At 47.8% G+C, this 118,687-nt stretch overlaps 8 protein-coding genes and 1 long non-coding RNA gene across 13 annotated transcripts; 5 read left to right on the forward strand and 4 right to left on the reverse strand.

Annotated features, from left to right (window-relative positions):
• The first annotated feature begins 1,359 nt into the window (after positions 1-1,359).
• Positions 1,360-9,845, forward strand: LOC122160902 (cytochrome P450 4B1-like). The gene is made up of 12 exons (XM_042819883.1): positions 1,360-1,554; positions 4,426-4,570; positions 5,230-5,274; positions 5,584-5,711; positions 6,422-6,546; positions 6,872-7,023; positions 7,474-7,580; positions 7,974-8,164; positions 8,456-8,589; positions 8,681-8,745; positions 9,120-9,202; positions 9,357-9,845. The coding sequence occupies exons 1-12, from the start codon at positions 1,375-1,377 to the stop codon at positions 9,523-9,525; spliced, it is 1,524 nt and encodes a 507-aa protein (XP_042675817.1). The 5' UTR covers positions 1,360-1,374; the 3' UTR covers positions 9,526-9,845.
• Positions 9,846-14,936: 5,091 nt separating this feature from the next.
• Positions 14,937-22,133, forward strand: LOC122160947 (cytochrome P450 4A6-like). Its single transcript, XM_042819973.1, has 12 exons — positions 14,937-15,218; positions 15,384-15,525; positions 17,295-17,339; positions 17,607-17,734; positions 18,111-18,223; positions 18,318-18,469; positions 18,650-18,756; positions 19,511-19,701; positions 20,045-20,178; positions 20,620-20,684; positions 21,152-21,234; positions 21,464-22,133. The coding sequence occupies exons 1-12, from the start codon at positions 15,033-15,035 to the stop codon at positions 21,630-21,632; spliced, it is 1,515 nt and encodes a 504-aa protein (XP_042675907.1). The 5' UTR covers positions 14,937-15,032; the 3' UTR covers positions 21,633-22,133.
• A 3,699-nt stretch (positions 22,134-25,832) lies between these two features.
• Positions 25,833-33,120, reverse strand: PDZK1IP1 (PDZK1 interacting protein 1). 2 transcript variants are annotated; one of them, XM_042819736.1, is made up of 4 exons: positions 32,775-33,120; positions 27,066-27,174; positions 26,419-26,517; positions 25,833-26,313 (listed from the first exon to the last, which is right to left on the reverse strand). In XM_042819736.1, exons 1-4 carry the CDS (start codon positions 32,782-32,784, stop codon positions 26,241-26,243), a joined length of 291 nt encoding a protein of 96 aa, XP_042675670.1. In that variant the 5' UTR covers positions 32,785-33,120; the 3' UTR covers positions 25,833-26,240. The 2 variants fall into 2 exon arrangements, with proteins under 2 accessions (XP_042675670.1, XP_042675669.1); XM_042819735.1 differs by lacking the exon at positions 32,775-33,120 and adding an exon at positions 29,653-29,736.
• Positions 33,121-41,220: 8,100 nt separating this feature from the next.
• TAL1 (TAL bHLH transcription factor 1, erythroid differentiation factor) lies at positions 41,221-47,998 on the reverse strand. 2 transcript variants are annotated; one of them, XM_042820104.1, is made up of 5 exons: positions 47,875-47,998; positions 46,498-46,647; positions 45,237-45,659; positions 44,679-44,770; positions 41,221-42,077 (listed from the first exon to the last, which is right to left on the reverse strand). In XM_042820104.1, coding segments are annotated over exons 2-5 (936 nt in total). In that variant the 5' UTR covers positions 46,500-46,647; positions 47,875-47,998; the 3' UTR covers positions 41,221-41,658. The 2 variants fall into 2 exon arrangements, with proteins under 2 accessions (XP_042676038.1, XP_042676037.1); XM_042820103.1 differs by lacking the exon at positions 46,498-46,647.
• Positions 47,999-51,347: 3,349 nt separating this feature from the next.
• Positions 51,348-69,088, reverse strand: STIL (STIL centriolar assembly protein). 2 transcript variants are annotated; one of them, XM_042820150.1, is made up of 16 exons: positions 69,027-69,088; positions 68,251-68,357; positions 67,178-67,293; positions 66,893-67,029; positions 65,686-65,933; positions 64,841-64,924; positions 64,636-64,722; positions 63,174-63,321; positions 61,919-62,028; positions 61,029-61,143; positions 59,335-60,390; positions 57,885-58,050; positions 56,937-57,162; positions 54,906-55,098; positions 54,032-54,285; positions 51,348-52,822 (listed from the first exon to the last, which is right to left on the reverse strand). In XM_042820150.1, exons 1-16 carry the CDS (start codon positions 69,057-69,059, stop codon positions 51,997-51,999), a joined length of 3,906 nt encoding a protein of 1,301 aa, XP_042676084.1. In that variant the 5' UTR covers positions 69,060-69,088; the 3' UTR covers positions 51,348-51,996. The 2 variants fall into 2 exon arrangements, with proteins under 2 accessions (XP_042676084.1, XP_042676083.1); XM_042820149.1 differs by having other exon boundaries at positions 66,893-67,080.
• Positions 69,089-69,694: 606 nt separating this feature from the next.
• CMPK1 (cytidine/uridine monophosphate kinase 1) lies at positions 69,695-82,348 on the forward strand. 2 transcript variants are annotated; one of them, XM_042819953.1, is made up of 6 exons: positions 69,695-69,889; positions 77,268-77,414; positions 78,228-78,380; positions 79,281-79,357; positions 79,446-79,542; positions 79,989-82,348. In XM_042819953.1, exons 1-6 carry the CDS (start codon positions 69,815-69,817, stop codon positions 80,028-80,030), a joined length of 591 nt encoding a protein of 196 aa, XP_042675887.1. In that variant the 5' UTR covers positions 69,695-69,814; the 3' UTR covers positions 80,031-82,348. The 2 variants fall into 2 exon arrangements, with proteins under 2 accessions (XP_042675887.1, XP_042675886.1); XM_042819952.1 differs by lacking the exon at positions 69,695-69,889 and adding an exon at positions 74,338-74,406.
• A 15,485-nt stretch (positions 82,349-97,833) lies between these two features.
• On the reverse strand, positions 97,834-104,133 carry LOC122160817. The gene is made up of 3 exons (XR_006168956.1): positions 104,002-104,133; positions 103,033-103,114; positions 97,834-102,586 (listed from the first exon to the last, which is right to left on the reverse strand). It is a non-coding gene; the product is annotated as an uncharacterized LOC122160817 (long non-coding RNA).
• Positions 104,134-104,463: 330 nt separating this feature from the next.
• FOXE3 (forkhead box E3) lies at positions 104,464-105,627 on the forward strand. Its single transcript, XM_042819892.1, has one exon. It carries the CDS (start codon positions 104,464-104,466, stop codon positions 105,625-105,627), a length of 1,164 nt encoding a protein of 387 aa, XP_042675826.1.
• An 11,258-nt stretch (positions 105,628-116,885) lies between these two features.
• Positions 116,886-118,677, forward strand: FOXD2 (forkhead box D2). Its single transcript, XM_042819792.1, is given in 5 exon segments — positions 116,886-117,625; positions 117,628-117,657; positions 117,659-117,698; positions 117,701-117,759; positions 117,761-118,677. Coding segments are annotated over 5 exon segments (1,329 nt in total). The 5' UTR covers positions 116,886-116,914; the 3' UTR covers positions 118,250-118,677.
• Positions 118,678-118,687: the final 10 nt, after the last annotated feature.

Genomic DNA, 118,687 nt, shown 5'->3' on the forward strand with positions numbered 1-118,687 from the left:
TCCCCCGCCGGCCCCGCGGAGCCGCGTCCCGGTCCCCCGCCCGCGCCATGGCAGCCGCCGGCGCCGCCGCGGCCCGCCCCTCGCCCGCCAGCAAGCCGCGCTCCCGTTGGGCGGCGGGACCCGCCCCGCCTCTCCGCTGGGGTGGAAGTGGTGTGGGGCGTGAGGGTTCGAATCCCGCCTCCGCCAGGAGCAACCCGTCGCCTGCAGAGCCGCTGAGGGGATAGCGGTGGGAAACATCCAGGGTTCGAATCCCGGCTCCGCCACGGCGGCCCTGCTGTTGTAGAGGCAGCCCCTTACAGCATCCATTGAGCGGGTGTTCCCTACAAACAGCGCTTGTGGGCACAGTGAAATGTTACTTTGATGCCAATATAGCTTTATATTTGATGCTTTATATTTGATGCTCTCATCCTATTACTCTCTACAGCTCTGTGAAAGAAGGTTGTGATGAGGTGGACATCAGCCTCTTCTCCCACGTAGCTGTGAGAGGATGAGAGGGGAAGTTCTGGTTGTATAGAAGGAAAATTTCCTTCTGAGAAAGAGCAGTGATGCAGTGGCACAGCTGCACAGGCAGGTCGCCGTCCCTGGAGGTGCCCCAGAACCGTGACGATGTGGCACTGAGGGACGCGGACAGTGGTTAGACTTGGTGTTCTCAGAGGACTTTTCCAACCTTAATGATTCTATGTTTCTCTGTACTAAACAATCTGCACAGCATCCCCTCATGTCTGTCTCTGGTGCCCATTATTTGTCCCCATGAAGCCACACAGGAGCGGTCCCCAAAGCCTGGTGGTACCACTGTGTGCAAATTGCTGCAGGAACGCCCGGCCATCGCTCAGCCCATGGCTTTGGACATTGCTTTCTGTCTGTGACTTGCCCTCTGACAGAATTTGTCCATCCCTTGCCAAGCTCACTATGGAGAATGCACCTCCACATTTTGTCCTAAGGGTTTTCAAGCTACAGCTTAAAATTATAGCTCAGGTCGCAGAGGGAGTCACACGACGAGAGCATCACTGGAGTGAAGCCTTGAAACTCTACACACATTATTTTTGCCAGATATCCACGTCGGGTCTCCCGAGAAGAAAACTGAATTAACTGGGGCGATTAGGAACACATATACACACACACAGAGGTGACAGGGGGGAACCCGAGGCGGATCCCCGGCAGCTCCGTGCTTTTCCCCTCCTCCCTCAGTGCCCAGCACCGCCCGCGCTCCTCCTCCCGTTCTGCCCGATCCCGGGCGCCGGGCAGGGCTGGATGCTCCGCTCTCAATAAGCGCTGCCGTGATTCGGCGGCCGCTCGGACCGCGAGCCCGGCCCCTCCGCCCTGCATTGGCCGCCGGCGGGGATAAGAGCGCCGGTGCCCGCGGGTACCGCAAGGATGAAGGCGTCCTGGTTCGGCGTGGATGTGGCTCGGGTGCTGCACTTAGCCGCCGTCTTCTGCCTGACATGCGTGCTGCTGAAGGCCATCCAGCTGTACCACCGGCGGCGGGAGCTGCTGCGGGCTCTGTCCGCCTTCCCCGGGCACCCCACGCACTGGCTGCTCGGACACGTTCAGGAGGTGCGGCGGGGCGAGGGTGGGCTCTGCGGGAGGAGGTGACGCATGGGGGTGATGTGTGGGAGGACCGTTTTCTCCTCGTGCCTTTTCTCTGCTGGGAGCGGCGTGTGGATGCGATGGGAAAAGATGCGATAGGTTGGCAAGGAGAGGAGACGGGATTTAAGGCTTTATGAGGTTGATTTGACATCTTGGCTAACTACACGCATGTATATGAAAAAAAAGTCATGATTGGAGTGCATGGCTGTACCTCAAGCTATGCATTTTTCCATGCAGATCAGCTTGGCTGTTGGTTGCTGGCAGCTTTGTGAGCTGGGCAGTGTGAAAGGCTTTTTAATTAAAGCAAAAATGGGAAAGCTTTTGAATTTGTGCTGGAAGCGCTCAAAGCTCCATCCAGCCTAGCCTTGAGCAGCCTGTTCTAGTGGAATGCATCCTGGCCCTGATGGTCTTTAAGATCACTTCCACCCCAAGCTGTGCTGTGATTCTAAAAGCATGCTGACCCCTCAACTGGGCTCTGCTGATCACCTGCCCTGGCACATTAAATAACAAGCAACCCAAAGAGCAAGGCGGAAAAATTGGTGGAAAGGTTCAGCCAGATAGGAGACCTCCAAGTGACCACATCCACACTGCAGTCTTTCTGTGTCTGACAGTACGAATGAGCTCTTGGCAATACAAGCATGAGGCCAGGACAGCTTGGGGGTTGTTGCAGTGCCAGTTAGACTTTAAAACTGCAATTAAACAGAGCATGTTCATCAGATTCTCAGCTGTGCCAGATTATACTGGGGTGGAACTCTTTGATGCTGATCAATGGCACCCAGCAATCGTTAGGTTGTTTTTAGTTTACCTTTCACCTTGGACAAAGGTAACCTTTTATGTTGGGCATGCTTCTGTTGTTGAAGGAGAGTTCTGTTAGTTTTACTCAGCGCTGCTAAGTTTGCCAGAAGCCAGCAGTTGTGAGCCAGGAAGGAAGCTGTCAGTGCCCTGGACAAGTGCTGAAAGTAACATCTGTAGGTGTCTTGATGGAGGATGTCTAGCAGCTGTATTCAGGGGAGCACGGAGAGCTCCTATTTCCATCTAGCTCTGTCTCACTGCAGCACCATGGCTATTAAAACCCAGAGCATCGGTTCCTGGCTACCCTTCCTCATGGGCTCAGCTCCTGGAGAGCAGAGGGAGGTGGCCCAGGAGGGCTCAGTCCCTCAGCAGCCTCTCATGTGCATCTTGCCTGTTTCAGCATCCGGTGCAGGATGCCTATTTTTGACTAAGAGTGGGGCAGCTCAGTGCTCAGATTTCAGCTCCTGTATTTCCTCTGCTTCATTTGTTATCAGTGTGTGGTCATTGAACGTCCCCTTAGGCACCTCTTCCCAGATGCTTTTAATGCTGGATCCATTCCAAAGCTTGCATTTCGATGTGAGATCATGCTATTGCTTATCTTCCTTAGAAGAGCTGGGGTTATACTTTCCTTTCAAAACACCCAAGGGAGGAAGAAACAGAAGTGCTGTTTTGTATTTTTTTGTTGTTGCTGTTGTTTTTTTACCCAAAGCCTCATATCTGCAGCTCTGGTAAAGAAGCAGGAGCTGTCAGTGGATGTTCCTCTCTGTCTTTCTCTGATAACCACAGCAGAACTAGAGGTCATGGCCTTAAGTTTCTTCAGGGGAGGTTCAGGTTAGATATTAGAAAAAATATCTTTTCAGAAAGAGAGGTGATGCAGTGGCACAGCTGTCCAGGGAGGTGGTGGGGTCACTGTCCCTAGAGGTGTCCAAGAACCACGGGGTTGTGGCACTGAGGGATGTGGTCAGGGCATGTTGGGGTAAGGTTGAACTGGATGATCTCCAACCTCAGTGATTCTTCGATAGCCTCTCCTTGCACATGACTCATTTGCCTTCTGCTCTGGGATTACTCCCTGTGGCATAGATCAAACTGGGTGCCAATGCTCGAAAGGTGCAGTGACTGTTGCTGGCTCTTAAGCCATCTGGAAAAGCCAAGCACAGTGAGACTTATTGCTGCCCCAGTTTCTTCCAGCATGTTTACGTTTTCTGTTATTGCACCAACAGGAGGAAACAGAGGCACCATGCCAAGTCCCCTCTCTCCTGACATTGTCTAAGGTATAGCCTGGTGGGGGCTTGGCTGCTGCCGGACCCTCTGGGACAATGCTGGGGCACAAATACCAACTTGAGAAATGCCAGCCAAGCAAACAGTTGAACCAAGAGAAGTCAGCACTAACGGAACTGAGCAAACATTCACTCAATTCAGTAAATAGAGTGACATTTTCAGTTCATTTCTATGCTGCTATCGAATTTGTTGCACTTCAGCAGCTACCGTTTCAGCCCTAGCTCACCAAAATCCTTCCCTCTGCATTGTCATAGCTGGACTAGGTTTGTGCATGAGTTAGCAGCTTTCGCAGAGCAGTTTTTGTTTAAAGAAAAGGCAATTTGTACATGTGAACTTTTTGGTCTCTGCTTGTGACTCTTTGCACTAACCCATCTAACCAGTTTGTTGCTTGTTGCCTGTTTTATATACAGTAAAATTGGCTGTAAAAGCAATAAAACAATCACTGCTTTCGAAGAGGGAAGTGCTGACTACCACTGCTACAAGTATCAACATCCATGTGTGCAGCAATAAGCAGTGTGCACTTCTGCCCATAAGGGTGTTCTCCTTGACTAAGATCAATAGATAAGGAATAATTATTTTATATGATGGTTGAAAGTAATAAGCACCTTTACTTCTCCTGCCCTGCAAACCCAGGGCAGCTCCTTGTTGATGATAGCTTGGCTTTGTGAAACACAAAGACCTTCAGCTTTTGAAAACAGCTGCTAAGGAGATTTTGTGTTTTCACCAAACCTGAGCGTTCTGTCTCTTTTCCCTTCTCCACAACTACAGTTTCTCAATGAAGAAGAAATGCTGGAAAAGACAGAGGCCTGGGCACTGAAGTACCAATATGCCCACCCTGTCTGGTTCGGGAGTTTCTCAGCTTTCCTGGTGATCTCCAACCCTGAATATGCCAAAGCCATTTTTGCCAGAGGAGGTAAGAGGCAGTGGTTCAACTGTGGAGCAGCAGCCACGGACTGCAGCTTTCCCATGCCAGGATGGCAATTCTCAGCAAGGCAAGGTGTCACAAACAGGTCGTATTAGAGAAACCAACTTTGGGTTATTTTACAGAGAGAACTGGCTGCTGTGTGCTCCAGGCATGCAGCTGCATGGCCCCACTGAGGGCTGCAAGGGACCAAGGGTCCTCGAAATCTACTAGCAGATCTATCTTCATTGAGTCCTCCTTGAAAAGCTCCCTTCTCAGAGCCTAATCTCAGCAAGAAGGCAGCTCAGAGCTTTGGTGTCGGCTCAGTCCCATTGAGCCGTTGGTTTGGTGAATCCAGTGAGAAAGGTGCTCAACAGTGTGTCTGAGAGGGTTAATCATTTACCCTGCAACATGCCCATTTGACTTTGGACTAGCAGTACTTTTGTTTACTCCAGTCTGAGCATCTGCATTTATACATAGTCTCACAACTAGGCCCAACAGTATTTTGCTGTGAAATAGTGGTCAGTTCTGCGAGGGTGCCACTAGTTCAGTTTCATACCCAACCAAAAGCAGTACCCCAGGGTGAGCTTTCAGGTGCCAACCAGTGGAGTGATGCTGGTAAAATGTTTACCATTTCTTTCTCTTTCTCTTCTCCCCTCTTTCCTTTACAGATCCCAAGGATAACCTCAGCTATAAGCACCTTATCCCATGGATTGGTAGGTATTCCCAGGCCCTTGCCTACTGGGAACTATACTGAAGTTAGTTGGGAACACGTTATAAATAAGCAGCATTGCACTTGTTCCTTCCAAAAAATGTCCTGAATTTATTCTGCTTATTGGAAAAGGTGCTAAATAATGCTAGTTTTTGTGATTTTAAATTAAGGTTCAAACATAGCCACTCATACAAATGAGAATTGCTTACGTCTGGAGGTGACCTCAACCTCTGGAAATGATCTATTGAGGCAGATCTGGTTGTGTTGTGTCTGCAGAAGCCATTCTCCTTGTTCACTGATTGTATTTCCAAAGGGAAGGGCTTGCTGATCCTCCACGGGCCCAAATGGCACCAACATCGGAAGCTCCTAACACCAGGCTTTCATTACGACGTCTTGAAGCCTTATGTAGCCCTCATGGCAGAGTCTACCAATGTGATGCTGGTAGGGGCAGTGTCTGTACCTCTCTCTGTCCTATGTTATCACCCATGATCCTGAATGTAAACATGAAATAAGAGCCTAGATGCAGTGTCCTGGCTGCTAATGCCTGCAAAGATGAGCTGTGACTTGGGCAAGGAGCTGGAGGCCAGTTGTGTCAGCCGGTTCCACTAGGTGGCAATCTGTACCAATGACAAAATTCCGTCAACATAAGCACTGTTCCCAGCCTGGTTTCGTGCTGTGAGAGTTCAGGTGCATCCATGCTCCTTTCTCTTTTCCCTTTCTCAGCTTTTTGGTCACCAGTTCCTTATGGTTCCAGAAGGAAAGAGGATCCAAAGTAATTTTGCAGCACTTATGATTTCTCTTAGGATACCCTGTGGGAAGAATTGAGCAAGAGCCTCCTGTATTTTATGCTGAAAAAACATAGTGGAACAGAAATCATGAGATGCAGGAAAAGCCTTGATTGGAAGCTTGCATCCTAGGCACTACAGTCTTATGTTCTTGAGAGATAAAGAAAAAAGAGGCTGGGGAAACCTGGTGCCAGCACACATTGTTCTGGCTGCTGGTTCCCTTCAATGGACTTTTGACTGCAATTAAGAAATCCTCTTAACTTCTCCTTTCCTTCAGGACACATCCCATGCTGAGCACTTGCTTAATGGGAAGGTGAGTGCAGAACTGTGCTTTGCATTCTCATTTCTGTCTCCTTTCCCCACTAGGATAATTGGGAAAAGGTGATCACAAATGGGAAACCAGTGGAGCTCTTTCAGCATGTCAGCTTGATGACTCTCGACAGCATCATGAAATGTGCCTTCAGCTACCACAGCGACTGCCAAACCAACAGGTCAGTGCCCAAGCCCTGGCTGAAAGTTTGCAGCTCAGAGAGAAAGCAGGCAAACTGCTTGTCGAAACACACCCAAATTTAGGCTTTGACCTAAATAAACCTGACTCAAATTGCAGGGTCTGTTGGGCAAGCACTTGCTCAGTAGTAGTGCAGCAGCCTTCTTACAGAAGGCTTGCAGAATCCTTCCTGATGCCATTATTCCTTAATACTTGGTTAGTCGCTCCTGATGAACCCCAGTGAGGCTGGGGACAGAGCAGACTCAGGCTGGTGCATAGTGCCCTCCCAGCGTACGCAGCTCTGTGAATAGGGATTCCCTTCTTTCCAGGCAAAACACCTACATCCAGGCTGTCTATGACCTGTGCCAGATGGTGCACCAGCGGCTCCGCATCTTTCCCTACCACAATGACTTCATTTACTGGCTCAGCCCCCACGGATATCGGTTCAGGAAGATTTGCCAGCTTGCTCACGACCACACAGGTATGCATTGTCATTATCCTCTCCCAAAGTTTTCATATAGGGTGTCTGAAAGAACCTTCAAGGAAGAGATGTGACCAAAGTGCTATGTCTGCCACATCTGCTGTCTCCAGCCTCTGGCCCAAAGAAACCTATCCAGAGCTGAGAATCAGGCATCCCCATGGGAGCTCTGTACATGAGTTACCTCCTTGCCCATACTATGATCCTGCAGACCAAGTGAGTTGTGGTGAACAAATAAGTTTGCGGAAAGGAATCTGCTATTGCAACAACAGCCACGTGTATGTCACTTATTGTCATACTCCTGAAAAAGCAGAACTACCTGCACGTAGAAATACACGTCAGTGCATTAGGAGCAGGAAGGAAGCCACTTTCTTGGCCAGCTTTGTGTTCAGGAGGTGATTTCCAGACTCAGCATCTCCTGCCCTGCTGAGTCTTCAGCTCTTATTTACACAGACAAAGTGATCCAGGAGCGAAAGGAGTCCCTTAAAGATGAACGGGAGTTTGAGAAGATCAAGCAGAAGAGGCATTTGGACTTCCTGGACATTCTGCTCTGCGCCAAGGTGAGCAATGAGATGCATGCCTCATCACAGCTGAAGAGGACACATGCCATAGGGAGCAAAATCCAGTCCCTGTGGCAGTGCCACAAACTCACAGACATCCCCGGGGGCATTGTTTTACATCAGCTGAAGGCATCATGCCCAGTCCTACCCAGATGAGGAGGAATAGAGATGTCCCAGTGTTCAACCACTGAGATGCTGGCACTATCTGGGAAGGCAACCTGGAGAAGGATTTCACGGTCTTAATATAAGGGAGACAAAGGGTTTTACAAGCAAAAAAAAAAATGTGGCCCTAAGTTCAGTCTATGGAGAGAATTATTCAAGGCCATCATCACCTCCCTTTGCAATGTCCCCTCCTGAGTTAAATGGGACCACTGAAGATGTCTCTGTTTTTAGGATGAGACCGGAGCTGGCTTGTCTGATGAAGACCTGCGTGCTGAAGTGGACACGTTCATGTTCGAGGGGCATGACACCACAGCCAGTGGGCTCTCATGGGTCCTGTACTGCCTCGCATCACACCCTGAGCACCAGGCACGGTGCAGGGAGGAGATCCAGAACATCCTGGGCAGTCGGAACACCATTCAGTGGTAAAGCTGCACATTTCTCCATTGCAATCATTCCTAAGTGAGCAATGCCTTCAAGCCCTGGGAGCTGGAGTGTTAAGGGATTGCTTTTTTCCAGATAGCTGCATGCATGTTGTAGCCGTGGCTTTTTGTTTCACCATGACGTGTTTCATCATGTTGTCCATAATCTTGCTGAATGGCTATTCATGTTATTGGGGCACCTAGCATGCAACAGCCCATGCTCCCTCCATGCCCCAGTCATTGCAAGGGGGGAGCAGGAGGGCACTTGCAGCTCAGCATCCCCTGCCTCTGCAGGGAAGACCTGGGGAAAATGACCTACAGCACCATGTGCATCAAGGAGAGCCTTCGCCTCTACCCCCCAGTGCCTGGTGTGTCCCGGCAGCTCAGCAAGCCCATCACCTTCCATGATGGTCGCACCCTGCCAGAAGGTCTGTGGATTCTGATTCTGCTCGACATTACAGCAGTAAAATTGTGTGTCTGTGCCACTGAGCCTTTTTCTTCTCCTCAACTACTTCACAGGCACTGTCACTGCAATAAGCATTTATCTCATTCACCGAAATCCCTCGGTGTGGAAGGATCCTTTGGTAAGTTTTGGTGCTCAAACAGTGGCATTTGTGCTGCCTCTGCATTGGGTGTAGCAATTAAATGCTTCAGGAAGCTTCTTGTAGTAGCAGGTATGAAGATGATTTTGCTTAGCTTGTAGGTGAAGAATTAAATTGCATCCATGCACCACAGTTTCTTAGTTATAATCATTGCTCTGCCTGATTTGTGCTGGCTGTGCTGCTCCTTGGAAGCCAAGGGAGTCTGGCATACGAGTTCCAGTTCACCTCAAAGTCCATCTTCTCTCCAGTGGAGTTGTTCAGAAATTATGGGGTGTTGCACTTCTGAGGGTACCAATCACAGTACATTTGCACCTTAAATAACTGTTTCTTTCTTGCTGTACATACCTCATTCCCAGGTGTTTGACCCACTGCGGTTTTCTCCAGAGAATGTATCTGGCAGGCACTCTCACGCCTTTCTGCCTTTTGCTGCTGGATCGAGGTAAAACACTGGGCATGGGAAGAGCAGTGGGATGCAGAAATCTATGTCCCTGGAATGGCTTAGCTCAATGGAGCATGTGCCAAGGGCTCCTCCCTCCAGCCCCCTCGGTTGTCCCCTGCTCGTGTCCCCTGGGTGATTGCTGTCTTTATGTCAGGAACTGCATTGGGCAGCAGTTTGCCATGATTGAGATGAAGGTGGCCCTGGCGCTGATCCTGCTCCGCTTCGAGCTGTCCCCTGACCTCACCAATCCCCCCCGTAAGATACCTCAGATCATCCTTCGCTCCAAGAATGGCATTCACTTGTACTTAAAGAAAATCCATTGATGCTGGAAAATGGCCTGAGCATCAGTGGGAGGGACCAAACAGACCGGGATGAAATGTTTGCTTGGGATACAAGGTTCACAGCAGCTCAGGATATGAGGATTCCTCTGCTCCTGCATGGCTGCCAGCAGCCAAACTTGTCCCTGTGGGCACCCCAGTGCCTGCAGGTCAGCTCAGGGCTGACCTCACCTCACCTCTCTTCTTTCTCTCTCTCTATGCCTGATTGCACTCAATGCACTGGTTACAGCTTGGGCTTGGAACTTTTGCTCAAGCTGCAAAATATGATGTAATTTTTGCATTAATAAACCATTGATTCCTGTTAACAGCTGCTGTATTGAGTTTGGATTGCTAATGCTCACCAGCTCAGTCTCAACAGCCAACCCAGCATCTCATAGAATCATTAAGGTTGGAAAAAGACATCTAAGATCATCCAATCATCAACCCATCCCTACCATGCCCTTTGACTGTATCCCTCAGTGCCACAACTCCATAGTTTCTGAACACCTCCAGGGATGGAGACCCCACCACCTACCTGAGCAGCTGTGCCAGCACACCAGCATTCTTTCCAAGACAATATTTTTTTCCCTAATATCCAACCCGAACCAATGTTTTCCAGAGGTTGTTAAGCATGGGACTGAAAGGTCCTCAATTTACTGCTGATAGGGGATGATGGAATAGAGAGAATACTTACTAAAAAAATCCACGTGAAACTTGGAGAGTCTGCAAGCAATTTGAAGGGTGGTATTAAGATTTGAAATAATCTCGATAAATTGGAGAAGGTGCTCAGGTGGTTAGGATGCAGCTCTGTAAGGGCACACACAAGGCACAACAACAGATGCAGGCATTGCACAAAACCTCAAAGCAGATGGCTGGCTGTGCAGCAGCCTCTCCAAAAATGTATTTTGAAGAGATAGAGGACCGTAACAGTAATGTGAATCAGTAATATCCTCCTATTGTAATCAAAGCAAACACCAAACCTGGATACACAAATACAAATATTTCTCCAAAACCTTCCCTTGCATCTCCTTTCACTAAATGAAATGAGTGTCCTTCAGCTCTATTCTGAGATTCAAGCATAAGGGCAATTGCATTTACTGCAGAATGTACCTTGCCAATGTATTCTGAAGTACAAAATGAGAAAAATTTTTGATCAAAATAACTGAAGCCACCAGAACCAAACAACATACATTTTTGTATTGGATGGGGAGGGGACAGAACAAGGATAGCTAACCCAAATCTGCCAAAGGGATATTCTGTACCCTATAACACTGTGCCCAGCAGTAAAACTGGAGGAGCTGGCTGGGTAAAATGGCCATTGCTAAGGGACTGCTGGGCACTGGTCAACTGTTGGCAGGCATTGTGCATCACTTGTTTTGCTGCTTTTATTATTATTATTATTATCATTTTTTTCTTGTTTTCTTTCTTACTGAACTGTTCTCATCTCAGCCCACAAGTTCTGCACTTTTCAATTTTCTCCCCCATCCCACTGTAGGATGTCTGTGAAAGGGAGTGAGCCATGGGCTCACCTTCCAGTGTGTGATTTCTGAGAGTGCCACCCCCCCGCCCCAGGTAACTTCCCCTTGCTTGATATTAAGATACTTGACAGTAATAAAGAGACTCGTTCACATGAGATTTTATAACCTGGAGCAATGCCATAAAGACAGCTGAGCTCTAGATACAGAGAGGTTGCCTCATTCTTTAATCCTACTTTTTGCCAAAACAGTAATTGCAGAGATGATGAACTGACCTTCGACTGCCTGATTCAGTCTTTTAGATAACTAATTTAACTGGCTCTCAAGAGATGGGCTCTGCTGAGTGCAGTAGGGTACGTATTCATTAGACTCCTTTCATTGCTACAGTTCAACAACCCCATCTCTCGTTAACCCACATCAACCTATTGGTGTCACCTTCTCACCAAGCACAGAGGGTGCCACGTTGTCCCCAGGGGATGCGGTCCCTGCACAGGACCCACGTGGCTCTCACTGCAAACCTGATATCAGGTGCTACCAGCAGTTCCCATCCAACCCCCACTGGGATTTTAAACTGGGAGCAGCCTGTAAATTAAATAAATATTGCAGCATAGTTGTAAGACAGCTGTATTAAATGCTTCCAGACATAAATTCACCCTAGAGATGTGTGTGGTCAGATGGGATCCAGACAGCTCACATTACTCTGCGACACTTGCTGGTCTCTTTCCATCATATCCTCGTATATCATGTGTTAGGAAGCCTGAAATGTTATTTCTGTTGGCAACACAACTACATCTCATCTGTCAGCACTAACCACTACAGGAATACACAGGGACAGATGGCTCGAGTTCTTCTTCCTACCTGAATAAACACAGGCACACCCAGGGAAGCAGCTGCTGCAATGTCAATTTCAGGGGCAAAATACTAATTTGTCAGCTACATTTCACCTGTTTGACAGAGCAGCCCTTCTGCAATAGATGCTAACAGCATGCACCAAGTCATCACTTCCCTTGAGGTGTCTATATTTAGTGAGAAGACTCCCTAAACCCAAGAGCAACTTTCATAGCTTGAAGTCCCCATAAATGAAGCTTTAGTCACTCTGCTCTGTCTTCCCTATCAGCTGAAGGCTCTTCTTTCACTTGACCTTCAAGACAACCCAAGTATCCTTGACTCCATGCTCAGCCGTTGATACTGGTTATTTAATAACTACCAGGGAACCAGATGGGTAAAAATCCACCTTGCTCAGTTACCCATGATCAAACACAGATTCCAGGGACTTTGTCCCAGTGTGAATTTCTAGGAAATTATAGTTTAGTCTGATTCCATACCAGTGATTCCCCAGACAGGTCCCTCCAAATCCCCCAAGACTCCACCCTGAGTCTTGGGTGATTTCTCTACCTATTTTATGTCTATTTTATAGGGGATTGCAGGTCCAGATCAGTCACTCTGGTAATGGGATAGGTGTCATAGGACACTGCAAAACAACTCCATTGATACTGCCAGCAGCTCAGCCCCCATCTCTCTCTTCATCCCTTACACAACCCTGGCAAGGCACCCAACTTCTCTGCACATGCTACAGGTCTTCAGCACAAATGACCCACAGAAGCCATCCCACTGCCCTCAGGTCCTCAGCCCCTTTCTCTCTCCCATCCATAGTCATGCGTAAGGCCAGAGGAGAGGCTGAATGCTGGTGGGCTGTTTCCTAGAGGGACTCTGAACAAGACTGACAGCTTTTTTAAAAATGGGTGAGAAGTAAAAACACCTGAAGGAGAAATAGAGTCCACAATACACTGGAGGTTGGGAATGGGGTCTCTCTAGCATGCACTGCTAGAACTTCAAGTTTAACCCCAAGAATCATGACAGATCTGTCCAAATCCTCTCTGTGATTTCATCTGGTTTCCCAGCCAGCTTGCCAATCAGCACACAATGCTTCTCTCCTAATTACCTACTAATCACAACATTGAAGATGATGGAGGATGATCATAGGAAGAGCTGGAGGTGCTGTGTGGTAGAGAGAAGATGCATCTTCCACAGCCATGAAACCTCAGGAGTTGGTCACTCCTGCTCAGGAGCACGAGAGCAAATAGAATCTCTTCTGCTTGGGCTATGGATGAATGTAGGATGAATTCCTTCCCTAAGGAATGCCTGAGCTGACATACTGCAATCTTTGGCCTCCTGAGCAACTTCCCACTCTCTGGATGTTTGCACAAATCCATCTAGGGATAAGATGATACACTGAGCATCATGAAGCTGGCCAGGTGTGTGAAAACACTCAGCTCTGTCATGGAAGTTATCCTGTCATAGAAGTTATCCAAGCCAACAGTTTAATCCTCAGCTTTGCCTTACAAGAAGTATTGGTGTTTTCTTTAAATTTCAGAATAGTTGGTTGGTGTGGCTCTAATAATTTACCAGGCTCTGGGTCAATACAGCATGTCAGCAATGACGCAGAGCAGAAAGCACTATGACAAATACCAGCCAGGGGATAAGCCTCTTTTTTTCTCCTAGCCTGAAGAACAACAGGCACCATCTTAAAGGAGGTTCCAGGGGTGCAGCTCTCTGCAATACATCTTCCCATCATGCTATCAAGAGTCCAGTTAGCTTGAGTTATCCCAGCACATAGTATAGGGAAATGCTGAAGATTCGTGGTGTTGCATACAACACCGGAAGACAAGCAAGAGTGTGAGCAGCCCAGGAACAGATGTAGAGTAGCTCATAAATGTGACATCTTTCAAGTCAGAGCAAAAGTGCCCTCCTCAGGCTTATCCTATAAGCTCTCACAAGGGGTGGATATCTCTGAGGAATAAATGAAACTGCCCGTACCAAGGGCACTCATTGCAATCATTAACAAACAGCTCACAAGCCAGCTGAGGGAAAAGTCACCCTGTTTACTAGCCTTCAAATATTATCATGGAGTCCAGTAATACCCAGAGAATGAGACTTGTGGGATATTTTCTTACAAACTTTCTGTCCCAAATGTTTAAACATTCTAACTAGGGCTGTGTGCATTCAGTAAAGTGATTCTACCAACAGAAAACATGGGTTTCAATTGGCTATGTTCTAAGCCAGACTAAATAATAAAGGAAGGTGTCTATCCATCCAAAGACCCTTGTTTTGGAGACGTGTTAAGTCAAAGAGAAACACCCACACAACTCAGAAGCCTCAGTGTCCAGCAGCTGATGACCCGTCTGATCCTCATAATATCCAAACACCCAAATGGGAAGTTATTTCAGCCCATCTGGGATCCCTGACTTTGCAATACACCTAGAAATCAGCCAAAAGTAGCAAATTTTCAGCCCAAGCCCTCCCGCAGTCCTGCAGGCAGGGAAAGGAAGGCTCACCAGAACTGTAGAGGGAACAGCATCGTATTATCACCCCTTCCCTTCAGGTTAGATGTCCCTCAGTGTTCCTGCAGCTCTTTTTGCTGCTCTCCCACTCTTTCATTTACGTATTGACAGAGTCAACTCTTCTAGACAATGATTTTGTCTCCTGGCTCATCTATATAGGACCACTTGTAAACCATGATCCCTTGTCTGCTGGTCAGGTTTTGGCTGTTCCTTTGATTACAGTCCAGGTGTGTTGTTACAGTCACTAAGAGCACCGTTTTTACAGCTGAGGGTGGCTGGATCAGTCCAACACAATTAGTCTATTTGCTTCTCACCTCGTGTGGGTGCATTGGGGACTACCAGCACTGATCTTTCATCTACCTGGGTATATGTGAAGGTGTCAGAGCTGGAGTTCTGTGCTGCTGCAAGCATTTTCACTCAGTGTTGGGATGTAACAACCTTTAGAAAAAGTAAATATTTACAGAGTGTCTGCTAACAAGCCATTTCCGTCCATCCAGGTTATTGCAAGTGGGTAAAAGGGTCAACAGGGAGTGTAGGAATTCTGGCTATTGGTCAAGCTGACACATTGCTTACTGGTACACTTCTGCTATAAAACTCATCCAGACCTTGCATCAGCAGCACTTGGCCAGCTCTGCTGCAGGAACTGTAGAAAAGAAGCAGAACAAGGCAGTGTCGGGCACCCCAGACTCAGGCCAGCATGGTGTCTCTCCTGGACAACATAGCCAGACCTTCTGCTGTCATTCTGCAGCTGTGTGTGGTGCTTGGTGTCATCTTCGTCCTACTGAAAGTGGTCAAATTCTACAAGGAGAGGAAGAAGATCCTCAAAGCCCTGGAAGCATTTCCTGGTCCCCCAGCACATTGGCTCTATGGCCACAACCGTCTGGTAAGGACAGAGCTGGGGTGGTTTTGTGCCAGCAGCTGCTCTCTCTGTTTCCGAGGAGGAGACAACTTGCATGTGGTTTCATAGGAAGATAAACTTAGCATCTGCTCTCCCTGCACATTCTTGTTTTTCTGCCTGAATTCAGTTTTTGCTTCGCTATCATTGCAGATAACTGGTGACAAAATGTTAAGTCTGGTAGTGTCACTGGGAGAAGAATACCCATATGCCTTTCCCAGATGGTTTGGACCAGTGCTGCCATCTCTAGTAATCCACCATCCTGAATATGCCAAGACTATACTTGGACGAGGGGGTAATTCTCTTCACTTGGGTTTGGGGATTATAGACCCTCACTCTTCCCTGGGAAGCCTGTCCTCCTACAGCATCAGCCACCACAATATTTATGCTTTCTGGTAAATGCAGGAACATGCATGATTGGGCACAGCAATTCAAAAGACATCTGAAGACTTTCTCTCTGCTCCTTTTTATAGAGTTGTTTGTGCTTGGTGGGTTCCCAACGTTCATTCTTCTCAGCTTTGAGATTTGTCACAGTTGTTTATTTTCCACACATATTCTTACCCAGTTTTTCCCTTGTTCACTGAGATCATAGACATAGAAATCACTTTTAAATTCTACCTCTAGTGTTTCTTGGAAACAAGACTGATTCTACAAGGGCAGCTCCTAAAATAATGCCTCCTATTTTATTATGTTGGCCCATACAATCAGAAGAGGATGTTGGTGGTATGGCAGTAGAGGCTGAACCTTCCCAACAACATTTCATTACATTTTGTTGCCATACAACAGATGGCAAAGTAGAGAGGCAGCATGACAAAACTGAGTTTGACACAGAAGTGTGTGTACAGAAAGAAAAGGTGTGTCACTGAATTCCTGAATACAGAAAAAAATGGCACCTGTTAACATTCACTGATGCTTGCTGAATGTTTGTGGAGAACAAACAGTGGATGTGAGCACAGTGAGCTGAGTGGTGCATTTCAGCAGTGGTGACAGCAATGTGAAAGACAAGCCACATTCTGGATGGCCATGCACAACTGTCACTCCATGACATTTAGGCTGTCTCAATCAATTCATCTTTGGATTGCAACCAGGGAGCTGCATACAGAGCTGAATATTAACTTCAATGCGTTGGAACTGTGGTGGAAATGTTGGATTATTATAAAATGTGCTGACCTCTGAGTCTATATTATGAAGTTTACACCACATTGGTCCCATGAGCGATTGCACAGGAACAGAAAGAATGCCATATGCAAGTTTGTCAGCACCTATTGAACAAAAAAAGAGGCTGAAGGTGTTAGTTTTCTGAATCACATCATTACCACTGACAAGACATGGTCTCACAGCTACAAGCCTAAGTCACCACAGCAGTCCATGGAGTGGCAATTGACAACAAGTGAATTCCCCATCAAAGAAAACGTTTGAGATGCAGCCCTCAGTGGGTACAGTGATGTGCATTGTCCTTTGCAATAGCAAAGAAGAGATCCTTCTGGTTTTCCCAGAACCCAAACTACTACTGCTTTATCACGACGCTATGCTGAAGGTTTGAACTCTGAGAAGAAGACAATCTTTCTCTTGCAACATTACAATAACAAGCCATATGCCTGTTTGAAGAGTGCACAAGAGGGGCACATTGCCAGTTTTGGCAGGCATTCTTCTCACACCAATTGTGTAGTCCAGATTTGGTGCCTTCTGACTTCCATCCATTTGAGTTGATTGGGCTGATGAAAACCAATCATGTCATCCTAGCAGCCACCTCCATTGGTGCAGATTTTTAGGCATGGCATGCAGGCTTCTTGTTCACTGTTGGCAAAAATGCACAGCCAATGGTGGTGACAGAGTTGAAAAATGCTGATTTGTATCTGAGAATTTGTTCTATCAAATAGTGTTGCTGTGCTCTTTGTAGCTATTACAGTTTCCATGGAAATAAATAGGAGGCATTACTTTTGGAGCGACCTATGTACATTGTGATAAAGAGGAGGGATTTTACTGACAATTTATCCTGAATTTTCTTGATACATTGAATTCATTAGCCACTTATGCTGTTCTGGTCTTTGTTTTGTTTTACAGATCCCAAGCCTCCTGTACCTTATCACTTCTTAATTCCGTGGATCGGTGAGTAATTTCTTCCATTAACCCTAGCAGCCACGTCACACATTTCATTACTCTCATCTTCATTTCACCTTTTTCCGTCCTAAAACCAGAGTACACAAGCAGGTGGATTAGGCTGTGAGGATTAGCACTGGAGTTGTCCCCATCACTGAGCAGCATGTCTTCCCCCCAGGCCCTGCACGTCACCTGCTGCTTGGCCATGAGCTGCAGTGAGGCTGCTGGAGTTTTGAGCAGAGTGGAGTAGCTGATGGCTTTTTCTGGTGTCTACAGGCAAAGGGTTGCTGATCTTGGGTGGAACCAAATGGTTTCAGCATCGGAAGTTGCTCACTCCAGCATTTCATTACGATGTGCTGAAATCTTACGTACCCCTGATGTCAGAATCGGTCAAAGTGATGTTGGTAAGAGAAGGGAAGAGACTTAGATGGTTCCTAGAGCCCTGTCATTTGGGGGGGACTCTTTTCTTAAGTTTTCTTTTTAGTTTTGTTTCTCTGAAATTGCTTCCTCTGGCTGTTGCACTTATTCTCTCTTTCAGCTGCTTCCCAATGAAGTCAACCATAGTTGAATATCTGTTCATAGCCCAACAATGGTAAACATAGAAAAAAAATTCAAAGAATGGTTTGGTTATGTTCACAGGATATGGAGTGAATTAGGGCCTCTTTTCTAGAAGAAAATAATTAGCTATGTGGATTGAGACAGGGACAGGAACCATGACCTGATACTGTGGCTGAGTCTGCTCTGGAAGTCTGTCTCTCCTCACACTTTCTCCACCACCAGGATAAATGGGAGAAGAAGAAGTCAGTAGAGCTCTTTGAAGACGTCAGCCTGATGGCACTGGACAGCATCATGAAATGTGCCTTCAGCTACAGCACCAACTGCCAGACTCAGAGGTCAGCACACAAACTTCCCAATTCTGGGACAACGAGTGCCCCTGTTTACTACACTAGCACTGCTAACGCCAACTCTGACCTTGGCCTCTTACAGCAACTCAGACGCTTACATCAAAGCCGTTTTTGACCTGGGCTCCCTCATAAACAAGAGAATACAGAATTTCTCCTACCAAGATGCCTTCTATGACCTGACTCGCAGCAGCAGGGAGTTTCAGGACGCCTGCAGGCGGGCCCATGCCCACACAGGTATTTCTGCTCCTTGGTTTCCCAGCTGCACCTCTTGCACATTCACACTGGGAGCAGCTCAGTGGGGTTACAACAAGCACTGGTCAGAAAGTTACAAATTAAACAAGATGCAAGAGGCTGAACAAACAGTTGTGAGCTCTCTGGCAGGATGCATCTAACATTGATCGTTTTTCCACGCAGATAAAGTAATACAAGAAAGAAAGATACTGCTCTCCAATGAGAAGGAGCTAGACAAGATCTTGAAGAAGAGGCACCTAGATTTTCTGGACATTCTTCTTTGTACCAAGGTGAAGGTTTGAAATAATCCCGTCAGACACCATAGATTCCATGGCACAAGGGTTGAACCAGCATCCCTTTTTCCTAGCCTGGGGAATGGTGGGCAGAAAGGAAAGGTAATAAAGATGTGTGAGATGCAGTGACTGAACATAAATAGCTCAGAATTTCACTTTCCTGTTCATTTCCATCAAGTACGTTCCTATTCTGAAAGGTGTGGGCTATCAGAAACCTGAAGAAAGACCTTTGGAGAGGTTACAAGGAGGTTGCCTTGGCTGCAGTCCTCTCAGGAGGTTTTGCTCCTCCCCTTCTGTAGTTTTACCTTCACAGATGTCTTCAGGAACTCTAGATAGTTTCTGCCGTTTGGTGCTGAGGATGAAGACACTGTGCTCACTGCTCTTTGTAGGGCTTCTGCTTTCTTTTGTGCCACCATCTTAAACAAAAGCAAAAACAAAGTAAAAAACCCCAAACTACTGCAAAATGTAATGGGGGAACAAATGGGTTGTCTTGCAACAGCTGTCCTGCCGAAGGGCCAGGAGCTAGCATTGCAGTAAAACCCAGCTCTGTTGACTGCAGAGTCAGCAACCAGCAGCTCTGTTCTCACATATACCGGATTTAATTTCTACTGGCTTAGTTCTTGATATACAGGGACATACAAGAGAAACCAAACCAGGTCCTTCTTCCTCAACATCTAGGGCTGTTTTAACACCCAGCAGAGCTAGCCCAATTAATGAGAGCATGCAAATGATACGTTCTCCTCTTTGCTAGGATGAGAATGGAGTTGGCCTGTCTGATGAGGACCTCCGTGCTGAGGTGGACACATTCATGTTTGAGGGGCATGACACTACAGCCAGCGGGATCTCATGGCTCCTGTACAGCATGGCATTGCACCCCGAGCACCAGGCACGGTGCAGGGAGGAGATCCAGGGGATTGTGGGGAAACGGGATACCATTGAGTGGTGAGCTAGCAGTTCTGAGTTCTTTACCTGAAGCTTTCTTCAGTAGAGGTAATTGCCTTAAGTTGCACCAGAGAAGGGGCTCAGGTTGGATATCAGGAATAAATTTTTCTCCAAAAGAGCAGCGATGCACTGGCACAGGCTGGACAGGGAGGTGATGGGGTCACTGTCCCTGGAGGTGTTCCAGAACCATGGGGATGTAGTACTGAAGGACGTGGTCAGTGGGCACGGTGGGGGCGGATTGGGCTCGATGACCTTAAAAGTCTTGTTTGCAACATTAATGATGTAATATCTCATGTCCCCATTGCTGCCAACAAGCACAGCCTGAGCCCTGGTTTGCTTTCAGGGAGGACCTGGGGAAGATGACATACAGCACCATGTGCATCAAGGAGAGCTTGCGCATATTCCCACCAGTCCCTGCAGTGTCCCGAAGGCTCTCCAAACCTGTCACGTTTCCTGATGGGCGCAGCTTACCTGAAGGTCTGTGTTCATCCTTCCTGCTGCCGTCCATCACAAGGGCGGAGGGGCTGGTTGGGGACCTTCCAGTTTTACTTCTCTCTCCAAAAGGCTGCACAAAGCCACCACGCTCACTGAGCCTGGAAGGGTTACTGGCGAGGGCCCAGGCACATGCAACAGGGCACCAGGTGTTCAGAGCTCAGAGCGGACCTGCAAATGCTGATCATGTCCAAGAGTAGGGGTTCACCCACCAGTACCAGAGTGGGGCCCAGCTTTGAGACCATTATTTCCTCCACGGGAAGGATTCAGAGCTGACCCATGTGGACAAGCTGGGAAATGTTTCTGCCTAATCTTCTGTCACAGCCCCTGCAGAGTCCAGGGAAGGAGAACATCCTCCAAACACTCTTGGTCTTCACTCTTCATATGATGAGTATTTTCACATCATGAGTATTTTCTCAATTCCAGGCTCCCAGGTTTCGTTGAACATATTTGGTATTCACAGGAACAGGGACGTGTGGGAAGATCCTGAGGTATGTCACCTTCGCAGCAAGAACGGGGAGATATCTCAGAGCCCAGACTGCCACTGTCTTTGAATAAGGCAGCTTGCACCTCCATGCCAAATTTTTTTTTGGGGGGTAGGTCTTCTTTTTGCCTTTTATTCCAGCAGTCTGTATCCAAATGTAAAGTTCAGTGATGTTACCAAACACCCCAAAGGCTTTGAAAAGGGTATACAATAGCTTGCCTTTATGCAAGGTGAAATGGAGCTACTCTTCCTGCCTTCAGCAGCTCTGATGAGATATCTCCAAGGGGAACATCAGCAAAGCCACCAGCACCCTCTTTTCATCCATCCAGTGGCTTTGCAGAGGAATGAATGAATGTCAGCTGCAGCTCTCCTGGAGCAGCAAAGGCCATTCCAGCCCTACCTTGGGCACCAGAGAACCTGGTGCCACTCATGGTTAGGCCAATGCTGACCAAATGGCCTTTGTTCCTCCCACAGGTATTTGATCCCCTGAGGTTTTCTCCTGAGAACTCAGCACACAGGCATTCGCACGCTTTCCTGCCTTTCTCTGCAGGACCCAGGTAACAAATCCTTCATCCCCTTCCCTCCTCATAGGTGCATGGGGTTGTGCTCCTGAGCCTAATCCCCTCAGCACCCCTGGGTCAAATTGGCTTGGCCATCTCAAGAAGTCTCCATGGTGGAATCTCTACTGAGCTTTGCCAGTTCTAGAGCACTTCCCACACTCAAGGCACTGTGGATGCAAATCTCATAACTTGCAGGCTTCAATCTGAACCTTTGTCCTCTCCCCAGGAACTGCATTGGGCAGCAGTTTGCTATGAACGAGATGAAGGTGGCTCTGGCACTGACCCTGCTCTGCTTCGAGCTGTTCCCTAATGCCTGCAAGCCTCCTACCCTGACACAGCAGCTCATCCTCAAGTCCAGCAGCGGCATCCATCTGCATTTGAAAAAGATTCGCTGACCTTATGAGGTGGCACAAGCAGTTCCCAAAGACCACTCTCCTCTCAGAGTTGCCAACCTGCAGCCTTCCTGAATGCCAGGGCTGGGGAGGGCTATACCCACCAGATCCACCTTTATGTCTCATCCACACTAACCCTGCACTGAGCCCATTGTGCCCAGCAGCTTCAAGTCTCCTCCTTGCAGAAGGAAAAGCACAGCTGAGGCTTTTTGGAGGGCTAGCAGGGATCTTCTGCATTCTCCTCATCTCCAGCCTGTCCTGATGGGATTTCTATCTGAGCACCTCCACGTTAAGCTCAGGGAAGAGCCCTGCCTTGATGAGCTGCAGGCTGGCATTGTGCCTAGCATTACATAAATGAATACCAGCATGTTTTCCCAACCTGACACTCAACTTCCTGGAGCTGAGGGTGTTTAGTCAGTGGGTAGCCTGGAGAAAGCCCTCAGCACCACATGACCTTCATCCTCCTCTAAAATGTGAATAAAGCCTTGCCGAGGTGGTCTGGGAGCATGTCCCTGGATTCTTTTGCACCTACAGTCAGTAGGAGAGGAAGAGGCCAATTGAGCCTCATTGAGAATGAGTTGCGCCCATTGCTCTGCAGGAGGGTGCAGCCCTGGCATTGCATTTCCCCAAGCCACAAATACTACTGAAGGAATTTTATCCCCTGAGAAGAGAGCTCACAGCCCTTCCATGCTACAGGACACCAAGCCCTTGTCTTGCACCATGTTAGCATTTCTGTGGTAAGGAAATAACCACAGCAAGCTGCCTTTAAAGCAGCAGAACAAAAGCAGGGGTGGCAATGACAAAAATCCACGGGCAGAAACAAAGCGCGGGTTGGTCCCAAGACTTTTCCTGTACGGGCTGAGAACTGAGCGCTCAGTACCCGAGTGAAAGGCAAAAACCACCACCAGAGAGCGGTGCTGGAAGGGCTTAGGGGAGGGCACGGGGAGATTCTCTATGCGCAACCCGTGAGGTTGGGGGCCGGGGGGGCGGCCGTGGGACCCCCCTTTTCACCAGCTCAGCTTGCAGGTCCGCGCAGCTCCGCTGGGTGGCACTGAGAGAACCGGGAAAAATCCAAATCTGCCCTTCTGGCTCTGAGTGCAGCACAGCCCGGTACTGCCTATGGGCTCGCGGCGGAGTTGTTAGGGTCAGGAAGACGAGTCATTGCCTGTTCCCGACACAGCGAGCATCGAGAATAAGGCACAGGGGCTGCACGCAGGTAGAAGTGCTGATGCCGTCACCCTTGCAGCACCCATGGGCTCACGCTGATCTCAGAGATCTGCCCCAGCTCTCCTCCTCCCCCCAGCTTTGAAAGAATAAAATCCCACATCCTCGAGGGGCTGAGCTCTTAGGTGCAGGGAACGATTTGGTCTTTCTGCTCTGCCACCTCCAGACATCTTCCCTGTAAAAAGGCTGTGCAACACAACTTCCTCCACTGACACCACTGCAAAAGCAGCACGAAGAGAGAGCGCTGGAGACCTCATCTCCCGAGCCCTGTCCCCAAACATCCTGCCAGGCAGTGACAATTCTGTGCTGCCTCATCTCTCTCCATCCATCACCATGGATACAGCATCCGGATGGGCGATTCCTTACCGGGTACCACAGCCCCTCAGGGAGATGCCACCAGAGCCAGCCTGTTTAGCAGGGAGATGCTTTAGTCTGTACACACAGCACCAAAAATCCTCCTTTTCCCCCCCATCTTTCCCTCCCTCCCCTTCCCTTTTTTTCCTTTTTTTTTTTTTAATTTTTTTTTTCAATGCACAAACAATGGAGCTAAAAGGTTGAGTATCAGGCCGATAATCATGAATGACGTGTCGTTATTACACGCCGCACATCCATTATCTCCCACTCCAGCCATGTCACAGACGGCTGGAGGAGGGCAGATAACGGGGTGCCTTCATGCAGATGGCTTATTATCAGGATGTTCCAGGAGGGGCTTTAAGACAGTTAGCGATGCTGTTTGCCAGTTAAAGATTAGAGACCCCAGAGAATAATTAACAATCCCCAAACCTGGTTGTTTTTTCTTTTTTTTTTTTCCTCCTGGATTCTTCTGCTTTCTCCCCCCTCCCCTGTCCTCTTTAATCTATTCACTCTAGCAGGTGTAATAAAGTGATAAGGACCGGCTCCAGGGATGTTTGTTTAGCTACTAAGGGTGTATGAATCAACAATGGATGGTATTTTACTACTGGCTCTCAGTACCTTGAATCAAGACCAAAAACTTTGTGGCCCCATTGCCCACACGCATCTATCTCACATGCCCTGCTCCCATTTGCACCGATGCCACCAGGCAGCACCCCAAGGGGCTGTGATAGCCCCCTCCATGTGTTCTAGCACTGTTACTCACTCCCATAGTGGTGCCAAACCTCCCTTTGTGCTCTGCAGGTCCAAATCCCACTGCTTGGATGCTGAGGAGCCCAGCACCAAGACAACAAGCCAAGGCTGCACTGCGTGGGGCAAGGCTGGAACAAACCTCCTATTCTGCAACACTTCAACCCTATACAGCAACCCCTCAGTTGCTAGAATAATGGAATGGAATAATGGAATAATGGAATAATGGAATAACCACCTGGAATAATTTACATATCCTCAGGGTAAGGCAGAATTAACGTGCCTTTTTTAGTGGTATCACCTGGGGCCAGCAGGTGATTTTAATGGTTGGCAACCCTGCCCATGGCAGGAGATTGGTAATAGATAATCTTTGAGGTCCCTTCCAACCCAAGCCATTCTATGATTTGATGAACCCCGAGGTTTCATGTACTGCAGGGTGCCCTAGGGCATCCCCCAGCTCATGGGGAGTGCAATGGGTGCCAGGACACTGTCTTCCTCACCATGCTCCTCCACCAGGAAGGGATGGTGCAGCGTTGTGCTACAAACAGCATCCCCAGCCCTATCAGTGGGAGATGAGATATCCTAATTATGGCAACGCAGGTGAGGATCCAGGCCATATCAACCAGCACAGAAAGGTAAACAAGAAAGACAACAATAGACCCTTAACACTCATTAGCTGCGTCAGATAATACCTCACTTTTCTCCCTTTGGGGCTTAAAGTCTAATTAAGATTTTCCAACAATAAATTTCATTTATGCTTGCTCCGTTTTGTTTGTTAGAGACCGCCTGGGTTCATCCCAAAATCCCCATCCCTGCCCTTGCCCAGACCTACATCTGCCCTCCTCAGAAATGGGATGCCACACACTGAGCAGCCCTGCGTCACAGAATCATTAAGGTCGGAAAAGACCTCTAAGATCATTTAGTCCAACCATCCACCTGCCACCACTGCCCATCCCAAACCCATCATGGCTCACCCAGGGCGTGCATGCGGTCGGGGACAACTTGTTACTCATTATAAGGCTGCTGTTTTGTAACTTCTTTTGCAACTGAGAGGTAAAAAATTAATGGGTTCCAATCTTTTTGCCACTCCTCGAGCCACGAGCCAGAGTGCTGACGCAGCAGGCTGAAAAATGAGTAATCCTTGTACATTCTGCTAAGCAAATCATTACCAGGAAGATCTGGGAAGCTTGTTTGTCAGAGCTGTGCAGTGTGGCAGCCACCAGAGAAAAGCCAGGAGGTGAGCTGGGGGGGTGGGGAGGGGACTCCTTCCCATCCCTATGGCCATACGCCCCGAAATTACCTGGGCATGAGGCAGTGTCAGTGACACTCATTTCAGAGCAGCACCCAGATCCTGCTGCAGCCCTGCAGTCACAAAAGCACTTCTAGCACAACACAGCCTTCATCTGCAAAAGGAGAGCTGCACCACAGGGCTCAGCCCTTCTGAACCTTCTGCCCCATCTTCCACCCCGTTTAATTTCCCTGATGCCAGTTGTGATTTCTCAGCATTGGCTCCATGATGTTTACCTTCATGGGGAGATATCTGGCATGGGGACACTCCCATTTTGCACCACACCTGAATTTTTGTCCCCATCCATCAGGAACATCAGCAGCATCACCTACAGAAGCTGTGGTTGCAGAAAAGGAGCTTGCAACAGTCCGTGACACCAGGTCACAACTTGTACATGGTATCTCAAGCTACATCCCCTGATGCTAAGGAAATCTAAGCTAGGAAATAAGCAATGGATCCCACCCATGAGGTGTTGACCCCTCTCTGAGCATCCTTCTGCATACTGTCCCACCCTCTCTGAAGTGCCTGAGGACTGGGAGTGTCATGAGCTGCTGGAGAATCCTATGGATCACCAGCAGAATGAGCCTGGATGGACAGCAATTCTCTTTATTGCTGGCAGAGAAGATATGTACAGGGGAGGCGATTTGTTCTGAGTTTGAAATGCATGGCATGGAGCCTTTGTTCATAAAAAGGAGGATGAGATGTTGACATGAGAGTGGGTTCTCCATTGACAGTTTCCCAGAGGGGAAAGGATATGGGGAGGGAACATGGGGTCCCATGCATGCAGCAGCATCTGGAGTGGGTCAGCATCCCCTGGTCCAGGGGGTGGGGGACATCAGCTGAGCTGAGAAGGTGGGGGGGGTGGCCAAAGGACTGGGGAGGTGACAGCCCCAGACCTCTCCTAGGGTCTAACAAAGGGACAGAAGTCTGAAGGCCTGGGACAGAGGAGCTGCCATGCATGGGGATGTCAGTGCAGAGGGTCCCGCCACCAGCTGGTGCTACATGGCAGTGGTGATCACCTTCTCCTCTAGATCCAAAGTGTTTTCATAGGCGTGCTTGTTCTCCTTGGACCTGTCAGAGGGAGAAGCACAAGCTGTCATCGTGTCCCAACACCTGCCAGAGGACAGAACAGGACACGAGTGCTGAGCCTGAGGGTCACAGGGAGGGATGCTTCACCTGAAGTCCACTGCAGAGGTCACGTATGTCCCTTCACGTCCGTTGGGCACAACAGCCTCTTCCTTGGCCCCGATGCTCACCACTGTCTCAACATTATCCCTGGAATGGGAGAGGAAAGATCCCAACAATAGGGGCTGTGCAGGGGTAAGGGGAGAGCAGCAGAGAGAAGGGGACACCATGGGGATAATATGAGACTCTCAGAAACGTGTGACCCTGGCAAGATCTGATGGCATCTCAGCAGGGTGCTCCTGCTCATCCATCCACACATACAAAGGGTTGTTTTCTCCTGCTAACTGGTTTTTCCAGTTGCCTTCTGTGTACGCCGTTGCAAAATGATCACCCGCAGCCAGGAGTGACAGGGAAAGATAGGCAGGGCTGTGCCTCCCCTGGCACAGCACAGTGTTTGTGTGCATGTGTGCACATCTCAGCCCATGGGAAAGCACCTCCAGCGCTTGTCCTCATCAACATTGGGCTTCTAGACCATGTCCTATAGCCCAGCAGGCAGGCAAGGGTCAGCCAAGCTGAGCAGTGGCCCCACACTGCATCTCCCATGGGTTGAGTCCACATCACAGTGCTGTGACTGCTTGGCCACCTTATCCAGCAACTAACAGGACAGCCCCAAGCACTCCCAAGGCCCCAGCACTCACTGCTGCTTCTTGCACCAGAACCTGTTGACCACGAAGCAGATTGCCACCAGCACCAGAAACACCACCACAGCAATGACACCTTGTGACCAAGGCTGAAGTTTGCCCCTGGCTGCAGGGAAAGAAGGAGAAGAGGGATTAGAAATGCATTTATGTGCTTTGCCCGCTTGGGTGAGATTCTCCAGCACAGTGTCAGCAACACACAGAAGGGAGCTGAGCTCTGCAGAGCCATGTCAGAGCCACTGCCACCAGACACCAGTGGGAACACTTCAGCCCAGCTCCAGAGACTTACATGGCTGAACACGCTGTCCAGACAAATTTCTGCTCTCAACTGCAGATAACCTTCCCCAGAGGCAATAAAAGTGGACTATGCAACCTGTGTTTGCAAACCAGCCCCCCACAGGCACGCTGCCTGTGCTGCCGGCAGCTGTCTCACCCTTCCTCCTGCCTGTGCAGATGTGCTCACAGCAAAGCCTTTGGATCGACACTCAGACAGGAGGAATCCAGGCGGAAATTCCCTCTTGTATCCACATGCCGCAACTGCAGCCCCTCAGATCAGCGCTGAGCAGTGCCACACGGGTGGCAGCAGGCAGAGGGAGCAGGGCTTGGTCACCACCTGCACTACCCAATGGGCAGGAGATGCTCCTGCCCTGCAGTGCAGCCCCAAAGACAAACATTCCCCCTGCCCTGGGGGCCTGACAGCTTCATTTCCTCCCTCGCTCAGTCCTTGGCTGTTATCTCTGCTAGATTTATTTATTATTTGTGTTTTATTTTCCTGCTGGGGCCATGGTTTCCAGACTGCAATGAGGTTTGTGATGGGACTGAGGGAGTTCAGGGTCAGCTTGGGAATGGATTGTTGTCAAAACAGCAGGAAGTCCTGTGCTGTGCAGGTGATGGGGCACCAGAGCATGTTTCTCCTTGGAGATCTTCAAAAAGCTGCCTGGAGCTGGGCCTAGGCACCCTGTCATAGGTGTTTCTACTGAGGCTGAGCAGGCTACCTCCAGAGATCCCTTCCCACCTCAACTTATCTATGGCATTCAGCAGCGACTAAAACCTCCAAGTTCTCTTCTCTTGGTCTTCCAAGAGGGAAGGTGAGAAGATAAATGGTAGGAGACCTCCCACAGCCAGCTGTGCTCAGGAGATACAGGTTTTGCGAGCAAAGCTTCCCTCAGACCGTTGTTCCCATGCAATTTCAGAGCACCCAGAGCTAAAGGGATGAGCAGTACACAAGAATGGGGCACTTCTGGCTTTGAGCAGCCTCACAGCCTCGTGCCAGGGGCTACGAGAACACAGTGCACAAATATGAGCAGAAAACCAGAGCAGAGGCAAAGTGCTCAACAAGGTGCATGACCCTGAGGATGAGAGACCCCTTCCCAAAAAAGGTTTCAATGGAGGCATCCCTCCTAGAGCATCCCTGCCATCTCATCTCCCTTCTGCCCATAGTAATGATGATTTTTTCCATCACGCAGGAATTCCTCAGCCAACTAACCAGCGTGGGATGCAGACTCTGCACTCCCTGGCAGACACACACACATCCATCTGCAGCTACAAACAAGACGAGGGAAAACACCAGTGCCAAAATAAGCCCTTTCATGTGCTGTAACTCTGTTTCCATGCTCCAAGGCTGGTCTGAAGGTACATCCAGGACTTCTGGGCCATCTTTCCTGAGTGCTTAGAAGGCATCAGCTGTCCCCTGAGCTTTCATACAATCTTAGACATTGGAAAAGACCTCTAAGACCACCACCCCCAACCCCACCCCACCGTGCCCACTGACCACGTCCCTCAGTGCCACATCCCCATGGTTCCTAATGCCTCCAGGGACAGTGACCCCATCACCTCCCTGGGCAGCTGTGCAAGTGCTTTGCTATGGCCGAGGAAGCTGTGCCAGCTCTGAAACTTCACTAAAGGCTTTTTTTTTCTTCTCCTTCTTTTTTTTCTTTCAAGGCAGCAGCAAAACATCCAATCCTGCTGACAGTGGAGACCCCACACTGCTCAGTCTTTCACGAGTTGGTAAACAAATAGAGGAAGAGCGGTCAAGGCCAGAGCATCAGGCGGAGAAAGGGGGAAGGAATTTTCCAGCTCTTTGGCAGGACCTGATTTGTTTTAATTACTCCTGATTATTTGTAGTGTCAGACAAGCCCCAAGTTTCGTAAAAATAATGTCAGAGCAATAGGAAGTTTCTCTATTAAGTCTCCAGGAAGGGAATGAAAGCATGATTTGCAGAGGAAAATATTTGGCCCTACTACCTCCACAGGGATCAGAACTATGAATTAACAAATCCTGCCACTTTGAGAGCGAGAAGCAGAGCAGTGCCTTCCAGAGGCAAATAAGAAAGCAATCTGTAAGAAAACACATCGCCCATCTTTAAGTGCTGGGAATCAGTTGGAGCTGCTGCGTCGAAGTGTAACCTGGCATCAAGCTGAACAGGTAAAGACTGTTCCATCTGCAGCCAGATCTACCACTGAGCTCACATAGGAAGGCAGAGCTGCAGGGGGAACCGAGGCATTTTTCCCCTTCCTAAGCAACTCTCCTGTCCCAAAAGCCACCCCTACCCCTCGTGCCTCGGTTTCTCCAGGAATGGAGCTCTTACCTTCCTGGCAGCTCGCGGGCTCCAGAGCCAGGAGAAGCCCGAGGACGAGGAGCCGCAGGGCCGGCATGGTGCAGGGTTACGATGCGGGGCGGTGGGGCTGCGAACGGCGTTGCGGGGTCGGGAGGAGCCGCGCTGCGTTCAGATCCCTCCGGCAGGAACGAGCCGGGTAAATTATCAAACTTGTTAACGAGGGTGGCCGATGCTCACACCTGGATATTCAAATCCGACCCCGGGAAGGGGAGGAGGGTGTGGAGGAGGTGTCTCTTTCTTCCGCCCCAGAGAGAGGGATTAAGGGGAATTTGGGGCAAGGTGACTTGAACCTGGCTGTTCCCTTAGGGCTTGGAAGGGAGCCGAGATACACGGACAGCGATTGTACGGGTGCGGGAGGAAGAACTAACGCCCTCATCGGTAAATCCCTGCTGTGGTCTTTGGGGAATGCGGCCGAGCAGAGAGCTGAAATCTCAGCTCTGAGAGCTCCCCGTCAGCACCTCTTGTCCCACAGAGCAGGGACAAGGGCTCCCCTAGGAACCCCTTCCCACCCCTGTGCCCCATCCCAGCGCTGGAGTCCTGGGGAGCACCCACAGAGCACGAATCCCACACACAGCACAGCTTAGCAGGGAAACGGAGTGCCAGGTGCAGGAGAGGAATGCTGCGTCCTTTGCACCAAGTGTCATTAACAAGCTGGGAAAACACATTTGTGGCTTAGAAACATCCTTTATTAAACTGGCCTCACTGCTGATTGCTGCAACAGACGTTGCTAGATAGGCTATTAAACATCATAAACAGAACGCTGGTTTTATTGAGCCTTCAGGGCTGATCCTGAAGTTTTTCGACACCACAAGAGATAGAAACACACGACAGCAGTGCTGTCATCCTGCTCTTCATTCCCCTGCTTTCCCCAGATCTCAAGCAGTCTCATTTATCCTGGAAATGGAGGTGCACAAGCCCAGCCCCCAGCTTTCCCCTGAGTTCCTTTGCACACTCATCTGCCCATGCCTCAATCCCCCATGCAGCACAAGGTGGGCTCAGCCTCAGCCCCACCAGCTTTGCTCATGCAGGGAAAGGTCTCTCCAAGGAGGGAACTCTCTCCATGCACCTGGGAAGGACCTGCCTATAGTGTGTCCCTTTAAAAGCAATGCTGTTACAAACCAAAAGGGATGAGCTGGCTTAGGAAGAAATAATAATGAGAGTGACCTTTGGTTTCCCAGCAACATATTTGCATGTTATCAATTCCAAAGAAGAACGCAGGTCTTGTGCTCTTGGCTGCTTATTCCTTAGCACAACCTCACAAGGAAAAGAAAAAAAAAGAAAAAAAGCCTGCCTTCAGCAGAAAGCTTCACCAACACCCAGTCCTGGGTCTGTCTTTAGCAAGTGCAGCACTTGTAACATCTGCCACCTATTGCTGCCCACCCTGCATCTGCATTGCTCTCAGCCCCTCCATACTCGGGGACTTCTTCCCATCTTCTCTGCTCAGCTCAGCCCCAGGGACAGCAGGGCTGATTTCCAAAGAAAGAAGAACCTTAAGGCAGGGTTCTTCTTCTTCTGCCCTTGGCCATGAGGGCAGGGACTCATTCCTTTGCTTATCTCAAAGCTCTTCTCTGCTCCCAGGCATCTGCTGAGCCTATGGCAGCTATTAGGGAGGTATGCACAACTGTGGCCAAAGGGCCCAGTGGCACCTGCTTGGCTGCACGTCACTCAGCCAGGCCTGGGGGGGGGATGAGGAACAGCAATGGCAATGGGTTTACTGTAGGGACAAGATCAGAAATTTCAGCAAATAATTTGCCACCGCTTCGTCCTTTTGTGGAAGGAGTGGAAGCGTGTGGAATTCTCGCAGTGGAAGCATGCAAAGCAGAGACCAGGTGCTACAAGTTCCCACTGCAGCACTTTGGATGTGTTGCCATCCCTCACATTTATGCTCTCAGCAGCACAGGGATGTGGCAGAGCAAACCCTTTTGGAGACATTTTACTGAAGGGGGAAACTGAGGCAGAGAAGGGCAGTTCTGTCTGCAGCACTGAGCCCCAGCCCAGCTCTCTCCAAGGGACTTTTAGGAGCTGTTTCCCATAGAACGGGTCTTGGACAAATCCAGGTCTTGGCATTTCAGGATTATGTTGATATCCTCAAAAAAACCTGACATTTCTTCCTTTTTTTTTTTTTTTTTCCCTTCTTTTTAACCAAAATTAACATTGGCTCAGAGCACATTCCTGAGCCTAAAATGTGTTCCTGGGTGATACGGCTCAGAGCAGATGCCAGTTCCTCTTTGAGAAACGTTGTGGGCTTCAGTGTTTGTATGGAGGTTGGGTTGTTTTTCCTTCATTTCCTTCCTCCCTCTCACCCTCCTCCCCTCTTTCATCCACCCCATCTCCCCCCCACTTCACCAGAAAGAGACATAAAAATAAAGAAATAAATAAATAGATAAAGTAGATAAAAGCAAACCTGAACAGTGCAAAAATAAAAAAATATGTTTTTTCTTCCATTGAAAATGTGGGTTTTTGCCCAGACTCCCCAGCAGGGTCAAGTCAGGGTTGGCAGGACGTTCCCCTCCTGCAATGGGTGAGCTATTTCCTTGGCCAGTTATTCAGTGGCAGAGTCACTTGGCAGAAGGGTTGTGCAAGGTCTGGGAAGCATGGAGAAGGACAAGGGACATCCAGAGCCACCACCCCCCAGAGGAATTTCATGAAACAATGTCCAATTGGACTGTGTAATAACCGCTGCTGGCACCCAGCTGCCGTCATGCAGTAGAGCATGGCTGCCCCAACGTGTTCCACGGGGCCTTCACCCCACCCTGTGCTTTATTACATGGCTCAAAGAGGTCCCACAGGAGCTGGTAGGTGGTCTCTAACATTGGTATTGTGTCTGTGACCCTTCATCCACTCTAGGCCTGTGCTACTCTCTTCATTTTCCTCTGAGATAACAAAATCATTGGGTTGAAAGGGACCTTAAAGACCACCTAATCCATCCCTCTACCATAAGCAGGGACACCTGCCACTGGACCTCAAAGCCACATCCCGCTCAGCTTTGAACACTTCCATTGATGGAACATCCACAGCTTCCCCAAGGAACCTACTCCATTCCCTCACCACCCTCATCGTGACAAATTTTCTTACATCCAATGTAAATCTACCTTCATTCATTTTTAAACCATTGCTGCTGCTTCTCTGCCCACCAGGTGAAGGAGGCTGGTGGGGCCAATGGTTCTGAGGCTCTGGCTCTGTGTTCACGTCAGCCTGGCCCCTTGCCTCTACTCTTCCCTGGAAGAGCAGGAGATGCTCAGACAGCTAGGAGGGAGCTGACTTTTGCTTGGATATTCCCTCCTGCCCAGAGATATCAAGTGGAATGAATAATTCACTATCTGATCATCTCTAATCTTCATCCCACAAAATCAGCAGCAAGCTGGGAGTGTTTTGAAGCCTCCAGCTGCATTTGCTGATAAGACACAAGGCTGGAGAGATTGGAAGCCCATAAAAATGATAATCTCAGGCTTCAGCGTAACTTGGTAGAAAGGGTTTCTCCCATCCTTTCATTAAGGATGGATTTCATGATCTTCCTTAAATAACAACATGCCTTCTTACGAGGAATCTCCAGCCTGAAAACCGATTGCATCGCCATTAGGAAGCAGGAGACCAATAAGGTAGAGAAAAGCAGCAGGACCGTGGGTCGTGGCAAGTCCATACAGAGCAAAAGGCATCTGCCTCTGTAGGCTGGGAGGAAAGTAAATGAGTGATGAGAGGCAATTCCTGAGTGCAGAGGAAAGATCTGAGCATTAGGTGTCCCAGGGCATTTCCAGTCTCCTTAAACGTTTTCCCAGTTGCACCATTTTGTGAGTGGGAGCAAAGGGCATTAGCACTGTGCCATGCTGCTGACCACTACACCAGCCATGAACCCAACAGCTGAGCAAAGCTCCACCATGTCCTACACCTCCTGGGCATGATGGGAAACAGCTCATCTCATTTTAGTCAGGCTTGCCACAGCATCCTCCCCTCCATCCCCGCATTCCCTGAGTCTGGCTATTGCCTGGGAGAAGAACAGAAAGGAACAAAGCCAGCTCATCAGCCATTCCCATGTCAATCACTACCAACATGACCAGGAGGAAAAGAAAGGAAGAGTTGGCTGCTTGGTGGGTGTGGATGATTTCAGGAAATAATTATCCCAAATGCCAGAATAGGAGAAAATTGAAACTGTAAACTATAATCAGATGTTAAGTTGCTTTTCTTCTGCTAATTGAAATAATGTTTTCTCTGCTACCCACCACTCTACCCCTTTCAGATTCTAATCCCTATCAAACACGGCCTTACAATTACAAATTCATAGGCATCTTTCCCAGGAGCAGAAATTGCTTTGCCCTGTAACCTCTAAGATGAGGTCTTAATAGGAATTCACGAGCAGTCTCTGGTAAAGCTTCATTAGCCGGAGAGAATAGGCAAGGGCGAGTTGCTGTGCTCCCTAACCACTCTAGGGAAAAATTAATTTAAATTACTTTGTAAAGTAACAAGGACAGATAATGTGTTTCCTTCTTGGATTATTGTTTTCCGACACCCTAATGCGCTCATAGATTAGGTTACTTTGCCTGTCTTGATGGAGGTCCACACTAACTTGTGGGGTATGGAGAGCTGCATCCTTCAGGAGGAGAAACACCAACAACGCCTCTGGGGAGAACTGGCTGGAGAAGAGGTGCAGATCTGGCTGGTGATCACCATGGGATTATTGGGGATGCTGGGGCAGATGGCAAACATTGCCAGCAAAACTTCAGCCCAAGAGACCTGTCCACTGAAGGTGGGCATGGCTCTCCCTGTTCATGGCAGGGGAGTTGGACCAGGTGACCTTTAAGAGTCCCTTCCAACTCAAACAATTTATAAAGATGACAGCTGAGCATTTCCCTGATGGAAGGAATCTTCCTGGGTTTGGACAGGTTTGGATTTGCTTCCAGCAGGCTGCAACCTGAGCAGTGCTCCCAAAGGGCTCAGCATCACAGCAAACCTCTGCCAGCAGCCGCCATCCCTCAGTTTGGTTCCTGACCAACTGAAACCAAGAAAGCACTAAAATGTACTAAAAATCAATGCTTTCACCCATGGATGTTGTGACTTTTCGTCTGCCCCAGCCCCTGCTGAGTCTCCCCAGGGGGACTTTTAGCTTTCTTCTCTCAGCACCAGGTGTATCATTCCCTGGATGTTCTCATGCTGGCTCTGAGCCCTACTTGCTGGCCACGTTTTGTGTTTTCATGGAAATCTGCAGCGTGTGGGAGCACCGAGGAGGAGACATGGGAAGATGCTGTGATAAGAGGCTTGGCAGCAGGGCCGTGGCTCTCCCCACCCTCTGCACTCACCGCGGGATTTCAGTGGGTTATTAACCCAGGAGCTGGCGTGCAGAATGGGCCAGACTGGCAAAATCGTCAGGGGACTCCGGGATCATTCAATAAAGACACAAAGGGTTCAAAGGGCTTTTCGGCAACTGGAGAGCGACAAACAGTGCTGATCATCCGAGCTGATTACATAGGTTCCCAACTGCCCCAGGAGTCCTAGGAGACCATGCTGAAGCTGGGAAGATTTATGAGGAGCTACCTGAATTAGGGAGAGAAGGCATTCATTTCGTTCCTGGCTTCGGAAAGAGGATCGCTGCTTTTTATTTCAGAGCAGAGAAAGGAGGCTGGAGGGTCGTGCATCGAGACAGAGGGAGAGATAGGCGGGTAGATAGAGGGATGGATGGATGTCTCCCAGGCCAGCTGATCATTGTGCTGCCCCAGTTACCCTGGGGAAGGCAAAGCACCCTTGAAACACGGGGTCCGAGCTGCCAGAGCCCTGCCGGCTGCTTCCAGCCCTATTTATTCTCTCCACCATCAGCGTGCTGTCAGGTGGTATCTCTCTTCTCCCTCCCAGCCCCACAGATTCTGCCTGGCATCTGAAGGGAAAAATTACGGGGCCATCGGCATCGAGCGAAACGCTCCTAATAACCTCCACTTCTTTTCAATGAGCTCCAGTTGTTGCTCGACAAGTGTTCTCCAACCCCGGCGAGTGCCAGACAAAAGCTCCCCTCTCCTCCTCTGTGTCGGCTCAACAGCCGCATTATTTCCTCAGCCCGCATCTGCCGGGTGGCAGCCGTGATTTCCATAACACAGGGCAGGGTTTGGCCCGGCTGCTTCGCCTCTGGGTTCTGCAGCATTTGGCTGGCTGCAAAATTAAAAAGGAATAATAATAATAATAATAATAATAATAATAATAATAATAATAAATGTCGCTGTTCTGGCTGTGACCCAAGCAAACAGGTGCAGGTAGTGGGGGGAATGGGGGAAATTGCAGCACCTTCTGCCTCCGGTGCAGCCCTATATGGGGCTGAAGTATTAAAGGTGAAAGCTGCTGAGGGTGTCTTTGCCATTTCCATTGCTGTGGAGGGGTGTTTCAATGGGTGTGAAGAAATGGGGAGCATGGGGAAGGGAGGGGGGTGGAAAAAAGAGGAGAGGGGAGGGGAGGGGAGGGGAGGAGAGGGGAGGGGAGGGGAGGAAAATTCAAATAGGGAAGAGAAAGAGGAAAAGAGAAAAAAAAAAGAAAGGAAATGGGGAAAAATTGAAAACTGAAAAGGGGAAAAGGAATAAGGGAATGAGGAAAAATGGGGAAAGGAGAAAAGGAAGAGGGGAAAGGGAGAAGGAAGAAGGGGAAAAGGTTAAGGAGGAAGGGAAAAGGGTAAAAGAGAACGGGAAAAAGAAAAGGGGAAAGGGGGAAAGAGGAAAGAAAGGGATGAGACGAGCCCTTAAGATACCGGGCAGTGCCGGCAGCCCCCGACCGCCGTCACGAAGCAGAGCAGCCCCCGCCCCGCTCGAGACCGGGCCGTGGCTGCGGCCGTCCCGCAGCGCCCCCTGCCGGCGGCTCGGGGTAATGGCGCCGGGAGGCGGCCAAGGGCCCGGCAGCAGCCGCAGCCCCGAGCGGCCCCGCCGGTCCCGGCCCCGCCGGCGGGCAGGAAGCGGGTGCGCTGCGGTAGCTTTGATGCAGCGCTTATCTGCGACGTGGAGTGCCCTGAGCCCGTTCCAGGGAGGCGGCAGCGAAGGATGTGCACGCAAAAGTGCGGGCATCGAGCGCCGTACGTATGTGAGCGAGATTGACACTGGTTAGGAGACGGGGTGGGGTGATGGGAGATGGGATAGGAGACAGGTTGGACCCTGCGGACGTACAGGGTAGTGTGAAAGCATCATCTCACGCAGTCTGAGTGATAGAATCACAGAACGGTTTGGGTTGGAAGGCACCTTAGAGCACCCCCAGCCTAACACCCTGCCGTGGACTGGATGTCCTCAGGCTGCCCAGGTCCCATCCAACTTGGCCTTGAGCACCTCCAGGGATAGGACACCCGCAGCTCTCTGGACAGCTGTGCCGAGGAGTCGCCCTGAGTACAAAACTTCTCCCCTAACCCGATCCACGTGGAGTGCTGGGAGGGACAAAAGCAAATCCCCCCTGGGTCTCGTAGTCCCATCCCCGCCTCCGTCCCGGCCCGGCCCGGCCCCAGTCCCGGCACATCAAAGGGTCGGGGCAGATTGAACTGCGCTCCAGACGCTCCCTCCCATTTCCTGCTGGATTCCCGTCTCGCTCCCTTTGCCCGCATCAGCAAAACAGAGTGTAAAAATAGAGGCCGGGCTTCACCAAAACACAATGGTAAATTGTTCCCCTAAAGGTCACTGGGGCGTCTCAGAATAGCTCGAGGAGAGAGGAAAAATCGATGTGTCCGAAGGGTGACGAACCTGAAGATGACGGCGGGACCCCTGACGTGAGGCTCCTTGGAGCCCTGTGTGCTTTGGAGCATCACCACCTTCGTTCCTAATAGGGTTGGCCATCACTGTGAGCCTTATCCCGGAGTGTGACAACTCAGTGAGCCCCAGGCGGTGTTCAGGTGTTGGGCAGCAAGAAGCAAAGGGAGAGACAGGAGAACCAGGCAGGCAAGGGAGGAATGGGAGGATGAACGGCTCTGCCTGTGACAGCATGCGGTCCCCTGGGCACCCGCAGCCTTTGTGTGGCTTTGTGGGAACCCTGGCAGCCGTGGGATGAGCAGGGAGCAGCTCTGCCAGCAATAAATTACTGCTCCCAGTTGTCAGTGGCTGCTAATAATGAAGGTGAAGCTTTCCCATCGCCTGCATGGGTGGGAATATTTGGGGTCTGTTGTTCCGTGAGCATATTTTAATTTGATAATGTGGGAAGGCACTGAGTAATGCAGGTGCTTGCTTTTTTTCCCAGTCTAGGCTGCCCTGGAGCCTGGCTTTCCCAAAGAGGCTGTAGTGAAAGCCAGATAATGAGGCTGGACAATGAAAGCTGCACAAATTTGGGGTGATTTTGCTTTTTTGTTTCTTGTTTTGCTGGTTTTAAAAGTGTGCTTCTCCCACCTTCTCTTTTCTTATAGTTTTAATTCAATTTTATCTAAATGCCACTTCCCCTCCTTCCTAATTTCATCTGTGCCACAGCCACTGCAGAAGCACAGCATGACATGGGGATTTTCTGCCCCTGGGAGCCTTCGTATGACCAGGGGCACAGGAGAAAGGTGAACAAACAAAATGTCTTTCAATGCCATCCTATGATTTGCCAAAAAATTCCCTGCAGTAAGAGATGGATCAAAATCCCCATCACTTCTGAAGGTAATGTCCATAACCAGTTGGCTCCATCCAACACCAATGGTGGTGAACCCAGGTTTGTCTGAGGGCCAGAGCTACCCATAGCACCCAGGCTGTTGTCCTCTGTGCAAGGGTTGGCCCTAAGGAGCTTTTCCTAAATACAGAAAATATTTGGGGCCGGGGCACTGTTCATCACCCATTGCAAAGAAACACCATTGCAAACAGATAAAATTAACAAATGGTGAAAGATAAATTGAATTTTCCACCTGGAATGGGAGCGTCAGGGGGTGACACAGTGGATGAGTGGCATCACTCCTTCCCAGCATTGTCCATAGAGCTGTATATTCAGTGTAAACGTGTAGGGAGTGCTTATAAACCCTCACCTTGGGTGCGTGCAAGGGCTGCTTGAAGGGGGAGGAAGAGGGAAACTTGTCCTGGGCAGGGAGCAGAATAGGATGTGGGAGGGAGAGATAAAGGGTGCGAGAGCTATCAGCTCCATCCGGGACAGAGTGGGGATGGGGTTGGAGCATCTGTTCAGCAGCGATGGGGTTGGCAGCAGATAACACCCAACGCCTCAACTGTGGGGCTCTGCACACCCTGAAGGGGACTGCCAAAGTCATAGGGATGGAGGGGAATGGTGTCGTCCTCCTGCTCACGGCATGGCTGTGGCATGCTGCAGCTGTATTCACCTTCAACATAGCCTGTAAATGATGTATGTGTGTATGTATGCCACCTTCAGCATAGCCTGTAAATGATATACATGTGTATTTATACCATCTTCAATATTGCCTATTAATGATATATATTTATGTATATATAAATATACACTTATTTATACATATATATAAATGACTGATGTCACCAGCTCAACTGTTTTTTAGTGTTTTTAGTGTGCACCAGGCTCTGACATTCGTTTCTTTTTTTTTTTTAATTAAAATAAAGGAGGAATTCCTACAACTACCCACCGTTGCCTATGACTGCCTATTGAGCCTTAGCCAAACACTGCTCAGCTCCGAGCACAGCAGCGTTGTCCCCAGCAGCCCCATCCCCAAAAGAGAGACAAGGCCACCAGTGAGGGACCTCTGGGGACATGCACACAGCAGGTGGCAGTGCCCAGGCGCCCGCCCAACATGGGGGATTGCTCCACACCACCGCTTCCTTCCTGCTTTCAGGATGGGGAAATGGTTTTGCAAGGGATCTGTTGGCTGTTGGCAGCTTTTCCCAGCTGGGCACAGAGCTGAATTGCCGATGGGTGCGAGGGGGGGAGAGAGGAAAGCAAGCGGAGGCTGCTTTGTAAAACTTTATTTAGAAATATTCTTGATATATTCATTATATATATATATTTATATATACACACACATTACAACAAATGTGTTTTCTAAATAGCACATCCACAGTGGGTCGAGAGTCAGGGTACCGGGTCTGGTTACCTTGTTTCTGCTGAAAAAATGCAGAAAGCCAAAGGGAGGGTGGCAGAGAGAGGGACGGGGCTGGGAGAGAAAATAATGGCAGGGGGAGAATTCAATCACACGGTACGACACTGAGCAGCAGTGCTGTTCCAACAGAACCGGGGCGATGTTCCACACACGGAGACGTGAAGCAGGCAGGGGGGAAGGTGGGTGGATGGGGGAAATGTACCATTCAATCACGATTAAAGGACAACTGTACATACCCCGGGAGGACGGCAGCGTGCTATGGGCAGGTGTGCGTGTGGGGACCGAGGAGGTTGTACCATTGGCCAACTGTCCAGCTACCAAAAAGGGAGAAATTAAACAAACAAAAAAAAAAACAGCAAAACAAACCAGAATTCTGGGGAATGAGGAAAATCTCAGAGTGTTGGTGGTCTTTTTTCTTGCAGTAGTTTGACAAAAAGTGAATGAGGCCCCCCTCTCTCCTCCCACCCCAGGTCACCACCCAGGTGCCCATTCCCAGGGACACCAGTGACTACAGCAGCCCCTCGTGCTCAGCACTGCCCCATGGTAACTCCTTCACTTAAGCTGTCCCTTTATTCAGGGTCTGGATACAGGAGGGCACTGTCCTCCTTCTCCCCACTACACGCTGGGGGATGCTGTTGGTTTCTAACAACTTGGGGCTGAGCTCAAAGCCCTGGCTTGGGCTGGGAGTACATCCCACCCAATGCACCTGCTCTACACTGAGAAAAGTCTCAGCCTATTATTTACAAGAGGCCCTAAAGCCAAGCCCAAAGGCTTTCTCCCTTATGAAGGACGTTGGGTTGTGGTGTAACACTACAATTTCTTTGCCTTGGAGCCTCTACACATGAAGGAACCAGAAACAGAGGAACCACAGAGCACTGACACTTGGTCCCAAACCAGCTCTGCAGCCCCTAAGACCTCGGGATGATCCCATCAGTGCTCTTAGCATTCACCCCAGGCCAGGAGATACAACAAGGCTGTGGCTCCTACCAGCCTCAGCCAATCAACGGCCTCCTACTGTCTAATTGCATCCAGTCTGTGGGTGCTTGCAGGGGTGCACTACCACCACTACTTTCACACAACAAAACCAAGAAGTTCAAAGCATACCACTGAAACCCTTTTAAAACCCTATGTACACTCAAACTGCTGATGCATCATTGATTCCTTTCACTTTTTTTTCATTCAAAAAAGTCCCTGGTTCAAGGGGAGGGCATCGCTAGTCACCTTTTCTCTCCTTAACCAATTTTGAGTTTCATCTTCCTTGAGAGAAGCTCAGCCCTACAGAAACCTCTGGGGAAACTTGAGGGAGACCACTGCAGGATCTCACCTGCTGTGTTACAGCACAGGGAAGGGGGCTCAGGGGGTGGTGGGGAGCACAGAACACCGTATGTACCTTTATGTTCAGTGGATACTGCATGACGGCGTTGAACAGAAGGAATCTCACGTCATAAATACAACACCCCAAACTATCCAACTTTAGGTAGAAGGGAAAGGAAAGGGGACAAAAACAATTAAAAAAAAAAAAAAAAAAGAGAGAGAGAGAGAGAGAGGAAAAAGAAAGTCTCAATCCTTTTAATAGTTCTTTTGCTGAGGGTATTTTTCACCTCATTAAAAAGATACAGTCAGAAGGTCTTGGTCAACGGGAGCATGGCTCGGACCAGTTGCTTGTGCTCCACAGCCCTGTGTTTCATTCCTCACGTCCCAGCCTCAAGACTGCTTGAGAAGTGACCCTCAGGCGGTCCAAAAAACCCTCAGAATGTTGGAGGGGTGCTGGCTGCATTCCCCTCCCATCCTCAGAGTCAGTATGTACAACGAAGACGACTTCAACGCTTTTCTTCTTCGTACGATCCCGTACCTAAACACCGAGCGTCCATCCCATTCGGTTGGCCAACGTGCCAACCTGGGCCGAGCAGACGGGGAGCCGAAGGTCCCAAATCCCACCCACCTGGGTCTCGCCACCCTTCTCTGAGCGCTCGGGGAGTGATTTGGGGTCATCACCGCTGCGCGCTGCCTTCGACAGGGAGGATGGCATGGTGCAGGTTCCGTGCGTGCTTGGAGTCGAGCGTGTCGTGCTCCTCTGTGAAGCTGTCCGGGCTCGCTGCTCCATCCAAAGAACTTCCACAGCTGGAGTTCGGAGACAGCATGTCCTGCAGGAGGTCTTCCTGAACTATCCCCGAGTCTTTGTTCACTTTACCCCTTTGGTTTCCTTCCTCCTCCTGGTCGTTGAGCAGCTTGGCCAGGAAGTTGATGTATTTCATAGCCAGGCGCAAAATCTCATTCTTGCTCAGCTTTTTGTCGGGCGGGTGCGTGGGGATGAGTTTGCGGAGCTCCGCGAAGGCTCCGTTCACGTTCTGCTGCCTCCACCTCTCCCGGCTGTTGGTGAAAATGCGGCGGACCACCTTCGTGTGAGGACCTGCAATTGCAATGGCACACAGTTATTAGCAGCGCCCACCGGCTCGTAGAATCATAGCACCACAGGATCGTTAAGGTTGGAAAAGATTTCTGACATCACCCAGTCCAACCATCCAGCTACCACCAATAGTGTCCAAAACCGCGTCCCTCAGTCTCTCATCTCCACGGTTCTTGAATCTCCACCATCTCTCCGGTCATTTAATAACTTGCTCATTTCTCAAGATACTCTATTTATTTTAGTCCCATCATCAAGGCACAGGACCAAGAGTTTCCAACTAGCAGGAAGCTAACCAAGGAGTCGCAACAGCCACAGCTCCTGTTCAATGGAAGGGAAAAGTTGAGTTGCACCTTTCTAGATGCCCCCTGAGATGCCTAAATTTAGCTCTCCAAGGAGGGTGGCTCACCATTACATGTATTTTTAGGGTATCTCAGCAACAAAGATCCTATCAAAAGGCTAGCTCACCAGATGGCTTTATTTTTCTATCCCAAAAGTCACATCACTGGGACAGGGGAAATTGGCATGAGCTGAGGATTTAACAGCTCCAAGATCCCAAGATCTTCCTTCTGCCCTGATGTCACCAGGATCAGGAGATCTAGCAGAGATCACCAGCCCTCCAGGTGCTTTGTGTGATGGGGCAGCAGGACTCACCCTTGTGTAACACACCGTGGAAGCAGTGTCTTTGCCTCAAGGGTGACCATGGGAGGAGGACAAAGCAGCTTTCCAGCTGGCCCATGGACCTCCTGCTCCCTCTTGCTCATCAATGCAAGGATTCTCCATCAGACACTGACTGGAGAAGGGTCTCCCAATTGCCAATGATGACCATTTGGCTCTGCTACTGTCAGTGCCAGCTAAATTTCTAGTTTTACAGCCATATTCCTGTAGGGCATGTAACAGGAGGTATTCCTGTGCTCAGGAATGCAATCATCCATTCTCCCTCTATTGGTTCTGCTTTCAGCTCATCGAGGCAGCTCCTGATGGCATGAGGTGGCATTGCCTCTATGCTGGGAGAGACACAAAGCAGAAGTCTGCCCAGAAGTGAAATCAGGACTGCAAGTCCTTGGATCCACAGAAAGCAGTGTGTGGAAGGAGACACTGCCATCAGCCATCTCCATCCTCACCTCCAGCACACACTGACAATGGAAGGATGCAGCAACCTCAAGAAACTATGGGAGAATGGCCATGCTGGAAGGAATAGGGAACATCACAGGCAGTGAAAATCACCACAGATGTGTTCAATTAACAAAATGAACAAATGAAGTGTTCAATTAACATGCTGATGAGTTGCACCCTAAAGGATGGGCTGTGGGATTCTCATCACACATCGTCTCTCCTCTGTGGGGACCAAAGGGACTTCAGCCACCACAGCTGCCTGGCTCTGCTGAATGCAGTGACAACGTGCTGTCATCTCCTACAGCAACACAATTCCTGCTCTTAAATGCTCTTTCTGGACAAAACAGCATGCAGTAATGGATTTAGGAGGTGCAGCTTAACATCTTTTTGCATTCATAATGGAATAAGGAAAAGAAATGTGGATCGTGTTAATTATCCAAAAATCTCAATCTTCACAGGCTTCCAGCACATCTCATTTACAGGAAGCTGCCTACTAAGAGGCAATGTCTCATGAAATGCTGAAACCAAACACTGACCTGTCCATTTTCCTCCCCAAACAAGATCAAGAATACAACAAAGTCTGACACCACTACAATGTTTGATTCTTCCATCAGTGCCAGCAACTAAATTAACCATATTCTTAGAAGAACAGGTTTGGGGCAAAGTGTGTCAAGCAGTGGAGAAATTTAAAATACCCCTTAGCTGTATGGAAGCTCATGGAAGAGCTTCATTTCTCATAGAGAAGCCCCCTAATTAAGCCAAGCAGTTGGCTGCAAAGTTATGCCTGGATTTTGTTCCAATCGATGGATTGATCCATGCTTATTAAATTGCGATTGTAATTACAGATCCAAAGAAAACCAGCAAGAAGACAAGCTTCCAAAATTACGGAGTATCCTCTCAGATAATTTTTCACATCTCTGTCTCCCCGTGTATGTTTTGTACAGAGTGGCACCATCACTAAGTGCTGTCCCCTGCAGTGTGCCATCACCATCAGAGCCCACGGGAGCACAGGGTCAGCCCAGCACTGGTGACACGTGCTGACTCCTCATGGCACCATTCGGTACTTGTATTCCACCTCAAATTGATCCTAATTTTGCAAGTTTACATGAGGTGGGATCTGCAAGATTCAGCCCTACCTATAAACACCTGGAGCCAAAAATTCGGGTACGATCAAATATTGTCTACTTATTAGAATACAGCATGTCTGTTTCTATAACCATAGAATCGCTGAGGTTGGGCAGGACCTCTTAAGACCATGCAGTCCAACCACCAACCCACCCCCACCGTTTGACCCCGCACCTCAGCACAGCCCCCAGCACGGTGCCTTCCTCTGCCGCTCGTCTCAGAGCGACCTGTGAGGCCGGCTGCCCCCAACCCAATGGCACCACCCACACTGCACACAGATCTGTGCTGTGCCTTCCCCGAGCGCGAGGCACCCGCCGCATCCCACCATGTTCCCCCTTCACGTTTTGGGCTTTTCACCGTACTCACCGTCGGTGATCTCCATCTCGTAGGGCGACGGTCTCCTCTTCACCCGGTTGCTGCCGTACATGGAGAAGGAGTCCGGCTCGCCGAAGAACCCGCTGCAAACAGAGGCAGAGCGGCGTGAGGCGGCCCCGACCTCTGGGGAGATGCTCAAGGACCCCGGAGCCCACGGGGGATGGAAGGGACCCCCGGCGTGGGATCCGCGCTGTGCCCGTGGGGCCATTTTCCATCCCTGGGGCTGAGCGGAGGAGCTCTGGAAGCACCGCACAGCTCAGCCTCTTTCCTCCCTATACCCCACCACAGGACCACAGCGAAATGCCCCATATCGGCTCAGCCCGTGGTATTTCTGCCAGGCTTTTCCCCCCCTCTGGGAACGACGGATTTTCGTTCTGTTCTTTTTTTTTTTTTTCTTCCCTCCTTTCTTCCTTCGCAAAGTTTGCCTTTTTCTTTTTTTTTTTGGAGATGACTCAGCCCTCCCCTTCTCCCCCCCAAATATCCCCTCTTCCCTCCTCTCCTTCCCCTCAGCCCCGGGGACGCGGTGGGGAGCGGGGGGGAGGCACGAACCTGCCGATGGTGCCCAGCGGTTGCCCCAGGTTGTAGAGCATGGCCCTGCCGGGGGGCTGCAGCGGCAGCGCGGGGGGACTCAGCTGCACCATGCGGGCTTCGCAGGCGGCTTCGGCAGCGCGGCACGGCTCGGCGCCCGGCGCTCTCTGCATCGCTTCCCCCGCCGCCTCTCGGCTTTTTATGTCCAATGAGCCCCCCCGGCGCACCAGCTCGATGACGGGCACAGCGGCGGCGGGGGGCCCGGGGGAGGGTCGGCCCGCCTCTTTGGCCGCCCCGTTGAGCAGCAGCTGGGGCTCGGCCGGCGGCTCCATGCCCCCGCGGCTGCTGTCGGGCTCGCTCGTGGGCTCCGCTTCGGGGTCGTGGCGGCGGGCATCGCGGGGGTCACTGCTGGGGGGCGGCGGGGCGGGCGGCCTGTCCATCGTCCTGCGGGGAGAGCAGCGCTCGGGGCGGCCCGAAGCCGACAGGGGGTCCCCCCGTTTCGGCCGCGGGACGTCACGCAGCGGCGGCGGGGCGGTCCGGGAAGAACCCCCCCCTTCCTCCCCCCCACATCCATTGTACCCCTGTACCGTGACCCTGGGGATGCACCGCACCCATAGGGACAGGGAACTGGAAGGAGGCCGGAGGTTCTCCCAGCTCCGTTTCGAGGACATTTCGGCCCACTGGGGTGGAATTTGTACTTTATTCGTACTAGAATAATTGTTATTAATTTTCAACATGGAAACCAAGCTTCAGGCGCTGCCGAATGGGGGGGAGAAGCGCTCACACAAAGCCCCGCACCCCCATGAGCTCAGCAGGAAGGAGGAAGGGGCCCCGGCTCGAAGCAACCGCGGCCGCGCACGGCAATTGTATGCGGCCCCGCTCCCTTCTTTCACCCCCATAACGAAACTATCGCGACAGAGCCGAGGGCGGGCAGCACTATCGCGACTACTTCTCCCACCGCCCTCCTAGCTCTTTCTTTCTTTCTTTCTACCTTTCTTTCTTTTTTTCCTCTCCCTATACATAACGGAGCAGATCTCATTCCCGACATCCCCGCTGCTTCTCTTTGGGTCAATTATTATCATTTCTGGGTTGATCCAACCCCAGAGAAAATTATTATTATTATTATTTTGATCACATCTCTCCATCTATAATAATTATAATCATAGTAAGAATAATATCAACCGTTCAACCCAAAGCTTTACTGCCTCCCCCCGCCCTGCCAGCCCTCAAGAAAGAGCATCTAATTGCCTATTCCCATATTGTATAGGAAGAGATTACTCACATGTGTCATATTTAAGTAGGGACACCGCGAGTCTCTCCCGTTTCAACAAAAGCGCTCTCAGTGTCAGGCTGAATTTACTCCTCCCACCTCGAGGTACTTACGATTTTACAGAGAGGAAGGACACCCGCATCGGGATAAAACTGCTAAAGCCTGGGAGGAAGAGAAGGGGGGGAGAGAAAGGGAGAGAGAGGGTGGGTCTGGGGGACACGGGAATGGCACCGCGGGGACGGGGGCAAGGCGCACGGCCCCGGCACACGGCCCGAACCTGTGCGGAGCGGGGAGAACTGGTGTCTATGGGGGAAAAGGATGATAAATTCAAGGAGAAAACTGGTTTATTTAGGGGAAAAAATTGTAATATATCTAGGGAAAGCATTAATAAATAAAAGTAAAAAGAGGGAAAAAAGAAGAAAAAAAAATACATATTTTGGGGCCGAATCAGGTGGATTTTTGGATTTGTGTCTTCGGGAAGGAGATTGCGGATGGGGTCGGGGTTGGTTCGTTCCGATGCGGCCGCGAATAGCGGCGGGGCCGCTCCCGGAGCCGCGGAGCACAGCGCGGAGGATCGGGGCCGGTGTCCGTCCGGAGCGGCCCCGCTGCGATCAACAGGAAGAGAGCCGTCCGTGCCCCCCCCCCCCCGCAGCGAAATGCCGAGCGGGGGCTTTGCTTTTCGTTAAACAACGGAATAATCCCGTCGGTTTCTACTCTGGGTTTTGGGTTTTTTTTTTTCTTTTTTCGTTAAAACGAAATAAACCAAAAAAATGCCCCGCATCTGCGGCGTTTTCGTTTCGTTTTGGGGTAAACGCACGGAGAAAATGGAGGGGAGGGAGGGCATGAAATCCCCACCCGTTCTGTTCTGCGCCTCCAACTCCTTTTGTTTTGCGGCCGTGGATGGGCAGGAAATTTCCACCCCGGCCGGGCACCTCTCCCTGTGCCCATGGTGGGGAGAATTACCCCCCAAAACGGAGCGGGAAAGGGATGGGGAACGGGGTGGGGAGAAACCCCCATGAGCCGTCCTGCGGTCGGTTCACGTCGGGCCCCCCCGGCGGAGCTGTGGGCATCTCCCCACATCTCCCTGCTTCGCCCTGCATGGCCCCACAGAGCCCCGATAGTGGGGGCCGCGCCCGGGTGGGGGGTGAGCAAGGAAAGGCAACCTCAGCTCCCTCCTCCCCACCCCCCCATCAAAGGAGAACAACAGAAAAAATAAAGCCCAACCGTGGAAAAGCCGCATTTGTTTTTGTGGGTTTTTTTCCCCCTTTCACCTGTCTTTAACACACTGCAGAAGACCCCCGCATGCCCCCAAAATCCCCCCCTCTCCGCCCCCCACCGCGCCCCCCTCCAGCTCCATCCCGCTGCGGGGCCCGATCCCTCCCCACTCACCATTTGCTTTTCATTGGGAAAAGTGAGTGGAGCCATTTTGTGGCCTACGCATGGCGGCTATATTTGTAGTAATGTGGGGTGGCTTCAGCTGGGGAGGCTCTAATTCCACATCACGTCCAGTTTCCTATTTAGTATGGAGAGCGGAACACTACTGCAATGTGGCCGAGAGAGATAAAGCCCCAGCAGTGGCCCGCCTGCCCTGATAAGCTTCTAAACCCATTATTTATGAAATGATTCATTATTATTTGGCAATTTTATCGAAGGAAAGCGGAAAATTATTGCAGGGATATGCATAGGAATAACTCCGGAATGCCTTCTAGCTTTTTATGTGTGTGTGCTTAGATGCTCTTAAAAAGACACTGCAAAAAAAAAAAAAGGAGTAATAAAATATTACACTGTGCTGCCCGAGTCTGAATGGCGATTCTTTATTTTAGTCCTCTCAGAGGTTATTATTGCCCCCTGCATTTTGCTGGGTGCCTTTTTTTTTTTTTTTTTTTTTTTTTTTTTTTTTGGAGCACATACTCCATTCTTAATTAAATTTAATGAGCCAAAATAAATTGGTGGGGATGCTGAAAGAGAGAGGGAAGGGGCGTGGGGCTGCTCTGGCCCCATCCGCAGCCTTCGTGCCCCGCTGCAGTGCGGGTGTCCTTTATTAGCGCCCCGATTGGGGTGGCTGAGCATCCTCACTGGAGGATGGGGAGGGATCGGGCACGGCTCGAGCTCGGGAAATTTGGGACGGGAGAATTGGGGAGAGCTCAGGCCGAGCCCACGGCAGAGCGTGCAGGAAAAGGGGAAAAGGGAGAAAGGGGGAAAGGGCAGGAGCCGGGAGCGCGCCCCGTCGAGGCTGGAGCTCGTGGGGTCGAGAAGCTGGGAACGGGAACGGGGGAATGGGGACGGTGCCGGCCTTCCCCGTGCGGGCTTTGGGGTATGAGGTGGGGGTAGGGGGACGTGAGGGCACCTCCCCACGTTGCCCGGCGGAGGAAGCGGGGAGAGATAGGGATGGCAGAGGGTGCCGTTTGTCATCTCTACGTCCATCTGCCCTAAAGACGGCGGCAGAGAGCGATTTTCGATCCCTCGAAAATCAACGAAATTACAAAAGAAATGGCACGGGGAGGCCGGGATCGAGGCTGGACCGGTCTCAGAAAGGGCCTCGATCCCCTCTACGGGACAGTGAACCTCCATCGTGTCATCCCGGGGGAAAAGGGGCGGACGGGCAGGGCGGAGCGGCCGCACCTGCCCGCGGCGATGCGCTGGGGGGTTCGCGGGTCGCTATTGTGTCCCCGCCACCTGCACGCACACGGGCTCGAGCGGGGAAATGCCGGAGCTGTTATTCTTCCTTTCACTCCTTCCCCTCTCAGCTTCCCTCTCTGGATGCGGCCGTGGGAGAGGTTCGCCCCCCGGGTCGCTGTGCGCTCACGATGCCGGCAGTGCGTGTGCGGGTGCGTGCGGCGGGGCCGGTCACGACGCGTTGGAGAGCTCCGCCGCGCCTCCAGCCAGGAAACACGACCATTTTCAAGCCGGCTCCTCTAACCAACAGGAAGTGTTAAAGATAGAACAGCCGGGGCTGGGCTGGGGAGATTAGGAAGGCGAGCATCTTCTGAACGCCCCCAGCAGAAGCCCCCCGGCGGGGTGGGAGCTGCATCCATGTGGCTGTGAAGGACCCTCGCTGGGCACGGGGCTGCCCAGATAAGCTGCGTGTGCCCCATCTCTGGAGACATCCAGCCCGAGTTGATTCAGTCATCAGCCTGCGCCGATGGGGGGCAACCAGCCTGCAGTATGGAGTTGGAATTGGATGATCCATAAGGTCCCTTCCTACCCGGGCCGTTCTGTGACTCCATGAACTGTAAAGCCTTGAACAGGGCTGCCCCCTCCCCACAAAACACAGCTTGAGTTTGGTTACGGCTCCAAAGCCCAGCGCCTTCCAGCTGCTCAGCACTACATTGCAAAAGGAAATGCAGTTTTAGGGAAGGGTGGTTTGTTTTGTTGGTTGGTAAATTAACAGCTCACTCCATTTGCCATCAGCATGACATGGCTTGTGTAACTCAGCGCGATACCACACCCTCATCCCGAGCTGTGGGCAAGCAGTTGGGCTTTTGTTTTCGCTTTGGTTCTAGCCCTCAAGCATCTGAAGAAAGTCTTCAAAATACTAACCAATACAACTGTCATCTTCCTGTGTTTCCAGACATTTTACAATAGGAAACAAAGAACAAAACCCTACAACAATAGCTCAGAGGTATGAATTGCCTCATTCATCCCAGTGGAATGTCCAAAAACATTAACTATTTTTTAACTACTTCAGCAGAAAACAGGCTGCCAGACAGCAAGCCTGGACCTGAGCCACCAGATTGAGCACGGCCCAGGCTCCCTGCTTCTCAGCATAGGAAAGCAATGGCTCCTGAAAGGCAGCAAATATCCATATTGATGGCAGAGGCTGCTGCAAGGAAAGGAATTCTGACACAGCCTAATGCAAGCTGCTGTTTTCTGTTCCATAGAGAGGCAGTCCAGCCTTGCTCTGAAATAGCAAGCAGCTTATTTCTCCCACTTCTTTAGCTCACAATGGCCTCGGAGGTGGTAGATGCTAGAAAACACTCTTGCTGGTATAATCAATTAATTAGCAATTACTAGACGCTCAAACCTACCACAAACTCCCAGAGTTACTGTAGCCCTTTGGATTTGAACAGGAAAGACCTGGGACATTACCATGGGTTGCTTTAATTTCCAGTTCAACACCCCGTGAGCAGGAAAGACAAGGTCAGCACCAGAGGCTGAACTTCTGTTGAGACAATGCCATCATTAGCACAGACCTGAACAAACTTTGTTTTAAGCTCAAAGCATGTTGATGCAGCAGAGCCAGGGTGAAAACAGATGGCTCTGCTGTCATTCAGCTTTGGCTGGATGTTATGGATGGTGGGAACTGGACTAAACTGCAACTTCCACTGCTGCTGTCTCATTTCCAAGCCCAAGAGGTCAGAAGGGAGCTGTGTTACACCACAGTGATGCTTGTTGAGCTGTGGCCTTAGGCAGGACTTGCCAAAGGAAGCAGAGCTGTCAGAGCCAGCACTGAGCACCTGGGACTTCCAGCAGGAAAAAAGAAAGCACAGACATGTCCACTACACCTAAAAATTCAACCAGGAGTCAAACTGCTAACAGAAAGGGAACAGTTAATTGATAACTGAATTCCTCTACTTGTGGAGCAGCCCTTTTCCATAATCCTGTAACAGCAATTTCAGTAATAGACCGTAATGCTTTCACAGACTAATCTGTATGTTAATAAGGAACAAAAGTAAAACAATTTTTTTTTTCTTATTTTTGCTTATCCCACCACCCAATATTGCAATTGCTGAATACCAAGCGACAGTGACTTCATCAGCCACACCACACAACGCCAGGGAAGGGGCAAGTTCATACATAAATACCACAAACAACTGAAGGTAGCTTTATTTGTTATTTTTGTAAATGAAAACTTGAGCCTCTAGGAGCAATATGTCCATTTTAATAAATAGAAAACATACAGAATAAAATCACAAGAATGATAAAAGTGCTGGTTTTTCCAATTTCCTTGTAAGATCTCATGATACAGTCTGTTACATCTGCCATCCTGCCCAAAAATCAAAGTAACTTTAAGCACAGTACAGCCACGATTACATGGCCCTGCCCACCAACACAACCCCACACAGCAATCCAAACAAAGCTTCTGGAAGTCAGTGCTTTAGCTCCTGCAATGCCACACGGGCTCTATGGCTTCACAGGTGGCACAAGCAAGTACAAGTCACTGTTTAAAAAAAAGTCAATTAAAAAGCAGGTAAAAAACAAGCAGCATTATTACAGCTAAGCAAAGAGGACATCCTGGGTTCAAGTCGATTCACCTTTTAGATACTTCAAAATTGTGTTAAACTGTAAACAAAAGTGCAAACATACTTCCATGCTGAGCAGTGCTGATGCAGACACCTGGAAGCGGCTCTCACCAACCTGAACGAAAAAAAGCTCAGTTTTGCAAGCTTTAATGTCGTTACAATAAAGTGACCTCATAAAAGATAACTTAATCCTTGGTTTCCTGTCGTCTTTCACAAAGGGGTCCCTTTTAGATTTGAAACAGCATCTACCAGTTCTCTGGGGAGACGCTCAGAACAGCTTTGGCAGCTGCCTGAGTTGCTTCACATCAAGAATGGTGCCAACAGAATTCACGCTGTTTGACTGGCTTAGTGTTCCAAGGGCTGGAGCATGCAGATTCCCAGCAAATACCTGAATATCTCCTCCACCTTTCCTGCCAGGTTGTTCGGTGAATTCAACCTTCCCAGGTAACAATTTGTGCTTTGACTTCAAATCCTTTAAAATCTGAACCGAGTTCTCGTTCGCTTGTTCTGCTCTGGGAAGAAAAATTTCATTTGTAATGTTTCTTAATATAGGGCTGTTCAATTCTGGTAGAAGAGCATTAGTGGTCAACTCTCTGCTGGGACTTTTCAGGTGAATGGGGGTTCCTTCATCAGTTCTTTTGGAGAATTCAGTCCTGTGGTTCAAGCCATCCAGAGGGGTAAGGTTTTTGTGCAGCACGCTTTCACCTTCGACAGTGCCATGACTGCCATCTGGAACATGCAGCTCCTCCTCATCTTCACTACTGTCCCCTCCCTGTATCAGTCCATACCGTTTCATGTACTTCATGGTTGCAAATGACATATTGTTGGGTGAAATCCAGCTGAGACCCACCATGCTCTTTTCCACATTTGAATGCAAGATGTCTTGGAAACAGAAATCAGTAGAAGGATTTTGGCCCGAGCGACTGAGAGAAAGCCTAGATAATTGATTTTCACTGAGATACTTGAGTGCTATAGCATTTGCTTCCATGCTCAGATCAGCTACATTAGGAGTTAAACCACACATGCTGACGTTGGCAAATGACATGTAATTCAGTCCAGGAACCACCGCTTCAGGATTTATGCATGCTAAAATGCTGAAAGAGAGCATCAAAAAAATAGTTTAGATTTACAAGGAAAGAAGTATGCATTTCACAGAATGATCTGATAAATTATTTTGCTCACTGCACTGATTTCTCCTCCTTTCTGAACATTACAGCTCAGTGCTGAGACCAGACATTCTGCATGTGCTAAAGAGCATCTCTGCATCTAGTCGCACTGATGGCATTCAAACAACATCTTGGAACACTGGTGATATTCCCTCCTGATTCAGTGCTAACCACAGCCCTGTTTGTTGAGAAGAACCAACTTCCAGCAGATTTCAGAGCTGACTGTTCACAGCTGATTGAGCTGTTGGCCAACTCTCATTGCTAAATGGGGAGTCAAATGCCTCTGACTCTTGGGCTCTGGGTGCTAGCATCTAATTCCAAATTCATACTGCAACAGAAGATGCAAAGCCAGTAACAGAGATATCAAGGACATCTCATGTTTCCCAATGCCAAGGTTCTACTTTTTGAAGACATCCTTCAGTAAGAGGCACATTCCTTCACTTGTTTGCCATACTAGTTTCCTGTACACGTCAAAGTATCCGATGAACTTAAAGTGAAATGGAGAGAAAAGAGCTTAGAGGCTGTACAACTAGAAACAGCTTTTGATATAGAGCTGAAGAATCACACTATTCTGCTTGATTCTACTTCTGTTCTTTTGTTTGACCAAGGCATCTTCCCTGCCCAGCCACTGCAGCCTCCCTCTACTTCAATTCGAAGCATTCACAATCTACACTGATTAGGACAGAAGCCATTTTCTATATATGTGAAAGTTCTGAGAACAGTTTAACTTACACGGGTGAAATGCAAGATGGGGGTTAAGAGGTTGTGATAAAAATATCTAGTGGCTGCTGCTTAATGTTCAGCCTTATGAGTTTAAATGGTGTCTCTCTGGAATACTCTGACATTGCCCAGAGGGCTGAAATTACTCAAGCATTTTTTTCTAAGGAATTATGTGCTTCCACACACAATACTTAAGAATCACCAGAAGCTCTAATGGCTAGAGCTACTTGTGTTACATTAAATTGAATTTGCTAACAGAGCTCTCACACCTATCTGAAATACCCATAGCATGAGCTAGTGTTTCATCTTTGTGTAGGAAATGCAGACCAAATAATCCCCACTGGCAGCAAATACAGTTCCTGATCCCCATTTGTGGCAGGATATAGAAATTACTGCTCAAAACCATCAGTATTTTACCTGGCATTCTCCACTTTGTGTGTATTTTTCTTCATTCTGCTGGGTGACTCAATTGTCACTCCAAGACTTCTCAGCTGTTTGAGTGTAGCACTAATCACACTCTCTTTATCTACCACTTCTGTGTCAGTCCCTGAATCCCCTTCTGTTCCATCATCAATACTTTGATACTTTGCATCATCACCATTAACAGATCCTGCTTTTACAGGAAAGTGATCTTGTTCTTCTGAAGACTTTAAGAGATGGTTTACTTGGCCCTAGAGGAAAAAAAAAGAGAGCAGGGTAAGAGCCCACATTGCCAAAATCATGACACGTGGGAGTTGCCATAAAACAATTCTGTTTTAGTTTCAAGCAATTATTTTGCTATGTACAACTAGCTGAGCTAACAACCTACTCTGACAAACACACCAGACTCATATTCAACTTAGATACAATTGAGTAACATCACAGAAGTGTAGAAAAACTCTGCACTATTCTACATTTGAAGTTTTCTGTAAGCACCTGTTCTCAGTTCAAACACAACGCAGTTCCAAATGAAAGCCTCCATTTAAAGGGCTTGAAGGTAAAGTACTGTGATATTCTAAAGGGTAACTGGGGAAAGCTACCTACTGACATCAACTTCTAACCACATAATTAATTTGGCAGTAGATGGTACTCTGCATATGCACAAAAGAGTGAAGTAAAGAACGGCCATTTAAACCTCAAAGGGAAGATCTGAAAACTCAGAGCTTTTCCATAGCACGTAACGTATGAACTTGAAAATTGCATGCAGCTTTCTGTGATGCTAACACCACACCGTGGCTTCAGCAGTGTGGTATTAGTGATCTTGTTGTTGCTACCTCCATGCAGTGTAGAATATCAGACTAAAATTAATTACCAGCAAATCCTGATAAAGTTTCTGATCCTCTGATGGATGCCGGGGCAGCACGGAGGCGGCAGCCTCCAGGCTTTGCTCACTTGTTAGCACCACGTGGTTGCTGGCTCCCCCTGTTGGTTCTTCCTGTAAGCACATGCTAGCACTTTCCTCCAAAGACGAGCTGTGAACAAGAGCTTGGGAGACATTGCCGGTCCTGAAAGAGACCAGTGACACAACTAGATGTTTCCTTGAAGATAAAGGCATCACTCCCGGTGTCCTATTGTGAACACCAGAAGAGAAGATAGAGTATTGAAAATAGGGTCTAGCATTCCTTGATTTGTTTTCTGCCTAAGACTTTGAAAGAAAACAACCACGGCAAGGAGCCTTTTGAGGTCTGAAGAAACAGCTTCCAGAGTAACATTACAACTGCCTCACTGGTTTTCCAAAAGATTGGCTTCTCTGGATTCGTCAAAACACGATGACGACACTTAACCTTACAGCAGATACACAAATCACTAGAACACTGGAATTAGTTTTCAGTATTTTTATGGGCACTTCGGGAATAATGTGTTTTCCATGTGTTCTGAGTATAATTTACTCAATTTCTTTATTTTAAACCAAAGCAAAAAAAAAACAGAGTTGCTGTGGTAGTTTAAGGCCCACATAAGAACTTCTCAAAGGCACTGCTACAAGTACATACATATTCAGTACACACAGAATATGAATAATTGAAAACAAACCCACCGCTGACATATTTCTCCCTAACAACTGTGAAAGAAAAAACAATAACTTTCCCTTTTTATTTGAAAACCCTGGGGTAGATATTCTAGAATGAGTGACAACGCATCCTCACTCGCTAGCCGGCATTTGCATCTCATAAACCTTCTGAGATGAGATACATCAATAGTACCATCATCCCAAAGAGGTTGTTAAGAGACCCTCCTTCCCCTGCCTGTCTCTCCTCAGGAGAGGGATGTAAGATAACACAATTTCAGAACCCAACCGATCAATTGCCTGCGTTGAAAGCGATAAGATTTCAATCACGCGACGTGCCAGAGTCAGTGCAGGTTATCAGTTACTGGGATATTAACAATTATTTGTCGTTCCCAAAAGTGCCTTCTTCCTCTTTCAAAGGAATCTGAGCAATGCTGCATATCCTCATTATGAGACCCTTGCACAACTGTTTCACAAGTCTATGAATCCAGATCGAAGAGAACCTGAAGACTGTTTCTTTAGAAAACGATATTTGAAAGATTTGTACCAGCAACACCTATGGTAACAGTCTGTAGATCAAATTCTAATCAAGGACTATGAATATTTAAATTCTGCCTTAATTATAATCCATCTTTCCCAATATTATTGTTATTTTAGAAACCTAACCTAACTGGAAGGATATTTCACCTCCTTTGTTTTTTGCGCATACTCCCTGAGCATTCAGTGCCAAAGTTTTATGTGTGGAACAGCTCAACAATAACACTGATGTAGTAGATAACTAAATATTTTTGAAATTTCTTCCCAAATTAGACAGATTAGTTACTGTAACATGAGGAATCTGACCTTAAAAAATTAGTGAAATATCAGTGAAGTTGGCACCTGGCATATACAAGGTAATTAGGTGTAGAGGAATTCAGAGGACAGTCATATAACCAGAAACTTTTTGTCTTAAGCCATTCAAGAACTGGAAAGGTTTGGAATGCTGCAGAGGAAAACAAGTAGTTGCAGCAACGTCCCCTTTCTGCTCAGGAGTTAAGGTGAGAAAGGGAATGCTGCCAGCACTATGCCTGCTTCTCCAAGTTGAAGGCTTCTGCCATCAGCTGCTGCTGATAGGTGAGCAGCTAAATGTGCATGACTGATAAATGCAAACTCTACAGACAGCTGTGTTTTGGCCAGCTGCACAGTTCAAAGCATAATCAAAAAACAAAAGGGGAAAGAACATAACTGAAGTCAGGTGATTATTTATAAATCCTGAAAAAAAAAAAAAGAATTACAAAGAGTTGTAACTTCTGAAAGGCAGTTCAGCTTATGGGAACACCAGATATTTTAGTTACTTACTGGAGAGCATTCTGATGAGTTCCTTCTTCTACAAGACGAATGCTGTCTACAAAGCTGGGCATGTCAACAACCTTTAAGGAAGAAGCAATGCTGGTGTTACTTGCATCTTGTTCAGCATTAATTGAAATGCTTATATCTTCCTTGGAAATCTCTGCATCCTCTTTCTTTCCCTGTGGTGTGGTGTCATCCTGTTTTTCTGAGGATGTATTCCAGAATAAGCTAGCACCTAGAAGAGGAGATTTACCCATTTAGGAAAGCATTGGTATCTTTTGAGATCTTTTGATATTATAAAGCTAGAGGAATTACTTGTTTGCATTCTTTTTTTTTTTTTTTTTTTAAAATTTTTATAGTTATTTAAGGTTTAGAACAGCCAAGAGCTGCAAAAACACTGAGTGCTACTTTAAAAAGTGTGCTCACTAAGCACACTTGATGAAAACAAGTGAGCCATCTTGAAATTACCAAAATAATATTTTCCTATAGATTAAGCAGGAACCAATACAGTAATATGTAACCTTAAAGCAAGATGCAAAACTTGCTAGATCTAAAGAGAATAGTCTTCCTTCATGCATACACCTGTATGAGTCACAGCTAACACAGTAAGCAATAAATACATTTAAAGATAATCAGATAAGGTAATAGCCATTTCCTTTCAAAACAGTGCATTAAAAAAAAAAAAAGTGGCTGTTTTCTTTTTCCAATACTTTTTAAACAATTAAAAACACAAGACATTGATAAAGCTATCAGAAAAATTACTCTTCCAGTGATGGAAGTTGCTGCCACTGCAGCCTAAACTCACAAATAACACTCAGAGAACTCAGCTGGTGTTGGTGTTGAGGTGCACGCTTGTGAGCACTCAGCATTTCTGCAGTACATCCCCTCTCTTACAATCAAAATCACAGAAGCATCCATGAAGCAATGACTGCTTTTCCTTGAAGAATGACATTCTACCTGTGCTCACAGCAATGCTCACACTTCTCCTCAGGGGTAAGCCTGCTGAGGACTGTGTTTCCATAGTAACAGGTTCCCCTTGCTTCTCAGGCTGCAGAGCACTGCCAGCTGTGGCTGCTTCAGAGGAACAAGCCTGGCGAGCCTGGGCTTCCAATAAGCGTTGGATCTGCAACAGTTATCAGAATGGTGTAATTTGTACAGTGAAATACAAAGTATAACAGGCAGAAGCTAATTAAGTTTGTACCCTTGAAGATCTGGACTCAAATCCAGGATGAACTGCCACAGAAGTCTCGTAACATTCCATTCTCAGCAGTGTGTGAAGGCAGAGCTACCAAATCAGAGGTTTTGTGCACGCCTGCAGGACTACATCAAGACAACCTGAGTAAAACCTGTTTGTTGGAAGTATTTTCTGTCCCTTTAATCCATATGCAATGCTATCATTCACCAGCCAAGCATTTTATATGCCAGCTGTCCGTATATCATGTCAAAACAACTTGGTATGAAATTATAAATTCAACAAACAAGCACTTAAATGATAAAATCACAGCAATGCAGGCAGTCTGCACTCAAATCTTCTCCCTGCTTGTTGATTACTCCACAGCTCCAATGTATTTGTACAGTGAGGAGTGATTTCCTTCCCTGATGCACAGTTCATGCTTTGAGAGCTTGATTTTACACACAGGAACTACAACTACAGCCTTTTTCAGTTTTCTAATTTAGGCAGGAGAAATCCATATTGCTTATGATTACACTGATTTTTTTCTATTCCCATCATTCATCAGCAGCAGCAGAATCCAAACCCTGGCTCGTCAATCCCAAGTCACACCCTGCAGAACGCAGGGCTAGCAGTGGAGTTCAGGAGGTGGGCATTTTGAAGGCACTGAACCCAGTATTGAAATAAAACTCAGTGAGAGGAGCAAAACCCAATTCTCCAACACCTGATGAATCCTAAAGACTTGGTGCAAATAATTGAAATTTTTTAAGCAAGAACTTCAACAGCTCAGGAAGCTGCAGACTTGAAGGTGGACAAAATAATGCATAAGAGCAGTCTGTGCTTCACCTGTATGTTTACATTAATTCCAGTCTCTAGTCTGTATAGACTGACAAACAGTAATTTACTGTTTAAGAAAAAAAAAAAAAAAAAAAAAAAAAAAACACACTGAAAAACAACTATATAGAAGGCATTTCAGTTTGCATTATAAACCAGTCTGCTGAAAGAGAAATCCTCACATTACATTTACTGTTATAATTCCATAAAGTTTAACTAGGGAAGGATCAAAAGTGTGTTTTGAGTAAGATCAACTAGCAGAGCTAATTCCAACCCCAGACTGGACCAGGTGTGATAGGCTCCCTTCCTCATGGAGCTCAGTGTTTAGTTTATTCCTTTGACAGGGAAAGTATCAAAACAATCACTAAGAGGGCAGAAGAGAAAGAAGCCATTTCAACAAACCTGAGCTTGAAGTAATTTGAGTTGCCTATCTTGTTCTGTAAGAACCCTGTAAGCATCTGGAGATAATCCCATCATCCCGTTATCTGATCCTGCTGTAGAAGCAGGCGTGTGCAAACAAGGTGAGTGAGCACCACAGCACTGGGGACTGGAGGGGCTTGCACTTGAAGGCAGTCTTATTCCAGGTGACAAGCTGTTTTCAAGAGAACAGCTCCCCATTTTCCCATGATACCCCATACTTATAGGGCTACTTGTTGTATAATTGCAGCAAATGTTTGGACAAATGGTATTCGGATGGAACACTGTGCACGGGCTCTGTTGAGCTATCTCTGATTGAACTTCTGTTCCATGTTTGGAGTTCGTTTCACCAATTCCTTGCCACGAGTTTATTGAATTATATTGGACTGAAGCAGGAAACTGACAGCTGCATGCACTGGCTGGACAGCAAGGCAGAACATGAACTGGCACCTGCAGTTCTGGTGGTCTTCTGCAGCTCTGCAGTGAAAAAGTAGAGGAGTTGTAGAGGACTGGCTGTGTAACAGCAGGAAGCTGCCTGGAGTCAGATACCGAGGTTTTTCTAACCAGAAGTTCTCCCTGCTGTGCAGCTCCCTCAGGATTTAGTACAGGTCTTTGTGGTGGCCTTTTGGTTTGATGCACAGATGTATCTGGGGAAGGTCCACTGCAGGGGGTTGAAGGAGAAGAAGATCCAGAACTACTTCTTGATTGCGGACAAGATTTCTTACAGTGCAACTGTTGCTGTATTACAGCCTGCTTTCCCCAGGAAGACCTTGAAGTTGGAATCTTCTGGTTTAAATGGCTTGGCAATTGCCTCAAAGAAGGATCTCCCATATTAGCAGAAAAGTTTTGTTTGTCTTCAGAGCACTGGGTGGGGTAATACACAGATCCTAAGTAGCATTTCTTTTTAACAGACTGATGTGGTGCTTGAGGAAAACTTTTAGCATTTGAAGTCCCTGCAGGCTTAGGCAATTGTCCTGATTCCACAAAGCTCCCATCCAAAACAAGGGACAGTTCAGGAACTGATGGAAAGATCCTGGTAACCTGAAGGTAATTACATAAGCAAGTTTAATTTTTGTCTAAAATACTTCTGCACTTCACAAGCAGAACTGCCTAGTACTTGTCAAAGATATTGTTTCCATTCAAACCTGTATGACTGTTACCAGCTCCAAAACAGCCATAGAAGGAATACCTTTTCAATGACTGGAGAGTCCAGATATAGAGAAAGCAGAAAAATCTATAGGACCAGTCTTGAAGTACTGTCTCCATATGGCTTAACAGTTGTATCTATCAAACAAAAGCCTTGTAGCCTTGCACTCCACCTGACATTCCCCCTTTTACTACTCTTAGACCCAGCAGACAGCACCACCCTTGTGGATTATCAAATATGTTATGCTCGTATGTGCTTCAGTAGAAAAACAGAAAACAAAACAAACCCACCAAGATAAAACAACAGATAATCTTTTCCCAAATGCTAGTATGTGCAGGAATTGAAGTGCCTATCATCTCAGCACAAAAGCAGGCTGACTAAAACAGGAGCTGGGACTCTCTGGAACGCTTCAGTTCTGTTTCTGTTAGCATTTTGAGAATGAAGCTCTCATCCCCTTACAATTAGCTTTGCTGCTTCAGTTATCACATCTTCTAGAATCTGAAAAGCCTAGAGACATTATTTACTTAGTTACCTCTTGACTCACTGGGTGAGGACTTGGAATTGGCCTTGGGGATAAATCCTCATCTTCTACACCGGAGTCATGATCACTTGCTGACAGCTTACCAGGTGAACAACCATGAGGAGGGCTAAAACAACATTAGTCAAACTAAAAACTGCTTGTCAGATTGGGCAGCAGTAATATAAACCTTCACATTTCTCACTGTGCAGTCTACAGTGAAATATCAGCATCATTTTTTCTTAATAATCAGCAGTTATATGTCTCCCTGGTTAGCCAGAAAGTTCATAAGGCAAACATCTCTAAGACCAAACAATGAAAACACAAATGCTGTTCTGGGACAATAAATACACTAATCCTCTTCTCTCCACATCCCCACACACACACATCTTTTAAATGCCATTCTAAAAGAGAAGCATTGATTTATGTTAGGAAGATAGGAAGTGCTAAAGTAAAGATTGTGGCATTGTTTAAAGAATCAAGACAATAAGGGCCATCTTTCAGCTCTAGATAAAAAGTTGATGGATAAGTCAGGTTTCCCAAAATCCTTAAGTTCCAACTTATCAGCTCTGAAAGGTCAGAAGAAAAAAGTTTTACCAGTGTAAATACATTTCAGAGATTTGAGCCAAAGGACTCCAAGCTTCATCAGTAAAGAGGCCTCAGAAACATCTAATGTACAAATTACAACCACCAGTATCAAGAGTAGAATTACTAGTACTTTCTCTAGCAATGGAGAAAGAGTTTGACCATCTTGCTTGAATGTGAGCTCTAATAACAAACACAAGCCCATTCAGATTTTAATGCAAAATCACCACTATAGTCAGAGCTAGCTTGACAGCCTACACAGAAGATGTAAAAATAAAATCTGATTCAATAGACATTTGATTTTTGTGTATAAGATTTACCTTTTAGTAGGAAGTTTCTTGCAGATTCTGCTGAAGAACTCTGCTTCTGCATTTTGTTTCTCTGCACTCAACACAAACTGGATAGGGCTCTTGTCTGAAGGTTCAACGTTCTGAAATGAAGGTTTTTGTATTTGTGAAGCATGCCAATGTCAGCTTTTGATAACCAAGATACTGCTCCCAAAGAAATGGTTTCAAGGCAGATTGTAGCTGAGTATTTGTTGCTTGTTCTTTACTTTCAATTCTCAATTCTTTCACCACTACAAGTAGGCAGGCTTCCTTTCCTGTTTAACACTGTTCCCCTTGCTACTCTGTAAACTAAAAAGTCGGCCTAATTATAGCCATGAGCAGATGCTTCCTTGTTGTAACTGCTTAGGTAGTCTTCCACAAGCCTTCATCATCATAGGAAGCAACAACTGTTCCTATACCAGTTCACACACAGCTGGGAACAGCAGAAGGAAGCCTCAGTTACTAAAGGCCTCATTGTCTCCAGAAAGCTTTTTCTGAAGAAAGAGCAGAGCATCATAGCACAGGTCACATTACCCTGTGTGTTTCTTTACAGAGCATGCAATGAACAAGTGTTCAACTGCAGGTTCTGCATTTTCCCAGGAAAACATTTAAAGAACAGAAATTTTCTAGGATTTCCTCAAGCCCTTTGAGTACTTCCCAGGTGCTGTATGAAATTCTTTCTGAAAGTTACCTTGCAGAAAGATAAAAATTTCTCCTGCTTTGTTACTGCAGCACAGCAAGAGCTCTGCAAGTTACCAACCACTAAATGCTGTTTTGCATTCAGCTCTGAACAGAGCACAACTAGCTAGGCTTTGCTCCTCAGAAAACAAACATGCATCACCCACAGCAGTTGACAGGAGTTTTCAGCATGTACACAGCACACCAGATTAAGGAATGCCATAGGAAATAACAATCTCTGTTCATAAAGCTAAAAGGTCACTTAAAAAGAAAAAAAAAAAACCACTAGCAAAGCTCAATACAGCACACTGCATTTTAAAAAACAAACTCTTAAATGCTGCTAGAAAAGTCAGCAGGTGCTGCTGACTTTAGAGGTTCTCTCTCACTTTGATACATGCTGAACTCACAATTAAAACACTCAAAACAAAAATAAAAGTAGTAACATTAAATAGCTGTCATTTTCAAACAGTGCAGTTTCATCTGGGTCACATTATTTGCCTCCTTTAAATACTTCAACTAACATTGATTTTTTTTAAACTACTGTGATGCAGTAAATAATCAAGCCACTTACTTTGAAGAGGTGCACTGTTTCATTGCAAGTTAAGAGCTGGAACCCTAATTCAGTCTGCCCTCTGCAAGGACCACATTCATAAAATTCTGGTTCTTTGTGTGTCAGTGAATAGAGCACAATAAGAAAACTGCCAGATTCCGAGAAAACCCTAAAATAGAAAAAAGCCCACATCTTAAAAAAAAAAAAAAAACAAAAAACAGGAAGAAGGTCATTAGCTTCTCAGTGTATTGGAGAAGTTATCACACAATTTATCAGACTGGTCACTTAGTGCATTTTGAGAGCACTGAGCTATATATAGGCAGAGCACAGAGCCTTGTGACTGATGCCATATGTAAGAATCAAAGCAGAGTACAGAAACAGTGGGAATAACTTCTTTGCTTCCTACCTCCTTTGGGATCACTTACTACTTTGACTGAATCACTGAAGGACTTTAATAATCGTATGGAAGAAAACATTGTAGAAGTGATGTTTGTTTCTCCTCAGCATTCAAAAAACACTCAGTGTTAAAAACATGTCTGAGGAAAAATTATAGCAAGGGTTTTTGTGTGTGGTTTTTTTTTTTTAATTACACAGGTAGAGAATAGTGAATTTACAGCAGTCAACATTAACACAGAAGTCCAAGCAAGTTTAGAGAACACAATCTGCATTTCCAGGATATGGTGTGACTACTTCCATGCTACTTTCTTTTAATTTCTATTTGTGATAGAGAAAGCAGTAAGAATCAGATGCTGGAAAAGCACATTCAGACAGAACTTCAAAATGATTCTTACAACTTCAGAGTTGAAGATGGATGATGTACAGATTAAGCAGTTAGTCTGCAGATGTAAATTCTCTTTGCATGATTTAATAAATCAACTCAATTCACTTCCAGGATAAAAATCGCAGAAAGTTAATGAAAGTCAAGCATCCAACTTGGCTACACAAATCTAATCATCTAATTGGGCTCTTATCTGCATCTGTGTGTATTTAAATTGCTTAAGGAAAAAGTCTGTTCAGTAATTACAAACATCTGTTCACCAAATATGTTTTCATTTAATAATTGAAAGGCAAGTATGACTGAGCACAAGAAAATGGTTAGATACAACCAGGGAAAAACCACATATCAAAAAGTCAAACAGAAGAAAACTCCAAAAACTAAACTAAAACCCCACCTCTGTTTAAATGCTTTCTGCCAATTCTTATTTAAAAAGAAATGGAGTGACCTTGATGATATTAATATTTACCTTCTTCTGTCTTTGTGATGTTTAACCCAGCTTGCTAATGCTTATCAGTTTCCAGAAGATTTGTGAGGCATAAGTCAAAACCAGGAACAACAACAAAAACAGACAGACACAACTCCTATATAGCATCAATCAGATATTCTCTCAAATACCCTTGAAAGAGCACATGCTGCCATGCCTTCTGGGCAGGACACATTGATAGGTAGCCAGTAATTTATGTTTTGCAGATAAAAGTGACTTGCCTTTCTTGAATTGAAGAACTGAACAAATATCGCAGGCCACAGGCCCAGACTTGAGGACTATAGATATGAGTAACTCCACTCATCCAACTAAAGAAAGAAGAAATATCTAATTAGAGATCATTACATTACTGAGCTTCCACTACATATCCCATCAAATACCTCTTAAATCAGTAAGAGCATTAATCTATAAGAGCCAGATACTTACACTCCAACCAATGGCAGAGCATTCGCCTTTGGATCAGACTCAAGCAGCAAAAGTAGCTTTCGTGTCTGGTCCATAGTAAGGTAGCTGAAACAAAGATGATTTATTTCTTTATTTTCAGTATTTGGTAAGTCAAAAAATCCTAGAGACAAATGAAAGTTTATGAAGTACCAAAAGAAAAAAAGGTTGGGAAAAAAACCCCTCTTTTTCCATATCTACAGCTTTTCACCAAAGCCCTGTGCATCAAAGAATTATCAAGCACAACCCTTGCTTAATATTCTTTCACTAGCAATGAATCCAGAAGGACAAGTCATGATAAATTTAACAGCAAGTCATAGTGAATTTAAAGAATAACTTTCAGAAATGCATTCACAAGGTCACTCACACTAAAACAGCATTCAGTTGCCTCAAATTATTTCCCTGTTCTACCCTATTGAAACAGTTACCATCAGAATGACAGCTCCTGGCTATCATCTTTATAGCCATGATTAACAGAAAAAGCATTTTTCCACATTTATCTGATGCTTATTTTAGGGCCAGCAGTGGAATTGTTTACACAACTGAATGCTGTTTATAGTTGTTTTGTTAATTAATTATGTACACCTCAGCCTGCCCCAGCAGGAAGGTGCTCCTGAAGACAAAAGCCAGAGATCCTACTGAACAAGCTAAGATTTTTTTCTTGACTCTGTTTCCTGTTTATAATGTTTTTCTAGGTACTAGAAATTATGTCCTTTTGGTGTCAGTTGTTACATTAAAAAGAAAAGCACTACAATCTCCACCTCCCTTTTTTAAGGAACACAACACACTGGCTGGCCAATTAAGGAGCTTGAGCATTATCCTTTACTTACCCACACTTATAAGTGCCTTGAACTTGTGCAATATTCATAGGGCTGTTTAAATTCCTTGCTAGGGCTGTGGGAATAATTGGGACAGACTTCACTGGTGTGTATTCCAAAATATTTGCTGCTGTAACAGAAGCCCAGTGAAAACTAAAACTTAGATTATCCAGGTTCTCTGTGAAAACAACGTGAGCTCTGACAGTGAGCAGTTTAGAAAGATCCAGTGAATCTTTACTGCACAGACTGTCCTGCAGATCCTAGAAGCAGGGAAAAGAGAAAGAAGTTAAAGAACAAAGTTGTCTTCATTTTACTTCTACAATTCAGTTTTTATTACAGTGGAAACTCAGATTATTCATTATAGCTAGCACTACAGTAGGCACTATAGAAATGAAACCTATTAAGTCATGTTTCCAAAGCTCCTGGTTATACTGAATATAATGAATAATAATGTAAAATGTGTTTGAAATTAAACTACACAGATATTAGCACTGCTTTATATTATGCTCAGAAAACCAAGGTTACTTGAATTGTATGAAAACTAATGAAATCATAACAGGCAACTAGAATCTCAAAATGAGCTGTCAGTTTTCAAGAAATCTGTATTCTAACACGTGACATATCAGCCTGAGGAAAATTTAGATGCAAAGTAAACATTACTGGTGCTATACAGACAAATAATTAATGAAATTGATGGCGCATACACTAGACTATCTGTCTATGGGGTCCAGATGAGACATATTTCAGATATAAGTATTAGTCTATAGAGAATTAACAGGTTTTCTTGCATGTCACTTGCCCAGCAATGGTTTTTATGAGCTGCCATGTAAATACTGGAACTCACTCATATGTTTCAAAGAAAAAAATGCTCTTTCTTGTTTAAGTCTGTTGCTACCACAGACGTCCTGCTCATTTTGGGGGGTTAGTGCAGCTGAAGATTTATGATCACACAGCAAGAATTTAGTCCAAGATTTAAAGAGAGTGTAATCCTTAAACTTCTCTGAAGACTACTGATTTCAGCACTTTTCAATATGCTTTTCAATGACTTTCAAACAGCTCATTTCACATAACCAACTAAGCGGCCTTCCTTCAGCCACTACTCTTCTGTGTTTGTTTTAAATCAGTGGGGCTGGAAATCAAGCTCTGTGCACAGTCCAATCTTCCACCTAGAAGGCAGTTCACTGTTTGAAAAACCTCAAGTCTGCCAGCAGCCACCTACCTTGAAAGCCAAGCTGATGTCTTCAGCACTATGCACTATAATGCTGTCTGAAGAAGGTCCCCACGCATTAACTGTACATGGAATCAAGAAGTCTCCAGGAAGGGATGCAGTTGGAACCTTGCCCGATCCGCTGGCAACTTCTCGACCAGGATCAAACCGGTCTATTGTTAGTGTTACGCCTTCCCCATCTTTAAAATAAACACAGCATCAAAGAGCAACAATTCAGGCTCCTTGATAAAGGCTTATTCGACCACTATTGTCTGTGTACCTGATATTTAGAGTTACCTTCATCTACTGTGAGAGTCCCAAGCAAAAAACAGGCAAATGATCTTTCGTCGCTCTGCTTAGCGTGGCGATAGGCAAGTCGCAGGGGTTTCTCCATCATAGACAACTTTGGATTTCTAGAGGGACAATAAGCAGGTTTAAGACCTAAACTACTTTCAGTGCGTCTTACTGCAATAATTTCCTGACTTTTATTATCTTTTAAGTAGAAAATGTTTAAGGCTTTAGGCTGCTTCTTTACATCAAGGCGATAAAGTTAGTGTTTTGTACAATACTGTTGAAATGTTCTCTTACATTCTGTGCAACATCCCAGTGATCCATATTCAAGAATAACCTATTTTAACTGGAGCAGAACTGTATGATCACCTCAACAGTTGTTTGCTTGACTAGCCAAGCAAGCATTGGAGAGCTTTTTTCCAGGGGGATTAAACAAGGAGAGAGAAGAGCTTTGTAGGCTGGAGGGCAACATTGTTGCAAGAACTAGAGATGAACAAGTGAATTATTTTAGTACCAGGAGTACCAGTTAGAAACACTAAGACCAAAACACAAAACCTCCAAGGAGTTTCAGAAACCAAAAGAGCAGGTCACAACGCTTAACTAATTTTGAGCCCATGTTCTCTCATTTTAGCAAAATACTTAATTGGGATTCTAATAGGAGGAGGAGTAGTGTGGGCTCTGTGATGTAGAAATGTAAGTCAGGAAAAGAATTAGATAAATAAAATGACTACTCAATTAATAAAAGGAAGGAATTTGGAAGCTTGGTCAGTAAATATATCAGCATAATTTAGCTTAACATAGCAATTTTGAGTTGGAGAAAGTTCAGCGTTCCAAGTAAAGGAGCAGGTTTACACAAATAGTGATGATGATGCATATTCTACCTGTTCAATAATGAAGTGTGTTCATAAAAAATAAAAGTAATCCATTTTAAGTTTTGTCAGAACGTGTAAAATCAAGAAGCATTATGTAGCAAGGACATGTGGAAGCTGCTCTGACCTGTGTGTAAGGGCTGCTTTCGATTACAATTTATTTTAACTGTTAGCTACCTTAAAAAAAAAAAAAAAAAAAGCTATCCTTACCTGTAATAGGCAAGATGTGAACCAATGACATCACCCATGGGAACTGGGTCCCAAAGCGCATACTTGGACAGGGGGAAACTGAAAGGGACCATTCTATCAGGAACAAAAAAGATGGCAGAAAAGAAGAAAGTAAGATATTAAGTTCAATAAGTTTTCAAATAACATTCGTTGGGAAAAGCAAAAAGTAACTCAGTAAGAAAAACAACCTACTGGACGCACGAATAAGCTGTGCTTGATACAGCATGGGGCAATGAAAAGGATTAGAAACTCCCAGTGTGCACACACACAAATATCACAGTTTGCCAAGCTTAATATTAGATCAACTTCTAAACCCCTACGTGGCTTATCATTTAAAGTCAGCATTAAGCCCATTTAAAACGTGGAAGGCTTCAGAAACAAAGCAGTTGTTGAACTAAGCAATATGGAGTGAGATTGGATCTCCTGCTTCAGAGAGGCCGAGGAAAGCACCACAAACGGATTCACACGAGCACCAATACGCTTGTTATCAGGTGCCTAACCGACCGCACTAACCCTCATGTAAAGCACAGACGTCACAACGGCCTGCAGCAGGAATCTCACTGCTGTTTAACAAACAAACAAAACTTCCTTGGGAGGCACTGGAAATCTCAGGCCCGGCCCAGCTGCTGCCTCAGGAAGGAGCTTCCATCGCTTTAGGGCAGCTCCGGCAGCAGCTCCCCTACCTCGCCCTTAACTGATTCCCGTGGAATCCCCGCCGCTCTCAAGGAAGGGCTGAGCGGACTCCCCCTCAATAGTTACCTCGGCTCTGCTCCAGGCGGAACGGGCTCCATGGGAGCGGCTGCCTCACGGACGCGGTGCCGGCCCGTCCCAACTGGGAGCCAGAGAGGTCCAGAAGCGGCCCCAAGGCCGCGCACCCACAGACGACGCTCCGATGCCCGCCTCACCTCCCGCCGTTCGCACAAACCCTTCGCTCCGCGCCGCCAACTACCACCAGCCAATCACAAGGCACAACGAGACGTGCTCCCGCCCCCGCTGTTCACTTCGAGCCAATCGGCGTGCAGCAGGGATGACTCCCTCTACCAATCGGAGCACACCCCGGGGAACGAACTGCCAGCGCGCGCAGGGGGGTTTAAAAACGGCCCCATTCTAATAAACGGTCCAAGGAGGCGGAGTGCGCGCATGCGTAGTCCGGCGCGACGGCGTTGCTATGGCAGCAAGGGCGCTGCCATCACTGGGCCGGGCCTAGAGGAGCGGAGCAGGATCCTAAGAAGCGACGCGGCCCGCCCCATCCCAGCTGTCTGCCTCAAGGCGCGGGGGCGGTGATCCGGTGTACGCTGCACGCTGAGTTGTAAGGAGAGAGCGGCGCACGGCGCTGGGCGCCGCCCAACGGCCGAGCGGCTACCGGCTCCGAGTGCACGAGCCCCGCCCCTCCCGCCCGGCGCGCGCCTCCGGGGACCCGGAAGCACTTTGCGGTGGCGGGGACACCTCAGCGGCTGTCGGCGGTTCTGCTTCAGCCCCTTCACCGGTCCCGGCCTCGGCGCCCACCGCTGTCCTGCTGCTGCTCCGTCGTCGCCTCCTGCTCCTCATGAAGCCCGTCGTTGTCTTCGTCCTCGGCGGGCCTGGGGCGGGTAAAGGGACGCAGTGCGCTCGCATCGTAGAGGTGAGGGCGGCGGAGCGGGCGCCGCGCTGGTGGGAGGGGGAAGTGGGGGGCAGCGGGACTACATATCCCAGTATGCCCCAGGGCAGGGCTACGGGGTGTTCTGCGGGCGTTGCCGCGGGGCACTCTGGGGGTTGTAGGCTGCCGCGGGGTCCGGCCCCAGCCGCCCTCAGAAGCGAGGGGAAGGTGGCTGCATGTGGCGCCCGGGGCTGAGCCGAAAGGCCGCGGCGCTGGGTGGCGGTGGGTGACAGTGCTGCGGCTCGCAGGGCTTGAGGGCTGTGCCCCGTGCAGCTGGCAGCGCGACGTGGCAGGGAGGTGGCTCTTGTGCTGCTGCCAGCGCTGCACCTTCTGAACGAAGGCTGCTCAGTGCCGTGGTAGAGGTCAAAACGTGTTCTATAAGGTTATTGCTGTTCTCGCTCTTCAGCTGATGCTATAGGGTGAGGATTCCTGCTGTATTTTACCCATTTTCTGTTTTCCAAATATGTTTTGACAGCCCTGTGAGGTAGAGAAAATGCAAAGACAGGAAGGTGCGTATTGTATTTGGGCACAAAAAAAAAAAACAACAGTAATTGCACAGTAATCCACATTATCAGTAGATAATTACAGAAGTGTTTAATGCCTGGATGCTTCCAAATGTGTCTGTGTTGGATTTGTATGTTTTTGTTTTTCCCCCTGGGCAGCTGTACATTCTCATTGAGATCTGCAAAGGTTTGAGGTTTGTCCATACCCACGCTGAAAGAAATGACAGAGCTGCAGCAGTGCCCATGTTTCTAAATCTATTAATGAAAGGAAGAAACCAACCAAGGCACAAAGCCCCAGTGCCTGATACAGGCATGTGTGTCCTAGTTCTAATGCTGCAGGTTCCCTCTGCTGTTACATCCCTATTCTCTGCATGGAGGAACTCAGTTACATGAATTTGATCCATATGATCAAATGATGGCATGAAAAATGCCATTACGCAGAGTTCTGAAGGGTTTTAACCTCAAATTATAGACTGTTATTCAAACCAGCTTATTCCTTCCATTAAGTGGTGGGCTGAAAGGTTCACAGCATTTGTAAAGCTTTTTTGGTAAGGTCAAATTCTGTCCCTGGTACATAGCAAACAAATGAGCTTAAACTGCAGGGAATTTTTGTAGGCTGTCATTAAAGGCTTCTGCCAAACCATGAGTGGAACCTCAGGGCTGAAATGCCTCATGTGGCTGTTGCCATGTGTTTAGGAGTATAAATGCCTTTGGCTTTATAGGTTAATATAATTTGGTAAGGACCGTGTTGATAGGAATGAGTCATTTCTACTCAAACTGGAGCTGCAGCTAAAAATGGAAACAAAATTCACTTTGCTTGTACTGTGTTTATTTTCTTTTTGAGGCTAGCAAGAGAAGTCCAAAAGCTAATAAACGCAGACTTCCTCTAAACCTGCACATCCTATTCACTGCATGAGAAGAAGCTCCTGACATCCTGTGCAGGAGTCGCTGGCTTTGCTTTTTGGGAGAGAGAGTCTGAGGAGGCCTGGGCTGGGGTGAACCTGGTGGAAAATCTTAAAAAGAGCTCGAGCACGGACATGTCAATGAAATGCAGTTGAGGTGCTGTTGAGCAATAGATTTTCAAAGCGCACACCTTTGGCCTGGTCTTCACAATCTCCATGAGAGCCCTGATGCAGGCAGTTGAACAGCCTTCATGCAATCAGTGCTGCTTTCAGATTGAAAGCGTAGTTTTGTTTGGATTTTAGACCCTGCTGGCAGCTTTCCACAGAGCTATAGCTGAGTCATAATAAACCTCATTCATCCTTGTTGTATAAATGGACTGATTAATATTAGTTTACATTAGGAATGAATCTGATCCTGTATCTTGCTCTAAATCTGTGTTCAATAAAAAGTCAGTATGTGCTATAAATACTTCTCAGTTGCTGTACATTCTGGAGATCTGGGACAGAGCACATCACATGCAGGAGGCTCGCCTTGCTGGGCTGAGATCTTGTTTGATTTTAGCTTCAAGTGGTCTTACTGAAAAACAACAGCAGCAGTGGAGTAGAAGTCAGATTGGAATCAAAATCGATAAGGTTGGAAAAGACTACTTAGATTGTCTAGTCCAATCATCATCCCATCACCATCATGCCCACTAAACCAAGAACAATTTCTGATTGTGATTGTTTTACTGACTGTTCTACGTTGCCTGAAAATGAAATAGCGTCAGTCACAGTGCTTGAGAAATACAGAATTCACCCACAAAACTAAATCTCAGCTTGTGGAGCCCCTCCTAGGGATGGGTTCCTGTCATATTTGGACCAAAGTGGAGAAGTGATGTGAGGGAAGAATTTGCAGTAACCAGTGGGAATGAGTATTGACACAGTGTACAAAAGGGAGCAACAGGTAAGTGATGAGGTTTTATTATCTTTGCAGTTAAGGTTTAAAGAGGCAGCTGAACCTGCCTGCTTTCTGCTGATAGGGACAGAAGGCATATATATTCTGTGTGTGCACAGTGTTGTCACAGAAATGTAAATGCAGTAGAAATGCTGCTCTAGACCAATTCTTCCTATTTATGAAGAGATTAAGCAGAATTCCCTCAAGAATTCCCTCTTGTTCTCTCCCAGTTCTGCAGATGAACTCCTGCCACCTCCCACAGTTAAGGGAGCTTCTGATGTCACCTGAGATTGGTGCATAGCTTGTTGGGTGAGGCACAGTATCTGAGAAGGTAGTTCAGATGGCATCTGAATGCAGGTGCTTGAGATAAATGCCATGAAATGCATGAAGGTCATATCTTTTGTGATGGTGAGATCACTGTGTGCGAGCAAGACAAAATGAATGTGTTTTATTGCTGATTTCTGAACTTTGCCTCACAAAAACATTTATGGTACAGTCAAGGAAAAAATACCTTATTCCTCAAATCTGAAAAAAATGTTGAGTTCAAGTTTAAATCTTTACAAACTTTACCTGAAGCACAAAGCTCTCTGTCGGGGGGGAGGGGAGGGAAGCATAACAACTAAGTATTTAGTCTTCATTCAATGCAAATTTTAAACTGTTAGATTTTTTTTTTTTTTTTTTGTTTTTTTTTTTCTGGTTTTTTTTTTTTTCTGTTTGTTGTTGGCTGGTTTGGTTTCTTTTGTTTTTGTTTCAAAGTGACAAAGAGGTTTGGGGTATGCACAACATCTTCCTCTGAGCACACAAAAAGTACTTAGTCTCCACCACAGGCCTGTGCTGGATGTTTGTATTGAATTCCGAAATGAATCCCACCAAGTGGGATGCTGAGCTTTCTCCTTCTGTGAGAGTGACAGTTGGTATCCAAGTGGAGAAAGGTGTGAAGTTGTTTTGGGATATATGATAAAGAGGTTCTCTAGGGAGAAGAGAACTTTGGAAAGAACTCATTGTTTCAGGAACACTCCTCTGGAAGCAGCAGTGGGTTTAGCTTTTGTTGTCATGTGTTAATTGTCTTCCGGAGGTCTGTTGAGAGACAGCATTAACTTTCTTGAAATAAAAACGTTTTATAAGTTATTTACTTAAAACACAGTTTCTCAAATCTCTTCCAAGAGTGCCAAGTATTGGTAGCCCAGTTAGCTGTGAAGTTCTCATCATTGTTTGCTGGAATGTGAGTTCTTCTTCCTGAACTCTGGAGCTGTTTTGATTGTTTAAATCTGTTTTTCTCCTCTAAGGATTTATTCCCTATATGCTTCCATTTCACAGAATGCAGGCTTCCTCTCTGGGCACTGAATTTTGGGCTTACTCAACCTTCTCATTGAGCTCAACATTCCTGCAGCACTGGGGTGTTCTGTTTGCCCCCTCTTTCCGGGGGCTCAGTCAGTGGGATCTCCTTTGTGTGTTTTGTTTTGTTAATGTGATGTGGGTTTGTGTTTTTTGGTGTTGTTTTATTTTGCCTTGTGTTTTGTTTTTCCCCAGAGGCAGAATCACATCTCTAACTAGGAAAATAGCTTTTGGCTGGAACCAAGCGGACAGGAGGGCTGCTATTGCAATGATTTATGCCCTAAAGTTCTCTTTCCACGTGTTGATGGCACAGACAAAACATTTTAGGTTAAAAAAAAAAAAAAGTATGAGGACTGTGTCCTTTCCAAGGTTCTATTTTTATTTTAACTAGTTCTCCAGGAGCACACCTGAGAAAATACAGCAAACTGTGGTTCTTTAGTAAGATTGCTTAAGGTACGGCAAGCTGGAACTGAGGCAATAAAAGTTTGTATTTTGTTTGTTTAGCCCTTTGACTTTCATTTTTCGGATTAACAATGATAAGCCAAGATAGGATTCAAGGTCAGAGCGGTGATTCATTTTGCTTTTTCTTAGCTTCTGCTCACTCAGGGAGGTTTTGTACTCTCTGGATACTGCTGTGTTGGGAAGAAACTCTTGTGCCCTGTGCGGGCTGGCAGTGGGAGGAGTCGCAGCAGCTGATCTGTGCTGCTGATCCTGTGCTGCTGCATGGAGGAAGTTGCTAGAGTGAACTCTGCCCTACTCAGGAGTGGCACAGATATGACTCATCTGTTCTCATCTGTAGTTGATATTAATCTATTTATTGTATTTACAGTAAGTAAAACTTGTTCTGTCTATGGACTGTCAGCCAGGATTTGCGACTTCTTCATGTTTGCCCTGCTGAGTGGGGACTGCCTTTTCCAGGTCTTTGTATAAAGAACAAGCAAACTGTGGTTCCCTCTGTTTTATAGAGCACTGCTAAATGGTGTTCTAAGGAAAATCTCTCAGCTGGGATTGTTGGAGATTTGGACTTGCCTTTCTACTCCGCTGTGACCTTTGAAAGCGAAGGAGGAAGGTGTCTGCACTGGTGCTGAAGACAGATGAGATTTTTGCCTTTTGTTGACAGCTAATTTTTGTAAGAGACTGGATAATGGTTCCCTAAATATAAAAATATTTTTGAAAACAATGAAAAAAGCTTGTTTAGTAGCTGCATACTGATTTAGTGTTTTGTCATAGTAGAACATGCCTGCCAGCTGGCGTAGTGGAAAACTTATCTATGAGATACATCTTAGAATATTTTCTTTTCTGTTCTCTAGTCTGAAAATCTGTTCAGATTTTAGGTGCTTGACGTCCAACTATATTGAATTTTTTGGTTTAAGCTAGTTTCTGACTTAAGTTGTCCTTTCAGCCCTCTGCTAACGCCATGAATCTAACATGTATGCATTCTTAAAGAACTGAAGAAACTGTTTTTTTTATTATTTGGAAGCTACAACCATCCCTTTCTGATTGCAAAGAGAAGGCTTAGGCAGTGGTTGCTGTAATCCCCAGGATGGAGCTTGTTGCAAGATGTACTTGGCGCTTCTGGAAGTCGTGCTGGCACAGTGCAGGCTTGTAAGACGTGAGTGCCTTGCCCCAGCTGTTGTGCAGGAACATTGCAATCTCTTTTGCAAGCTCTTGGGGAGGCTGAGATTTGGTCCAGCTCAGGACGCGTGCTGAGGGTTTGTCTTGCCTGAGATGAAAGAAGACATTGTGTCCTGGAAACGTGGCTTCATTCAGACTGGCGAGGGCAGCATGAGCACTGCATCTCTGAAGCCTGCTGTGTGTGGAGCAGCAGTTCAGCCCCTGTCTGTGCTGATGGTGTTTAAGCTGTCATGTTGTTTTTGGCTCCAGCGCTCCATGCAGTTAACAAATAGATGTTTTGCCACTGAAGGAGAAGTTTGTTTATCTTACTGCCTGACTAATACGTTCTGAAGGTTACTCTGGAAGACAATTTACTATTATCCAAAACAACTCCATTTATACAACAGCACTCTGAAGCACTTCTATCTTTTACTTTCCCGTTCAGCCCTTAAGAAATAATCCAGCTTGCTGTTACAAATGACAGAAAATTCCAAAAATTGCCTGACTCCACTTCCTTTTTCTGCATGAGAAGGGACATGCCAAAGAAAATCGAATGGCTTGGTAATCCTCTGAAACAGAAAGGATTATATTTTCCTCCTGTTTTCTTCTGCATAGGAATTTAATGTTAAAAATACCATCGTTCTATAACTGTACAGAGAAGTCCGTGTTAATTTAGGGCTCGGCAGAGTGAGGTTTCCTGCTTAAGAGAAAAGATTTACTCTGGTTTACAGTGTCTGCAGTCCATAGTTAATATGCAGATTTGTAGTTAAATAAGCATATCCAAATGCAGTGCACATGAAAGCAGGAGTACAGTGAGCTTACAGAGGATGTCGGCGGAGGTTTTTCTTCACAGTTACTTAAAGCAAAATCTTGTTTCCTTTTCTTTCCAGATGTGTAGCATTTTGGAGATTTAGGTAATTATATCCCTTCTTAAATTATGTCTATGCAGAACAAACTTTCCACGCTTTTGTGGGTGAAATTGGAAAGCAACAGAAATGTTTCTAAAGCCACTTAGTGGGTTGTGTAATATTTCTGTTGTACTTAGTCCAGTCACCAAGTTTGTAAATCCCAAGTTCACTGCCCTGACATGCATTTAGTCACATTGATTATCCTGTTCAGGCACCGTTCTTGAAATTTGCTTTGGAAGCTGCTGCAGCCAAGCTGATAACCCTGAAGTAATTTGCTGCTGTTTTTGTTTTGTGTGAAAACTGTAGGACAAGTATGTATAGGTGTATTCTGTTTGTGGTGTGTGGCTAGCTTAGCTGTTTTATTGCCAGTTTAGTTTAAGTATTCATCAAGGAGATGTCTTTATGCCTGTTTTTATGTAGTATACTTGCCCAAGGAGTGTGCTTGGTTAGTTTTCTGGTGGTATTAAACGAGCTGAGCAAAGGGTTGTTTTGTGCTCTGAATTTTCCATTATAACAGCACGTCTGTGTTTTTTACAACAGCACATTTGTAGCTTTGCACTAGTTGTCTATTTATGATTGTACATGCCTGAGAAATTCAATTATAACAACTTTCACCAGCATTTGGCATTAGCAAAGCTTTCAACTTTTCTTTGAGGTGAAAGAAAAGGGTCATGGTGTTTGATGTTTTCCTGCATGCTGAACCCAAATCAATAAGCTTGGACCTGATCTCTGCTGTTTGCAGTCTATGGTGTTAAAATGTGTTAGAGGTTATTGGTCAATAAATCAGGTCATGATTTAGCAAGTGAAGAAGCTAAGCAGTAAAATTATGCAGGAGGGGATGTAGCTCAGAGAGAATCTGGAGTTTGTTAAAGGTCTCGTTGCACAATGCTGCATTTCTAGAAACACCCTGGGGCTTTGAGACCGTCATATTCCCAAATGTGACAGTGCTGCCTTTGGAAACAGGACACGAATGTCTGTGTTTTGCCCAGGAACCTCTCATTGTGCTTTCTGTGCATCCTGAAGGGTGGAATACATCTGTCACTAGCAAGCTGCTATTTCCTGTACTTTTCTGTCGTAATACAAAGGTAAATGTGGCTGATACTGTCGACTGATGTAAGTTTGCACATATTCAAGGCTGTCTGTGCCTGTTTCTTTTGCGCTTTTCAGAAGTACGGCTACACGCACCTTTCTGCTGGCGACCTCCTTCGAGACGAACGGAAAAGGCCAGGCTCACAATATGGAGAACTCATTGAGAACTACATTAAGGAGGGGGAAATCGTACCAGTTGAAATAACAATCAGCTTGTTGAAGAGGGTAAGGAAAGGGCCGTTCCCTTGCTGGTTCACTCCTGCGGACTAAGTGACAAAGCAGTGGCAGTATTTTGAAAGGACTGTTTTATCAGAACAGTCAAGCTAAGGAGAGGAGAAGAGCACCTGCTAATGTTCTGTGGGAGGAAAAGTTCCAATCTTTATCCTTATTAGATGTCTGGAAAAATAATCAGAATATCTCTTTTGAGATGGAAGAGGCTTCTTTTGCTCATTCAGCTGAACTTCTTTGGAGTTCTTTTCATTTGTATTAACTCTAGACCAGGCGCAGTTTAGCATCTTGTACTGCTGTGTGCTGTTACACGATATTGTAGAGTATAAACTTTTGAAGTTGGGCTTTAAAAGATTTTAAGCATAATGAAATAGTGCAGTCAGTTTGAAAGGAGCTCCGTTGCTGCATCAGTGAAGTAATTAGAATGGGTTGAAGATGAAACAAAAAAAGTACATTGTAAACCTGCAAGTTCTTTACAGAGAGAGTGGTGAGGTGCTGATGGAACAGGCTGCCCAGAGAGGTTGTGGATGTCCTGTCCCTAGAAGTGTTCAAGGCCAGGTTGGATGGGGCCCTGGGCAGCCTGGTCTAGTATTAAATGTGGAGGTTGGTGCCCCTGCCTGTTGCGGGGGGTTGGAGATTCATGATCCTCAAGGTTCTTTCCAGCCCTGGCCATTCTATGATACTGTGATCCTGTGCAATAGTTCTACAATAAATGTTTCTTAATTTAAATATATGAATGCTTTGGAGGCGATGAAAGAATTGATAAATAGTTGCCTGTGCAGGAGGTCTTGATTTGAATTCTTTTGTCAGGCTATGGATCAAACAATGGCTGCAGATTCCCAGAAGAACAAGTTCTTGATTGATGGCTTTCCCAGAAACGAAGATAATCTTCAAGGCTGGAATAAGACTATGGATGGAAAGGCGGATGTTTCTTTTGTTCTCTTCTTTGATTGCGACAATGAGGTAATGAAGTGTGCTAGGCTGTAACTTCCTTTCTTGCTGTATTGTGAGAATCACTCAAGAAGAACAATAAAACTGTTGAGTAGTGAATCTTACAGTATTAGTAGCCTGGTGTAGAAATAAAATGTGGTCAGTGAGTTTTGGGGATTTTTGGCAGCCTGTTTTTGCAGATGAAAAACTGCAGGCTTTTGAAATAGCAAGTGGATAATTATACTTGGTATGATCTTGTACAAATAAATTACATTGAGGAAACAACTCAAATAATTGCGTTCTTAAGGAGAGTTTATAAAATCTTTAAATATATTAAACAATTATTTGATTCATGGTCAGAAGACACTGCTGTGTTTACTCTTAAGGATTTCAGAGTACTTGTTCAGTCAGAAATCAGTTTAATAGCAGTGTTTGCTTTAATTCTGTGGTGGTGACAGCATACATCTTAATTTTCATAGTTGTGAGCTGTGCTGTAGGTACCCAATGATCAACATTTTACTCAGCAAGTCATTAGATTTTAAGGACTTTTTGACAGTGATACAATTAGTCCTTTAAGAAATGCCATGCTGTGCTGTCTTTAAAATATGGCGGTGCCCTTGAGGGATAGAAACTGATACAAAAAATCCAAATGTCTTAATCTTTCCTCTTTTTTTGGCCCAGTTTTCTCATGAATAGATTATTGTTGAACTTAATTGCACACCACAGAACTTGATGCTTCTTTTGTTTCCACTATTTAACTCTGTGTGAATTCTGGGTTACGTTCATCGAATCTGGGCGGTATTTTGAGCGTCAGGCCTATTTAGATGTTTTTCAAAGGTCTGCTATTGATTCAGGATTTTTTGTCTGTTCCTGCTTTTCAGATAGCATGTTATGTTCTTGGTTGTGATTGTCCTTTTGATGCTTATTTTGTAGATATGCATTGGTCGCTGTCTTGAAAGAGGCAAGAGCAGTGGCAGGAGTGACGATAATCGGGAGAGTCTGGAAAAGAGGTACTGTGTCCCCAACATTTCAGCTCTCTTTTCTTTTAATTCTATTATGTAATGCTTTCTTTTTTTTTTCTCCTTTGCTTTCTCCTAGAATTCATACGTATCTGCAGTCTACGAGGCCTATAATAGACTTATATGAGAGAATGGGAAAGGTTAGAAGAGTAGATGCCTCTAAATCGGTTGATGAAGTAAGTATATAAGCCAAAACATATGGAAGTGACAGTAGCAGGGTATGAACTGATGCTGTTTTTCTTGTATGTGTGTATGGCTGGTGAAGTCAGTTTGTTACTGGTAGAGGTTGTAGAACTTTCAGTTTGGCTCTTGAAGAACCGATTGAGATGGGAATAACTAAGAAATTGATTTCTGCTTGAACATGAGCTGGACTAAACAGATTTTTGGTGTTTCTGTGTAACAGTTTGTTGTTCTTGGCTTTTTTTCCACTTTTGTGAACGTTGAAATGCTTAATATTAAGTCCCCATTTCCTAGAACTGATTCAAATTTTTCTACTAAATAATTAGTAGAAATTCTTGGAAAATCATTTTTAATTGCTATCAATTACTGCATTCCGGGTTAATTTCAAGTGACTGTTTACCTAACGCTTCATAAAACTAATAATCTTCTCTTTCTTTTTTAGGTCTTTGAAAAAGTTGTACAAATATTTGACAAAGAAGGCTAATTTCCAGCTTGGAGGATCGTTTAAACTTGTGCTTGAATCTTGTTTGAATAGCTGCTACTGCAGTCCACACTTTGTAATTGTTTTACGTTGGGTTGTTTTTTTTGGTGTTTTTTTCTTTTCACATATCAAATCACAATTGGAAAAGCAGTTAATTAAAAATGGGTCTTTTTTTTTTTTTAATAGGAAATCTTTTCTTGTGGCTATAATTATGAGTTTTCTGGTTCTCCATTTGTATAAGTTCAGTTGCTCACACAGTTCTGTGCCTATTACAGGCAGCCCTTCTTGTTCCATATTGCCACACACCTATTCTTCTTAATGATCAATTAAGCAGCAGCATTAAGCAATGCCCTTGTTTGTCTTTTGGATGCTTGGACCAAATTGAGGATACTGGGTTTTGGGTTTTTTTGGTTGGTTTTCTTTTTTTTTCAGAGTGTAATTTTTGTCACCAAGTTCTCTGTTATCCCCAGACATGGATTCTGTAGGTAAAGCTGCAGTTAGTATGAGAATCTGCTTTTGTAGTTTCCACAAGGCTACTTAATATGCAGTTCAGCAATAGAATACAGAGTACTTAATGGAAAATGGTGCTGTCTTATGATTCTGGGTGTAAACTGTCTTGTAAATTCTTGACTACCTGGATTGACATGGCCCTGGGCTGTGCCTTGTCTTCATTTCCAAAATGCTGAGGGTATCAGTTTTTAAGTCAGGTCAGTGTTTCCTAAATAAATTCTCATTTATTTTGAATGATAGTTTTGTTCTTAATTAGAGCACGGCCTTCACAAGGTGCGAAACTATTAAATAGTGTACAAAAAAAAAGCAAATTCTTCTAACAGTTCTGTCTTTTGTAATAAGTGGAAGGGATTTTCTGTATTATAATTATTGCAATACTGTGTAACCGAATGCTCTAAGGTTTATTACCTGGGGAAATATTTTTATGGTTAAACTTGTGAATTTGTTTCCCTAAAATTGTATGATTTTAATAACTGTTTGTTTGAGAAGATTATAAATATTGCACTTTTGTTATGATGTGGCCAGCAAAAGGGAAGATATCTTGCAGAAGGAAGCTCTGTTCCCTTAAACAGATTTGACCCTGCTTTATCACATTCTCTTGAATTAGTGCAGTCAGATGCCATTATACTGGGGAGAAGCAGATAGCTAGCTGAAACAAACAGTGTTTTAAATATTTGTACAGATGTGTAATCCTGCCTTTTGCTTAAAGTAACCCCCTGTCCCCACCTCCCATCAGACTAATATGCACAGGTCTGTGGGGGCCCAACCACGCATTCCTTGCACACCCTGAGCTTTCTCTGAAGAAAGCCCCAGAAGAGTTGAGGATGGGTGTTTTAACTAATTTTAGTGATACAATTTGTCTTGCTACATTAACTGACACTGTAATTGGTGTGTGATATGCTAATGGTACTGCCAGTTACAGCTTGGAAAATTGGGGTTCAGCTTTTCTTCATTGATTACTCTCTATTTAAAGAAAGCTTTACATTTAGCCTAGCTTCTAATGAGAATCAGATGCGTTGGTCCTCATGCTGTGATCTGTTCTGTGCTGGCAGATTTGTACGTGCATGAGTTCTCATTTTGCTGAGGTTCTCGAGGCTGTTGGACTGAGTAAGAGATAAGTACAGAAACAGAGGGTAAACTACAGTATCTTTTCTGGTTCAGTGGTAGTTTTAGCAGAGTACTGAGCACAAATACCTGTTTACTACTGCAGAGTATATGGACCATGATGACTGCTGTGAGTGTGGGAGGCTAATGCTTTTGCTGTACGGATTTTCCCTTAAATAAATAAATCATGGAATGTAAATCTTATTCTGTATGTATGCTGACATAGGATAGGATCCAGTCAAACTGTTTTAATGTGAAGGCTAAGATCAGGATTTTTTTTCAAGAAGACTTCAAGCAGGATTCCTTAATCTACTTAGAGATTTAATAACTTTTCTTTCTAAGTTACTGGCTCTTGCAGATTCTGCTGGGAACAGAAGTTTTCTCATCATATTCTTTTATGTATTTAAGTGCTGAAACAAGCAAAACCTTTATAGGAAAGTTGGTTTTGTTTTGTTCACTTTGTTTTTTAAGAAAGAATGTTTCAGTAGTATTGAATTTGGAGTGGATTGTAATGTGTCTGTGCAAAGGCTAGATATTTTTTGTCATTTTATTTATTTAAGATGCCATTAATTGTTGCCAGTTCTTTCAAGTTGGAGTTCACATTGAAATGAAGGTTGAAGGTAGTATGCCAATGTGTCATGCCCATTTAGCAGCAAAACTGTACGAAGAATTTGAGAAGATACAATAAATTTTGTTCTGTGGCTGAATATAAGTGCTTGGCTTACAGTTCTCTGCCATAAGGTGTATTTTTCATATAGTTGTTTGTGTTTATATATATATATATATATATATATATGTGTACACTTTATACATCTGGCGTGCATACATACACACAGATGTGTCTATAGAAGTTCAGCTTTCCCCATCAAAACTGAAGTCCTCAAGACCTTGTTTGGTAATGGATAAGATCAGGCTAATGCCTGTGGAATTGGTATCTTTTCTTGCTTGTATAGATCTGTCAAATTGATTCTTACATTCTCAAAGTGGTAGTGCTGGAAATTGTGTGCTTAAGGGAGCTTTTCTTTATTTTACAGTACTTATCAAATGTGTTGGTTGAGGACTTGCTATTGGACACTGGTCTTGGCTCTACTTCAGAAGCAACAAAGCTGCTTTGGATGTCAGTGCAAGCAGGACTGGCATAGTGTGATGTGGTATTTGTGTTTATTTTTAAAAACAAACACACACACACATATACACACACACACACCAAAAAAAAGAACCTGAAGGCTGCCTGGCTAATTTTAAGTCTTTGCATTTCACATCATGCACTTGATGACAAACCTCTGTTTATTCACACGTAGATTTTCAGTAAACAACATGTTGGTGTTAAAACCTTATTCTGGAAAGATTTGCACAGCAGGCCTGAAAGGGACTGGGAAGAGCAGAGAGTTTTCCAGCAGCATAAGTATCTTTCTTCTGGTAAGACAAGTTAAGCAAATGTCTTTTCAGAAACTTGCTGAAACCTGAGGGTGTGGAGTCTCAGAGGGAGCAGAGGAAAGGGGCAAGGCTGTGTTAGCTTAACCTACAGCAAGCTTTGCCCTCCCATGAAGACTTGAACTGAAAATCCCTGCCTGAGCAGTGCTGGTTTGGTGGGTGTGTGAGGGCAAGAGGAGAGACCAGCATGGAGAAAAACTGAAGCATGGAGTTGAGTATTGTGCCAGAGTAAGACGTTCCCCACTAGCAGCATTTATTTTTAAAAGGGTTTCTTGAGGTTGTTCTGAGATCTTATGCAAAATGCTGTGTCTTAGAAGGAGAAATCTAAGTGGGGAGGTTGTGCTGCTGCCCAGGCTGAACTGAGGAGAGTGGGAGAGTGATGTTGAAAGATCCTCAGTTCAGACTAGGGCTGCCAACTGTTACCTGTTGGCAGGTCTGAAGCTGACAGCAGTTAGGATCCTACGTTACAGATTAGTGAATTACTACTGTACTTAGCTTTCAAGTTCAGCACCAGTTTGCTCCCTGTTCTGAAGCAGATGTCTTTGAAAGCTGCCATCTACGACCATGCAGTTGGCTGCCTGTTTAGATGAGAAGAGCAGATTATTGGAGCTGCAGCAGTGCTTGGACGCTGCTCACCTAGGGCTGTGTGCTTGCCACAGTCTGAAGATCCCAAAAGTAACAGCTGAGAGTGAAAACTGCAAGATGATGCAAAGACGATTCAGCTAATCGGATAACAAAGGAGACAGCAACAAAAATATTAAGACTTGATTTCATAGAGCAGCAGCTCTCACCCTCTTTTGATCTGCAGACCTTTACAAATCTTCCAGTGCAGATATGGGGGCACAGATGAATTTAATCCTGCTGCTCTCAGCTATTTTTCATGGATTGCTTAGTTTAAGATGGTGGTTTTCAGCCTTGGTCTGTAGAGTATTGCTGTTGGTAACAATAGATGTCTTTATTGAGTCTGCTAATCTGCTCAGCTGAAGTATTCTCTATCCTCTTTGCTTTTTGCCTTTTAATGTCTTTTCCTTACCTTTCTGAATTGCAGATTCTCTTTGGGATGGCGAAGAGTTGCTCTTACCAATCTTTGTTCCTTGCAAAAGAAGCAAAATCTTTATGTGCCTTCAGCCTACGACTGTTTCTGCCAGTGAGCTAGGTGCCTAATCTGCTGCAAAACTGACATTGTTGAGCACGTTGTGGTATTTTTTTTTTGAACTATAAGAAATCTTTGTAGTACCTGTGTGCTTTTCTCCTGTGAGTGAGATCAGATCCGTCCATCAGGCTTTTAGCACAGAGCTTAGCAGCAATTGCATGTGAAAATCTCAATCAGTAGGCATTGAACTTGCAGCGACCTGTTATGCCTTGGTGGAAGTGAGTGAGCTGAATGAGGAGGGGAGTAAAGGTGCTTATGGAAGTTCAGTCAATTCTCCTTCACTAATCAGACTTCAGCTTTAGGTATACATCTGTCTATTCTGTTCAGCAGTAATGCTTGTATTTAACCTAGCTCATCTTTTCCCAATTATGCTGGAGAAAAATTCATACAAGTGCTTTCCCTGCCCTGAAGCTGGCTCTCTTCCCTTGTTGTCATTTCCACCTGGAGTTGCAGGAGTTGCAGGGATGAGAATCTGTCTTTAGGGTAAAGCTGTAGAAGCAAAGCTGGGCAGAATGAAGACAAATGGAGCCATTCTTGTGGAGAGCTAGATACACAGCTTTTTTTTTTTTTTTCACTATGAACAGCAATGCCAGGCTACTTTGTCATCCTGGTTTATAACTGCATTCAGACAGCAAAAGAGAAATGTTCTCTTTCCCCACAGTTATTTGGCAGAAAGCTCGCTTTTGTCTAAAATGCTCCTTAAGCACTGTGCAAAACATTCAATCCTAAACCAAATACCAGTTTGAGTTGTGCTTTTTCTTTCTTATTCTCAAATAGGAGGGTTTGGGTCAGTTTCATGCTGTAGTGAGACAAAAAAAAAAAAAAAAAAAAGAAAAGGAAGGCACCATCCCAAAAGATAATATCTGCTCTGTTCTGGAGGGCTTTTTAGCACAATGCAGTTCCTTTATGGTAAGAAATGGCAAAGGTTGCCCGATTGCTGGTCAGCTGTCAGGGTAAGTGTAATGATATGTGATGGAAATGGTGTCTTCTGCAGCAGATCTGCTTGTGCAGAGCTAAACTCCTCAGCACACTTCTTCATTTAATCCTGTGAGATGTGAAAAAGGTGCTTTGGAATAACTTGTCAGTTGGATCAAGTCTCAGGAGTGAAGCTTAATCTACCATGGAAACTTCAGGGACTGCTAGAATCTCTGCAGGTATTTGGAGGGTGTAAGATGTGGTGGTGTTCTTTCCTGGCTGAGCACAGAGCTGTCTTTTCAGGTGAATGCTTCAGGAATTGCCACTGTTGTGGCAGCCAGACCCAGCTGAAATCACCGAATATCCCAGTGGCTGTGGTGCATTTTAACCCGAATACCTCTGTTGTTGGAAATAGGGATAGTTTTACTGTATTCCTTTTCATTTAAAATTTTCTAAATGCACTTTACCACTTCCTTGTGACCTAGAGCTCAGGTTTGAAGTGCTGTTCCTGAAGCAAGCGTTGCACTTGGCTCACCAGTGTGACTTCAGCATCCAAGGAAGCTCCACAAGTTGTTGGTGAGAGCAGGTTGCTTCCAGCAGTAGACATCCCACAAATTTATGTGTATTCTTTAAGAAAAGTACCAGGATTTTCTGCTAACTGCAGAAATTCATGACGGATGCCTTCACCATCTGTTACTTGTTCTATAAGCAGCCTTCATTCAAAAGTAACCTTTAAGCAAACATCAGGATTGAGTAATTTAGCTGTTCCAATGTGACACGCACATCTACACTCTCCTCTTTAATTATGTTTGACGCACGTGCTTATATTTGACTATTAGTGAGAGGGAGAGTCATTCCTGTCTCTAGCCTGCAGACATTCACAACGCGGAGAAGACAACGTTTGGAGCCAGAAATGAAAAGTTGGCTCTGGTTATTGGCTCCACTTTTTTGGGAAGTGGCCCCACAGGCTCCTGGAAGTACGATTTTTGCTCACAAGGCAATTGCTTCGATGCACCACAAGGAGGGGTGCAAGGTTCGCACAGCGGAGGATGCAGATTGGAAGTGTCACTCATCGGCTGTGCGATGTTTCCTGAGGTTTGAAAGAATTTTTTACTTAAAAAGCATGTTTCATTTCAGTGGTGTAACTTAGTTTCTTTATGGGATTTTTTTCCTTTTGTTATTACTGTGGGATAGCTTTCTGTTGCAGAGAGATCTGCTGCGTTGGTAATTTGACAGCAGTGAATGTTATGCTTTTTTTTTTTTTGTCAGTTTATATAGTTATACCTAATGAGGGCCAACTTAATTAGCGTGGATGTTCTGCCACTGCATTCACGATAGCTTTGTCATCTTCATCCTGAAACAATGAGATAACTGTACAAGGCTGGCCTGGGGGAGATCTTTCTGTTAGTAGAGGAGTCATACCTGGTGTTTTGGGGAGCTCATAGAGCCATAGAAGAGCTGGATTGAAAGGGACCTTAAAGCCCACCCAGGTCCAACCCCCTGCTTTGGGCTGATCGCCCCCCAGCTGCCCAGGGTCCCAACCTGACCTTAATCACCTCCAGGGTTGTGTTCCTGGTTTCTCCATCCCAGAGAGCCTCAGAATTGAGCTCTGCCCTGGGTTGGCAAGGGAATAAGATCTACAGGTGATGCTGCTGGGAAAAGCCAAGCACTAAGCATCCAAATCCAGTTTACAGGGCAGTTTTAGAGGAAAATGTCTGTAGTTACACGGTTAAGAACCTCAACACACAGAGAAGTTGTGGGTGCCCCATTCCTGGAGGTGCCTAAGGCCAAGTAGCATGGAGTCCTGGGCAGCCTGATCTGGTGGGGGGCAACCAGCCCACAACAGAGGTTGGAACTGGATGCTCTTCACTGTCCCTCCCAACCATTCTATGATTCTACTATACAGACTATTTTACCCCTTCAGCCATGGCTACAAAGATACAATACTACTGGCTATCCTTCAGCAGGGAGCAATAATGGACCCATGCTTCCTGCTTAGCACTCAGCTTGGAGAACTGAGGACAGCTCATCTTGTTCCCTACAAACCCATGGTGCTGGACAGGAACAGAGGAGGAATCTGCAGGGCAGTCTGAAAACCAGTAACAATTTGGGAGTGCTTCCCCTTCTGGGATGTGGCATCTGTCAGTACTTTGGTCTGCAGCAGAGATGGACGCGAAGACCACCTAATTATGCTTCAGATAACATGTTTTGAAAAGTTAATATGAGCATCATTTAATTAAAATAAGGCACAAATGACCTTAATTATAAGAAGAAAAGGTGATAACATTTGCTTTAAAAATTAGTTGAAAAATGACTCATCCATCAGCTGACAGTGACAGAAATTCCTCTGGTGAAGGGAGATTTGAAGAGGACAGGTAGGTCCCTGCTATCTGGGCACACACAGGGGCAATGCAGCAGCTAACCACAGTAGACAGCAGGCATAGTAAGAGCCTTAATTAACTTTGTTGTCACCCTTCCATCACAAGCTGTTAATTAACTCTTGTGTTATCTATCCTGCTGTCCCTATCTGAACATAGTCTCCCAAAACTTGAGAAAAGAAAGGGGTAAAAGTAGGGAGAGCCCCACAAACAGCTGAGGAAGAGAAGGATGCAAAACAGAGTGAGGTCTTAGGCAAAACCCCACAGGTGACAGTCCTTGGTGCAAACTCAGGGTAATGCTGATGAGCTACTGATTGATTGCTGTAATTAGTTCCATCTGGGCACGTAGCCCAGGTGCGGTGAGTTCAGGGCCCCACTAACTGGTTCCCCTGAACGTAATGTGGAATGATAAATGCGAGCCCAGAAGGAGAGCTGCCATTTTTACAGCCCCTGCTTTGGGAACTGTGGAAGGAGCAGAGGTAAGAGCTCTAGGTTTGGTTCTTGCTGTGTTGCTTTGCTTGCAGGTGAGGATGTTGGTGCTGTTGGACTGTCCCAGCTGTGCTGTTTGGGGGCAGTATACTGGGAGTCTCTGAGCAGTGCCAATAATGCATGGCTGAGTTCCTTACATTTTGTTGTGAATTGTGAGAGCACAAAACCTGCAGTGGACTCAGAATCAGATTTCTGACATCTCTCCGTCTTGGGAGTTTCATTTATTTGGGGCAGTTTGTGTGCATTTAGTGGGGAGAACAATACAAAAACCATCCCCAAAACCCTCTAATTCCAGTATTACAAGCCCTGAAGAAATGCTAGCTCTATTTACTTGGAAAAACTTCCCTTGTGGTCTTTGTGCCTGTGGCACGTGTACACACAGAGCTGATTGGGCTGTGTGTTGTAGGGGGTGAGCATCCATGAGAACGTGAGGCCCCCATCTGAGCCTCGCAGACACTGGCAACCCCCTAGAATGGCTCCTCTAGGGGTGACACTGCAGGCAACCCCCACGTCCCCAGGTGTGATGTTACCACCCACAAAGCAAAAAGCATAAAACATATCTTTTATGAAGGTGAAAAGAACCCCAAGCTGTTCTCTTATGTAAAGGAGCTGCCTCCCTCATGTGACCTCTGGGTGCTTGCTGATGGGTGCCTGCCACCAGGCAGTTTAGTCTGGACCCAAATCCCCTCTCCCTCTGCTTTTCTCTCCTGAAATGGGAGCTGTCATCGTGCTGCTCAATCTTTTAAGTCGGCTGGAATGCCACTTGTCTCTCTTGCTTAATAAAAGCGAAAAGTCTCTAGGAATCTGCATGAGGTCATGGCTGTATTTTAAGGTGTGCTCTCTCTCATTCTTTGCTATTTGCCTGGTCTCCTTTGCCTTGGGATTCAGGTGGAGGCACATTGCCCGTGAAATAGGGATAAAGCAAAGCCTGTAGGGCTGTGAATATGCCTGTGAGGCCATGGTGGTCCCCAAATGGGCACCCTTTGGTTGGAGGGAAGGAGTGATAGGCACTAGGGTGGCTGCAGGTCCCCCCTTGGGCAAGGGCACTGCTTGGGCTGGGTGATGGTGAGTACTGGCCTCTTGATGGAAAACACTCTTGATGTGAAACTGTGTGAAATACCCATCATAAAGAATGAAAATCCACTAGCAGCTGCTGGGAAGCTCTTGGGGTGAACCACCTGTGACATGTCTGGAGAGAAGGGGATTGATACAACGGTTAGACGCAGGTGTGATCCTTCTGGAACAAATTCTTGCAGCTGGCACTTGTACTTGTTGAGCTGTGGTCATCTCGGAAGGCCACAAGGCATGATCCACTCGATGGGGGCATCTTTAAATGAATTGATCAAAGGGTGGTAGGGGAGAAGAAGCTGCCAATAGGAAGGGCAAGTTCCAGCGTAGGGTGATGCTGTGGAGGGGGGTTGTCGATCACCAGAGAGTGCTTGAAGTGCATGGCTCCAGTAATGACACTTGATCAGTATTTTGATGAGAATGAGAAGGGGGCCAGTCTGGCTCCAGACAATACCTGGTGACTTGAGGAGAGGAAGAACCACCAGTGCATGACACTGATCAGAGGTAACCTGGACAGGTCATTCAGAAAATCTGCTTGCTGGCCCAGGGAGGACAGAGCAGCAAATCTTTGCTGTTAACCTGAAACTGCTCATCTTCAGTATTTTTGATCAAGCTGTAACTCACAGTACGTATGAGTGGGAAACCTGCTCATCAATACATGTGTGTATCCATTGGTTTAATATGGGAATGTGTGTACTCCTAAGGTAATCACAAAGTGTATCAGTTTACTGCTGTTTTCAGTGACTGCAATGTCCTGAATAGGCAGGACCTGCTGAATAAGCAAACATTGCCTTTCTCTGTGAGGAGATTGCTGCGTTGTACTTGCAGAAATGACTTCTGCTGTCATGTTCTGCCTTCTAAAAGCGATGCAAGCAGTAAATAAACAGCAAAAGCATCTTGGACATGATGCCTGTTTGTAAGGAAAAATCAAATTTGCTATCATGTGCGTTGCTCAGTTTATATTAATTTGATCTTTTTTCGGTGTGGCCTGATTAGTTCCACATGTTTTCCCCCAAGATTTGGCCAGTAAAACTGCTGCTCTGAGTCATCAACTAGATAAATAATTGGCAGCTTCAAGGGCCCATCTCCTAAATCACTCTGCAGTTGCTTGTGGACCTCGTAGATCCCGGTTGCTCGTGCACTCAAGTCAGCTGTAAAGTCTAATCTGGGCTTTCATGGGCCCCAGGAGCCCAACAAACTGCTGATGGAGGAGCCTCACGTCAGCTTGTCTTGGCACAGCCACTGGAAGAACACAGCATGCTGTGGGGACTGCGTGGCTGGGGCTGGTATTTAGGGCTGGGAAGCCAGCTCCAAATGGGCACCTGGCAGCTGCACAAAGAGCTGGCACCAAGCCCTGTGTGGTGGGACTTGCTGGTGGGGTTTGTGTTCCTCGGGTGACCTGCCCAAGGGGATGGTGTGCTGGTACCTGCTATTGAATGGGATCATCTGACATTGGGTTGATCTCATGTCTTTGTCTTCTCCTAATGGAGCCACCAGTCCCAGGTTTGGCTGGCTGAGCTGCAGCCTTGCTTGGTGTCCTGCAGAGCATAGTAGGTGTCAAGGAGCCCAGCTGCCTTCTCCTCCTCATCAGTGTTGGGATCAGTGTGTATAAGATGGGTGTGAACCTGTTCTTCATATGTGTCCATATGGTTTCTGAGAAAGACTTGGTTCCATCTGCTAATTCCCTCTACTTGAACATGAGAGGTGCTGACCATCAGCTCTCTGTCCCAGCTGGTCATTTATGGCTTGGGTTATTTTTCAGGTGTGCCATGTGGGATTTATGGAAATCAGATCCAAGATGTAATGCCATCATGGTAGAGTCCTGAGAGTGCAAAGGGAACTGAATGAGGTGCTCCCCTCCTTGTTTTTGGGTTTGGATGGTACCAAAAGCAGGGATAGCTTAGCAGTGGCCTCTGAGCTCGAGGGAAAATAGTGTAAATCTGAAATATCATCTTCAGAGCTGGTTCCAGGCATCTCAGCAGGGAGGCACAGCTTCTGCTGGCTGAAACAACAAAGCAGCCCAAGTGCTTTTTGCTTCATGTCCTGGCCTTTGGCCTGTGTTAGGTGTGCTCAGATCATGTGTGGTGCCTCAGAAAGATGGGCACCTTCCCACAGGGACTAATCCTGCTTGGCATGGTTCTGTTGCTTTCTGCCCTCTCTGTGCTCCCCTGTTTGCCCAGGGAGAGAGCTGTTGGTGAGCAGAGCAGCTTTGCTTTTTGAGAAGAAGCAGAGGGTTGGAAGATGCCTTTTGTTGAGTCACTGCAACTGGACAAGATGAATTATGTTTTGAAGTCTGACTTAACGTTTTAAAGTGTATTGAATGTTTTGTACCATTATAAAGTTTTAGGAGCCCCAGTGCAGATATTTTTTTTTAATTTATTTGCTGAGATTTGAGAACTTTTCTTGTAGAAAATTCACCATTCAATTTACTGCATGCATTATTTTTTTTTTTAACGTGAAGTGGAAACAAGCATCTGAAATCATTCCTCTCCTCCTGACAGCAACATCTGTAAAACCTTAACACTGGGAGGAGGCAGGAACCAAGAGATTTATAACCCCCCGCTGAAATATTGGAACGACCTTATTTCCCAGCAATTAGCTCTGCTCAAAACATTTTTGTTTCCTATTAGAAGCAATCGACTAACATTTACATTCATGTGTTTAATAGCTGTTGGCCATCTCGGGATTCCAGGCAGGCAGGAGGGAGGGATGTGGGCTCTGAACTGCAAACTGTTTGCGTTGCATCGTTTGTTGTGTTTGTTGATAGTGGTGAAAACATGCAGTATGCGACGCTCGAGGATGGGGATGACATCGTTTGGGAAATAGAAGGGGTCTGGTCTTTGGCCAAATTTTTTCTATGACTCCAATGTATCAAGATGAGCTCCAGTGAGTTTGCTGGAGAGTGAATTTTGGTTCTGCTGAAACTTGTAAGGAGAAGTGGAGTGCACTTACATATAAGGTGCTGTAGGAATGAGAAGAGGCTCTGCTGGAAAAGTGGTGATGGGGGGGTGTCCATTGACAGATGGAAGATGTGCGTCCAGCCCAGTGCCTGGCAGATTATTGCCTGTGAGCTTCAAGAATAATTTAACTTAAAAATCAGGAGCTGATGGATCCCATTTTAGGCTATTGATAGCACAATGTCATGGGGTGAAACTGAGAGCTGAGTTGCAATGTGAGGAAATGAATGCATTCATAGCCTGGGTGGGAAGCTGCAGCAAATGTTGTGACTTTTGTTTTGGAGGAGGAGAAAGAAATGCCCGCTTGCTCCTTGGCTTTGAGAGCAGGGAGATGAATGCTGTATCGAAATAGGGTCCTGAGTGGGTCTGAAAAAGATGAATGGTTTAATTGTTGGAAAAACACTGTTCTAGGAATGTTGAAACAAAGTTGAATTTGAAATACTGTGGATGTTTGAGGGCAGTGTCTTGTTTCTTTGTTTGGAAATGATTGATTTGCTTTAAAATTTGAGGGGAAGGATGGTCTTGGATATTATTAACCTGCCGTGGAATGTTCCTGTGATGGGCAGCGTGGAGGAGAAGCTGTCTGGGGAAAGGCTGTAACCTTGTGCATGAGGGATTGTCACCCTTGGTGTTTGATAGGATGGTGTTGTTTCTTTCTGGGAGATATCACTTGGGAAGTTTTGCTCCAGGATGGATAGCAGATGGTGTCAGCTCAGTTTTTTTTTGTTTGTTTTTAAGTACATAGATGATTCACTTGATTGGCTGGATTAAAACAACAAACAAACTGAAACCATTCCTGGCCCAGCTGCTTCCAGCTATGCTGCAGTTGGCCATCCCCTATGCTGTGCAGTTGTGACTTCTATCAGGCTGTGCAGTTGGCTGAATAACCAGTGCTGCAGGATAAAAACTTCTGGGGATGCAGCAGGAAACATGGAGCTGCAGGCAATTTCTTAATATGATTTTATATTGGAAGCTAAGACTTCATACAGTCACACATACGAGCAAAATCTAGAGATGGTCTGCGAGTGAAGATGCTTTTAATCTGTAAGCATTGCCTAGGTGGATGCAGGATGCTTTCTGTCACCACCCAGTGCCATCAGCTCCTAAGAGCACCTAGCACTCAGGTGGGCAGTTCCCCTAATCCAGCCTGGCTAAGTACAGGAGGCACAATCTCAAGTGATCTTGTGATGGAGACAGTGGGGTTTGAAGATGATGATCCACTTATACTACATGTGGCACTAGGGATGCTGCCATGACACCAAGGCAGAGTCAGACAGAGGATGCCCTGGTCCTATGGACACCTTTTCAACAGTAGATGGTTTGGTGGAGATGCCATCATTCAAGCATGTCTGTTGACTGAAGGAAGGTGCTTTTGGGGTTGCTGGTGTGTGTATGTGTGTGTGTGTGTGTGTGGGACCATCCCTGCTCTCCTTCCCTGAAGGACGAATTTCCTCACCACCCACCTGCAGGCAAGCTCAGCATGTGGAATTAGCTGAGGTTGGAGATGTGTGCTTGCATGTGTTTATTTTTTCATTTCTTTTGAAACAATGATGTTGTGGTGGCTGACAGCTAATCCTAAATTTGGGATACCTGACATTGTAATGAGAAAACAAACCTTCCCTGCACTTAAAATGAGTGACAGGGCAGGTCTGGCCCCAGCAACCTTCAGAACTCATTTGACCTTGCAAGCAGAGTTCTGGGGCTGACTGACAGCCCTTTACAGCCGCATTAGAGCCAGGCTGACCTTTTTTTATCTGGGGATTCACCTGGGAGACAGCAGACATGTCCAGGGATATTAAGTCTCGAGCTGAAAATGTTTGCTCAGGTATTAGAGGGAGAGTTAATTTAGACTGAATGCCTCCTCGGTGGCACCAGCTCCTGCTCCAAGGGACAATGCACCCCTTGGCCGATGACAGTCAGAGACTTTCTTTAGAAATTGGGCTCCTTAGGATAGAGATGGAGTGGTGCCACGCAGTCTGAATTTCCTTTTGTGCTTACTATTTTTGGATAAAAGTGAGCCCACGTGAAGGTGCAGAAGCAAATGTTGTTTCTCCCTTTGTCCCTGCTGAGGCTGTGCCAGGTCTTCCTCGTCTGCTCTTTGGGTTGATCTTTGCTACCACTCAACCTATATGGACACTTATGCCTAAATGTGTGACGTGCTAGATACTAGAGGATCCATGGGGATGGTTCTCTATGTGAAATGCATGGGGAGATGGTTATTGCTATGCTCCAGCAGATGAGGCATCATGGTGGGCTGCAAGAATAGGAAAATAAAAGCAGGAATGTTGGAAACCGTGTGCTGAGCTAATTGGTGTTGACAGTGCAGGTCTCTGTGGTGTGACATCCTCCCAGGCGGCAGCCATTCCTGGTGCTGAGGAAAGTTGTGCTTAGTCTGTTCCTTCTTGCAGAATCGTCTGTTCATTGTCATGTACCTCGAATCCTGAATGTTTATTTCCCTTTCTGCCCCCACCTTGCTCACCTTGCCCTTCTCAGACTCCCTCCTTGGAGCTGATGGCCAACTCAACCCTTAAGTGATGTCTGGGAGCTCAGTACAGAATAGACTCTGCAGTCCATCTGCATGTCCATGCTGAGCCATCCCAGCCTGGGCACCGAGCCCAGTGTGCAGTAGTTTAACAGCAGCCCCGTGGCCTCCCTATGCTGGCGAGGCTGGGATTGTGCTGCTGAACTATTTATTTAAGAAAAAAAATATTATCATTTCAGGCGTCGGCAGCGTGGGCTGCATCAGCCATTGTATCAAAGATGTGGTTTTAATGCCCTTTCCTCCGCTTAAATGTTATTTGCCTTCTCCTTCAGGCAATTGAATTTAAGAAAACTGCTCGCCCAGGTTTGGATGGGCAAATTGTCCCCCTCTGCACAAAATTCCCAGGAGGAGCCAGCTCTGCAGAAATGCCAGGAGCTGTCACTTCAGTGCACGGCCAGGCTGGGCTGAATGGATTACCCAGCTCTGCATCGTCTGCTCTTTTATCTGTCCCACAGCACTGGGAAGCCAGGAATAACCCCCCGGGGTCCCTCTGAGCAGCAGTTTCTGTAGCTCAGGGTCAGATGGTTGTTATTGCTGCTAAAGGTGTTTAACCCCGATTGATTTTGACAAGCCCTCTTAGTAGATCCCCCAGTTACTTATTGGGTTTTCAGAGGAACGTTGTCAGTGTAAGGCTCTGTGCTCTGACCCCATCCTGCTGACAGGATGTGGCTGTACCAAATCACAGAATCATTAAGGTTGGAAAAGACCACTGAGATCATCCGGTCCAACTGTCAACCCGTCAAACCTACCTCGATGGATGGAGGAAGAAATCCTTGTTAATCTTCAGACCAAATCGTGACCCTTCCAAAAGGCACCTTGGAAGTGGCATAAACAGGCTGGGATGCAGTGCTGCTGGTTTAAGGAATGGGAGCCATGATGTCCCCCACCCTTGGGGCAGCTATGGTTAGGAAAGACCCCAGTTGGCTTGTTGGCTGGTTGGGGATGCATGGCAGCAGCTGCCAATGGTGGATCACAGGGGGGAAAAAAAAGATTACGCGCTATTTCTGCATGCCCAAACCTTGTGTTTATGACCAGTGTGGTTGAATTCCCAGCCCCAAAGCCCTGCAGGCTGGGGCCCTGGCTGAGCAGACAGGGAAGCTGTCCGGAGCCTCCTGTCTGTGAGAAACGCCAAACGCTGAGCTCTGAGGCTCACATCCCAAAGACGATTGAGATCATTTGGAAGTGAATGAGAGTTATGTGCTTAAGTAATCTCAGAGGATCTGGGCATAGCAACACTGGTGATTTAAAATATGTGATTTATTTATTTTTTTTTCCTTTCTAAATGCAGCGACTGGGGGGAAAAAAGCATTATCTGGCAAAGGAAATAGCTGCATCGGACTAGTATACACAGGTGGGAATGAGGGTATCGGGGTCACTGGGTCTGGGCACTTGTGGCTGTTATATGTGCAAAAATGGGCTTGCCTGGAAGTTGCTTTGGGCAGCAAAGCAAACAGCTTCCTGGAAGCCCTGCGAGCCCCGTGCTTTGCTTTTGCATCACTGTTGCTCGGTGATGGCAGCCACAAACTGCCTGGGGTGTCTGATGCTGCTCCCAGCCAGCGCCTCGCTGCTCCTCTGTGATGCTGGGTGACAAACACGCTGTGAAGCAGTTGAATTGTAACATTCACCAGCGGTGTGCCAGGCCAAGGGAGAGCTGCCGGTGGTCTTTCTTTTTTTTTTTTTTTTTTTTTTTTTTTTTGCCAGTTGTTTGAAAGACCAATGAACTTCAGTGTTCTGCAGAAACAAAAGCATTGAATGTGCTGTTTACAGCCAATTCCCTCATCCTTCAACGAGTGGACAGGTTTACAAGCCACTTATTTAAAAAAGAAGAGGCCCTCATTAATCAACGGCACTTTTATTGTTTCTTAATCATTTGACAGCAATTCAGAACCATTTCTTGTTTTCTATTATGGGCGTATTTGCATTTCTGGTGCTCATTCCCCATCTACTATCTCTGAAGATAATTTTCATTTTGAGAACCACTCGTGTTCTTCCAAATAAAGGATGGTATTTACTTGGAAAATATCTCTTTCAGATGACTGCTTTCAAACAGCCAGTTCCTTACCCTGTTTGGAGTCATTGAAGTTTTTGTTTGTTTGTTTTATTGCAGTCTCTTTTAGCCCAAGCCTCCAGAAATATGGGCAGCCGAGGCTTTTGCTGTAGGTGTTGGAAGCACACAGTGGAGATTTTGGCAACTGGTGTCCTGAGCAACTTTGTGGAAGTCACCCAATGTTTAGGAGCACTGTTCTATTGATTTGGAAGATATTGGCGACGTGGAGAAGCAGTGGTGGATCTCCCTTCTTGCACATGGGGGTGGGGACAGTAGTGGAAGGAGATGTTCTGCTCCATGCTCCATTTTAGGGACATGGTTACAAGGTTACCTTGGTGGAACAGGGATGGTTGGATGGGATGATCTTAGTGGCCTTTTCCAGTCTTAATCATTTCTGTGTCCTGGCCAGCTCTCCCACACTCCTGTAGATATGGAGCTGGTTGGTTCCAAGCATGGGACATCTTATGCCACAACCTCACTTTTTGGCAATGCCCCGTGAACTTCTCAGGGTTTGAGGCCTTGAAATGAGCTCAGTTTTGTGCTGTTTTTTCTTGTCTGGCACCACAATGTTTAGGGAAATGCTGATGTGGATGTGAAAGCTCCTGGTGATGGCTGGTGTGGGTCATGGGGCAGGAACAAATCACTTTCCCACTAGGGAAAGGTCATCTGTGAAATTTTACAGACAGTTCTCCTGTTCTCTAAATACCCTCTTCCCCCTGGCTTTTTTTTTCTCCTTTTTTTTTATTTTTTAAATTTTTAATTATTTTTTTTTTTTTTCAGTGTGTGTCAGCCCAAGTGCACTCAAAATGTGAGCAGGGTCTGACACAAGGAGGGTGAAATGAGATAATCCATGTTTTCACCATCCATAGGCCTCTCTTTTCACAGCCCGTGGGCCGTACTTTATTAGGCTGAGCAGCTCTGGGCCTGCAAGAAAGAGGAGGACTTTCTCATCCCGATGAGAATGGGGCAGTGAATGGATTCCAAGTGTTTACTCAGCATTTGTCTCGTGGTTTATCAAAGGCATGAGGAGGAGGTGCCGACAGACCTTTTGTCCTGCTGATGTGTTATGACAATGTTCCATGAATATGCAGAATGGCAGAAGGGATTAGAGCCAGTACAATTCCCCTCCGGCACTGCTTTTTTTCCTCTTTTTTTTTTTTTTTTTTTTTTTTTTTTTCTTTTTTTTTCTTTTTTTTGCCTGGGATGTTCAGGGGTTTAAGGGTGACCTGTTTGCAGTCAGGGCACTAAACATCAGATTTCTCTGCAGATAGGGGTATAAAAATCCCACACTTGTCCAAAGCTGTTAGCATCTGACTTGAAGGCTGGGCTGCTGTGGTTGCTGCTGCTCTTTATGAATCTCTGCCTGGCTGAAAGCTTTGTGTTGTAGGAGACAGGGGGATATTGGGGTGTAATTAAAACCTGAGTCAATCAGTGACACGTGAAGCCCAGGCCAATGGTGATGTGGCTGCTGCCTTTTGGTCTGTGGCTGTTGGTGTGGGCTGTTGGCAGTGCACTGCAGTGCTCTGCTGCATCTCAAAGCTCTGGTCCCATAATTTCAGAGCTGTGCAGCCAGAAGTGCTGGCATCTGTCAGTGATGCTCCCCGTCTGTCCCTTTGTACAGGTTAATGATTTCATGCACCTCCAAGGCAACGTGGGGAGGTGGGAGTGTTGGGTATAAGCTCGTACTGTCCTCTTTTCTGATCCTTCCTCTCCAAGTGATGCTGTTTAGCAATGGTCAGCAGCTGTCATCTCCTCAGGTGCATTCTGTGTTGTTGAGCAAAGATGTCCCACGTGAAAAATACCCTCCAGTGGTTTCCTAATTCTTAAGGCTCTTTCCCATCCTGCTTCCCAAATGGTTTGTCGGGAAGATCCCCAAGTATAGGACGGAAATGGTGACTGCATCCTGCTTGGGCCACTGAAAGAGACAGAGCCTCCTGGCACTGCACTGCTGCAGTGTGCTCAGCACTTGCTGGAATCCCTCTTCAGCCCCTTGGGAACACAGGCAGTAATTGACTTAATGAATTTTGATGTAATTAGCCCAATGCCAGCTCTCAGCTGGTGGCCCACGAGTGCATTTAGCAAAGGCTTCGATGTCTGCTGCGCCTGTGCCTGCTGATGGAAGATATGTGCTGCTGTTTGGTTAGTTGTTTGGTCTCCTTTTGGTGGAGAGATGACAGTGTGTCTACAGCAGCCAAGGGCCACAGTCTGGCTGTGCTAACATCCTTTCTATAGGCTCTGGCCAACACTGGGCTGTGCTCCTGGCAGCTGGCCATCATGGACCCAAAGCTTTTCAGGCTTTTCTCTCAGGCAGCCGAACTCTTGAGATTAGCTCAAAAAGAAATGGGGCATCCATCCCATCCATCTGCTTTTTCACCACCATGAGCAATGCTAGGTCATTCTTTGCCTTCTGGGTTGTGCAAGAAGGATCGTGGTTTTCACACTGAGCTTTGCAACCAGGGCTTCTCAACCATGGTCCAAGGAAAAAAAAAAATGAATAATGATGAAATGTGAACAAATCCTTGCCCATCTGAAAAACTTGTGATGGAAACATGATTGGCAACCCTGGGATGGGGGCTAGCACCTGTCTTCCAGGATGCTTACAGCAAGGCCACCTGCCTGGTAAAAAGCTTTCCCTGATGCTCTGTTTGTTGTCCATCCCCTGGGTTTTTGTTGGCTGCCCACATCCAGCCCCCAGCTCCTTAAGAAGACAGCAAGCAGCGAAAGAATAATTAGCAACTGCCAGCCTTGGGCCTTTGTGACTTTGCAAGGCAAAGCCAGCTCTGTGTTGCCTATGGGATTTCCTAACACAAGTTGGGCAGACCAGTGAGCTGAGTGTCAGTGCTGTGGGGTGAGGGTTGTGAGCAGGAAAAGTGGGTTGTGGAGCAGCCCTGAGAGCTGCAGGCATGACAGTGTAAAGCCAATAGAAGGAGATGTTGGAGATCCAAGCCTCTCTTATAGATAGACCAAGCCTGGCATGGACTCATCCAAGCAGAAGCAATTAGGCAAATCCCATGTCCTGACAAGGCAAGATGCAGCTGGGTTTGTATCCACTGAGGCAGGAGCAGAAGTGATGTGTGGGGATCTCCAGAACTAAGAGGCGATGGGTGAACTACAATCTGCTTTTCCTGTGCACCCAACTCTGATGGGATCTGGTGCTGGTGTCATCTGCCTCCCTGCATCCAGTGCTGCCGAGATGTGGAGGTTCCCATCCCAGGTGGAGGATCCCGGTGACCACAGCTTTTCAGAAGTGGAGAAGGTTTCAGTGGATTTCTGTGGACCTCCAAAATAATGAAAAGGTTTCTGGGTTGATACTCCCAGCCCCAAGCAGGACTGAGCAGGGATAGTTTTGGCTAGGAGGAATGTGAGACAAACGCTGTGATTCACAGTTGTCCAGTCTGATTTGAGTCTGAATTGCCTCTCTTGCCTTATCATGGGGAAATTATGTGATGAGCAATGGCCTATTGTGGCTGAAGACCCTTTTCTTGAAATTTCCTTTTGTGTGAACTTTTAGTCATCGATCATCTGTGGGATGCTCTCAAAAGCAGATGAGGTCTCTAAAATCTAAGCCAGGATATCTCCTCTCTAGAAAATCAACTTCTCAAGCAGCACAGATATTAGACAAGATGTCCCCACTTTGGGCAGAAGGGCTGGGGAATGTGGAGGCAGATGTCCTGCTCCTGGCCTTGTCCCTTCTGCCAGGCGTTAGGACGTGGTTCTAGGAGTTTGCTCTCCAAGCAACATCACACTTGGTTCTACCACCTCATGAGCATCTCCATGTGAGATCCTTCCTTTGCCTGCACTATCAGGATGGGATTGACAGAGGTGCCTGGCCAGGCCAAGGGGGATTAAAGAGCCTTTGTTTCAAAAGCATTTTAAACAGAGTGAAAAAACCCAACCTGCCAGCCCAGCTACAGGCAGATGGGGTGGAAGGTACAAGACAGAGGGAAATTCTCCATGACAGAGGTGTGCTCCTGGCCTAAGGGGAGGGAAAAGGCCATTATGTTAGGAGTGAATGAAATCACTCCTGGCAGGAGCATTACCAGAGGAAAAAGAGAGTGAGTAGGAAGTAAGCAAGATGGGATTTCAGCTGTCTGCCTGGGCTTGCAGCTAATCAGTCTGGTGGTGAGAGGAGGAAATGAGCCTAGTTGCCTGTTTCCATGATGGAAATGCCAAAATTTCACGTATGAGCCTTGCAGAATGACCGTGCAGGATGACAGGTTAAAAACTGTAGTCTCCCTACTCTGAGGAACCTGGACAGTGTGCATCAGGGCTCTGATGGGATGGGGTGGTTTCTAAGCGATACGCCAAAGTTCCTTGGAAAGATCTGCTCTTGTAGGGGATGTTCCCAGTCATGCTGTGTCATGGTTTCTTCACCATTTCTGTGGACCGCGTGGCTGGAATCCCTCATGAACAAGAGAGCATACGTGGGTGTGCTCTGCTCTGAGCAGTGCTCTGTTAGGGCAGCTTCACCAAGAGACTCTTCTCTGACCTGTGCTGTGATTGCACTGCAGCAATCATAGTGGCTTCTTAGTTGTTTTATGAAAACAGATATCTATGTGTTCCTGATTAAACCCTGTGCACAACTGTGGCTCTTTGCTCTTCTCAGTATGTTGAAGGCAGTGGGAGGGATTGCTGAGCCACCAGCTTGGTCTTGCCTTGTGCTTGGGTTTTGGCAGTGGGATGTGGAGATGGGGCAGAAAATGGACTTTTATAAATCATTTCAGGAGAAAAAGTAAATTTAAATATTGATGTCCCTCACATCGTGAGGTTTTACTTGTAAAGAAAGTACTGAAGTTCATGGAAGTCAAATCTCTAAAACTCAAAACCAAATTTTGCCCTTGGAAGTCATGGTTTTCTGTAACTTCAATCTTTTTCTATTTCCCTTCAGTTTAAATAAATTCATGCTTCACTTAACAGTATTATTTTGGGAAGAAAATCTTAGATAGCTATCTTGGGGGAGAGACTTCACAAAGGTGAAGAGTGGCTTATAAGGTGGTTGGTTTTTTTGTTTTGTTTTGGGTTTTTTTGGACACTTTTTCCCAGTGTTCCCAGCTTGGTAAACACTTTGCCTATACTCTCTGTGAAGAAAGAGGAGCTGAGATGTGATGGGAGCTTCTGTAGAGTTCTCTGCCTGGGAGCTGAGAGCATGACTGGATTCAGGCAGCGATGTGATGAGGCTGGGAATAGAGATGGGTCCAACTGCTTCCATATCAAAGCAGTACTACCTGGCCAGCTTTCAGCAAAGGAAACCCACCTATGTTTGGTTGTTGCTGAAGTATTTCAGTGCCAGGTGTGTGTCATGGCAGCATCCCTCAGAAATCCTAGCTCAGATGCTGGGGGGTGCTTTGGGTTGCTTGCTGCAGCAATTGGTGGGAGAGGAACTGGAGAGCTCCTCAATCCCATACCCATAGCTTGTCCCAGGGTGGCTGAGGTACAGAGAAAGTGTGGTTTACTCCCTCTGCATTGTGTCATTGTAAAGAGAGACTCATCCTGTTTGCGTGGTTGCCATTACTATCCTATATCACCCCGAGTGATAAAGCATGTGTGGGAATTAGTGTCTGTCCGTTTTGGATTTCCTTGCTCAGTGCTACAACTCGGTCTGTTTCCTGCCTGTGTGCTCCTGCCCACCTCTGCCCTGCTGCTTTATCCATCTGTCAAAACCAGTCTGACATCTGGGCCCCAACGCTGCGAGGCTGGGAGTGCTATGAACAGTCCCAGCAGCTCCCAGGTGACCCCACACCAGCTGGATTCAGACTGAAGTCCAACAGGGGGCTTCTCCCACGATGGATGATGGATACAATTACATCAGAGCAGGGCCTTGGGCTATGAGCACCCCTACGGGGTGGGTCTTTGTGTCCTGTTGTCCAGATGATCTCATTTTTCCTTTGCAGGTGCAGGTAGCTCCAGACCCAGTCGTGGTGTTGCATTCTCACCTCCAAATCCTTTTCTGATGTTTAGGCCACTAAAATAAAGAGGAAAAGAGTAATGTGATTGCTTGTGGGACCAAATAAGAAAAGCTTTGTACCTTTTAACTCTTTTTCCTTTCAATCTGCTTCTTGCTGTATCAAGATGCATACCGCTCTTTGTCTCTGCGTGAAGATCTCAGCACTGTGAGCCTGCACAACTGGAGGTTTCCATCCCCCAGGCAGTTATTTTCCATAATTCAGACACAAAATCAAGTTATATTTCTCCAGGAGCACACATTTGTGTCCGTGTCCTTTTCCCCTGGTTCTCCTGAGGTGAATGAATGATCCCTGCCAAGCTCTCTACTTCCTGCCTTCACTCTGAAGAACTGTCTTCCATTTAAGCAGAAGAAAGCTATAAAGAAAGAACTTTTACATACAGCAAGTGCTCTTCCTGATTGTGTTGTTGTCTGCGTTTGGCAGAAGGGACATGGTGGCAGTTTACCTGATACTAGCAGAAGATCAGTGGCCAACCAGGAGTGGACCCAGCATGGCTCTATTGGACCGTGTGTTTCCCTGCTTGAACCCTAAAAAGAACAGGTGAGCTATGAATGGAAAATAAGATAAGAAAGACACAGACAGGCACAAGTGAGAGAACAAGTGATGGTGAGAAACAACTTGGATGATGAATTCTAACTTGGGCTGTAAAATAGAACCACCAGGAAATGCTTAAAGGAAAGGAATGGAGAAGAGCTTGGAAAATGTCTTTTAGCTGCTCTGCTATTGGAAATACTTCTAGCTAAAATGCAAAGTTGAAGGTTGTGATTTATTGTTTTTTTTACTGCTCATGGGATGTGAGAGATCTGTCAGCACATTAATGGCTCAGGCATCTCCACCTGTCTTAATGGGATGTGGATGTGTGGCTGTATATCAAGCTGTGACGTGGCTGTAAAATTCCCCCATCTTGTCCAGCCTACCATAGTGTAGATGGGGTGTGAGGCACAGAGGAGATGCTCAGTGGCAGATGAGGATGCCATGGAAGCCCAAGGCCAGTTGTAGTACTGGCAGGGCTGGCCATCAGCTCTGAAGTATAGGGTGTGACATGAAGAGTTTCAAGTGTTTTCCCCAAAACCCAACAAAGCTTTCTGAGTGTGGTGCATGCCTTCAGCCCCGGCCACCTACAGTGATGGAGAAGACCCCCCTGCCCCTATACACCCCCAAAATACCATATCTTTCAGGCAGCCCTGAGCTGTGTGCATCCCTTCCCCCACTCTCACGGGGAAGATGAAAAATCCTTGTCTGGTTTCCTCACCCAGCTCTCACCAGGAGACTGCAGAGGAATTAAACCGGGGTTCTCACAGAGCAGAGAAACTCCAGCTCACACTGCCGCTGTGTCCCGGCCCGGGTTGAATGATTTTCCCAGAGAGAAACAAAACGAAATCCAAGCAGTGCGAGGGTTCTGGGAGTGGCTTACCTGCTCTTGGGATGGGGGCCGGCTGTGGGATGAAACTCGCCTTGCTTTGGTCGACGGGACTCGCCTGGTTTTGTTATCTTTTCCTCGGAGGAAAAATGAATTAAAAACCAAGAGAGCGCCCCGGAAAATCACCCAGCCTGCTCAGGAGCGGATTTCCCCTGGGGGCATCGCTGCCAAAGAAAACCCCAGAGAGAGGCCGGGGGATTTACCCGTGGGAGAACGGTCCCATCCTCGGCGGCCTCCCCCCCGCGGCCCCCGGGGAGAGGGGCCGGGCTCCGGGGTGGGTTGGGGGGGCGGCCGCCCTATATATTACAAAGCAGCTCGGGGCCCTGCTCCCCATAGCCGGGTGCTGCCGCTGCGCTCATTCCCCCCTTTTCCCTTCCCCTCCCTTTCCCTTCCCCCTTGGGCGGGGGGCTTTTACTCCTTCCCCCCCCCGCTTTACCCCTACCCCTCCGGCCGTATATGAACGCGGCCGGCTTCCCCTGCCTGCGAGGCATGTGCACGCTGCCGGCGGCCGGCCCCGCCGCCTCGGCCAGCCCCGGCTCTCCCGGGCCTCCCCGGGGTTCCACCCCCACCTCCCAGGTGAAGCCGGAGCCGCGAGGTGCCGGGAGCAGCTCCCCGCTGCCTCCTCCGCCTCCCGAGGAGCCGCCGCCTCCCGCCGGGGGCCGCCGGAGGAAACGGCCTGTGCAGCGGGGCAAACCGCCCTACTCCTATATCGCCCTCATCGCCATGGCCATCGCCAACGCCGCCGAGAGGAAGCTCACTTTGGGGGGCATCTATAAGTTCATCACCGAGCGCTTCCCTTTTTACCGGGAGAACCCCAAGAAGTGGCAGAACAGCATCCGCCACAACCTCACCCTCAACGATTGCTTCGTCAAGATCCCCCGGGAGCCCGGCCACCCCGGAAAAGGCAACTACTGGACGCTGGACCCTGCCGCCGAGGACATGTTCGACAACGGCAGCTTCCTGCGCCGGAGGAAACGCTTCAAGCGCACCGACATCACCACCTACCCTGGCTACATGCAGAACTCCAGCGCCTTCACCCCACCTCCCGCCGTCCGCCCGATGGCTGCCGCCGCCCCCTACCCAAATGCCCTCTGCTCGCCCGCCTACAGCCCGCAGCTCTCGGGCACCGTTTTCCATCCCTACGCAAGCGGGGTGGCACCGCCGGCACAGCACTCGCGGATGTTCAGCATTGACAGCCTGATCAGCGGGCAGCAGGCCCTGCAGCCCTCGCCACCTGCCGAGCTGGCCCACCCCTCTCTGGGCTTAACTGGGACCGAACTAGCCCCCAGCTGCTCCGCCGGCACCTCGGAGCCTCCCTGCTTCCAGCCGCAGCCCGTCAGTCCTGGTTTGCTGAGCCGAGCCGGCCCCAACGCTTTGGCATACCCCTATGCTGCCTCGCCGCCCCATCTACCCGTAGGGCAGGGCAGCTACTCACCCGGCAGCCCACAGCTCTACGGGGCTCCCAGCAGACTGGCGCTGCCCACTGTGCGCCCCGCTGCCTGCCCTGAGCACAACGAGCAGCTGCTGGGGCTCCCCGCATCGCCCCTCGGCCAGTTCAGCTCCGGCAATGCCTACGGCAGGCAGCCCAACTTCACCACCGGCCTGGAGCGGTACATGTGATGGGTCCAAGGATGGATGCGCCAAGGATCCCGTGGATGGATGTGTGAACACGTCCCCATAGTGGGGATTGAGTGGGTGGGATGAGGTTCCTGCTCTTTGACTGTGTGCAGACACAACCCCATGTGCGCGGTGAAGGGGACCAAAATCTGACTCCTCTTTCCCAGCTGTGTTTAGTTGGAGAGGAGGTTCCTCCTGGAGGCAATGCTCGCATGGTGTGATGGGCAGGAACCTCAAAAGCAAGGAATGGTCCAGAAAAGGGCTTTCTCCTCTTCCCTGGGTGCTCATTCGTCACTGGAATGAGTCACCAAAAAAACCCCACTAAACCAATTTTAAAACAATATCTAAGGTGTTTATCCTCTTATTCCCCCATAGGAAAAAACAAAACACCTTGACTACTTCTTTTTTCTATGTTGAAAAATGACTTTCACTGTTAGAAAAGACTTTTAAAATAAAGCTTTTCTTTCCAACCTGTCCAGTGCTGCCATTCCCCTGCTCCAACCAAAGGAAATCCTCTGCTCATGTTACTGTGCTGCTGTTGTGCCTCCACTGGAGGACTTGTACTTTTAGCGATGCTTTTTAAAGCTATTTTATATGTTTGGTTTTGTTTTTTTTTTTTAATAAATGTGAATGGGAGCTAAGTGCTGCTGGGCTGTGGGAAGAATGCAGTTGAGCTCTTCATCACCAGGGAGCTGCAGAGTGTACCTTTCCATTGGCACAGCAGGAGTCCCTTGCAGGTGATACCCCTGTTTAGCACCCCAAATTAGATCAGACCTTTCCTCCCTTGGCACAGCATCAATTAAAACCCAATGCATTCACTGCCCATCCTGGTGCTGTTTATTTATAGGACTGTCCCCAGTGCCTAGCCAGGCAGTAAGGCAGGTGTTCCCTGCTGCTGGATTGTGTCCCCGTGGTGGGAGTTCTCACTTGTGCCTCTTCATTCCTTTATCCTATGCATGCTGTAAGAATTGAATGTGACGTTGGAGTGGAAGGAGAGAGAAGAAGCTGCTTTTCTCCAGGTTGGGGGCTACGGGCTGGCAGTGCACAAGGGGGTCCCTAGGGCAGAGCCAGGTGCCGTGCAAAGGAAAAATGGTGGTGGGGCGGGCAGGTGGTGCTGCAGTTCTCCAGACTTGGTGCTTGGAAACCTAGTGCTGTGCTGAGCCTGCTCTTCCCCAATCCCACTGGAACCTTGCATAGGTGGTAGCAAAAAAACGTGGCTTGGGGAGAGTGGATGATCCCAAACTGGTGCGTGGTCCAGATGCTGGGGGGCAGCACCCAGATGCTGAGATACCCAGATGTTGGGGTGCAGCATCCAGCTGTGGGTCCCCCGAGGCCCCCTTCAGGCAGCCCCAGCACCCCACAAGCAGCACACAGCCCCCTCGCTGCAGGCTGTTAGCCAAAGAGGCTGCGAAGTGTAGAGACCAGACCCCTTTTCTTCTCCCTTCAGATATTAATCCCCCCGTGCACAAGCCTCTGGCACTCATGTTGTGATTGTCATTGCACTAATGCCTTAAGAGTGTCTTCTTGGTTAACTTAATGTATCCCAACTAGGATTTAAGCTTTCATTTCAAAGCTTTGTTTACAGTTAGGGTGAATCTAGCAAATGAGTAGGATTAAGGTGTCATGTAAAGCATGAGCTGTGCTGAGACAGAGTAGTTTTAAGCTTTGTAAAGTTTATGCCTGTGCCCTTCGCCTGTTTTAGTGTCTTTTCAGTATATGTGTTTCATGAAAAAGAGGGATTTGAAAGAAATAGGAGTAATTATCAATCAGATTTGGGCTGTGAAACCGAGTCTCCTTTGAAATCCTCTGCTCTTTACTTAACAACATCCAGGGAGTTCAGAGAACATTAAGTAATGACATGCATAACCATCCCGATCCAACACACACAAAAAGCCAGAGGCAAAACTTTCTTTGCTCTCTGCTATTGTGCAGTGAGTGTGATCCTTTGGGATCAAGGGTGTCAAAGAGATTGGTTTGGTGATGGGGCCATCGCAGGTGCCTTCTCACAGAGTAGCCCTTAAAAAATTGGGGTGGATTCACGTCTCTTATGTTTGGAACCAGGAGTTGTTTTCCCTTCAGAAATCCCAACAGCCCAGGGAGCACTTGGGTGCAAACAAACAGGGCATCAGCTGGGATTGTAACAGGAGTACATTTCTTGAAGGACTTGTTGGTCCTCCAGTAGTGTCTGATTCCGTCTGGATGCTGCCAGTTGTCCACTGCCAACTCCAGGAATGGACAGTTTAGACATTAATGACTTTGTTTTATGCAATGCTTTGTCCCTTGTGAATACATCATTTGGAGAGGGTCGAAAGTTTCTCCATCTTAAAGGAAGAGGTCAGGACTGAGCCTTTAAATCCAGCCAGTGGTGGGCAATGGGTGGTGGGTGTAGTGCAACCAGCAGAGATGGACTCTGTTGTCTGATGAAAGCTTGGAGTAAATCGGTGTAAGGCAACAAGGGCTGGCTGAGCATTGCGTCTTTGGGGGGGGTTGAATCATCACCTCTACCCCCTCATATTTAGGTTCCCTTATACACCACCACCCAACACAACCCTGACTTTGGCCTCTCCACAAGTGTGACGCGATGACCAGATCACATCCCGCAGCCAATGTGGCGCTGCTGTCCCACCCCAGAACCCTTCTACAAACGCATCCAGGGGCTCCATCAATGCCGACCCCGGGACAGAGACGAGGTGGCCCTGAGTGACAGCCCCGGTGCTCGGGCCAACACTGACCTCCAGTGGAAATCCCTGGGAAGCCGCTCCCGACCGGCTCGGGGGGGGGGGGCTTACAGAGCCCCTGAGCTCCCCCTCACCAGCCTCATGCTGGGCAAGGGGACCTGAGGGTGCTCCTTGTGTGGCCTTCTAGTATTTGTCCTCATCGAGACACAGCAGGGTGTCACGGAGGCTTGGGGCACAGTCGAGACCAGAGGGAAGGGATTCACTCAGAGTTATTTATCAGAGCAGCAAGTGGGATGCAACCTCCAGGCTGGGAATGGGGACCTGCAAGCTCCTGGGAGAGCATCAAAGATTATTTATTTCCCAGTCTCATCACTGAGACTAAGAAATTGTAACATTGCAATAGGACTTTTATGAATGTATTGAAGTAACCCTGTAACACCCAACACCAAGAAGCAGCCCTGGCCCATGTTGCATGGAGAAAAGGTGCACCTGAGCTGGTTATGTACAATGCTTGGGAATGCTCTTTTCCAATTTGCATCAGCTCTGCTGGCTGGAAGGAAACAGAGTATGATGTTGGAGGAATTAATTTACCAGTGCAGATCAGACCAACCCATGTTTCTGGTTATGTCCTTCTCAGATATTCCCAGCTTGAGAGACAAGAGATTGAGTATCAATAAGGTGACACTGTTGCACCACGTCATTTTGATTTTCAGAAAGATGCCTCACGTGGAGATGTAACTCCTGAGCACCCCATCTGGCACTTATCCGCAGCAGACACACATTTGCAGGTTAGCAAACAGGGCTGCTGGACCCATCTCCTCACTGGGAATCATACGTTCCACCATCCCTGAAGTACCCAAAGACCCAGTTTGGGAACATTCAGCTCCCAGAGCCCAAACACATCCCAAAGCTTCGGTGCATTGCCTTCTTTGCCCAGAGATGTCCAACCCATCCACTTGGCCATATCCCAATGGAGGTGATGGCAGCGAGCACGGCTCTACCTGCTGCACTGTGGGCAGCACCCACGAGGTGGCAGCCAGGTGACACCTGGACAAGATCCCACCGCCGCAGAGCAGCTCCAAGCAGCATCTCAGCCAGCCCTGTCTTTCTGGGCTGTCTGCTGCTTGGATTCTCCCTCAACTGATGCTCACCATCTAAGTATAATTGCAATACAAAGTCGTTTCAGAATAGCGTGCAATAGTGGCTAATTATTTGGAACAATTATACATAACAAAGACAGAGCCAAGCAGCAAGAGGGCTTAATTGTCTGGCCAAGCATGAAATAGCACCGGATTATCGCGGACAGGGGGAGGGGAGGCAGGGCGGGAGAATTGCCCCATAGAATAGGCAGGAATCCCGGCTGCTCAGGAAGGCAAAGTTTATTGAAGAACTTGAAAATTCCTCTTTGAAGCATCTTCTGAAATACCGGAGAAGACATGAAAAGGATAATGACTCAGAATATGGGCTTAGTGCACAAATCCCCACGCTGATGGACTCCAGGCTTGCAGACGCTTAAGCACATGCTTAAATTTTAAGCACATGAATGGTCCCCTTTGACGGCTCACGTGCTTAGAGTTAAGCTCAGGCATAAGTGTTTGTAGGATTGGAGCCCAGATTTTTATTACGACGAGGTTCCTCTCTGCAGTGATAGGAAATACAAGACTTAAGAAGTGCACGAGCTTCCAGCATGATGCAGTGCTCAGAGGTACCTACTTCAAGCCAGGGGACACCCAAATCTGTCTCTGCATGGGGGCACCAACACATGGGAGGTCAGGAGCAGTGTAGGCAGGAAAGGTGCAGGAAACAGCACATGAGCAACTCAGTGCCACACAGCTCCTCCTCTCCAGGTGCTTTTTGCATGAGCATGCACCTGCTTTTCCTGCAGAATAAGGTTTCCCTCATGTGAGACCTTCCCTGCTCCTTCTCTGTCCCTGAACATGTTTTGCAAGGCAAAATTGCTTTTTTTTTAAAATTAATTTATTTTCACTTTTTCACATTTACATAAGACAGCCTCCCAGTGGGCAGAAGCATCTGTCCCCATGCTTGGATCTAGATCACTGTTTTTCAGTTATCTTTAGGGCTGGATGGATTTGTGTGCTTGGGATACAAGTGTTTGGTGGGGCTGACCCTGACTATGGGAGGGTGCAAGACCCATGCTGCTGCTGCCCCCATGGACTCTCATTGCAACTCCCAGATCCAGAGATGCTGATGGCAAGAGTGCCCATAGCAACCATGTTCACTCTTGGGTTTGGGACCACTGCTGGCTGCACTGGAGCACATTATATGATACAGACACTGTGTTATGTGCCCACTTTGTACCTCCCCTAGAAGCAGGCAGGTGCATGGGGTGTGGGAAGAACACATTTCCTTCTCCACCTTTCCACCCAAATGCCCATGCCAGGGGAAGTGGACATCCTAGTTGTGGCCCTGGAGCACTTGCTGTGATACCTCAGCACATCACCAGCCCCTCACAGCGTGCCTGTGCAAGCACAACAGAGCAGGCTGGAGGATTTTCTCCAAAGCCAGGGGTTAATTATCCTTTATTGGATAATTTTCAGCTGCCAGTCCTAGCGATGAAGGGGATTTCCTCTAGATGGCATGCTTATCTCTGCACAGCAAGCGTTGCCGGCAGCCCACAACCTGCTCTGCAATGGGGTCCTGAGCCTGCGGCTGGTCCTGGGGACAAAGAGCATTTAACCCTCATCCCACTCCCATCCCCACCTGCAGCTCAGCCATTGCCCTGCTGGACCCAAGTGATGTGTTTTCAGTGGGTTGTTTTACCCTGATGCTTTCTGCCCTCTTCTAACGCAATTGTAAGTTGACATCTAGGCTGTGGATTAGTGGGATGCGGTTGGCTGGGTGATGCTGAGCAGAAATCAGGTCTTTTCAAGAAGCGTAAAGCCAGATGTGAAGCATCAGCCTTCCTTCAGCAGCCCTCAGTGCAGCTTCTGCATGTTAACAGCTTTCCCTCTCTCATCCTCTGTTCAGCTTAGGACAGCAATTTCTTTTGGTGGTGTGAAGAAAAGCGTAGGGGATGTTCACAATGATCTGGAGCTGCCAGGGATGGATTTCTTGTGTGTTCATTTTACCTATTGTGCACCTATGTTATAGAAATGGAGAACTGCTCCCTGCAGTGCCAGACTGTGGGGTGACACTATAATGAGTTGGGGACACAGTGGGGCATTGTCACCCACAGCTGTGTGCTGGGAGCACTGGAGCTGAGTTTGACCACTGTGCAGCTTCAGCCCTGGGCTGTTCCAGTGCTTCCTGCCTTGGTATTTTCACTTGTTTGCATCTGATAAAATGTCCACCAGCTGCACAGCCTCCTTTCTGCCTGGCTGTCATTTGCTGGATAAGGGGATGGCGTTAAGATACTGGGCTCTGCTGCTCTGCATGGCCTCTGGTGAGATGCTTCACCTCCCTTTGCAGACTTCAGACTTTTTCCCTGTTTATTCAGCTCCTTCCCTACATGGGAATAGAGGAAATCAAACCTGTGCAGTAGCAGCGTTATAGTTGCCAGCTGACGTCATCTTATCTGAAGCCAAGAGCAAAATGTATCTACAAACTTGTTTGCAGGCAGATCTGTAGGTACCAGTGCGTATTTGCAGGACTGACCTTGTACAAGATTCGTCCCAACCTCATCTCTGTATGAGGACTGCTGGATACTCCCATGTACAAAGAACATCCAGAAAGAAGGAAAAATAATAATAATAATCAGTTTCCTGGGCACATTTGGGATGACAAAATGCTAACACAGAAACCTGGACTACAAGACCTCATCACAGGTTACTACAGCCATGTGAATCTGGCCATATGGTGAACATGAGCCAGCAGTGCGCTCTGGCAGCTCGAAAGGCAAATGGGATCCTGGGCTCCATCAGGAGAGGGGTGGTCAGCAGGGACAGGGAGGTGATCGTCCCTCTCTACTCGGCTCTTGTGAGGCCCCATCTGGAGTACTGTGTCCAGGTGTGGAGCCCTCAGTACAAGAAAGACATTGAGATTTTGGAAAGGGTCCAGAGGAGGGCGACTAAGATGATCAGGGGGCTGGAGCACCTCCCCTATGAGGACAGGCTGAGGGAGTTGGGCTTGTTCAGCCTGGAGAAGAGAAGGCTGCGTGGTGACCTCATTGCAGCCTATCAATACCTGAAGGGAACCTACACCCACGAGGGGAGTAAACTCTTCAAAAGGGCTGACAACAGCAGGACTAGGGGAAATGGATCCAAGTTGAAGGAGGGAAGATTTAGGTTGGATGTTAGGGGGAAGTTCTATACAAGGAGAGTGGTTAGGCCCTGGAACGGGCTGCCCAGGGAGGTTGTGGATGCCCCGTCCTTGGATGTGTTTAAGGCCAGGTTGGACAGGTCCTGGGCAACCTGATCTGAATGTGTGTGTTTGGTGGCCCTGCTAGGCAGGGGGGTTGGAACTACATGATCCTTGAGGTCCCTTCCAACCCGGGTGATTCTGTGATTCTGTGATATGGTCTTGCACTGGTGTGCCCACTTTTGGGAAATGTGATTCCTTCCCATATGGATCCCCACCCCCCCGAAAAAATCCTCCCTACTATTTTCAGGGGATTGAGGGAAGAATGAAATGATTTAGCAGGCTTGTTTTCACAGGGATATTTTTCCTTGTGCGGTAGGCACCGTCACCAGGCTGTTCTGTGCGTGCTGCCATGTGCCAGAGCATAATTACCTTTCACATGCATCAGCCTTTGGCTAATGTGCTTTTTATGGCAACCAGGAGAGCTGGATTTGGTGAGTCTCAAAAGTGCACCTGGTGCTTTATGGCTCGAAATCGCTGCGCTCCTCTGAGTCATGGAAGTTTGTGTATCCATCCCTTTTCATGTCGGATTGCTGAAGAATGGTGTGCAAAGAAAAGCTTACACCAAGTCAGAGTTAATCAGTTGGATGTTACGAGCTTGCCTGGTGGGCTTCAGGTCCGTGTGGGATGGGATCAGTAATGAAAAAAGAGCAGCAGATTAAGCTGTTGAACTCCAAGTCCAAAGCCGAGGTCCTAAACTCAGATCCCAGCACGTAACAAAGGTGTGTGAACATCTGAGTGCCGCAGGGGTGGACGGAAGCTTTTGGCATCAGTGCTCCCCGAAGTGGGAATTGGGGTCACTTGGCATCACCTGGCCATTCCCACCCATTTCCCCGTGCTGGGAGCTGCTGGGGAGCAGCTGCCACCTCACCTCGACGTTACGGGGCTGGGAATAATGGCTGTGCTGCAGGGAGCAGCGAAGGTCTGAGCCTTGGCTATGGAAAGGAGAGAAATAATATCAAAGGAAATCACATAAGTGGAAAAAGAGCCCCCTGGGGCAGCCCGGGCAGCAGCAGGTCTGTCTTGGTCATGTTTTGAGAGAAGTGAGAGGTCAGCCAAGCCTGATAAAGAGGTAATACAGAAAAATCCGTCGCTGAGCCTTAGGGGACTTGGAGATGCTCTTCACATCAAAATAAACGAATTTGGATGTTGCCCTGCCGAGGAAACAGCAATGATTAAGTCTTGCAGAACCAACAGCCCCTCTGGAAGGACCCGAAGCCCCGCAATGCCCACGACAGCCCCGCAATGCCCACGACAGGCTGCGGGGCCCGATGCTGCCCTTCCCAAGCAGAGTATAGGATCAGGGCTTTGCTTCGTTAAATCCCACTATCGGGGGCCGCTCCGGCCGGGACGGGGACTTCTCGCAGCCGCGCTGATGTATTTGTCTCCTTGTAGCCGGCAAATAGAAGGGGGGGAAGGCAAGGAACGAGCTTTGCCTCGTGGGTAAAAAAAAACCGTTTGGCAGCCGGTGGGGGTTCAGAGATGACCCCGGGAGGGGGGACCGGGAGCTCCGGGGACACTGCGAGGAGCAACCTGCCCACGGGGGCTGCGTTAGAGCAGGAGGGAAAGGCAGTGAAAGTCTATTAATAGGAGAAAATAAACGCTGTTCGGCGTGTTTCGGCTGTTCCAGTTTCCCTATTGAGACTTAAGGACCGGGCAGCTTCCGATCCCAGGCGCTTCTGATAGCACAGCTTAACGTGAGACGCGAGAGAATTAGGATTAAAACAGGAGACGGCAAGGGCCGTGCGTCACGAAATATTTCAGAGAAGAGAGCAGAAAAAATTAATAATCTGCCGAAGGAAAAGAAGGCACAAGGCGTAAGGCATCCCTCCCACCGCTGCACGCGTGGGGACCGTGCAGTGCTGACGACCTTTTTGGGGTCGATTTGTAGGTTTGCTGTTTCGGGACACCGCAGCGTTCCGCACTCGGCGCAATGAGCGCCTGTAGGGCCGGCTGGGTGCCCGGGATCCCAGCGGCTGCTTCGTATCAGCCCAGGCTTTCCCTTTCCTAATTTCAAGACGGCTGCTTTTTAGGTACTTTTTCTCGTTTTAATTTGGTTTCCGCGGTCGATTTTGCGTGACAAAAGCGAAGAGGCACCGGGGCTCCTCCGCCGTTTTTGCGGGCGGTGCCAAACTCGGGGCGCGGCGCTTTGGGGGCAGCCGAGAGCCGCGGCGGTGCCCACTGTGCCCGGTGCTCCCTGTGCCCTGTGCCCACTGTGCCTGGTGCTCTCCGTGCCAGCCGTCCCCTCTCGTTTCGCCGTTCACAGCCCTCCCCCGCAGAGTAACAACGCGCAGCTCCCGGCGGTTCATTTCTGCCTCGGATCGCACCGAGTGGAAATTCAATCGCCCGTTGTGTGTGTGGTCGAAATCTCTGGCAGCTGCTTCGGAATTTTTTATGACACTTTCGTTTATGTAGGGGAGGCATAACTATTATTTTACTTAATAAAAATGGAAATGGGCTCAGGTCCTTTGCCTCCCTCCCCGCTCCCTTCCATTTGTTCTCCCCACCGCATTTCCGCGGGGCTGGGAGGAGAGATGCCGCATCCCTAAAGCATTTCGCAGCGTCAGATGGGGAGAACGATCATCGATGTACGTACGTGCATGTAGGAGAGGGGCGAGTTTAAGTTGCTAAACGGAGCGTTAGAGCGGTTTAAAAGCGAAAGAACCCAGAAAAGCTCTCTCAGGACACACTCCCACCTTCCAGACAAGCGTTCAGCCCCGTTCTGCACCGACTTCTCCTTCCGTTCGATGAATCCTTCCCGAGCACAGCGCTGACTGCGAGGGCGGAGGATGCGCTCGGCTCCGTGCGGGGATGCTGTACCCAGCCGGTACCGGCCCGATGCACGGAGTCGTTAGGGTTTGATCGTTAGGATTTGAGTAATTATTGTGAGCGGCATTTGGAAGCGGGGCCGCGCAGCTGTTTGGCCCGGCTCCCCGGTATTAGTGCTGGAGATTTTATCACCAAATGCTCGCACCTGTTAACAGCAGAGAGCGGCAATCCATCACCACAGATTCTCACACTGCTGAGCGCAGCTTTTGGAAGGGGGCACCGCCAGCCCCCCGGATGCGAGGGCTGAAATTGCAGTTGGTGGAACAGGGGATCCCGGACCCCTCGGGTTCCCAAGTGGTACCCGAAGGATTTTGGAACATCCTTTTTCCACTATCCCCTTCCTCTCAAACCGGCATCCCACCTCCCGGGGGAGAGGGAGCCCTCGGGAACGCAGAGGCTCGAAAGGAAGACCCGTGTGAGCGCGGCTCGCAGTACAGATGGGGAAAATGCGGTGGTCTCGTCTGTGTCACCAGCCCCGCGTCGGGGTGGCCACAACGCTTTGCCCTGGGAAGGGGCACGGATCTGCAGCTTTGGGAAGAGGGCTGAGTCGCCACAGGTCCCAGCTCCGCTCCTTGCACCTGCCGGGCGGCAGAGGCCCCGCGGGAGCCCTCGGGAAGGCGGCTTTCCAGGCAGGGTGCTGTCTCTCGGTGACGCGTCGGTGACGTGAGCACGTGGAGAAAGGGAGGACTGGGACCCCAAAATCACTCCCTTCGTCCCCCCCCACCCCCCCGACGCACACACACCGGGAGGTCTGAGGGCTCAGCCCCGGGGGCAGAGGGCTCCCTGCAGCCGTAGAGAGGGGGGAGAGGGGGAGGCGGGAAGGAAGGCTTGGGGGAGCGGGCAGCACCTTTCCTCGAAAGCATCCCCGAGGGGACCCGTGCAGGGCTGGGAGCCCCTCTCGGTCCCCGCTGGGGCTGCGGTGGGCTCCACGTGACGCCGGAACGGCCGTATAAAGGCCCGAGGAGAGCTCGTAGGAGGCGCAGAGTGGAAGCGTTGGTCCCCTGTCCCAGCTGGGGAGGGGGGGGGGGGGGGGTAAGCGCCTTCCAACCCCTGCACTCCTCCCTCCATCTTCCCCCGTCTCTCCCTCCCCCCCACCCCCCCACTAAAAGCGGCCGCCGCCCCCACGGCATCAGATATATATTTTTATCTCCCCCCCCCCTTCCTTTTATTATCATTATTACTATTATTTGTCACTGCCGCTCTCCAGCTCCCTGCCCAGCCTCCGCGCTCCCCGTCTCTCCGCCCCCGCCCCGCGCCCCCTCCGCCGCCCCTCCCTCCGCAGCCACCACCCCGCAGCCCCGCCGAGGCTCCGCCAGCAGCGAACGGGGCGCGGAGCGGCGGCTCCGGGCCGCGGAGTCCCAGCGGCGGCCGCAGCCCCTCCGACACGGCGCGGCCCCGGGCCCATCCCGGGAACCGCCGCTAGGTGGGGGGGGGAGCCCGGCCCCGGCCGCCCCGGCCGCACAACAATGACTTTGGGCAGCAGCGGCGGAGGCGGCTGCGGGATCATGTCCGAGCGCTCCCCGGAGGAAGAACCGCTCTCCGAGGTGGAGGACGCGGATATCGACGTGGTGGGCCCGCCCCAGGACGGGGGCAAATACAGCGAGGACGAGGAGGAGGACGACGACGACGAAGAGGACGACGAGGAGGAGGGCGGCGGGCCGCTGGGGCTCGCCCTGCAGCGGAGCGGGGCCGCCAAGGCGCGCATGGGGGGGTCTCCGGAGCGGCTCTCCCCCGCCGGCGGCTCGGAGCCCGCGTGCGCCCGCGGGGCCGCACCCGGGGAAAAGGCGCCCGCGGGTGGCGGCGGCGGCGGGGGAAAGAACCCGCTGGTGAAGCCGCCCTACTCCTACATCGCTCTCATCACTATGGCCATCCTGCAGAGCCCCAAGAAGCGGCTGACGCTGAGCGAGATCTGCGAGTTCATCAGCGGCCGCTTCCCCTACTACCGGGAGAAGTTCCCAGCGTGGCAGAACAGCATCCGCCACAATCTCTCCCTCAACGACTGCTTCGTCAAGATCCCCCGGGAGCCCGGCAACCCGGGCAAGGGCAACTACTGGACGCTGGACCCCGAGTCCGCCGACATGTTCGACAACGGCAGCTTCCTGCGCCGGAGGAAGCGCTTCAAGCGGCAGCAGCAGCTGCACCCGCCGCACCCCGAGCTGCTGCTGCGGGCCGGGGCCGCCGATCCCGCCGCCTTCCTGCCCGGCTTCGCCTACGGACCCTACGGCTACAACTACGGCCTGCAGCTGCAGGGCTACCCCCCGGCCCCCCCGCACCACCACCACCACCACCACCCCGGCGGCGGGGGCTCCGCGGGCGCTTTCCCCTTCTCGGCGCCTCACTGCCCGTTACCGGCTCCGCCGCCTCCCTCCGCCGCCTCCGTCTTCTCGGCCGCCTCCGGGCTGCCCTCGTTCCTGGGCGGCGAGCTGAACTGCAGGAAGTCCTTCTACCACCCCCAGCTCAGCCCTACGGCCCTCCCCGCCGCCCTCCTCCAGACCCTCAAGCCGGACCCCACGCCCGCGGGCAGCGGAGGCACCACCACCACCAACCCCTCCCGGCCCTCTTTTTCCATAGACAACATCATCGGGGGGGCCGTGCCCCCGCCGCCCAGCACCAACCCCAGCGCTGCGCCCGCAGCGCCCTACCCCTCGGGCCAGGCGGGCCCCCCGGCGCAGCTCCTGGCCGTGCTCAGCCCCGCCTTGGCCCCATCGCAGCCCCACGGCGGCCTGGCCCACGAGCCGCTCCTGCAGCCCGCGCAGAACTTTTCCGCTAAAATCACAAACGTGGGCAGCTGTCATTTTTAAAGCGTGCTGCGGAGAGGAGAGGCAAAGGGAGAGGGGGTGAGGGGTGGAGGGGTGGAAGGGAGAGTCGCGAACCAAACTGCCCCTTCCCAGCTCTCCCCCAAATCTCCCCTTCCCTCTCCCCGCTCTCTTCTTCCTCCCCTCAATCTCCTCCCGTTGTGTTTGAAGGTAGGATTTTTTTTTTTTTTTTTTAATTTTATTTCCAGGCTCTGTGGCATCCGGATCTGTTTGTGTCTCTTTCGTAGGCGAAAAAGAAAAATAATTATCCGGGGGGGGGGGGGGGGGGGAAATAACCGTATTTCACCCTGCCAGCACCAAAGCTTATTTATAATGAGGCCCTAACGTAACCAACGTTTGTGGGAGTGGGGGGGCAGAGAAGGGTCTGAGGGTCCGAAATATTTTCTTTGAGAGGTTCGGGAGTCTCAAAATCACAGCAGAGAA

Source organism: Centrocercus urophasianus, unplaced genomic scaffold (assembly GCF_019232065.1).
Source record: "Centrocercus urophasianus isolate 14NV4802_14NV808 unplaced genomic scaffold, USGS_Curo_1.0 seq_18, whole genome shotgun sequence".
Classification (NCBI taxonomy): Eukaryota; Metazoa; Chordata; class Aves; order Galliformes; family Phasianidae; genus Centrocercus; species Centrocercus urophasianus.

What these genes read in the sequence shown, in the direction of transcription:
- LOC122160902 (XM_042819883.1), top strand. Translation starts at nt 1,375, where the DNA reads ATGAAGGCGTCCTGGTTCGGCGTGGATGTGGCTCGGGTGCTGCACTTA. An exon ending in AGCGACTGCCAAACCAACAG is followed by an intron (nt 6,547 to 6,871) that starts GTCAGTGCCCAA and finishes CCTTCTTTCCAG; the next exon opens with GCAAAACACCTACATCCAGG. An exon ending in CCTTTTGCTGCTGGATCGAG is followed by an intron (nt 9,203 to 9,356) that starts GTAAAACACTGG and finishes TCTTTATGTCAG; the next exon opens with GAACTGCATTGGGCAGCAGT.
- LOC122160947 (XM_042819973.1), top strand. Translation starts at nt 15,033, where the DNA reads ATGGTGTCTCTCCTGGACAACATAGCCAGACCTTCTGCTGTCATTCTG. An exon ending in GACTATACTTGGACGAGGGG is followed by an intron (nt 15,526 to 17,294) that starts GTAATTCTCTTC and finishes TTTGTTTTACAG; the next exon opens with ATCCCAAGCCTCCTGTACCT. An exon ending in CCTTTCTCTGCAGGACCCAG is followed by an intron (nt 21,235 to 21,463) that starts GTAACAAATCCT and finishes TCCTCTCCCCAG; the next exon opens with GAACTGCATTGGGCAGCAGT.
- PDZK1IP1 (XM_042819735.1), bottom strand. Translation starts at nt 29,719, where the DNA reads ATGCCGGCCCTGCGGCTCCTCGTCCTCGGGCTTCTCCTGGCTCTGGAG. An exon ending in TTCTGGTGCAAGAAGCAGCA is followed by an intron (nt 26,518 to 27,065) that starts GTGAGTGCTGGG and finishes CTCCCATTCCAG; the next exon opens with GGATAATGTTGAGACAGTGG. An exon ending in ACCTCTGCAGTGGACTTCAG is followed by an intron (nt 26,314 to 26,418) that starts GTGAAGCATCCC and finishes TCCCTCTGACAG; the next exon opens with GTCCAAGGAGAACAAGCACG.
- TAL1 (XM_042820103.1), bottom strand. An exon ending in CCGCTGGGCACCATCGGCAG is followed by an intron (nt 44,771 to 45,236) that starts GTTCGTGCCTCC and finishes CTCTGTTTGCAG; the next exon opens with CGGGTTCTTCGGCGAGCCGG. An exon ending in CGAGATGGAGATCACCGACG is followed by an intron (nt 42,078 to 44,678) that starts GTGAGTACGGTG and finishes TTGCAATTGCAG; the next exon opens with GTCCTCACACGAAGGTGGTC.
- STIL (XM_042820149.1), bottom strand. Translation starts at nt 69,059, where the DNA reads ATGGAGCCCGTTCCGCCTGGAGCAGAGCCGAGG. An exon ending in ACATCAGCTTGGCTTTCAAG is followed by an intron (nt 65,934 to 66,892) that starts GTAGGTGGCTGC and finishes CCCTGCTTCTAG; the next exon opens with GATCTGCAGGACAGTCTGTG. An exon ending in ACTCATCAGAATGCTCTCCA is followed by an intron (nt 55,099 to 56,936) that starts GTAAGTAACTAA and finishes GGTCTCTTTCAG; the next exon opens with GACCGGCAATGTCTCCCAAG.
- CMPK1 (XM_042819953.1), top strand. Translation starts at nt 69,815, where the DNA reads ATGAAGCCCGTCGTTGTCTTCGTCCTCGGCGGGCCTGGGGCGGGTAAA. An exon ending in CAATCAGCTTGTTGAAGAGG is followed by an intron (nt 77,415 to 78,227) that starts GTAAGGAAAGGG and finishes TTCTTTTGTCAG; the next exon opens with GCTATGGATCAAACAATGGC. An exon ending in TCTTTGATTGCGACAATGAG is followed by an intron (nt 78,381 to 79,280) that starts GTAATGAAGTGT and finishes CTTATTTTGTAG; the next exon opens with ATATGCATTGGTCGCTGTCT.
- FOXE3 (XM_042819892.1), top strand. Translation starts at nt 104,464, where the DNA reads ATGAACGCGGCCGGCTTCCCCTGCCTGCGAGGCATGTGCACGCTGCCG.